At 43.0% G+C, this 129,089-nt stretch overlaps 1 protein-coding gene across 1 annotated transcript; it reads left to right on the top strand.

The window, feature by feature from the left end:
- Positions 1-13,944: 13,944 nt before the first annotated feature.
- On the top strand, positions 13,945-117,382 carry slc6a4a (solute carrier family 6 member 4a). Its single transcript, XM_034168763.1, has 20 exons — positions 13,945-14,082; positions 48,611-49,513; positions 54,171-54,305; positions 62,840-63,062; positions 69,535-69,673; positions 71,391-71,525; positions 71,683-71,786; positions 72,048-72,175; positions 81,360-81,472; positions 82,551-82,682; positions 88,095-88,194; positions 88,610-88,707; positions 88,997-89,164; positions 97,368-97,506; positions 109,167-109,279; positions 110,358-110,489; positions 115,908-116,007; positions 116,423-116,523; positions 116,814-116,981; positions 117,320-117,382. Exons 2-20 carry the CDS (start codon positions 49,060-49,062, stop codon positions 117,380-117,382), a joined length of 2,745 nt encoding a protein of 914 aa, XP_034024654.1. The 5' UTR covers positions 13,945-14,082; positions 48,611-49,059.
- The last annotated feature ends 11,707 nt before the right edge of the window (positions 117,383-129,089 follow it).

Raw genomic sequence — 129,089 nt, 5'->3', positions numbered from 1 at the left:
TTTCTACACACTCGATTCGTTGATTACATTCTCATATGGCCGAGGGTACTTCAGCATTGCATTCTATATTTTTTTTATTTTAAAGCATCACACACTGTCTGAGGGCTCAAACTGATAAACGCTCTCTCGCTCATCTAGACACAGGTTCCTTACCAACATATCAAGTGGTTGATTGTTGCTTAATATTGATGGATCAATTTTTTTTTTTTTAGGCTTAGGTTGAAAATCACATTTTTCACTTGCACCCTCAGTTCTTTTATTAGACTCTAACCCTATGGTCAGATTAGCTTCAAGCAATTGCAAGCGACAGAGACACAGCAATAACCTGCCATTAATTTTAAATCATAGTGGCTGTTTAGCAGCAACAAAAGGAAACAGTTGCTATGCCACCAGCTAAGCGAGGCCAAAATACATGTCTGTTTTATGCAAGTACATGACACAGTGACTGGCAATCCAAGTAAAGGCAGCTTCATGCCAGCTGGTCGCTTGCTCTAACAAAATCATCTAATATGGCGGAATACGCTCATAAACTGCTCTATTTCTCTGTGCATCTGTTTGGTGTTTTTTCCTCATTTTGTAAAAGTTAATGAGAAACACTTCTAAATCTAAAAATGTTTTTGTAACCAGATCATACCTTTGAAGTGATTTACTTGACATCTTACTGAGATGTTGACATGCTAACTGGCAGTACAGGAACTTCACTTTGAAAGGACTGAAACAAATCAAGAGAACTTTGGTTTGATTAAGCGGTCAAGCGTGGAGTAAAAGCTCATAGTGAGTGTGTTGGGTTTTTTGTCCTTTATCATTTACTGTTGAACATTGTGCACCGTAACCACGAGTGGCCACGCCCTGGGAACACCCATCAAGTGACAACCGGCAGCTGTTTATCACCTACATTTGGAGGTAATCTGACCGTAGGGTTAGACACCACAAGCAAAACAGCAGTGTGATGTGATTAACAGCTCTTACACAAACATGTCTCAGAAATTCTGTGACGCGCAGTCTCATCATAATTTCCTCCATGTGCAGACAGTATAAAGCCGGCCAGAAATACACACTGTGTACATGAGTTGCGCAGGTTTCAGTACTATGGCTTAAAAACATGCACAGTTGCAAAACTACACATGCGTGCTTCCTGTACAAACTCTGCAATCATCCTTCAGTGGCATTCTTCCTCTTCCTGCTTTGAAACACTCCAAGCCCGAACTCCCAGCCGTCACGGCATCACTCTGTTATTACCGTTTGCTGTGTGCGGCGACTGTTAAAGCAGTGAAACTGGCAGAAGTTAATGGAAACATCACTCCTTCCCCTCCTGTTTTTCTTTGTAGCAAATATCAATCAATCAATCAATTTTTTTTATATAGCGCCAAATCACAACAAACAGTTGCCCCAAGGCGCTTTATATTGTAAGGCAAGGCCATACAATAATTATGTAAAACCCCAACGGTCAAAACGACCCCCTGTGAGCAAGCACTTGGCTACAGTGGGAAGGAAAAACTCCCTTTTAACAGGAAGAAACCTCCAGCAGAACCAGGCTCAGGGAGGGGCAGTCTTCTGCTGGGACTGGTTGGGGCTGAGGGAGAGAACCAGGAAAAAGACATGCTGTGGAGGGGAGCAGAGATCGATCACTAATGATTAAATGCAGAGTGGTGCATACAGAGCAAAAAGAAAAAGAAACAGTGCATCATGGGAACCCCCCAGCAGTCTACGTCTATAGCAGCATAACTAAGGGATGGTTCAGGGTCACCTGATCCAGCCCTAACTATAAGCTTTAACAAAAAGGAAAGTTTTAAGCCTAATCTTAAAAGTAGAGAGGGTGTCTGTCTCCCTGATCTGAATTGGGAGCTGGTTCCACAGGAGAGGAGCCTGAAAGCTGAAGGCTCTGCCTCCCATTCTACTCTTACAAACCCTAGGAACTACAAGTAAGCCTGCAGTCTGAGAGCGAAGCGCTCTATTGGGGTAATATGGTACTACGAGGTCCCTAAGATAAGATGGGACCTGATTATTCAAAACCTTATAAGTAAGAAGAAGAATTTTAAATTCTATTCTAGAATTAACAGGAAGCCAATGAAGAGAGGCCAATATGGGTGAGATATGCTCTCTCCTTCTAGTCCCCGTCAGTACTCTAGCTGCAGCATTTTGAATTAACTGAAGGCTTTTTAGGGAACTTTTAGGACAACCTGATAATAATGAATTACAATAGTCCAGCCTAGAGGAAATAAATGCATGAATTAGTTTTTCAGCATCACTCTGAGACAAGACCTTTCTGATTTTAGAGATATTGCGTAAATGCAAAAAAGCAGTCCTACATATTTGTTTAATATGCACTTTGAATGACATATCCTGATCAAAAATGACTCCAAGATTTCTCACAGTATTACTAGAGGTCAGGGTAATGCCATCCAGAGTAAGGATCTGGTTAGACACCATGTTTCTAAGATTTGTGGGGCCAAGTACAATAACTTCAGTTTTATCTGAGTTTAAAAGCAGGAAATTAGAGGTCATCCATGTCTTTATGTCTGTAAGACAATCCTGCAGTTTAGCTAATTGGTGTGTGTCCTCTGGCTTCATGGATAGATAAAGCTGGGTATCATCTGCGTAACAATGAAAATTTAAGCAATACCGTCTAATAATACTGCCTAAGGGAAGCATGTATAAAGTGAATAAAATTGGTCCTAGCACAGAACCTTGTGGAACTCCATAATTAACTTTAGTCTGTGAAGAAGATTCCCCATTTACATGAACAAATTGTAATCTATTAGACAAATATGATTCAAACCACCGCAGCGCAGTGCCTTTAATACCTATGGCATGCTCTAATCTCTGTAATAAAATTTTATGGTCAACAGTATCAAAAGCAGCACTGAGATCTAACAGAACAAGCACAGAGATGAGTCCACTGTCCGAGGCCATAAGAAGATCATTTATAACCTTCACTAATGCTGTTTCTGTACTATGATGAATTCTAAAACCTGACTGAAACTCTTCAAATAGACCATTCCTCTGCAGATGATCAGTTAGCTGTTTTACAACTACCCTTTCAAGAATTTTTGAGAGAAAAGGAAGGTTGGAGATTGGCCTATAATTAGCTAAGATAGCTGGGTCAAGTGATGGCTTTTTAAGTAATGGTTTAATTACTGCCACCTTAAAAGCCTGTGGTACATAGCCAACTAACAAAGATAGATTGATCATATTTAAGATCGAAGCATTAAATAATGGTAGGGCTTCCTTGAGCAGCCTGGTAGGAATGGGGTCTAATAAACATGTTGATGGTTTGGATGAAGTAACTAATGAGAATAACTCAGACAGAACAATCGGAGAGAAAGAGTCTAACCAAATACCGGCATCACTGAAAGCAGCCAAAGATAACGATACGTCTTTGGGATGGTTATGAGTAATTTTTTCTCTAATAGTTAAAATTTTGTTAGCAAAGAAAGTCATGAAGTCATTACTAGTTAAAGTTAATGGAATACTCAGCTCAATAGAGCTCTGACTCTTTGTCAGCCTGGCTACAGTGCTGAAAAGAAACCTGGGGTTGTTCTTATTTTCTTCAATTAGTGATGAGTAGAAAGATGTCCTAGCTTTACGAAGGGCTTTTTTATAGAGCAACAGACTCTTTTTCCAGGCTAAGTGAAGATCTTCTAAATTAGTGAGACGCCATTTCCTCTCCAACTTACGGGTTATCTGCTTTAAGCTACGAGTTTGTGAGTTATACCACGGAGTCAGACACTTCTGATTTAAAGCTCTCTTTTTCAGAGGAGCTACAGCATCCAAAGTTGTCTTCAATGAGGATGTAAAACTATTGACGAGATACTCTATCTCCCTTACAGAGTTTAGGTAGCTACTCTGCACTGTGTTGGTATATGGCATTAGAGAACATAAAGAAGGAATCATATCCTTAAACCTAGTTACAGCGCTTTCTGAAAGACTTCTAGTGTAATGAAACTTATTCCCCACTGCTGGGTAGTCCATCAGAGTAAATGTAAATGTTATTAAGAAATGATCAGACAGAAGGGAGTTATCAGGGAATACTGTTAAGTCTTCTATTTCCATACCATAAGTCAGAACAAGATCTAAGATATGATTAAAGTGGTGGGTGGACTCATTTACTTTTTGAGCAAAGCCAATAGAGTCTAATAATAGATTAAATGCAGTGTTGAGGCTGTCATTCTCAGCATCTGTGTGGATGTTAAAATCGCCCACTATAATTATCTTATCTGAGCTAAGCACTAAGTCAGACAAAAGGTCTGAAAATTCACAGAGAAACTCACAGTAACGACCAGGTGGACGATAGATAATAACAAATAAAACTGTTTTTTGGGACTTCCAATTTGGATGGACAAGACTAAGAGACAAGCTTTCAAATGAATTAAAGCTCTGTCTGGGTTTTGGATTAATTAATAAGCTGGAATGGAAATATGTTGCAGGTATGACAGCAAAGAGTATTCTTGAGCTCAACATTTTGCATTTTGATACGTCACATAATTCAGTCAGCCCCACGAGTGGAAAAAATGATGCAATCATCATCCAAAAGAATCATTCAGTGCTTTGTTGGTCATCTTCAGACTTTTCCAAAGACCTGAGTACTTGGAGGCATTGACTTCACTAATGGAAAAACACAATCTTCCTTTAAGCTCTTTCTAACTTTCTTGAGTAGTGGTGGACCAGTCCTGCTTTGCAGGATGGAGTCTTGTCAGGGACAAAGTTTCTAAACTTCTACAACAAATTTTCAGTCAGATTGCGATTTAGATGGTTTTCTGCACATGTTATTGAGTTGATTTGCTTTTCCTGAAGAAAATCTTTAACATTATTTGTTCTGTGGTGTTGATGTTTTATCATCCTGTCACAGAGTTCATCCTCACCATAACTTTTTTTGTTCCTAATGATGGAATGTGAAGCGTGTCCAAAATGTCACTTCACCTGTGCATTGAGTGTTAATGCTGGCATTCATTTGACCTTAGTACATGTAAATCACTGACAGCTGGTTTCTTGCAGTTCTGTTATTTATAAAACGACTCCTACATAAAAACCATTTGTTTTTAATTTGTTGTATGTTTTCTATTTTCAAGGCATATTGCTTTAATCTTTCAATCCTAAAGCTTTGATCTCATCCTTGTTGTGCCCATATGGTTCTTTTATAACTTTCCCATGTTGTTTATACTTTACCCAAACCTTAGACACAACAAATATCTTCCAGACTCTGTGTTGAGTTCATTTATTGGCTGGGGGGAGTGGGGGCAGCAGCTAGTTCAGGTCTGTAAGCAGTGTAGTGCAGACTAATTTAGACTTTTAAAGTTGTGCTAATATTTGTTGTAAAAATACAAAGTACAAGGTAATTCTGCCCCTGATCTGGAAACCCATATGCCATTAATTCAAAGTATCTAATTCCTTTGAGGTATATTTCCTAAAGCCAGAATGCTCAGTTTGTGGAAAAACAGTATAATAAAGGATAAGAATAAAGAATAAGGAAAATGTTGTCATATCTGCAATTTTATTTTGCTACAGAGTAAGAAAGCTGAGAAACTGTTGTCTAAATGTGCTCATGTCAAGCAGCATGCATGCACGGGGGCTTAAATCACTTGTTTGATACAAGTCATTTTAGCTGGACCCATGGATCCTTTGAAGACAAAGTACCAAAGTCCTGTAAATTGGAAATTAGGTTCCTGACATTTGTGACACTGCATTTTTTTTTTTTCTTCATCAGTTGCCTTTATAACCCTCTAGAGGTGCCAGAACCCCAATTTTGGTGCCAATCGTTGCTCAGAATTCACTTCAGTTCTCTTTGCATAGCACCATATCACAACAGACAGCATCATAATGGACTTCATATTTAGAGCGTGGAAGATGTTCATCTTTGTCAAATGAACAGTTAACTTAGTGGAGGGTCAGGTAAGATGTTGAACATTTTGTTAATGGGGTGCACTTCTTTGGCCATGGTCCAACAAGCAGGTGTCTGTTGAGGACCCCAAGTGACTGGAAAAGACCAACGCTACACCCATGTGGCCCCTGGCTGCAGCAGATGATTGTTACTTTCAGGAGGTGGTGATTGACAGGTGGGCTGCCTGGGGAGGTTCCGTGGTGTTGACACGCTGCATCAGAGCAGACTCCTGTACCTGGACTAATATTCTCCCATGTGTGATCACAAAGTGTGTGACGAGGGGACAGACTCTTCAAAAGAAGAGTTTAAAGGTAGCCTCTGTGGTGGGCTCCAGCTCCCCCATGACCCTTAACTGAAACAAGTGGGTTTGGAATATGAATGGAATTTACAGATGTTATTACAGATGTATATTTAAAAAAAAAAAAATCCCTCAAAAATGCCAAAATAAATCCTGCTGTGGTGAGTGTTGAAAAGAAATTCAAATTTGTAAAAAAAAAAAAAAAATGAAGCAGCAGTAAAACACTCCCTAATAGAAGCTCGGGTTGGATAAGAGTTGTATTTGGTGTGAAATGAAAGGTGTGGCTTTTAATATACGATTTACAATGTTCAGGTGGATAGTTGTGTATTGTCAGCCAGAGGTCAACAACCTCCAGACGTGACTGCTGGCCTGAGCTTGTGGTTGAGGTTTCATCAAGCCGAGCAGGTTTCAGCAGCTCCTCTGTGTTTGTAGAGGTCCTATGTTACTATATCTTACCACACAACCTTTCATCTGTATAGATCTTTCAGGGAAGACCATCCTGGTGTCATTCTTGTGACTTTTTGAATGTTAACATTCTTAGTTTTATGCTCCTGTAGACTGCAGCTCCTCTGTCTTTAAGGAGCATGTTGCATTTTTAGATGGTGCACAATTATAGCAAAGGGTCAAATTGATAGAATTTGTGCGCATGCAAGCTAGAAATAAATAATAAAAATTCCAATGGACGTTTGACTCCAACCAGTCATGTCAAATTAGATCCTTGTCCCCCTTCTTGTTTTTAGATATGCCTCCTGGAATCACATAGCTTGAAACATTGACCAATACCTTGGAAATCCTTAGATCATCAACTCTAAATGGTAAATGGGCTGCATTTATATTGTGCTTTTCCTTCTGCATCAGATGCTCAAAGCGCTTTACCATTATGCCTCACATTCACACAGACACACCGATGTCAGGGTGCTACCATGCAAGGCGCTCACTACACAACTCAGGGATTCAAGACCTTGCAATGGGCCCTTAATCATTTTCCGTTCAGACTGGGGTTTGATCTGAGAATCCTCTGGTCTGAACCCACTAGACCATCACCTCCCCACCAGCTCTGAGATTTTGTGGGATTTTATGGCATTTGAAACCTCAATAGGGTGAATATCGAAAGAAAGCTGTCAACTGCTGCGCATTTGGTTTGCTGAATCATCAGTTACAGGACCCAGATACAGTGAGTGACCTTAATTTAATTTGCCCAAAATGGAGACAGGCGATTTTTTTTTTTTTTTTAATTGAGGACAAACTATCAAGCAGGATCCAAAACAGGTCAATATGAACCATCAATCGACAGTCCCATCACATGGCTTTGAATAAATGTCTTGTCTCTAGAGTACCACAAAGACTGTTACTGTGTATTTAATTCCATTAATGTCATATTTTCAACTTCTAGTTACATAGTTTAAAAAAGGAGATGAGCACATTACATGCTGGTTAACTTTGATGAACCAGATCAACAGAAAAAAATAACATTTGAAATAGGGTGCATTTTATTTCTGATTGTGGTCACAAGGGGACTGAATCTCAGAAACCGTGTGGATGTGATATCTAGTAATATTAAGATGAAACTCACTATTAAGACCTCAGACATGTTCAACATTGGGAGCATTTTATTTCTAGGACACTCATTGCTGCTGTTGTTGAACCTAAAAATAAGGTTGACCTGCAGCACAGATACTTATATTTTATTAAATGTTTGTGACATTTGTCAGTCTTCTTCAAACACAAACTTGAGTAAAGTCTCAAGTATCATTGCAAATGTAAAACTCCCCAACACCATTTGAGTTCAACTTTTTTTTTAAATGTACTCATATACTACTTTTGCATACAGTGAGGAAAATAAGTATTTGAACACCCTGCGATTTAGAAATCATGGAGGAGTCTGAAATTTTCATCTTAGGTGTATGTCCACTGTGAGAGACATAATCTTAAAAAAAAAATCCGGAAATCACAATGTATGATTTTTTTTTTTTTTTTTTTATAATTTATTTGTATGTTACTGGTGCAAATAAGTATTTGAACACCTGTGAAAATCAATGTTAATATTTGGTACAGTAGCCTTTGTTTGCAATTACAGAGGTCAAACGTTTCCTGTTTTTCACCAGGTTTGCACACACTGCAGCGGGATTTTGGTCCACTCCTCCATACAGATCTTCTCTAGATCTTTCAGGTTTGGAGTTTCAGCTCCCTCCAAAGATTTTCTATTGAGTTCAGGTCTGGAAACTGGCCAGGCCACTCTAGGACCTTGAAATGCTTCTTACGGAGCCCCTCCTTAGGTGCCCTGGCTGTGTGTTTGGGGTCATTGTCATGCTGGAAGACCCAGCCATGACCCATCTTCAATGCTCTTCATGAGGGATTGAGGTTGTTTGCCAAAATCTCGCAATACATGACCTCATCCATCCTCCATTACGGTGCAGTCGTCCTGTCCCCTTTGCAGAAGAGCACCCCCAGAGTATGATGTTTCCACCCCCATGCTTCACGGTTGGGATGGTTTTCTTGGGGTTGTTCTCATCCTCTAAACATGGTAAGTGGAGTTGATTCCAAAAAGCTCTCTTCTGGTCTCATCTGACCACATGACCTTCTCCCATGCCTCCTCTGGATCATCCAGATGCTCACTGGTGAACTTCAAACGGGCCTGGACATGTGCTGGCTTGAGCAGGGGGACCTTGCTGCCCTGCAGGATTTAAACCATGACAGGCATCATGTGTTACTAATGTAATCTTTGTGACTGTGGTCCCGGCTCTCTTCAAGTCATTTGACCAGGTCCTGTGTAGTTCTGAGCTTTCTCAGAATCATCCTTACCCCACAAAGTGAGATCTTGCATGGAATCCCAGACTGAGGGAGATTGGCAGTTATCTTGTGTTTCTTCCACTTTCTAATAAATAATCATAACAGTTGTTTTCTACCAAGCTGTTTGCCTGTTGTCCTGTAGTCCATCCCAGGCTTGTGCAGGTCTACAGTTTTGTCCCTGGTGTCCTTAGACAGCTCTTTGGTCTTGGCTATGTTGGACAGGTTGGAATGTGATTGATTGAGTGTGTGAACATGTGTCTTTTATACACGTAACAAGTTCAAGCAGGTGCAATTAATACAGGTAAAGAGTGCAGAATAAGAGGGCTTCTTAATGAAAAAATAACAGGTCTGTATGAGCCAGAATTCTTGCTGGTTAGTAGGTGTTCAAATACTTATTTGCAGCAGTAACATACAAATAAATTATTTTAAAAAAAAATCATACAATGTGATTTCCTGATTTTTTTTTTTTTTAGATTATGTCTCTCACAGTGGACATGCACCTGAGATGAAGATTTCAGACCCCTCCATGATTTCTAAGTGGGATAACTTGCAAAACCGCAGGGTGCTCAAATACTTATTTTCCTCACTGTATAATTTGAAGAGGGCACTATGTTTCATAGCATGAATGCAGAACAGAAGAATTGTGAAGGCTTGGACCGGTTTTCCTCATCTTGATCTAGACATCAAAAAGGAGTCTCATGATCATTTCCATTTCCAAATGTCAGCATTTGACAGAAGGAATTAGCCTGCTGTTGAACCACACTCCCTTCCCCCTTTTCCTCTTCCTCCTTTTCATGTTTTTGTGTGTGTTTCTCTGTGTGCATTGTGTTTGAATGTGTGTGTTGCAAGGATTAACCTGATTTGTCTGATGCTGATTGGAATGACGTTAAACACTCGTACAGTCTGGCCTTTGACAAGAATGAGCTTGGCTACAGCAAGAAACCGAACATAATGATTGTATATTAAAGGAGTCACATTATGTATCTCTCCACCAAGCTAATGTAATTCGTGAGGCACACTAAAAACATTAAGATTTGTAGCCAAAAATGCTCAACAGGCATTTCAGTAAAAGTCAAATGACAAACTTTGGTGAAGACAAATAAAATGAAGTAAATGAGGAAGGGCCAAAACCTGCAGTTCCTCAAACAGCCACTTGAGGCTGGCTTCAAAGGAGAGTTGATCCCTATAAAACCCATCATAAAATGTCCAACTGTACAGCAGAAATAAAAATGTTCACAGCCAGGTACAAATGGTAAATGGACTGCAGTTATGTTGCGCTTTTCCATCTGCATCAGAAACTCAATGCACTTTACAATAGTGCCTCACATTCACTCTGATGTCAGGGTGCTGCCATACAAGGCGCTCACTACACACCAGGAGCAACAAGGGGTTTTGATCCAAGGATCCTCTGGTCTCAAGCTCCACACTTAACCACTAGACCATCACCTCCTTGAAAGAGGTTTTGGTCTATATGGCTAGTTTTCCTTTTCATGGCAACTGTGCAGGCTGTGAATTTTTATAATAACCTCAGTTTAAGTAATTTTAAACCATTATGTTTTGCATAATTAGGGGCTTGGCCAGTTATCCCTACCACGTGTAGACATCCAGGCCACCAGGGGGCATATTATTACTATGTTCCTCATTTTGAAGAGATTTACAGTGAGCAGTTTTTGCAGCTGTGCTCTAACTTTTGCACCCAGTCTTAAAAATACATCCAATACATGCAAAGTTATGCATGATGGTCATTAAACATCTGATTGCCATGGCCACATTTGTGTTTCTTGAGTGTTTCATTAGTGCAGCCACAGTCAATAAAACAGTTAGCTTAGGCACTGCTAACAGCCAGCAGTGCTAACTGCTTCATTGTCCCGTGTCCAAAACACAGTGGTCCTGTTGAGATGGCTAACTTGACCTCATTTCCTCTCCAACCCTATGGTCACATTTGCAAAATCTGATAAACTTGCATGGCTTTCTCGTAGACCCATGTAAAAAAAAAAAAAAAAAAAAGTGGATTTCAAGCACTGTAACCAATGGGGTGGGAAATTCAACTGGCTGAAGGAAAAAGGAAAAATTGGATGTTGACAAAGCAATAATCTGTGTCAATTTTTTCTATATGTGGTAGGGAGAATTTGACAAGTGCTGTCCATGTTTCTAGCTGCTATGTAGCATGCCACTAGCGGGTGGCCGCTAGCTCCTTTCTAAGCATTTCATTTCCAGTATCTGAGATAATATGGCTTACGCTATGGTTAATTGTGCTAATGAATCATCTGAGAAGTCGGTGTAAGTCTTTTGGATGAGTGAAATTTTATTATTATTTAATCTGTATGTTAGCACTAACTAGCACATATCAAAAGAGGGTTTCATGTGACGTATGGGTCACGTCATTTTGTGTCCCGTGGCCATTCTGGATTATGACGCGGTGGCCGCTGTGATACGCTACGTGCATTTGGCCGGCGAGGCTGACCTGGTCGGCAGCTTCCTAGTTCACAATATCGCAGTGTGATACTCAACACTAAATTCACTATCTGGTATAAGATACGGATCCACTGATCCAACTGCTACACATTTATCACGTTAAATAGCTTTATCTCAAGCATTTAAAGCATCATAATAACCGGACATTCTCTCCATTTTTCTATCACACGCCAGCCTCCTTGTAATCCAGAATGGAGACGGCACCTGTCCTGTAGCAAATCGGTCACGTGATTGAAAACCCTCTATACCGAGATAGCATTAGCCACACTGATAGTGCCACAGCTATATGCCAGTCATAGTTTTTAATATCTTTACCCAAATCACCCATTATTAGAGCCAGCATCCGGTCCAAGCCCGGCGCCAGAAAAAAAATATTAAGGGGGGGATGAGTTTATCACAGGGTGCGGGGTCGCCCCCCCCCAAAAAAGTGCGCACCAGAGGGGACGTGCCTCTGAGCGTGAGTAATGAATTGGGTGCGCTCCTGTAAAGCTCATGTATTTAGGCTACACCGTTGTAAGAGACTGGCTGAGTAAGAGTAAAGAGTGATTATTTTTTAATTATTTGAATGTATAGACCCTCGGTCAAGTAATCTCCTGCACACCATAAAACCAAACCAACAACTGATCTGAGAAACGACACGAGACAGTAGATTAACCCCACATACAGCCCTCCATCACAAGCGCAAACACAGCGCAATTGGGCATGTGCGCCACTCCATAGAACAGAGCCCAACTATGCATGCAGTCACAAAGTTGTTCTGAAAAACTGGAACGATCTGAATTCGGTTGGATGAATATGGGTGTGTGTGTGTCGAGACAATTCACCTCGTTCACAACGTGACAGAACTTAACGATGCGCTGTTACGCGCAATAGCGCACAACAACACGGGACACTATTCTTGACCGTGCGTAATGGTTCCTGATAATTCTCCAGCAACACGTGCCATTAATCGTAACGTGTGGTAACAGGTTGCAGCAGTTCCTGAGGACACCTGACGCCTCTGCCCCGAATCATCACATTCGTGATCAGCGGCCAAGAATGTGTACTTCGTGGCATTCGTGACTTGTCGTTATGTGTAAACGCAGCATTAACACCCTCCCCAAGTGAGTCGTGCTGCATGATCTGCCTTTTGCTTGGTGGACTTGACGAATCCCAGGAACTCCAGCTCTGACACTGCTTGAATAAATCGAGCATGCTTTAGTTCATCCACCTTGCCATAATCACTGGACTCAGGATCCTTGCCCTCTGCCGCACTGACAAGCGCAACCCTCAACCTATCAAATCGCTTGAACACAGACACACGCCATATCCATTTGTTTTAAAATTAATTACTTTAGTTAATTAATTTGGTTTATTTGTTAAATACGTGATATTATTGAATAACTAATATTTTGCTATATTTTCCAGTATTTCTTTTTCTTTCTTTTTTTTTTTATTTTTGATAACGCTCACATCCGAGGGGGCGGGGTTGATGGCGTGAGGGGGCGTTGCCCCCAAACGCCCCCTCATGGCACCGGGTATGATCCGGTCCACAAAAATATGCACTATTCAAACTCCCAAACCCAGTTAACCTTGCATGTTAGCTTGATAACTTTAAGATAGGTGGAGGTGTTCAGCCTTGATCTTTCCCACACCCCAACCCTGTATGCATTTATGGGTTGGATGGGGCTTCGGCGGAGGCAGGCACTGTAAAGGTGGCGATGGTGAGCGCCAATTTACTTGATCTTCAAACACCGATCAAACAATAAGACAGGAAGCACCAGGACCCTAAAGACTTGAACCTTTGTTGTTCTGCAAAGATACTGGGGTTGTGAAACACCTCTGTCCAGTGATCTCATAATTCCATAAGCTCTTCCAAAGTATGGTTGCCGATTCCAAAGGCCAAGTACCCGGAAACATGAATGTCACTGCTGAGATAAGTGAATGTGTCTACAAGCCAACTCTTTCATCGCATACAGACATTTTTTGGATGACATGCAGTCCATATAAAAATCTAAAATGAAGCTTCCTTGACCAAGATTTTGATAGTTTCTACATGTGTAGCCACAGCATTATGGGTATTGAAAACATAAAAAGTAAACATTCTGTAATATGACCCTTCAATGCAGAGATGACCTGGGCTATTTGTGTCTTCCAAGTCTTACGCTTCCCTCACACACCTTCATGAAGACTAAGTCTGCTGGAGCTGGCATGGAGCCTTTTGGCACCGTCGACTACAGGTGGTTGTAAATGGGTTAGCAAAGGTCACAGGCAGGCTGGGACTCTATGTACATAATCACTCTGCCTCTCATATGACATAATGCACTAGCTGGATTTCACCACGCTGCTTTTCAATATTTCTTGTAACTTATTTTTTAGATGCATTGCTCTCTTCTTCCACTTCGGCCTTCTTATAAATATGCATCAAGGAGTTTTGGATTATGGGCAAGGATCCTTTACACAGACTCAGTGTGTGCATGAGCGGGAGTGTGCATGCTGGAGTGTGTGTGTGTTTGTGTGTTAAACCAGGCACAGCAGAATACGGGCCGCTCTAAGACCAGGCATGTGTGATTTCTGTGATTGGGTTTAGACGTTGACGCCTCAGACATTAGATGACCAGACGCTCATGGACAACGAAATCTGTTCAGCTAAAAATACTAAGGTAAGACCACACTTCCTCTCTTTTTATATTCTCGAATTTTATCAGCAGCACCAGCATCACAGATACACAATTAGTGTTACAGCCCCTCGGCTACATATCCACCACCGTCACTGTGCACGTGTACAAAACACGGACCGCTGATATAAACTTATGGGGCAACTTTTTTCTGTGGGTTAAAGGTAATGTTATTGTAAACTTTGCAAAGAGAATTGTATTTAATAATAATACATCTCTTAACAGACATTCACTGATCTAACATTTAGGGATTTAAAATAATTGTAATCTTGTAATCTTTCAGATTTATGGAGGAAATGAAAAACATTCAGATTTGTGGTTTAAGCCACATTCTTATTGTGCTAAATCTCTCGATCTCATAACAAACAGTTGCGTGTGTCGGCAAATTTGAATTGTGTTTTCATGAAAGCTGCTTCAAAGCAGCTCTCACAGGGTTCGACAGGTCGGCTCCTGCTGCTCACTTTGGCACATCAAACCAAACCCTCTGCTAACAGCGGGTCAGCCCTTAGCTGGGCTTGGACACTCAAATGGGAGTTTATTTGTTTCGGGTAATTTTTTTTTTTTTACATTCTGTGAAACCTGTGAGTTGTACATATGGCAGGTAGATTGCACCTTAATGTTTCTGTGTAGGCTCTCAGTTATCCAGGTGGTTTCCATAGTAGAGAAGCTTGAATCTTCGACTGGATTGGGTTGCTTGACGCAAGGACGTTTCGCTTCAAATCGCAGAAGCTTCCTCAGCTAAAATTCTTGCTGTGGTAGTCTGACTTCTGTCTTGACTCTTGTAGAGAAGAAGATCCATCCAGCCATCCATTTTCTTCCGCTTTATCTGGAGTCGGGTCGCAGGGGCAGCAGCTCAAGCAAAGCCGCCCAGACCTCCCGATCCACACACACCTCCCCCAGCTCCTCCGAGGGAACCCCAAGGCGTTCCCAAGCCAGCCGAGAGATGTAGTCCCTCCAGCGTGTCCTGGGTCTTCCCCGGGGCCTCCTCCCAATGGGACGTGCCCGGAACACCTCTCCAGCGAGGCGTCCAGGGGGCATCCGGAAAAGATGCCCGAGCCACCTCAACTGACTCCTTTCGACATGGAGGAGCAGCGGCTCGACTCCGAGCTCCTCCCGAGTGACCGAGCTCCTCACCCTATCTCTAAGGGAGCGCCCAGCCACCCCGCGGAGGAAACTCATCTCGGCCGCTTGTACCCGCGATCTCGTTCTTTCGATCATGAGCCAAATCTCATGACCATAGGTGAGGATCGGAACGCAGATCAGTAAATCGAGAGCTTTGCCCCCCTACTCAGCTCTCTCTTCACCACGACGGTCCGATACAGCGACCGCATCACTGCAGATGCTGCAACGATCCGTCTATCGATCTCACGCTCCATCCATCCCTCACTCGTGAACAAGACCCTGAGATACTTAAACTCCTCCACTGGGATTTGCGTTTGCGATTTGAAGAGAAACGTCCTCACGTCAAGCAACCCAGTCCAGTCGTAGATTCAAGATTCTCTACTATTGCACCTTAATGTTATTTTATTGGATAAATAATAGAATGGAACAGGAAATGTCTCATAATGGCCAGTGCATTTTACTGCTATTGTTGTTTTTGATCTGCAGCCGAGTCATCTGACTCAGTGCCCTGTACTAACTGATACTGCAGTTGTAATCTCTTGTATGTCTGTGTCCAAAATAAGTCTGAAACAGGTGGGCAGATTTTCTCCAAACTTCATAAGAATATTCTTTAGGTCAGTATCTCCAGCTGACTAACTTTTGGAGCAGATCAATCAAAGTCAAGGTAGTCAAAAATGTAGTTTGAAAGACACATTTACAAGGATATCTCAACAACCAATAAATTGTTAAAACATTTCAAGATAGTTTAACTTGGAAATGAAAGTTCACTTGTTGCCTTGAAAATACAACTTAATTCAACTTGAATATATTTCAACTCAGAATTGAAAGTAGAAATTGTCCTTTTTTGTGTACCACATAGTGTCTATATTTTAGCTGGAATTCTCATATATTTGACCCATCTGCTGTGCGTAACAATACTGAAAGAAGAACCAACTTTAAAAAGCGTTATACTTAAATTAGCAAGTTAGATCAACTCTAACTTACAAACTTAAGTTCAAACAATTTAATTCATTCAGGTTTTAACAATTGTAATGCTTTTTTTAAAGTTGGTTCAGTTATTCTCTTTTTTCAGTGTATTTGATTATCTCTATAATGCAAAGGAAACAGTTTCTTAAGCCACAGAAAATATTGTTTTTCCTCTAGCTGCTCTCCACCCAGTTTTGCTTTTTTTTTCTTTCTTTTAACTGATAGCAAACCCAAGTACAAGTGTCAGCTAGTCAACGTGATGAAGTACTTTACATAAGTCTAACTTTCTAAGACTTATACAATTGAGTTTATAATCCAAAACTTCTCATTGCTCTTTGAGTCAAAAAGAAAAAATAAATGAAGTAAATGGGGCTGTAATATTAAAGAGACTATGTAAACCTCATATCCAACGGTAAGTCATTTGCAATCAAATAGCATGAGTGGCATTACAATATCACAAAGATGTCATGAAATTATGTCATAATTGTCAAAAAACACATTTTCAAGGTTTTGAGGCAGATAGATATGATATGAGGCAGCTGTAAAGCTCAATGTCTTGTGGGAAAAACAAATAAAGAGTACTTCAGATGGATAGAGTTTAATGGGAAGAAAAAAATCAAACAGTGCTCACTCAGCACATGTCGTTTATTTTGGTTTTGACAACATTTGCTTTCCTTTCCAAAACACTTGTGTTTTATGAGTAAAAAAAAAACCTCTGGCAGTTTGTACAAAGTAAAAGCTGGTAGTTCACGTCAAAAGGGATTTCTATCAACGTCAAATATTTTTTCTTTCATTAATACAATAGAAAGCCATTAATGTAACTGTTTTTTTGGGTTTTTTTGAAAGGTGAAATATTTTGGCTTTGAAATAAAATATGCAGTAATGAAAACTGACATACTTACAGTGCATCCAGAAAATATTCACAGCGCTTCACTTTTTCTACATCATATGATATTACAGCTGTATTCCAGAATAGATGGAATTTTTTTTCCCCCTCAAATTCTACTCACAACACGCCATAATGACTGAAAAAAGTCTTAAAATCAAATAAAAAAAACGAATAAATCACATGTGCATAAGTATTCACACCCTTTGCTCAATACTTTGTTGATGCACATTTGGCAGCAGTTACAGCCTCAAGTCTTCTTGAATATGATTCCGATTACTCTGCTGGGATAACATTTGGTCCCAGTCTAAATAGAGTAAATACACTCTATTCTAGAGTGAAATCAGCTCTACCGTCTTGTCATATCAAGTGTTTCTACTCCATAATAAACAAATATGAATGTTTATGAGTTCAGGTGTACGAATATTTCATGAGGTGAAAGCTGGAACATACCATTCAACAAGGCAAAGCCGAGATGATGGTTATGTTCCAGCTTTCACCAAATGCATTATTTCTTTTACATAACGGCTAAAATAGACCCTTGTCATTTGATATTATATTAATTTACAAACAACAGAAAATGGACTTACATTTTGGTGCATCACTGCACTGACTTTGTGTGCTTTAAAAAAAAAAAGACTTTGTGTACTTCCTCACCCAGCAAAAAAATCGTGTCAAAAATTTGTCCAGCTTTGGTGCATCACTGCTGCTCTGACATAACAATCCACCACAAACTTTAAATACAAGTCCAAAAATAATTGTTTTGTGTGTATGTGTGTGTGTGCGAGCACGTGTGCTCACACACACACACTTGTACCCAAGTATAATTGTTTGAACTGATGATCTTGGAATCTGCAGTTGTTTAGAAATGGCACCAAGAGACCTTCCCATCTTCTGTAAAACTACAGTTCTTCAATCTTTACTGAGTTCCTTGAACTTTCCAATTGTTCTGAGTATTGGTCAGTCCAATGAGTGCTGTCAAACACATCCTTCTTATGCTGACAAAGAGAAACTACCAGTTGTAGTCAATCATGACCACAAATGAGGAGCTAAGAGGCCTCTGCCTTGTCACATTAAAAGACACTGTAGAATCTTCAGTGCCACTTACAGTACTTAAAGGTTTAAGTGAATATACGAGGGCTGTCCATAAAGTATAGGTCCTTTTTATTTTTTTCAAAAACTATATGGATTTCATTCATATGTTTTTATGTCAGACATGCTTGAACCCTCGTGCGCATGCGTGAGTTTTTCCACGCCTGTCGGTGACGTCATTCGCCTGTGAGCACTCCTTGTGGGAGGAGTCGTCCAGCCCCTTGTCGGAATTCCTTTGTCTGAGAAGTTGCTGAGAGACTGGCGCTTTGTTTGATCAAAATTTTTCTAAACCTGTGAGACACATCGAAGTGGACACGGTTCGAAAATTAAGCTGGTTTTCGGTGAAAATTTTAACGGGCTGATGAGAGATTTTGAGGTGATACTGTCGCTTTAAGGACTTCCCACGGAGCGAGACGTCGTGCAGCGCTCGCAGGCGCCGTCGTCAGCCTGTTTCAAGCTGAAACCTCCACATTTCAGGCTCTATTGATCCAGGACGTCGTGAGAGAACAGAGAAAGTTTCAGAAGAAGTCGGTTCAGCATTTTATCCTGAATTCCACTGTTAAAGGAGATTTTTTTTAATGAAAGACGTGCGGGCGATTGCAGCGTAGGCTCGCAGCCGCCGCGATGCTCCGCCACAGGAAAAACACCTCCATTGGAAGCCTTAAGGACAGTTGGAACATGTCCGCTGTTAAACATTTCTCATATACTCACTCCACTGAAAGCCATCAAAAGCCGCCTGGATTTTACAAATGGTTATCAACACGGAGGTGTTTTTCCTGTGCCGCCGTACCGTGCCGGCTGCGTCCCGACGCGCGGACCCATCCGCACGTCTTTCATTAAAAAATCTCATTTAACAGTGGAATATCCAGTTAAAATGCTGAAACCGACTTCTTCTGAAACTTCTCTGTTCTCCTCACGACGTCCTGGATCAATAGAGCCTGAAATGTGAAGGTTTTCAGCTTGAAACAGGCTGACGACGGCGCCTGAGAGCGCTGCACGACGTCTCGCTCCGTGGGAAGACCTTAAAGCGACAGTATCACCTCAAATCTCTCATCACCGTTAAAATTTTCACCGAAAACCAGCTTAATTTTTCGAACCATGTCCACTTCGATGTGTCTCACAGGTTTAGAAAAAATTTTGATCAAACAAAGCACCAGTCTCTCAGCAACTTCTCAGACAAAGGGAATTCCGACGAGGGGCTGGACGACTCCTCCCACAAGGAGTGCCTCACAAGCGAATGACGTCACCGACAGGCGTGGAAAAAACTCACGCATGCGCACGAGGGTTCAAGCATGTCTGACGTAAAACCATATGAATGAAATCCATATAGTTTTTGAAAAAAATAAAAAGGACCTATACTTTATGGACAGCCCTCGTATGTATATATATTTGAGCCTGTATGTATAATTTTGGCCCTGTGTGCATGGGAGAAGATCTAAAATAAATTAAAAATTTAGGCACCCAATTCTTGTTTTTAACAGCGATTAATGATATATGCTTGTACAGTCATGCACCCTGGCAAAAGGCAGTTCAAAGACATCAGTAAAAACCCAACATTACCATGACTTTCATGCCCATGATGAGTCTATGTAAATATCCGACCACCACTGTAGCCCTGATCAGCTCCATACATTCTGCTTCAGGTTTTAAGACAGACTACTGAATTATGTAAGTCTTATATGGATGTTGTTTGAATATTTGAAACATGTTGGAAAATGCTCCGTACTGTATGTGTGTCATGTTGTACGCTGATTGTTCCGGATATTATTCTCCGATGTACACTCGAGATTAGCGGAAAAGGCGAGGGATGAAGAAATATCTTACAATAATATTTTAGCCTGTTCTCGTCTTTTCAAAGAACAGATGATATCAATCAAATTTTGGATGTACTGAAAGACTATTTCAGCTGTTGATGAATTTGATAAAAAATAACACTGTAAAGCTCAGATGAAGCAAGAATGGTGTGTGAATCATGATGCAGCTTGATTTATTTGTGTGTGGGGGGGGGGGCACAACTATAAGATCAGGGAAACCTGATTGTAATGTCATTCTTTAAACTGTGCCCTCTTTCTGGCCACATTTAGCTGATCTGCAATCATGCAGAAAAACCAAAAGAGGCACAAGTTGATAGATTTCTCAAGTTTCCCAGGTTCTTGTGCAAAAATAACACAGCAAAGGAAGCAAATGTTATCTGTAGGGCAGGTTATTGTGCATGAGTTGAAAATTTGCCAAATAAATGTTTGCTTAACAGGTTGCTCCTCAGTGTGGGATGTATAAATGACAAAAAGTGTTTTTTTTTTCTGTTCTCCTGGGAGTAGTTTCCTCTTTAAATTAGGTTGCTCCTTGTTCCACTGACTAATTGAGTGATGTGTGGATGTTTTTAAGAGGGCAGAAGCTTTCTGGCAAGCAACAGATTCTGTTAAGCTTTTTTTTTTTTACGCCCGTTCCTGCTCTGTTTAAATTTAAAATAGCTGAGGCTCAAGTTGGCACTAAAAACCCCAGCGCACAGTGACGGGGTACAAGAGAAAGCCTTCTGCGGCTGAGTTGCTTCACATTATTTTGTTACGTGCCAGTGGTCATAAATGTTGATTAATTCAACAAATCTACGCCTGCATAAGAACAAATCGGTTTTCCTCAGACCTTCACATTTGTATAAAAACTATTTGTCCCAGAAGTCTAAGTGGTAATCACCACTCCACAAATTACTCTCTTTACAGTAAAATCCAGATTATTATTATTTTTTATTTATTCTCTTTTTTTAATACCAAGGGTAAATGTGTCCTCTTCTAAAAATGTGGAACTTAAAGACTATCTAAGACCAATGTGAGCCAGACACTGTGACAGATCATCAGATGCCCAGAAAAAAACTCCCAACAGTAGGCCTTTCTGAGAAGACGGTACAAGCAGCCAGGAAGTGAAGGAAAAAAGCAGTGCAGCTGGACTGGCCGTACCCTGCAGAAGCCCCAAGAAATCAGAACAATATTTACCAGCTCTGCTGAGGCTGAAGCAAAGACAGATGGTTTATTCTAGGCTCAGATGAGCCAAAGGAGTCTGTGAGGGGAAATGCAGTTGTGGTCATGTGCTCTAAGAGTAGAGTCACCACAAAATCTTAGTCAGATTTATAATATCAGCAAATTACATTTCATACAAAATTTAAGTACATTAGCAAACATACATTAAAAAAAATCAATGCTTCCATTTGTGGGAACACTTTTAAGGCCACCATTTTGGATTTTCAAAATGGCCACCATGAAATATACATATTGCTCTATCTCAGCTTCAAATCAACATAGGAATCAAAATAAGACCTACAATAGGCACTGAAGCCCATTTGTTGCTGGAGCACATCCCTGGAATTTCTAGTTTGAAGTAGATGTCACTTTGATTGGTCACATGGGTATGTCTGCATGAACTAACCCATGTTTTTAAAAACAAAAGCATCGTGTGTGGATCAATTAATTATGAATTTATTATCATACCCTGTTTGTTGTATTTGTGGAATTATGAATTTGGCTGTAAACCCATAAAGTATTCAGGTTTTTGTTATTTTCTTTTACGAGGTCTGTTAGAAAAGTATCCGTATCAATTATCAAGTATCAATTTTTTCCAGAAACTGTGAGAGACCTCCAGGTGGACACCATTCGGAAAATTCAGATGGCTTTGAGGGACAATTTTATGGGGATTACACAGATTAAGGATGCTCCAGACGGTTTAAAGACCTCCCACAGCTGCTGAGAGCGCGCCGCGCTCTGAGCGCCGATCGACAGGCTGAATCAACCAGATCTTTTCCAACGTGAAGGCTTTGTTGATCCGGGACGGTCGTCTGACTTACACAAAATGGCAGAAGGATGTGGACATCAGTACTTTTTTTTGGCACATTCTACTGTTACAGGAGTTTTTTTTCATGGAAAGAAAAGCGGACGGATGCGCCACCGTGCTGCTCATGGCGCGGCACAAAACCACCTCTGTGTTGGTCTCACAGAGACGGCTTTCAGACGGCTTTCGGTGGTTTTTCAGTCGGGTGACTATCCGAGAAATTGTGGATGAGCTGGACATGCCAGAACATGTCCTGTGAGGCTTCATCACGGCATTGCTTTGCGCCATGCGGCTCCACAGCGACGCGCGGAATTCCTCCGCACGTCTGTCTCACTGTGCCAAAAAAAGTGCTGATGTCCCAGCCTTCCGCAATTCCTGTGCTAGTCAAGGACGTCCCGGATAAAACACAGCGTCCAGTTGGAAATGAACAGCACATTCCACTGTTACAGGAGTTTTTGTCATGGAAAGAGGAGTGGAGGAATTCCGTGCATTGCAGCGGTGCCGCATGGCGCAAAGCAACGCCGTGATGAGCCCCACAGGACATGTTCTGGCAATGTCCAGGCTCATCCACAATTTCTCGGTTAGTCCACACGACTGAAAACCCACCGACAGCCATCTGAAAGCCATTCTCAAAGCTGTCCTGTGAGACCAACACGGAGGTGGTTTTGTGCCGGCGCCATGAGCAGCACGGTGACGCATCCGTCCGCTTTCTTCCATGAAAAAAACTCCTGTAACAGTGGAAATGTGCCGAAAAGTACTGATGTTCCATGTCTTCTGCATTTTTGTGTAAGTCGATGACGTCCCAGATCAACAAAGCCTTCACGCTGGAAATGATCTGGTTGATTCAGCCTGTCGATCGGCGCTCGGAGCGCGGCGTGCTCTAGCAGCTGTGGGTGGTCTTTAAAACCGGCTGAGCTCTCCTTAATCTGTGTAATCCCATAAAATCGTCCCTCAAAGCCATCTGAATTTTCCGAATGGTGTCCATCTGGAGATCTCTCACAGTTTCTGGAAAAAATTGATGCAGCAAAGCTCCAATCATTCAGACATTTATTCACAATAAAATCCGACGAGAGGGGTGGACCACTGCTCACACAAAGCCCTGCTCACAGGCGAATGACGCAACTGACAGGCGTGAAAAAACTCCCGCATGCGCACGAAGGTTCAAGCTTGGGCTGATGCAATCACACGGATTCAAATCCATATGGTTTTGCAAAAAAAATAAGGACTGTTAAAACCTTTTTAAAGACGGCCCACAGCGGCGGAGGGCGCGCGGCGCGCTGAGCGGCCATCGGCAGGCTGGTCGACCAGATCATTCTAAACTGAATGCCGTGTGATCCGGGACATCATGTGACTACCACAGAATGGCAACAGAGCTGGACAGCACTTTTGCGGCACATTCCACTGTTACAGGGATTTTGTAATGAAGACGTGCGGAGGATTTCGTGCGTCGGCACAAAGCAGCTCAGGACGCGCAGCAAAAAACACCTCCGTGTTGGAAGTCTCACAGGACATGTTGTGGCATGTCCAGCTGTTACACAATTTCTCGGATACTCACTCGATGAAAGCCATCGAAAGCCGTCTGAATCTTCTGAATGGTTTCCAACACAGAGGTGTTTTATTTATTTATTTTTGCTGCACGTCCTGAGCTGCTTCGTGCCGACGCGCGAAATCCGCCGCACGTTCATTACAAAATCTCCTGTAACAGTGGAATGTGCCGCATATATTATATGTATATGTATAATATATATTATATTATATATATGTATATATATATATATATATATAAGATATAATGTATATATGTATATATCTAATATATGTATATATGTATATGTGGTGTGCGTGTGTGTGTGTGTGTAGGTATATGTGTATGTCAAGAGGAGAGAGATTTGTTCAATTATTTTTTATTGAACCCCATTCCACAGAGCATCAGAGGGAGTAAAATGGGCATGGCTAAAATGGGAATGATGCTGAAATGGCAGTCCTGGTTGAGTTCATTGTATAGATTAGAAAATCTCAGGTTTCTGGACATATCTGGCTTGGTCTTATGGTGGAACTTCACCATAATGCTCCTATGATGACATCCTGATGCCACTGTTGTACACATGTTTGCCAAATCACAATGGCTCCCAGGCTCCCTAGGAGCTGATGTCTTAGCACAGTATTCAAGGATGTACACAATCTGTTTTTCAAATTTGTTTTACCTTCAGTTCAAGTGAAAGACGTTATAGCTACAATTACCTGCAGGTGGAAATAGAAACCTGCTATTAGGGGTCAGTAAACTGTATATGGGCAGGGTGGTGGCCACGAGGTTACTTCAATTTTATTACAATCCCAAAGGAAATGACTTGCAGCAGGCATCATGATTATGCCAGAAGACATAAAAACAAGCTAAGAATACAGAAATTTCCATACAAAGACAAATATCTACCATGCTGAACCAAAACTAAACAGTAACACTACAATATGTGCTAAATCCCTGTTTCCAGAGCAGAAGGTCCAGTTCAAGGCCACCCCTGCACATTCCATAATGTGGAGTTGCGTCAGAAGGATCCTCGTAAAACATGTCAAATCAAATTTGGCTTCACCTCTGATCTGTTAAAGAAATGAATATTTTTGCAGCGTGTGAGAATGAGTGTCCTGTTGTGTTGCAGTCATGGACCTTATTCGTATCACATTACACCCTTTGGAGAGAGCTTCAGTCTTACGGAACACATCAGTATGGAAACATTCAGGAAAACTTAGTTATGTAACTCATGAAATAACTCAGATATTTATCTGCTGACTTGTCAGTGAAATATATACAAATTTAAGTACATTAGCAAACATACATTAAAAAAAATCAATGCTTCCATTTGTGGGAACACTTTAAGGCCACCATTTTGGATTTTCAAAATGGCCACCATGAAATATACATATTGCTCTATCTCAGCTTCAAATCAACATAGGAATCAAAATAAGACCTACAATAGGCACTGAAGCCCATTGTTGCTGGAGCACATCCCTGGAATTTCTAGTTTGAAGTAGATGTCACTTTGATTGGTCACATGGGTATGTCTGCATGAACTAACCATGTTTTTAAAAACAAAGCATCGTGTGTGGATCAATTAATTATGAATTTATTATCATACCCTGTTGTTGTATTTGTGGAATTATGAATTTGGCTGTAAACCCATAAAGTATTCAGGTTTTTGTTATTTTCTTTTACGAGGTCTGTTAGAAAAGTATCCGTATCAATTATCAAGTATCAATTTTTTCCAGAACTGTGAGAGACCTCCAGGTGGACACCATTCGGAAAATTCAGATGGCTTGAGGGACAATTTTATGGGGATTACACAGATTAAGGAGTGCTCCAGACGGTTTAAAGACCTCCCACAGCTGCTGAGAGCGCGCCGCGCTCTGAGCGCCGATCGACAGGCTGAATCAACCAGATCTTTTCCAACGTGAAGGCTTGTTGATCCGGGACGTCGTCTGACTTACACAAAAATGGCAGAAGATGTGGACATCAGTACTTTTTTGTGGCACATTCTACTGTTACAGGAGTTTTTTTCATGGAAAGAAAAGCGGACGGATGCGCCACCGTGCTGCTCATGGCGCGGCACAAACCACCTCTGTGTTGGTCTCACAAGGACGGCTTTCAGACGGCTTTCGGTGGTTTTTCAGTCGTGTGACTATCCGAGAAATTGTGGATGAGCTGGACATGCCAGAACATGTCCTGTGAGGCTTCATCACGGCATTGCTTTGCGCCATGCGGCTCCACAGCGACGCGCGGAATTCCTCCGCACGTCTGTCTCACTGTGCCAAAAAAGTGCTGATGTCCACGCCTTCCGCAATTCCTGTGCTAGTCAGAGGACGTCCCGGATAAAACACAGCGTCCAGTTTGGAAATGAACAGCACATTCCACTGTTACAGGAGTTTTTGTCATGGAAAGAGGAGTGGAGGAATTCCGTGCATTGCAGCGGTGCCGCATGGCGCAAAGCAACGCCGTGATGAAGCCCCACAGGACATGTTCTGGCATGTCCAGGCTCATCCACAATTTCTCGGTTAGTCACACGACTGAAAACCCACCGACAGCCATCTGAAAGCCATCTCAAAGCTGTCCTGTGAGACCAACACGGAGGTGGTTTTGTGCCGCGCCATGAGCAGCACGGTGACGCATCCGTCCGCTTTTCTTTCCATGAAAAAAACTCCTGTAACAGTGGAATGTGCCGAAAAAGTACTGATGTCCATGTCTTCTGCCATTTTTGTGTAAGTCAGATGACGTCCCAGATCAACAAAGCCTTCACGCTGGAAATGATCTGGTTGATTCAGCCTGTCGATCGGCGCTCGGAGCGCGGCGTGCTCTCAGCAGCTGTGGGTGGTCTTAAAACCGGCTGGAGCTCTCCTTAATCTGTGTAATCCCCATAAATCGTCCCTCAAAGCCATCTGAATTTTCCGAATGGTGTCCATCTGGAGATCTCTCACAGTTTCTGGAAAAAAATTGATGCAGCAAAGCTCCAAATCATTCAGACATTTATTCACAATAAAAATCCGACGAGAGGGGTGGACCACTGCTCACACAAAGCCTGCTCACAGGCGAATGACGCAACTGACAGGCGTGAAAAAACTCCCGCATGCGCACGAAGGTTCAAGCTTGGCTGATGCAATCACACGTGATTCAAATCCATATGGTTTTTGCAAAAAAATAAGGACTGTTAAAACCTTTTTAAAGACGGCCCACAGCGGCGGAGGGCGCGCGGCGCGCCGAGCGGCCATCGGCAGGCTGGATCGACCAGATCATTTCTAACTGAATGCCGTGTTGATCCGGGACATCATGTGACTACACAGAAATGGCAACAGAGCTGGACATAGCACTTTTGCGGCACATTCCACTGTTACAGGAGATTTTGTAATGAAAGACGTGCGGAGGATTTCGTGCGTCGGCACAAAGCAGCTCAGGACGCGCAGCAAAAAAACACCTCCGTGTTGGAAGTCTCACAGGACATGTTGTGGCATGTCCAGCTGTTACACAATTTCTCGGATACTCACTCGACTGAAAGCCATCGAAAGCCGTCTGAATCTTCTGAATGGTTTCCAACACAGAGGTGTTTTTATTTATTATTTTTTTGCTGCACGTCCTGAGCTGCTTCGTGCCGACGCGCGAAATCCGCCGCACGTCTTTCATTACAAAATCTCCTGTAACAGTGGAATGTGCCGCATATATATATATGTATATATGTATATATATATATATATATATATATATATATATGTATATATATATATATATATATATATATATGTATATATATATATATATATATATATGTATATATGTGTGTGTGCGTGTGTGTGTGTGTAGGTATATGTATGTATGTCAAGAGAGAGAGAGATTTGTTCAATTATTTATTTATTGAACCCCATTCCACAGAGCATCAGAGGGAGTAAAATGGGCATGGCTAAAATGGGAATGATGCTGAAATGGCAGTCCTGGTTGACGTTCATTTGTATAGATTAGAAATATCAGGTTTCTGGACATATCTGGCTTGGTCTTATGGTGGAACTTCACCATAATGCTCCTATGATGACATCCTGATGCCACTGTTGTACAATGTTTGCACATCACAATGGCTCCCAGGCTCCCTAGGAGCTGATGTTCTTAGCACACAGTATTCAAGGATGTGTACACAATCCTGTTTTTCAAATTTTGTTTTACCTTCAGTTCAAGTGAAAGACGTTATAGCTACAATACCTGCAGGTGGAAATAGAAACCTGCTATTAGGGGTCAGTAAACTGTATATGGGCAGGGGTGGTGGCCACGAGGTTACTTCAACTTTTATTACAATCCCAAAGGAAATTGACTTGCAGCAGGCATCATGATATCGCACAGAAGACATAAAAACAAGCAATAAAAGAATACAGAAATTTCCATAACACAAAGACAAATATACTCCTACCATGCTGAACCAAAACTAAACATGTAACACTACAATATGTGCTAAATCCCCTTGTTTCCAGAGCAGAAGGTTCCCAGTTCAAGGCCACCCCTGCACATTCTCCATAATGTGGAGTTGCGTCAGGAAGGACATCCTGCGTAAAACATGTCAAATCAACATTTGGCTTCACCTCTGATCTGTTAAAGAAATGAACTTATTTTTTGCAGCGTGCTGAGAAATGAGTGTCCTGTTGTGTTGCAGTCATGGACCTTTATTCGTATCACATTACACCCTTTGGAGATAAGCTTCAGTCTTACGGAACACATCAGTATGGAAAACATTCAGGAAAACATTAGTTATGTAACTCATGAAATTAACTCCAGATATTTATCTGCTGACTTGTCAGTGAAATATATACAAAATTTAAGTACATTAGCAAACATACATTAAAAAAAAAAAAAATCAATGCTTCCATTTGTGGGAACACTTTTAAGGCCACCATTTTGGATTTTCAAAATGGCCACCATGAAATATACATATTGCTCTATCTCAGCTTCAAATCAACATAGGAATCAAAATAAGACCTACAACAGGCACTGAAGCCCATTTGTTGCTGGAGCACATCCCTGGAATTTCTAGTTTGAAGTAGATGTCACTTTGATTGGTCACATGGGTATGTCTGCATGAACTAACCCATGTTTTTAAAAACAAAAGCATCGTGTGTGGATCAATTAATTATGAATTTATTATCATACCCTGTTTGTTGTATTTGTGGAATTATGAATTTGGCTGTAAACCCATAAAGTATTCAGGTTTTTGTTATTTTCTTTTACGAGGTCTGTTAGAAAAGTATCCGTATCAATTATCAAGTATCAATTTTTTCCAGAAACTGTGAGAGACCTCCAGGTGGACACCATTCGGAAAATTCAGATGGCTTTGAGGGACAATTTTATGGGGATTACACAGATTAAGGAGTGCTCCAGACGGTTTAAAGACCTCCCACAGCTGCTGAGAGCGCGCCGCGCTCTGAGCGCCGATCGACAGGCTGAATCAACCAGATCTTTTCCAACGTGAAGGCTTTGTTGATCCGGGACGTCGTCTGACTTACACAAAAATGGCAGAAGATGTGGACATCAGTACTTTTTTGGCACATTCTACTGTTACAGGAGTTTTTTTCATGGAAAGAAAAGCGGACGGATGCGCCACCGTGCTGCTCATGGCGCGGCACAAAACCACCTCTGTGTTGGTCTCACAGGACAGCTTTGAGATGGCTTTCAGACGGCTTTCGGTGGTTTTTCAGTCGTGTGACTATCCGAGAAATTGTGGATGAGCTGGACATGCCAGAACATGTCCTGTGAGGCTTCATCACGGCGTTGCTTTGCGCCATGCGGCTCCACAGCGACGCGCGGAATTCCTCCGCACGTCTGTCTCACTGTGCCAAAAAAAGTGCTGATGTCCACGCCTTCCGCAATTCCTGTGCTAGTCAGAGGACGTCCCGGATAAAACACAGCGTCCAGTTTGGAAATGAACAGCACATTCCACTGTTACAGGAGTTTTTGTCATGGAAAGAGGAGTGGAGGAATTCCGTGCATTGCAGCGGTGCCGCATGGCGCAAAGCAACGCCGTGATGAAGCCCTACAGGACATGTTCTGGCATGTCCAGGCTCATCCACAATTTCTCGGTTAGTCACACGACTGAAAACCCACCGACAGCCATCTGAAAGCCATCTCAAAGCTGTCCTGTGAGACCAACACGGAGGTGGTTTTGTGCCGCGCCATGAGCAGCACGGTGACGCATCCGTCCGCTTTTCTTTCCATGAAAAAAACTCCTGTAACAGTGGAATGTGCCTAAAAAGTACTGATGTCCATGTCTTCTGCCATTTTTGTGTAAGTCAGATGACGTCCCAGATCAACAAAGCCTTCACGCTGGAAATGATCTGGTTGATTCAGCCTGTCGATCGGCGCTCGGAGCGCGGCGTGCTCTCAGCAGCTGTGGGTGGTCTTTAAACCGGCTGGAGCTCTCCTTAATCTGTGTAATCCCCATAAAATCGTCCCTCAAAGCCATCTGAATTTTCCGAATGGTGTCCATCTGGAGATCTCTCACAGTTTCTGGAAAAAAATTGATGCAGCAAAGCTCCAAATCATTCAGACATTTATTCACAATAAAAATCCGACGAGAGGGGTGGACCACTGCTCACACAAAGCCTGCTCACAGGCGAATGACGCAACTGACAGGCGTGAAAAAACTCCCGCATGCGCACGAAGGTTCAAGCTTGGCTGATGCAATCACACGTGATTCAAATCCATATGGTTTTTGCAAAAAAATAAGGACTGTTAAAACCTTTTTAAAGACGGCCTACAGCGGCGGAGGGCGCGCGGCGCGCCGAGCGGCCATCGGCAGGCTGGATCGACCAGATCATTTCTAAACTGAATGCCGTGTTGATCCGGGACATCATGTGACTACCACAGAAATGGCAACAGAGCTGGACATAGCACTTTTGCGGCACATTCCACTGTTACAGGAGATTTTGTAATGAAAGACGTGCGGAGGATTTCGTGCGTCGGCACAAAGCAGCTCAGGACGCGCAGCAAAAAAACACCTCCGTGTTGGAAGTCTCACAGGACATGTTGTGGCATGTCCAGCTGTTACACAATTTCTCGGATACTCACTCGACTGAAAGCCATCGAAAGCCGTCTGAATCTTCTGAATGGTTTCCAACACAGAGGTGTTTTTATTTATTTATTTTTTTGCTGCACGTCCTGAGCTGCTTCGTGCCGACGCGCGAAATCCGCCGCACGTCTTTCATTACAAAATCTCCTGTAACAGTGGAATGTGCCGCAAAAGTGCTATGTCCAGCTCTGTTGCCATTTCTGTGGTAGTCACATGATGTCCCGGCTCAACACAGCGTTCAGTTTAGAAATGATCTGGTCGATCCAGCCCGTCGAATGCCCGCTCGGCGCGCCGCGCGCCCTCCGCCGCTGTGGGCCGTCTTTAAAAAGGTTTTAACACTCCATAATCCCCGTGACACCGACAGAATCTTCACCGATATACAACTGAATCTATTGAATGGTTTCCAACTGCCTGTCTCTAACAGTTTCTGAAAAAAATTTCATGGAGAAAAGCGGCAGTCTCTCAGCAAGTTCTCCGACAAAAGAATTCTGACGGGAGGGGTGGACCAGTGCTCACTCAAAGCCTGCCCACAGGTGAATGACGCAACCGACAGGCGTGGAAAAACTCACGCATGCGCACAAAGGTTCAAGCTTGGCTGATGCAATCACACGTGATTCAAATCCATATAGTTTTTGAAAAAACAAAAAGGTCCGTTACTTTTTGGACAGACCTCGTTTATATATATTTATATATACATACATATATATATATATACGAGGTCTGTCAATAAAGTAACGGTCCTTTTTATTTTTTTCAAAAACTATATAGATTTCATTCATATATTTTTACGTCAGACATGCTTGAACCCTCGTGCGCATGCGTTAGTTTTTCCAGGCCTGTCGGTGACGTCATTCGCCTGTGAGCACGCCTTGGGAAGGAGTGGTCCCGCCCCCTCGTTGGATTTTCATTGTCTGGAAATGGCGGAATGAAAAAGACTTTTTTTGGTGGTTTCCAGGTGCCAGTCTCTAACAGCTTCTGAAAAAATTCTGATGGAAAAAAGTCCTTTTCATTCCGCCATTTCCAGACAATGAAAATCCGACAAGGGGGCGGGACCACTCCTTCCCAAGGCGTGCTCACAGGTGAATGACGTCACCGACAGGTGTGGAAAAAATCACGCATGCGCACGAGGGTTCAAGCATGTCTGACGTAAAAACATATGAATGAAATCCATATAGTTTTTGAAAAAAATAAAAAGGACCGTTACTTTATTGACAGACCTCGTGTATATATATATATATATATATATATACACACATATACAAGGTCTATTAGAAAATATCCGACCTTATTATTTTTTTCAAAAACTATATGGATTTGAATCACGTGCAATTACATCAGACAAGCTTGAACCCTCGTGCGCATGCGTGAGTTTTTTCACGCCTGTTGGTTGCGTCATTCGCCTGTGGGCAGGCTTTGAGTGAGCACTGGTCCACCCCTCCTGTCGGAATTCCTTTGTCTGAGAACTTCCTGAGAGACTGGTACTTTGCTTGATCAAAATTTGTTCAGAAACTGTAAGGCACATCCAAATGGACACCATTCGAGAAATTCAAACGGTTTTCGGTGAAAATTTTAACGGCTGATGAGAGATTAAGGAGTGTTACTATCGCTTTAAGGATAGCCCACAGCACCGGATGGCACGCCGCACCCCGAGCCGCCGTCGTCAGCATGTTTCGAGCTGAAAACTTCCAAATTTAAGCCTCTGTTGACCCAGGATGTCGTGAGAGAGCAGAGAAGTTTCAGAAGAGGTCGGGATCAGCAGTTTATGCGGACATTCCACTGTTAAAGGAGATTTTGTAATGAAAGACGTGCGGACAGATTCGCGCGTCGGCACGCAGCCGCTCATCGCACGGCGCCACAGAAAAACACCTCCGTGTTGATAACCATTCGTAAGATTCAGGTGGTTTTCGATGGCTTTCAGTCGAGTGAATATCCGAGAAATTGTTTAACAGCTGGGCATGTTCAAACTTGTCCTCCAACGGAGGTGTTTTGCTGTGGTGCCGCTCCATGAGCGGCTGGGTGCCGATGCGCGAATCCGTCCGCAGCCTGTCGATCAGCGCTCGGAGCGCGGCGCACTCTCAGCAGCTGTGGGCGGTCTTTAAACCGGCTGGAGCACTCCTTAATCTGTGTAATCCCCATAAAATCGTCCCTGAAAGCCATCTGAATTTTCTGAATGGTGTCCACCTGGAGGTCTCTCACAGTTTCTGGAAAAAATTGATGCAGCAAAGCTCCAAATCGTTCAGACATTTATTCGCAATAAAAATCCAACGAGAGGGGTGGACCACTGCTCACACAAAGCCTGCCCACAGGAGAATGTTGCAACCGACAGGCGTGAAAAAACTCACTGATGCGCACGAAGGTTCAAGCTTGGCTGATACAATCACACGTGATTCAAATCCATATGGTTTTTGCAAAAAATAAAAAGGTCGGATACTTTTCTAACAGACTTATGTATGTGTGTGTGTATATATATATATATATATATATATATGTATATATGTGTGTGTGTGTGTGTGTGTGTGTGTGTGTGTGTGTGTGTGTGTGTGTGTGTGTGTGTATGTATGTCAAGAGAGAGAGAGATTTGTTCAATTATTTATTTATTGAACCCCATTCCACAGAGCATCAGAGGGAGTAAAATGGGCATGGCTAAAATGGGAATGATGCTGAAATGGCAGTCCTGGTTGACGTTCATTTGTATAGATTAGAAATATCAGGTTTCTGGACATATCTGGCTTGGTCTTATGGTGGAACTTCACCATAATGCTCCTATGATGACATCCTGATGCCACTGTTGTACAATGTTTGCACATCACAATGGCTCCCAGGCTCCCTAGGAGCTGATGTTCTTAGCACACAGTATTCAAGGATGTGTACACAATCCTGTTTTTCAAATTTTGTTTTACCTTCAGTTCAAGTGAAAGACGTTATAGCTACAATTACCTGCAGGTGGAAATAGAAACCTGCTATTAGGGGTCAGTAAACTGTATATGGGCAGGGGTGGTGGCCACGAGGTTACTTCAACTTTTATTACAATCCCAAAGGAAATTGACTTGCAGCAGGCATCATGATATCGCACAGAAGACATAAAAACAAGCAATAAAAGAATACAGAAATTTCCATAACACAAAGACAAATATACTCCTACCATGCTGAACCAAAACTAAACATGTAACACTACAATATGTGCTAAATCCCCTTGTTTCCAGAGCAGAAGGTTCCCAGTTCAAGGCCACCCCTGCACATTCTCCATAATGTGGAGTTGCGTCAGGAAGGACATCCTGCGTAAAACATGTCAAATCAACATTTGGCTTCACCTCTGATCTGTTAAAGAAATGAACTTATTTTTTGCAGCATGCTGAGAAATGAGTGTCCTGTTGTGTTGCAGTCATGGACCTTTATTCGTATCACATTACACCCTTTGGAGATAAGCTTCAGTCTTACGGAACACATCAGTATGGAAAACATTCAGGAAAACATTAGTTATGTAACTCATGAAATTAACTCCAGATATTTATCTGCTGACTTGTCAGTGAAATATTGAAGGAAGAAGCAAAAAACTAAGTGGAGCTCACTCATGTCCCTGACCCCACAAAAATAAGCCCTCCGTTCACAAACTGGCGTCGGCAGGATGTGGGTAGTCACAGAACATCCTTAAATGCACCTGTGACTTCGGGACAAAGTAAAAAATGATGGGGAAATATATACAAACATATGTCCTCCGGTCACAAGCGTTTGTGACTGGAGGACTTTTGTGGCTGGAACGATGGTGTGATCGAACCCCGGACTGCTGGAACTAAAGACCAGAACTCTGCCAGGTCGGCCAAAGGGGAATTCCCCACTAGCCAAGCTAACAGGAACATCTTTTCAATCTGGACTTCACCTTGCTACACACATACCAATCTAATGAAATCTGCAATGTGCAATAAAGAAGAATTATCTTGCAAAATCAACACACCTGCCATGATATTCTCTTTGGAGAATGTTCTTGGACAAAGCACACTCAGTAAAGCCTTTAATTTTATTTTATTCATTTTTTTAATGTCCGTATTTGGCATGTGCCGCCATGGAAATTCAGCACATTATATTATGAATATTTGTTTGCAACACAATGACACATTTAGTTGTGAAACTTGCATTGCCCCTCTCCTAGTCACATTGACTATATGGGCCTAACTTGAAAAGAATCACTTGAATAGTTTTTGTAAAATCTAACAGAATAATTTAATAGTTCGAAAATTCCACATTGTGTAAAAGTGTATGTGTGTACATAAATTCACTCTATCTGACGGCATAAATTATATATCCCAAATCTGAATAATTATTGGCAGCGTTGTGGCTTAGTGGTTCCTACTGTTGCCTCAAAGTGAGAGAGTCCCAGTTTTGCTTCCGACCTGGTCCTTTTCTGTGTGGAATTTGCATGTTCTCACTTTCTTTGCAAGGGTTCTTTCCATGTGCTTCACAGCATTAGGTAACTCTAATTGACCCGATGTGTGAATGTGTGTGTATCCTGCCACAGACTAGTGTGTCCAGGGTGTACCCCGCCTCACTGGGCCTCTTGTCCAAAGACACCTGGAACTGGAATAAGCAGGTTCAGAAAATGGATGATAATGAATGCATGAATCAACAATATCACCAGGGCAAAATGTGACAGACAGATGGAATTCCTTGCTATAACCGTATATGTACCCTGACCCCTTTTCTATTGGTGGTATAATAACAGATGTAATACCAGAACAACTGCCAGTTGTCAAATGACATTTTGTCCCTTAGAATTTTGGAATGTATATCCAACACCATTCAAAACCCTCAAAAGTTTCAATCAGCACAAAAAGCTCCGAAACATCTTGTGCTTCCACCTGCAATATCCTAAAATAAAATTTTGTAAAATGCCAATAGATAGATAGCTAGTGAAGGAAAGTTGGCTCAAGCAGAATGTACAAAACTGTCAACAGTCCAGTAATAATTTGAGGAACTTGTAAGAGCTTCCAAATTAGGTTCTTGCAAACTTGTTATTTTTCTCAGTGGATGGCATTTTTCTCAAAGAATATGGTGCATTCATTTTTGTTTGAGTCTATCTCTTAATGGGCTCAGATGAGCCTTAATAAAGCAGGTAGCGTAGTCCCAGTCAACCCACATCTAAATGGCGGGGTAGACCCTGGACAGGCTGCCAGTCTAACACCCGAGGACTTATTTCTTCTAAAGCTGAATGATTTGTTTTACATTGCAATGAATGGATGTCAGATGTTCTTGATCATTTGGCGATTTCAGAAGAAAAACCATATGAAGATTTGTGTTAAATCATGAATTATGATTCTATTTCAACTGAGTGAATGATGTTGTGCATTTGTTCAGCCACACAGATGCAACATGGGCATGCGTGCGCTTGTCTTTTCTGGACGTTTCTTTTGAATGTGCACTTGTATGCATGAACTGAAGATAAAACACAGCACAGACTCTTGAGATGTGCAGTTTCATTGTAGCAGTTTTCTTCTGTGCACGCCATTGCATTGCAGTGCTTCTGGAAAACTCACATTTTTCTGTTATTAAAACACATTTTATAAATTGTAGCAATAACCTGGGGGAGTAGTGACAAGCTGCTAAACATTTCCACAGCTGTGCACAGAGTACAGTGAGAAATGACGATTCAGAGTCTCAAACACTTGACCTTTCAGTAGGAATACCACATTCTTGTCAAGTAAATACAGTTTTTGGTGCACACTACGATTAATTTAACGTTCCAACACATTGTCCAGCAAACGTTGTAAACTGTCAGCATCCACTGGGAACCGATCCAAAGACCAACGTGCCTACTGACAGATCCTTATTTTTTATGTCTGTGGTTCATTTGTTTCCATGCAAATGTGACACACATGAACATTGTAAGTGGCACACAGTAAACTGGAGCTGCAACTAATAATTATTGTCATATTCTAATAATCTGTCCATTATTGTCCCTATTAATCAATTAGTTGTTTGGTACATAAAATGTCAGAAAATGGTTCAAAATGTTTATTTGTGTTTCCCAAAGCTCAAGATGACATTGTCAATTCAATTTATTTCATTTATATAGTGCCAAATCACAGCAAAGTCGCCTCAAGGCACTTCACACAAGTAAGGTCTAACCTTACCAACCCCTAGAGCAAGCACACAGGCCACAGTGGTAAGGAAAATGTCCCTCTGATGATTTGAGGAAGAAACCTCAAGCAGACCAGACTCAAAGGGGTGACCGTCGGCTTGGAGCATGCTACCAACACACTTGATAATACAAATATACAAGAACGTTTGGGAGTCTATGAAAAATACATTTATTTTAGTACTATAGATGACCTCCAGCAATTTTTAAGAAAGCTGCATTATACTGAATCAGTTCATTAGTTCATTGAGCCTACATTTTTTACCCTGCATGCCGGCGAATCGACAAAGCAGGGTATTCTAATCAGTTGTGTGTGTGTGTGTGTGTGTGTGTGTGTGTGTGTGTGTGTGTGTGTGTGTGTGTGTGTGTGTGCGTGTGTGCGCGCACGCACATGCATGCGTGCGTGCAGGATAACTAAAAAATCAAAAAATGGCTGGATGGATTTTTAACAAATGTAGTGGGAACATTACTTGGGCAGATATGTTAAGATGATTAACCTTTGGATTGGTTCGGACAAAGGCCAGTGTCATGGTCAACAAAAATATGGTGCAAAAACATATAAAAACTTTGCAGCGAAGAGGGCTACAGAGAAATATTTATGATTGATTGACCTAAGTGGTGTCTTGATGAATTCATAACAGGAAGTCATGTTTGTTGAGAGTGCGTAGCATTTGCGTCAGCGCTCTGATGTTTTCATATATTTTGAAGTCGGTACTGTGAGAGTCACGTTCTTTGACTTCTCCAGTGTGTTCAACACCATCCGTCCTGACCTTTTCAGTGATAAGCTACTTGACATGAAGATGGAGGCTCCATTGGCTGCCTGTATTACCAACTACAGGTAGCCCATGGTATATGAAGCTTTGGGACGTTACATCTGACACCATCAGGAGCAACACAGGAGCAGCACAGGGGCACCACAGGGAACGGTCCTGTCTCCCTTCCTGTTCACACTCTACACCTGCGGGCATTTTTGGATGACTCTGCCATTGTGGGCTGCATCAGCAGTGACCAGGAGGCTGTGGTGGACAGGAGTGTGGTGGACAGTTTGTGGAGTGGTGTGGACTCAACCACCTGCAGATCAATGTATCTAAGACGAAGGAGCTGATGGTGGACTTCAGAAGACGGAAGACCCATCCGAACCCAGTTACCATCAATGAACAGAGGTGGACACTGGACGACTTGGTGTACCAAGTACCTTGGTGTCCACATAGACAACAAACTGGACTGGACTGTAAACACAGATGCTGGGTATAAGAAAAGTCAGAGCCAACTGTACTTCCTCAGGAGGCTTAGATCTTTCAATGTCTGCAAAAATATGTTGCAGATGTTTTATCACTCAGTGGTCTCCAGCATCATCTTCTACGCTGTAGTGTTCTGGGGCAGCAGGCTGAAGGCATCTGACATGAACAGACTCAACAAGCTCTTCAGGAGATCTGGCTCTGTCCTGGGGGTGGAGCTGGAGTCTGTGGTGGAGGTGTCAGAGAGGAGGATGCTGAAGAAGCTGCTCAGCATCCTGGACAACACCTCCCACCCCCTACATGCCACACTGACGTCCTGCCAGAGCACCTTCAGTCATAGACTGAGACCACCGAGGTGCATCACAGAACGCCACAGGAGGTCTTTCCTACCTGTGGCAGTCAGACTGTACAATTCCTCCCCCTTCTGCAGGATGAATACATAATGAACAGACTTATTCAGTTATTCAGAGTTATGCACAATATTCTCAAACAACTTGTGCAATATATCTTCAAGTCATTTCACATAAATATATTGTACTTGTAAAAAAAATTGATTGATTGATAGATTTCTATTTAATACTAACACTTTCTGTAATTGTGCATTTAATTAATCATTGTGTGTTTTTGAGCTGTTATAATGACCTTGACCTTTGCTTCAACTGTTACTCATCTAGAGACATTCCTATCAAAATGTCAAAAATCTTCTTCCATGTTTCTTAGTTATTTTGTAGACAGACACCACTGATGTGCTGGGTAATAAAATTCATTATATTATATAACAATGTTGGCCTTTTTAAATTAATTTTTATCATAAAAAGCACATCAGTAAATGATCGCCAGTTATATCAACACCCGGGATATCAAGACATTTTATGAAAATCCCTTTTTGCTTCAGTAAAGTGCATCACGGTGCCAGAATGTCAACACTTAAATTAAAAACCGTGCCTCTGAAGTGAAAGCACTTTGTAGTTACACTAAATGCAAATATAGCCAATATAGAAACAGAAGAGGAATCAAAGGTTAATGGCAGGCAGGAAAAGTCAAATCACTTTGTTGCCAGAGACCCCCATTTACCCTGAAACCCCCCCATCCCACAAACTCCAGACTGATCATTCCTGTGCTGTTCATCTGCATGCCTGCACAGCCCCATTCCACTATATCTATTTGACAGTAAATATAGTTTTGCCCATTTGTCTATTTGATTCCTTCACTTCTTACAAAAGTATTTTTCCTTTTCTTTTTATTGTTGTTCATGCACCAATTACTTCTTACAGGAGTATTTTCTTTTACTGCTTTTTATGCATCAATGACACCAGATCAAATTCCTTGTATGTGACAACTTACTTAGCAATAAATTTGATTCTGATTCTGATTGGACAAATGTAAGACATTTCATAAGAGATACATCTTCTGACTGAACGATGGAAGAAATGTGAAGAAGTGAGAAAACTCCAGCAAGGCTTTGTAGTGCAGCAGGTAACAGCATATTGACAGTGGAATCCTTCAAATGATGATGCAGGCACCAACTTCAGCAAAAATACACTTTAGACATTACTCTTTGAAAAAACAGACGAGCCACTTGAATTTTCAATAGGCGGCCAGGGAGGGGTCAGTTGAAGAATTACACAGGGGTCACAATTTTAAAATGCTCCAATTATATTGAAAACTATCCCACATTATTTGTCTGAACATAAAGATTAACTAGTCGTAGATTAACTATCTACGACTAAATGTTATGGAGTTATGGGGTAAAAACAGCAAGAATAGTGACAAAGGTCAGTTTCAGTTTGTACAGGGGCCAAAAGTTAAAGTTGCTCCAGTTTTGGTAAAAAGTGATGCATATTATTGGTTGAGTTAATAGGGTTTCAAAAAGCAATCGGTTGCACCATGTATCATGCTTAGTTATCATGTTATGGGGTGACATATGTCACATGTCATAGAATCCAATAGACGTAGACCTTGTTTGACCTTTACTTTGGAGACCAAACATTCAACACAGTCAAAACTATTCCATTTATTAATCCTATTAGCTCAACCAATAATTTGCACCACTTTTTACCAAAACTGGAGTAACTTTATCTTGTGACTCCTGTACAAACTGAAATTGACCTTCGTCACTATTCTTGCTGTTTTCACCCCATAACTCCATAACATTCAGTCATAGCTAGTCCAAACTACACATTTTTGGAATCTTTATGTTCAAACAAACAATGTGGTGTAGTTTTCAATGTGATTGGAGCATTTTAAATTTCTGACCCCTACCTGGCTGGCTATTGACAATTCAAGTGCCCAGTCAGTTTTTTTTTTTTTTCAAAAGAGTAATGTCTAAGTAGTATATGTGCCAAATTTGGTGCTTGCATCACCATTTGAAAGATTGTTTCGGTTATCTGTTGCACTATTACTTGTGTTTGAGTATGTGAGAATATACAGTGAAGAAAATAAGTATTTGAACACCCTGCGATTTTGCAAGTTCTCCCACTTAGAAATCATGGAGGGGTCTGAAATTTTCATCTTAGGTGCATGTCCACTGTGAGAGACATAATCTAAAAAGAAAAAAAAAAAATCCAGAAATCACAATGTATGATTTTTTAATAATGTGTTTGTATGTTACTGCTGCAAATAAGTATTTGAACACCTGTGAAAATCAATGTTAATATTTGGTACAGTAGCCTTTGTTTGCAGTTACAGAGGTCAAATGTTTCCTGTAGTTTTTCACCAGGTTTGCACACACTGCAGCAGGGATTTTGGTCCACTGATCCATATAGATCTTCTCCAAATCTTTCAGGTTTGGAGTTTCAGCTCCCTCCAAAGATTTTCTATTGAGTTCAGGTCTGGAGATTGGCCAGGCCACTCCAGGACCTTGAAATGCTTCTTACAGAGCCCCTCCTTAGTTGCCCTGGCTGTGTGTTTGGGGTCATTGTCATGCTGGAAGACCCAGCCATGACCCATCTTCAATGCTCTTACTGAGGGAAGGAGGTTGTTTGCCAAAATCTGGCAATACATGACCCCATCCATCCTCCCTTCAATACGGCGCAGTCGTCCTGTCCCCTTCGCAGAAGAGCACCCCAGAGTGTGATGTTTCCACCCCCATGCTTCACGGTTGGGATGGTTTTGTTGGAGTTGTTCTCATCCTCTAAACATGGTAAGTGGAGTTGATTCCAAAAAGCTCTATTCTGGTCTCATCTGACCACATGACCTTCTCCCATGCCTCCTCTGGATCATCTAGATGGTCACTGGTGAACTTCAAACGGGCCTGGACATGTGCTGGCTTGAGCAGGGGGAACCTTGCTGCCCTGCAGGATTTTAAACCATGACATCATCATGTGTTACTAGTGTAATCTTTGTGACTGTGGTCCCAGCTCTCTTCAGGTCATTGACCAGGTCCTCCTGTGTAGTTATGAGCTTTCTCAGAATCACCCTTACCCCACAAAGTGAGATCTTACATGGAATCCCAGACCGAGGGAGATTGACAGTCATCTTGTGTTTCTTCCACTTTCTAATAAATAATCATAACAGTTGTTGTTTTCTACCAAGCTGTTTTCCTGTTGTCCTGTAGTCCATCCCAGCCTTGTGCAGGTCTACAGTTTTGTCCCTGGTGTCCTTAGACAGCTCTTTGGTCTTGCTATGGTGGATAGGTTGGAATGTGATTGATTGGGTGTGTGAACAGGTGTCCTTTATACAGGTAACAAGTTCAAACAGGTGCAATTAATACAGGTAAAGAGTGCAGAATAAGAGGGCTTCTTAAAGAAAAGTTAACAGGTCTGTGTGAGCCAGAATTCTTGCTGGTTGGTCGGTGATCAAATACTTATTTGCAGCAGTAACATACAAATAAATTATAAAAAAAAAAAATCATACATTGTGATTGTTTTTTTAGATTATGTCTCTCACAGTGGACATGCACCTAAGATGAAAATTTCAGACCCCTCCATTATTTCTAAGTGGGAGAACTTGCAAAATCGCGGGGTGTTCAAATACTTATTTTCCTCACTGTAGCTTGCGTGCACGAAACTCCTCAAATGTACAAGTTAATGTGTTTACCTTCATGTAAATTCTTCCACTAAACCTCCTATATGTGAACAAACTGTGTAAATATCTTCTGCACGCATCCATATTTCCACCTCTGCAGATGTACGCACGCCTGCATGTCTTTGAACGCAGCATGTGTATAAGCACACACACGTGTGTGTGTGTGTGTGTGTGTGTGTGTGTGTGTGTGTGTGTGTGTGTGTGTGTGTGTGTGTGTGTGTGTGTGTGTGTGTGTGTGTGTGAATGAATGTGTGTGTGCGTGTACCAGTGAGTGAGAGAGGGACTACATGGGAGGGAGAAATGAGAGCGGTTTGAGAGCTGAATGGGCAAACGGCGAGTCCTGATGTGCTGCCTGCTGTTTCTCTGGCAAGTTTTTGCACTTCCACAGGATTCTCAAAGTTGGGAGCTGAACCCCCTGCTGCTGTTCGTGTGTGTTTAACCGCTGCCACAGGTTACCTTTGTCCTCATTTTTCATCTCAAAAGGTAAAGTATAAGGTGTGTGTGTGTGTGTGTGTGTGTGTGTGTGTGTGTGTGTGTGTGTGTGTGTGTGTGTGTGTGTGTGTGTGTGTGTGTGTGTGTGTGTGTGTGTGTGCGCACATATAGATGAGGTGGTTATGGCTATGAGGATCTTTATGTTGCACATGAAATCTGGCAACTAAAACTTTGTGGAAAGTTTAAGTAGACTAACCAAAGGTGCAACCTACGGGTCGAGTGTGTGTGTACGTTTTGATTTTAGATTTCTATTTTAAGTTTGCTTTTGTAACCTTGATGTTATCATCTTCCTCTTACACTGAAGTGAATGTGTTGTTTAAAGAAGTGTCCTCAGCAATGACTGGAAACCTCGAAGTGTATAATCATTCTGCAGGGCCACATCTGCATTCACACATAAGGAGAAACTAGATTTCAAACTTTACTTGATTGATGTTGCACATTTTTTTGCAGTCTACCCTAATGCATGCGCACATGCATGTGAAATGCGGTATTTCTATAACACAAAAAAAGTAGTTCCCATAGTTTGTCTTCCTTAACCAGCTATTGGGAGGCGAAGTGACATCTGTTAGGGTTTGTTTTCTGAGCTGCGACAAATGGTATTGGAGAACATATGTTTTGATGACATCACTTTGAGTTGAACTTTCTGTAAGTTCAAACTGCCAAAACATCACTGATCGCCTGACGACTGAATGTTTGACGTGAAACAGAAAGTATTGTTGTGTTTTCGGCCTCCTAATTGTTTTTTTGTTTGTTTGTTTTTTGGTAGAAATTAAAAATGCATTTTTGTGGTTAAATCTTATTTGTTCACTTAATTTATTTATTTATTTATTTATTTATTTGGTTTTTTGAGTGATTCTGAGCTCCTTGCAGACAGATGTTGGACACTGGAGCTGTGCAAAACTGCTGGACAGTTCGTCTTAATTAAGATAATGGTGTTCCAAGTAAACTCAGTTTTCCTGGATTCTGGTGTTTATTTGTAATTGAAATAACTTGAGATAATTTGACCCATAACTGCCAAGCATGCTGTGATGATATTTTAGACAATATGCTGACTGTTAGTGTAGCACTTTGAAAGATTCAAAACATATCAACAATGTAATATGTTTTTTATTCACAACTGATGATTTTCTTTACTGAAGAGTTTAAGTTTTGTCTTCTGGAACAGCTGCAGAACAATGTGTACTTTTGAGGGTGAATGAGGTAAAGTTTGAATCACACTTTTTGAACCTCAGCTCACTGACACAATGTACAAGAAGCAGGATGACAGTGTGTTGTTAATGACAGAAACCTGGTCTTATTTGGGAAATTCTTTCAGCTTCTCTTTTTTTTCACTTACATCACCACAGCAAATCTGATATGGATCTGCATGTTGTTTTGGCACAGGTTTTACTCCAGATGTCATTCCTGACACAACATTATACTGAGAAAATGGTCTTGAATCAGAACCTTCTTCTCTGCAAACAAGTGCACAAAACCACACTACGCCAAGAAACATTGTCTTATTTAGTTTGTGAAAAATTACACTTTGAGAAATTTAAATACAACTAAAGCTAATTGTATTTAATTATGCATATATGAAATTGTGTTGTTTAACCGTATTGAAATATTGTCAATCCAGTTTAAGTTGAAATTGTCCAATTTTGAATACAGTCAGATCAGATATGTGATTTAGTTGTTTAAAAAAAATGTACAAATTTTCTCTTTTCAATCCTCATACTTTAAAGGGATTTTGTAAAGAAACAAACTATTCCAAACACAGTGTTGTCCATCCTGTAACAAAATACGTGGTTGGCAAATGGTAATACTGAAATTAATTACTATAAATAATCTAATTGATATAAGTCGTCGTCCCACTGGAGGAGACGTGATTTGGACGTCTTCATCTGGAAATGGAGAATTCTCATCATGGGTTTTGGGATTTGATCATTAGGACATCAGTAGCCATCTCAGTTGGTCCATCTCTGCCTTTCTCAAGATTATTTTTTTAAATAATGTAGTTTTTAGGTTACCAAGCAAAGTGTAAAATAATCTGTTAACTTGATGCAATTTTTTGGTGTACTTTAATATGTGGACATACATTGATTCCTAAACAGTTTGGCAAATGTATATTTGGTTATTGTGAGTATTTTCTGAGTTGTTGGTGGGGCAGAAAGAAAAAAAAAGTTAAATCTGCTGAAACGTCTTAACAGCACATTTTAGGTTCTCCAATCTTATTTTTCTTTCATTCAAAAATTTCTCGTGTGTGTGTGTGTGTGTATATATATATTACTCTAATCTCTCTCAATTACGAGGTCTATTAGAAAAGTATCCGACCTTATTATTTTTTTCAAAAACCATATGGATTTGAATCACTTGTGATTACATCAGACATGCTTGAACCCTCGTGGGCATGCGAGAGTTTTTTCACGCCTGTCGGTTACGTCATTCGCCTGTGGGCAGTCTTTGAGTGAGGAGTCGCCCACCCTCTCGTTGTTTTTTTCATTGTTTAGGAATGGCTCAGAGACTGCTGCTTTGTTTGATCAAAATTTTTTCAAAACTCTAAGGCACAACTGAGTGGACACCATTCGATAAATTCAGCTGGTTTTCGGTAAAAATTTTAACGGCTGATGAGAGATTTTGGTCTGGTAGTGTCGCCGTAAGGACGGCCCACTGTGCCTGACGGCAATCTGCGCTTCGAGGCGGCAGCGTCTCGCCATTTGAAATTGAAAACTTCCACATTTCAGGCTCTGTTGACCCAGGAAGTCGTCAGAGAACTTTCAGAAGAAGTCGGCATGACGAGTTTATTCGGACATTCCATTGTTAATGGACATTTTGTAATGAAAGGACGTGCGGGCAGAGTCGCATGTCGGCCGGACCCGACCGCGGGGGGTCGCGACAGGAAAAACACCTCCGTTGGAAACCTTAACGGGCAAGTTGGAACATGCCCAAGCTGTTAAACAATTTCTCAGTTACTCACTTGGTGAAAGCCATCAAAAGCCGGCTGAATTTTACAAATGGTTTTCAACACGGAGGTGTTTTTCCTGTCGCGGCGCACACAGATTCGCCGAGTCGTCACGGAAACGACTCTGCGAATTTACGCGCACGTCTTTCATTACAAAATGTCCTTAAACAATGGAATGTCCGCATAAAGTCCTCATGCCGGCCTCTTCTGAATCTTCTCTGTTCTCTCACGACGTCCTGGGTGAATTAAGCCTTAAATTAGGATGTTTTCAGGTCGAAACAGGCCGACGACGGCGCCTGGAAGCGCTGCGCGACGTCCCGCTCCGTGGGAAATCCTTACACTGACAGAAACACCCCATAATCTCTCATCAGCCGTTAAACTTTTCACCGAAAACCAGCTTAATTTCTCAAATAGTGTCCACTCGGATAATCCTCACAGGTCCAGAAAAAATGTTGATAAAGCAACGCGCGCCGTCTCGAGCAGCGTGTGAAACAAAGGAATTCAGCCGAGACATCTCACTCAAGGCCTGCCCACAGGGAAATGACGTCACCGACACGCGTGAAAAAACTCATGCATGCGCACGAGGGTTCAAGCATGATTGGTGGAATCGCACGTCATTCAAATCCATATAGTTAAAAACAAAATAAATAAAAGGGTCGGTTTATTGTCTAATAGACCTTGTATGTGATCAGATAAGGAACAAAACAGGTTATGCAACTGGGAGATACCGTGGAATGACAAACAGGAGTGAAGCAGACATGTGTCAGCACATGTTCTGCCAAACGACAACGTTCTATATTTGCACTTTTAATTATATTTCATACCGCTGTAGCTTTTTTTTAAATTAAAATTTCTAAAATGGCACTCAGTGGAACACAGGCCCAAAACACAAGTTATTCTCTTTGAATGTATGACATAATTAAACCCTGTTGGTGTCCAGATTATTGCATAATATTTAATTAATTATATGGTACCTTCCAGTTCAGACAATTTCAAGTTTCATTTCTGTTATAAAATCTTAAAGGTTTCTGTTATTTAAAATATGATTATTATTATTATTATTATTATTATTAATGTATCATATTTTAATAATCCCATATTCAAATGCTTCTTTGTAAAAGAGTCAATCACCAAGATGTGTCATTCCAAACCCCATGTATGCAATAATGAATTTGAATGCCAGACAAATTATTTAATCCATTATTTAATTTGGCTGATGAGGCCATTTGCCGGCGGTTAGTGAGGACCCACTGAGGCACTGAGCTGTGTCACAGTGAGAGTAGCTGCTTGTACACTACCCTCACCGATTACACTGCTCGAAGTAGAGGTCCTCTACAAATCCCCAGCACCTGTCGAAACTCACTAAAACTGTTACGTTGTTGTATTCATGTTTTTTGTTGTTGAAAAGGTGGTTGCTCTGGCGAATTTTTTTCAGACAAAAGTGAGTGTCAGCAAAGAGATATGAACTCATGACTTTTGGGCTGAGAGTGAGACAGACAACCATTGTTGGTGGAAACAAGCACATGTCTGTGAAAATAAGATGAAAACACTCGAGTTTGCTCTCCAAAAAAAGTCCAAAATAGGTTTTGAGGACCACTGCTGCCCATGCTTATCCCCAGGTCCTGTAGTGTGAAGTACATGAGAGTCAACGGCTCCCCCTGGACAGAACACCAATCCGACTGACGCAGGTTACTTCCCAAGGCAAACTCAGTACCCATTTATAGTTGTGTGGACTGAGAAGATACAGATGAAGTGTCTTGTTCTAGGACAGACAGGCAGTGTGGTCAGTAAGTGAACCCAGATCTTATTTTCCCTTTCATATGGCTAGAATACTGACATACTATGTTACTCCGGTTTTTGCCCTTTTGAATTCATTATATTAGTAAAGAGAGCAGGCCGCGGCCTCAACTTTATCTAAAGTCTGGGTCTTGCTAGTGACAGCGATCACCTTAGTATTTCTTCTGTTTTTCTTGTTACTTAATGCTAACAAATTATACTGTACTTGTTCTCTTTCTGATGCCTGATTCTGTTTTTTCTCTCTTTCTCTCTGTTTGAGGTGTGGCTCCATCCAGAGATAGGTGTGGTGTCTGTTTCTGCAACCCTCCTGTCCTGCGCACCGGCAACATTTCCTGTATATTCGTTTTGTAAATTGTCTTGGTAGCATGGCCCAAGCAGAAGGTCACCCCTTTGAGTCTGGTCTGCTTGACATTTCTTCCTCAAATTATCAGAGGGAGTTTTTCCTTACCACTGTCACCTGTGTGCTTGGTCTCGGGGTTGGTAAGGTTAGACCTTACTTGTGTAAAGTGCCTTGAGGCAACTTTGTTGTGATTTGGTGCTATATAAATGAAAATAAATTGAAATTTAAAATATTGGTAGCTCCTTAACCCACTGATCTATCTGCTCTACAAAACAAAAACTAAAAAAACACAACTGTAGTTTCAAAATGTGCCCAAAATATATGACTGCCAATATGAACAAGTGACTTCAGCAAATAAATAAACAAGACCATAGTTGCTAAAAGCAAAAGACAAGGCAACAGAGAGCAAATACACGTGCTGCAGCAATCGAACCACTCACCAAGAACTCCCACTACGAAGTTTGGAAAAATCCACTCCTCCAGGAAATGTGATTTTGTCAGTTTATTAAAATAGGTTGTTTGAAATATTCCTCTCCTATATCAGTGTTTGTGGTATTGCTGGAACGCTCATCATCACCAGTAGCTTTGTTGTTTTCCCATATCAGTCATCGATTGATGTCCACATCTTTTTGAGATTCCCAATATTTTCTTCTGGCTTTTTTTTTTTTTTTTTTTTTTTTTTTTTACATTTCTGGACAGCATTGAAATGTGTGATGAAATATGAGTTGAGCTGTCATTTTTAGGACCTTATATATTTGTGCATAAAGATTAAATGGTCAGAACCCCTTACAAAAAGGTGGCAATGCATACAAACCAAAGATGAGACTGTACCATTTTTATGGTAAGACTTCCTATGTCTTGAACTATCCATGTGCCAAATTTGGTTGTTTGCTGTTGAGTGGTTGTGGAGATACACCGAACTGGTTGTGGGTATGGTGTTGGGGCTCGTTTTAGGGTTTGTGACCAGACCTGGTACCAAATCTCCATGGTCACTGCATGTACAAAAATAATCTCCTTAGGTTCAGTCCAATGTCACTGTGTGCCTGTAAATTAAATACAGATTCTCCCTCTGTGTGTTGCAGTTTATCCCATCAAGTGTCTCAAAGTGCAAGCAGTTTGGGGAGAAGATTCAAGATTCTTCCCATCTTTTTATTGGCCACATCCAGTTCCATAGGACCTTCTCTTCTTGTGTATCTTCCTTTTTCTGTCTCAGAAGATTGTTATTACTCCTTTCTCAAATATTTTCATCACATTTTAGTCCTTCACCACATCTGCAGTTCTTATCTCCACTTCTTTCATCCTCATTCCTTTTTGGGACCTCAGGTCTCCTCCTATTCCCCATTGTCTTCACCTGACACAACGTTCTGTTCTCCAGATAGTCACTGGCATCATTCGCTCACTCTCTTGTTCCCCTAATGGGCACCACATCAGACAGCAGTGCCACATTCCTGTCATCACCGTTAAGAATCTCTCTCCACCCCTAACCACGTTGTAACACCAACATTAGCACAATCCAGTGGAGACAAACAATATGATGATGACGAACATGTTGACAAAAGACAAAGGAGAGATTGAGGGGGCAAGGAACAAAGGGAGAAATGAGGTGGAGGGACAAGAAGAGACCCAGCAAGAAAATGGTCGCCTGATGATGCCTGATGGTCTTGCAGAGAGAGGACCAAAGGACCTGAACTTCAGCTCTAGCCAGCAGGTATCCAATGGCTTCACCACCTCCACACCTCAGAGCCCCAGGGAGGTGCCAGGAGATGGGGCTTGCTCTGGTCTAACGGGCTCTGGGCCTGGGGGTGGCACTGGTTCCTCTGTGCCACTGGGGGGTCTCAGGACTCTGGTGGTCCAACAAACCAGCCTAGAAAGACCAAGAGAGACTTGGAGCAAGAAGATGGACTTCCTGCTGTCTGTGATTGGCTATGCTGTGGATCTGGGAAATGTGTGGCGCTTCCCCTACATCTGCTACCAAAATGGAGGAGGTGAGGAAGGGAAAGGTGTGGGAAGGATGGGGCTGTTAAAATTAATTTCTGATTGATGTTTCCTTTGTTAGGCTCACACACACCCTTCATTAGATAAAATGTCAAAAAGGTTTTTGACTAAACATGTTGTATTGACCTGCAAACTGAAAAAACTGAGGAAGTTTATGATTGTGGTGTTTACTTCAGGATCTCCCACTGCAGATATTTCGGAGATTAATGATTGAAATTCAGTTTCTTAATTTAAACAAGTATTAAAATCACACTGAGATTTAAAATGTCATTTGCTGGCGAGACCTGACAAAGACGGCAGCACCGGAGATACAACAGTAATTACATAAAACCAATGAAGACACAATAAAATGGTAACTCTACCATTACAAGTCCGTTTTACTAAATTGTCATTTCTGTTATCTTACTGGACAGCAATAAGGTCTTGGTTTTGAGTTTGCATCTAAGCTGGGTTCTGTTCTAGATGGATTTTACACCACTGAAATTCATGAATAAGGCAGTTAAATCTTTGTTTTTGTTTTGTTTTTTTTTGGTTTGCCTATTGTGGCAGCATTGCTCATTGTGATTTTGCTGAACATCAAACAAGGATAAAAGAATTGGGGTTAAATGGGGACCTGATTACCCTAAAAAGATCAATAAAATGTACCACAAAACCCCATTCTCACTTTCTCACAGATATACATTGTAGAAGCTCGTGGTTTCAATCCTTGTCCTTACTTTGGAAAAGCTTGGATGGTCCAAGGGGGTGTTTGTGGTGATACTCAGTCATTGTGTCACAGTCTAGTATTTGACCTTGGCTGAATTTTCACTATAATCAAACATTTATTTTATCCTGAACTTTGATATATGTTTCCAATCCCTCACAATCCCTCGTAGCTCGTAACATTGTCATACATGCTGTAACATCAGTGGGATGTTTTCCATAGTTGCCACACTGTTTTGCTACAAACATGCTACTCTTGGTTTTGTACACATCACACGGTAAAAGCCCAGCACATTATGTCATCACAGCATGCACTTGGCTGGCACATTAAGTCATTCAAATCACATGCTAGATCATATTCATGGGCATTCATGATCTTCCCACATTGGTTTGACATGATAACAGACGGCATGTTTCCGGGATGCATAGCTGTGGAAGAGAGAATGGGACATAACACTTACCGTAACATGCCTTACTTTTTTTTAATTATCTTTTCTTGCCTTACACTATCCTTGCTTTATCTTAAGCTACTCAGACATAGAAGGTGTGTGTGTGACATGTTAGTGCCAACCACTGTGTAGTACTCTACTGCTGCGTGCGCGGCATTACCTGGCATTTAACGTAGCGTGTTTTCTGCTGCCTGGTCAATGTTTTAACAACTTTGTCCCTGTTTTCTTCCATTTTTGTCACGGCTCTGGTGCTTTCCAGACTGTCACACAGTTGGTGTGTGAGTGGTTTGATAAGGGGAGACCGCGCAGTGATTGAAGTGGAGTGGCAACTGTTATGAACATGAGGAAAACACTTGGCACACCCTGTCAAGTGGTGTCAACTGTGTGCCATTAGGTGATGTGATTGTGGCCTGTACTGAGCTGTTGGTGGCAGAAAGTGGCGAGTGCTACACGTGCCTCTAAACACCTAAACACCAAACGTACCTCTTCTGTGTGATTTGTCAGCTGTGTGACACAGCTGACAAAGGAAACACTGCTTCCAGAGAGCTGCCTCCACAATGACGGAACCTTTAAAAACCTATTTTGGAGAGACATCAGACTGTCTCGACCCAACTCACTGGAATTTAAAAGCACTTTTTAAAAATGCTTTGCGATATAGTAATAAAATAAAAATTCTGTTACACCTATATATTGATGCATTTTTAATCAGTTTTGATATCCTGAAGGTGATAATCATAATGGATCACAATGTCTTTAAAAGAAAAATTGTGGGACATGAGGTCCAAGCCTGTCAGGCATAACAACAAGAATGTGGTAGATTAGAGGTAATAAAAGAAGTAAAGTGCAGTTTTAGCTTCAGCATCGACTGTCACACATTGCCTCCAGGTACATGGATAAATAGAATGATCTTTGCTTCCTCATCATTTCAGCATCATAAATACCTAAATAACAAGGGTACAGAACTTTGAGGTACACTGCAGGTGACAAATACTGTTTGCCAGGAAAAGTATTTGACTACACTTCTAAACCATATGAAGCTTTGCCTCTTGATGAGGTCTCTGTGGTCCATCTGAGCTCCGTAACCACACAATCTGCACCGAACGGTAAACATGGCCTCTCTTTTTCACTGTTTTATTGAATTTGCAATAATAAAATCTTTGCAATTTCCTGTGTTCTGTGTGCAGCTCACGGAGTGAGGTAGAGATGGCGACTGGGAGACACTTGATAGAGGCAACAGTATTAATTGTGCTTTTTTATGAGAACACCTTAATAACCTGTCTTCCAGGCAGCTGCTCCATCAACCCTTATCTTTGCTTTCATGTCACAAAGAGAGACACAATCGCATGCGGACACACTGTTATGACAGCATAAACACGAACACGCACATGCACGTACAATAAGTTGATAAGCAGATGGGAAAAACGAAAGGCGCAGATAGACATGATCAAAATGGAGTATGTTATGTTGGAGAGATCTACCTGCTGTCCTGCGGCTCAGCTCTTCCTCAGTATTTGTCCTTTAATTTTCCTTTGGTTTATATTTGCATTTCACAAAGTAGAAATAATGAAGATATCTTCTTCCTCATTTGGCAAGAATAAAGGGAGCTTCACCATGGCAAGTTTAAAAACAAATTTCCCTGGACATTAAATGCAAACTCAAAAATTTTTATTGTTTTTTGGAGAATTATTTTTGCTCAGATAATGTACAGTACTTGACAAAAACTTTAGGCAGTCAAGCCCGATGTGATGAAAAGCTGCTAAATATTTAACAAGTAACATTCATCTTAACGGACACAAGGACCATGAGATTAGCAACAAAATGTGACAAGCAACTTGATATGTATTTTATTTTATGGTAAATGTGTGTATGTTAAAAAAATGCCAGCGCAGCCCAAAATATGACATTCACTGGCCGTCATCTATATCTGTCAGAACGGAACATTTCAGAGCAGAATATGCACTGATTCCTTCAATCCTAACTCAACCCTGCTAATCACAGGGATATTCATCAATATCATCAATATGAATATATGTCAATTAAAATCTGTGATGACTTTTCAACTTTAAAAATGCATTCATTTTTAACAGTCTCTTGCAATTAAGCAAAACATTTTGTACATAATCACATTTTTTTTCAGCTATTTAATTCATGAGTAATTAGTTGCTACTTATGTTTGGGGGGGTTGGGTTTTGCAACTTAATTGATTAGTTCTTTAATGAAATTCAGCAAATCTCACATTTAATTTTTACTAAAATAAAAATTGTTAAATAAAAATGTTTAAACATTTTAACTTTTATTTTTTTATCACCTTACCATGAGAGAAAATAAGTCTGATATAGGTTCTGAGGCCCACTGGTGTCTACGACTCCCCCGAGCAAGACACTACTCGGTCACAAGTTATGTTCCCAGTTAAATCCAGTACCCATTTACAGCTGGGTGGACTGAGACAGTTCAGCTGAAGTGTCTTGTCCAAGGACATGGGTGTCATGACCAAGAATCAAACCCAGGTCTATGTATTGGTAGCCCAACTCCTGATTCAATTGAGCTTACTGGTGCAGGAGAAGAAAAAGCAAAACATTTTTATTAAAATTCTAGAGTGCCTGAAATTTTTTTCACAGCAATGTACTTGCATTTCACAGAGTAGAAATAAGAGCTCTGCCTCATTGCTCACTGAGCACTGCAAAGCCAGTATTGCAAAATATTGTCATTTTGGCCAAATTTCTCTCAAGCACAATATATGTTCAACTGGGATTTTTGGAGGTCCTATTTTGGAGCATCCAGACTAATAGGCTAAGGACCAGCTTTTTCCACAGAGCTGTAGACTACATCACCACACCCCATCCCCCTCCCACAAACACAAACATTTAGCAAATGATATCAACATGTGCAAGAAATAATACAGTCTGTTTACATATCTAAATCGTACGTCACTAAGCATTAACCCCCTTAATAATTTATTAAGCACCTTTTTTGGTATTTTAAGAAGGTCTTGCCGTCCTGTGAAGCTGTTCATTGTTTTTTAAAGCTGCTGTTGTGTGGTTTTTTGTGTATAGCTGTTTGGAAAGTGCCGCCAAGTGAATGTTACACTTGCAGCACAGCTGGCAGTACCTTCCTGCCTGTTCCTTTCTGTGTGGAGCTTGCACGTTCTCTCCATGTTTGTGTGGGTTCCCTCCGGGTGTGCTGCTTGCCTCCCACTTCTAAAGACATGCAAGTTAGGTGAATTGGTGACATTAAATTGACCGTAGGTGCGAGTGAGAATGTGAATAATGTTTGTTTGCCTATATGTGTCCCTGCGATCAATTAGCACCCTGTCCACGATGTACCCCGTCTCTCTCCCAGTGACCGCTGGGATAGGCTTCAGCCCACTGTGATCCTTAATTGGAATAAGCAGGTTCATAAAATGAATGAATGAATGCTGCAGACATTACAGATGGCTCCAGTCTCATTCTGTAGTCCCGCGTACTTCTCACTGAATTTCCCTTTGTTCTCCCCACAGGTGCTTTTTTGTTGCCCTACCTATTGATGGCAGTATTCGGAGGTGTGCCTCTGTTCTACATGGAGCTGGCTCTCGGCCAGTTCCACCGGAGCGGCTGCATCTCCATCTGGAAGCACATCTGCCCCATCTTCAAAGGTAGTCGGGGAAATGGATGGAGAGCAGAACACAGGCATAAGTTAGTTAACAGCAACTGCAGGGAAAGAAAAGAGGAACACATGAGAGGCCGCTTCTCGCTAACAAGAAAATTGGCAGTGAGAGAACTGAAAAGAAGAAGAATGGCAGGTTCAGAAAACTCACTTAACCTCCTTGTCCCCATCACGACTATCTCCTTGAAGATCTCTGGCTTCTTGTTCATCAAGTGAGACATATCAACTCTCTGTTATGGAAATAGTCACATTTCTATGTGAAATGCCAGATGCTCAGAAATTTGATAGTATGTAAATTGTTGTTTGGAAAATGTCAACTGCTTAACCAGTGGAGCCTTGAATTACCTTGACAACACTACTGATGCGCCCATCGATGTCTGAAGACAGATTAGCTCCTCTTACAGCCAAACATTTCTACAAAATGCAAGGTTTATGCCCAAGTGTGTGGGTCAAGTTTTTATTTTACACTGTTTTTTTTTTAGTATCAGTGTGTTTTTATGTCCTGTCAGTTTTTGTCAGTGGTGGGCAAAGCTCAGCTAATCACTTAATAGCTAATTTATGAAGCTAATTTAGAAGATTAGCTTTTCAACTAACTTTGAAATCCATTAGCAGACACATTAACGTCCACAAAAATTGAGTTCCCTGTAACTTTAAGTCACCTGACATTGTTTTGAATAAACTTTAACGGACATCTTTGTCAAAATCATAAATTTGTTCTTGTTGGAGTTTGTATATGAAAACATGTAATAAGCAGAACTAAAACATCCCATGAAGGCAACAAGCATCACTTTGAGGACCTGGAGGTCAAGCCAGAGTAAATTTTTTAATTACATTTTGAAAATTATTTTCCATGTGTATTGTTGGGAAAGTGTAGTGACACGGACCCACAACAGGGGGCGTAAATGAACGGACAATGAAAGAGTCGAATATGAACACTTTACTGTTGTGAATGAGCACAACCACAATACAGAGGAATGTGAAATTTTGCAAACAGTCAATCACAAGGGTGACGTGTGGGCAGGCTCGAGGATAGAAGACATCTGTCCTGAGAAGAACCGGAACCACACGATTTCCTCCGCCACCGAACCCGGAGAATACTGGAGCCGCCAAGTCCCGAGTCCCCAGGTGGCCACCGTCTCCGAATGTCGGATCTGGTACTGCTTGCGAGGAGCAGAAACAATAAGATGTGGGTGTGTGCACACCCAGTAACAACAATGGTGGAGATTCCACCTCCACCTCTCATCCACACTCGTGCAACTCCTGTCACACAGCACTTATCTGGTGGGGTGTAAAGCGAAGCTGTCGCCGGTCACGCCAATCTCCAGATAATGCACTCCACAGGAAAAACAGCTGCAAAAATGAGTTTACTAAACACAGTTAGTTATACGGCTGAGATTATTACCTTCACAGGTCGATGATATCTCGGCAATGAGGTGGAGATGACGTCCGGGTTTTATGGAGTGAGATGATGTAGTGTAGATGGGTGACAGCTGTCAAGAGATAATGAGTGACAGCTGTCACCCCCGGCTGTGTCCGTGGCGGCAGCGCCCCCTCGTGCCTGAAGCCCGCACTTCAGGCAGGGCGCCCTCTGGTGGTGGGCCAGCAGTACCTCCTCTTCTGGCGGCCCACACAACAGGACCCCCCCCTCAACGGGTGCCTCCTGGTTTATCGGGGTGTCGGCGGTAGAAATCAGTCAGGAGGGCCGGATCCAGGATGAAGCTCCTCTTCACCCAGGAGCGTTCTTCGGGTCCATACCCCTCCCAGTCCACCAAATATTGGAACCCCCGGCCCATTCGACGGACGTCCAGGAGCCGGCGCACTGTCCAGGCCGGCTCCCCGTCAATGATCCGGGCAGGAGGCGGTGCCGGACCGGGAGCACAGATGGGTGAGGTGTGGTCTGATTCTCGACACATGAAAAACCGGGTGGATCCGCAGTGAAGCTGGGAGTTGGAGCTTCACTGCGGCAAGGCTGAGGATCTTGAGGATCTTGAATGGTCCGATGAACCTGTCCATCAGCTTAGGGGAGTCCACTTGGAGGGGGATGTCCTTCGTCGACAACCACACCTCCTGCCCGGCCTGGTATGCAGGGGCCGGGGACCGCCGGCGGTCTGCATGGGCCTTAGCCCTCGTCCGGGCCTTCAACAAGGCAGAATGGGCAGTGCGCCACACCTGACGGCACCTCCGAAGGTGGGCCCGGATCGAGGGCACACCGACCTCTCCCTCCACCATGGGAAACAATGGGGGCTGGAACCCCAGACACACCTCAAATGGGGAGAGGCCGGTGGCAGAAGACACCTGGCTGTTATGTGCATACTCGATCCAGGCCAGGTGGTTACTCCAGGCCGTTGGGTGCGCGGATGTCACACAGCGGAGGGTCTGTTCCAACTCTTGGTTGGCCCGTTCTGCCTGTCCGTTCGTCTGTGGGTGGTACCCGGACGAGAGGCTCACGGTGGCCCCCAGTTCTCTGCAGAAACTCCTCCAGACCTGAGAGGAAAACTGGGGACCACGATCCGAGACTACGTCAGTTGGTATCCCATGCAGACGGACGACGTGGTGGACTAGGAGGTCTGCTGTCTCCTGGGCCGTAGGGAGCTTCGGGAGGGCCACGAAGTGGGCCGCCTTGGAGAATCGGTCCACTATCGTGAGGATGTTGGTGTTGCCCTGGGACGGTGGGAGGCCTGTGACGAAATCCAGGCTGATGTGGGACCAGGGGCGATGTGGCACAGGAAGCGGTTGGAGCAGTCCTTGGGACCTCCTGTGGTCTGCCTTGCCCCTGGCACAGGTGGTGCAGGCCTGGATGTACTCCCGGACGTTGGCCTCCATAGACGCCCACCAGAAGCGCTGCCGGACAACTGCCACGGTCCTTCGCACCCCTGGATGACAGGAGAGCTTGGAACCATGACAGAAGTCTAGGACCACAGCCCTGGCCTCTGGTGGGACGTACAATCTGTCCTTCGGACCTGTCCCCGGGTCCAGGCTCCGTGTCAGGGCCTCCCGGACGGTCTTCTCCACGTCCCAGGTGAGGGTGGCCACGATAGTGGACTCTGGAATGATGGGCTCCAGTGGATCCAACAGCACAGTTTTGACTTCGTCTTCGTGTACCCGGGACAAGGCATCCGATCTCTGGTTCTTGGTCCCGGGGTGATAGGTGATCCGGAAGTCAAAACGTCCGAAGAACAGTGACCAGCGGGCTTGCCTGGGGTTCAGACGCTTGGTGGTCTGGATGTACTCCAGGTTCCGATGGTCCGTGAAAACCATAAATGGTACGGCGGCTCCCTCCAACAGGTGTCTCCACTCCTCAAGAGCCTCTTTCACCGCTAGGAGTTCCCGATTGCCGACGTCATAGTTCCTTTTTGCCGGGGTCAACCTGCGGGAAAAATAGGCACAAGGGTGGAGGACCTTATCGGACTCCCTGCTCTGGGACAGCACGGCTCCTATCCCTGAGTCAGAGGCATCCACTTCAACGACAAACTGGCAGCTAGGATCGGGCTGCACCAGAACTGGTGCAGTAGAGAACCGTCGTTTCAACTCCCTGAACGCGGCTTCGCACCGATCTGACCAGGTGAAGGGGACTTTTGGAGAGGTCAGGGCTGTCAGGGGGCTAACTACCTGACTGTAGCCCTTAATGAACCTCCTGTAGAAATTTGCAAAGCCGAGGAACTGTTGCAGCTTCCTACGGCTTGTTGGTTGGGGCCAATCTCTCACCGCCGCAACCTTGACCGGATCAGGGGCGACGGAGTTGGAGGAGATGATAAACCCCAGGAAGGACAAAGAAGCGCAGTGGAACTCGCACTTCTCGCTCTTCACAAACAGACGGTTCTCCAACAACTGCTGCAGGACCTGACGTACATGCTGGACATGAGTCTCAGGGTCCGGAGAAAAGATGAGTATATCGTCCAGATATACGAAGACGAATCGGTGCAGGAAGTCCCGCAAGACGTCATTAACCAAAGCTTGGATCGTCGCGGGGGCGTTAGTGAGGCCGAACGGCATGACCAGGTACTCAAAATGACCTAATGGGGTGTTAAATGCCGTCTTCCACTCATCTCCCTTCCGGACCCAAACCAGGTGATGCGCATTCCTAAGATCCAACTTTGTAAAGATTTTGGCTCCATGCAGGGGGGTGAACACGGAATCTAACAACGGCAACGGGTATCGGTTGCGAACCGTAATCTCATTCAGCCCCCTGTAATCAATGCATGGACGGAGTCCGCCATCTTTCTTGCCCACAAAAAAGAAACCTGCACCCATCGGGGAGGTGGAATTCCGGATCAGCCCGGCAGCTAATGAGTCCCGGATGTAGGTCTCCATTGATTCGCGCTCAGGACGTGAGACATTGTACAGCCTGCTGGACGGGAACTCCACGCCCGGAATCAAATCAATGGCACAATCGTATGGACGGTGTGGGGGAAGGGTGAGTGCCAGATCCTTGCTGAAGACGTCAGCAAGATCGTGGTACTCAACCGGCACCGCCATCAGATTGGGAGGAACTTTGACCTCCTCTTTAGCCTGTAAACCGGGAGTAACCGAGGAACCTAAACACATTCGATGGCAGGTTTCGCTCCACTGAACCACCACCCCATACAGCCAATCAATCCGGGGATTGTGTTTCAACATCCACGGGAAACCCAAAATCACGCGGGAGGTAGAAGGAGTCACAAAAAACTCGATCTCCTCCCGATGATTCCCAGACACCACCAGAGTTACAGGTTGTGTCTTGTGCGTGATTAAAGGGAGAAGGGTGCCATCTAGTGCCCGCACCTGCAATGGTGAAGGAAGCGCCACCAGAGGGAGCCCTGCCTCCCTTGCCCATCTGCTGTCCAGCAGATTCCCTTCTGACCCCGTGTACACCAGTGCTGGGGCTTGAAGGGTTAAATCCCCGCTCAGGATTGTAACTGGGAGTCGTGTGGAAATATGTGTGTGTCCCACATGAATGTCTTGGCCCACCCTTAGCCCAGTTTCTAAGGGCAGGCGTTGGTGTTTTAACCGCTTGGGGCAGTCTCTCTGCAGATGCTCACTCGAGCCGCAGACAAAGCACTCCCCGCGGGCCAGCCTCCTCTGTCTGTTAGGTGGTCTAAATGTGGCCCTGCTCGTGTCCATAGCTTCGTCAGCAGGGGGAGCTGTAGCCACACGGAGCATTGAGGCTGTGGAGCGTGGGGAGGGCGGAACCTTTTCGGACCCGGAAGGGAGAGGGACGGCGCGTGCCCAGCCACGTCCTTCGTCTCGCTCCCGACGGCGTTCCTCCAACCGATTGTCTAACCGTATAACGAGATTGACAAGCCCATCTAAATCCCGCGGTTCTTCCTTCGCTACCAGGTGCTCCTTCAGGACCGACGACAGTCCATTTATGAAGGCGGCGCGGAGCGCAACGTTATTCCAGCCGGACCTCGCAGCCGAGATGTGGAAGTCGACTGCATATTCGGCTGCGCTCCGGCGCCCCTGTCTCAGTGACAGCAGCACTGTTGAAGCAGTCTCTTCTCTATTAGGGTGATCAAAAACCATTTTGAACTCCCTCACAAACCCAGTATAAGTGGTAAGGAGCCGTGAATTTTGCTCCCAAAGCGCTGTAGCCCAAGCGTGTGCCTCACCACAAAGCAAGTTAATTACATAAGCCACCTTGCTGGCGTCAGACGCGTACATTATGGGACGTTGTGCAAAGACGAGTGAACACTGCATAAGAAAGTCCGCGCATGTCTCCACACAACCCCCGTACGGCTCTGAGGGACTTATGTATGCTTCAGGGGATGGTGCGGGGGGTTCGTTGAACGACCAGTGGAACGTTTATATCCTGCACCGGGTCGGCAGGAGGAGGAGCCGCAGCAGCGCCCTGAGCGCGCGCTTCCACCTGTGCGGTGAGAGCCTCCATCCTGCGATTAAGGATGACGTTTTGCTCGGTCATCAGATCCAGCCGAGCGGTAAAGGCGGTGAGGATTTGCTGCAACTCACCGATCACGCCTCCTGCAGACGCCCGTGCACCCTGCTCTTCCATTGGCTGTTCAACAGATGGGTGACGCCCCTCGGGATCCATGACATTGGCCGAGATATCCTGTTGGGAAAGTGTAGTGACACGGACCCACAACAGGGGGCGTAAATGAACGGACAATGAAAGAGTCGAATATGAACATTTTACTGTTGTGAATGAGCACAACCACAATACAGAGGGTGACATGTAGGCAGGCTCGAGGATAGAAGACGTCTGTCCTGAGAAGAACCGGAACCACACGATTTCCTCCGCCACTGAACCCGGAGAATACTGGAGCCGCCATGTCCCGAGTCCCCTGGTGGCCACCATCTCAGAATGTCAGATCTGGTACTGCTGGCAAGGAGCAGAAACAATAAGATGTGGGTGTGTGCACACCCAGTAACAACAATGGTGGAGATTCCACCTCCACCTCTCATCCACATTCATGCAGCTCCTGTCACACAGCACTTATCTGGTGGGGTGTAAAGCGAAGCTGTCGCCGGTCACGCCAATCTCCAGATAATGCACTCCGCAGGAAAAACAGCTGCAAAAATGAGTTTACTAAACACAGTTAGTTATAGTTGTCAGAGATGACATCCGGGTTTTATGGAGTGAGATGATGTAGTGTAGATGGGTGACAGCTGTCACTCATTATCTCTTGACAGCTGCGCCCTCTCGTGCCTGAAGCCCGCACTTCAGGCAGGGCGCCCTCTGGTGGTGGGCCAGCAGTACCTCCTCTTCTGGTGGCCCACACAACAGGACCCCCCCCTCAACGGGCGCCTCCCGGCGCCTGACCAGGTTTATCGGGGTGTCGGCGGTAGAAATCGGCCAGGAGGGCCGGATCCAGGATGAAGCTCCTCTTCACCCAGGAGCGTTCTTCGGGTCCATACCCCTCCCAGTCCACTAAATATTGGAACCCCCGGCCCATTCGACAGACGTCCAGGAGCCGGCGCACTGTCCAGGCCGGCTCCCCGTCAATGATCCGGGCAGGAGGCGGCGCCGGACCAGGAGCACAGAAGGGTGAGGTGTGGTGAGGTCTGATTCTTGACACATGAAAAACTGGGTGGATCCGCAGTGAAGCTGGGAGTTGGAGCTTCACTGCGGCAGGGCTGAGGATCTTGAGGATCTTGAATGGTCCGATGAACCTGTCCATCAGCTTAGGGAAGTCCACTTGGAGGGGCATGTCCTTCGTCGACAACCACACCTCCTGCCCGGCCTGGTATGCAGGGGCCGGGGACCGCCGGTGGTCTGCATGGGCCTTAGCCCTCGTCCGGGCCTTCAACAAGGCAGAACGGGCGGTGCGCCACACCCGACGGCACCTCTGAAGGTGGGCCCGGACCGAGGGCACACCGACCTCTCCCTCCACCACGGGAAACAATGGGGGCTGGTACCCCAGACACACCTCAAATGGGGAGAGGCCGGTGGCAGAAGACACCTGGCTGTTATGTGCATACTCGATCCAGGCCAGGTGGTTACTCCAGGCCGTCGGGTGCGCGGATGTCACACAGCGGAGGGTCTGTTACAACTCTTGGTTGGCCCGTTCTGCCTGTCCGTTCGTCTGTGGGTGGTACCCGGACGAGAGGCTCACGGTGGCCCCCAGTTCTCTGCAGAAACTCCTCCAGACCTGAGAGGAAAACTGGGGACCACGATCCGAGACTACATCAGTTGGTATCCCATGCAGACGGACGACGTGGTGGACCAGGAGGTCCGCTGTCTCCTGGGCCGTAGGGAGCTTCGGGAGGGCCACGAAGTGGGCCACCTTGGAGAATCGGTCCACTATCGTGAGGATGGTGGTGTTGCCCTGGGACGGTGGGAGGCCCGTGACGAAATCCAGGCCGATGTGGGACCAGGGGCGATGTGGCACAGGAAGCGGTTGGAGCAGTCCTTGGGACCTCCTGTGGTCTGCCTTGCCCCTGGCACAGGTGGTGCAGGCCTGGATGTACTCCCGGACGTCGGCCTCCATAGACGCCCACCAGAAGCGCTGCCGGACAACTGCCACGGTCCTTCGCACCCCTGGATGACAGGAGAGCTTGGAACCGTGACAGAAATCCAAGACAGCAGCCCTGCCCTCTGGTGGTGGGCCAGCAGTACCTCCTCTTCTGGCGGCCCACGCAACATGTATTTTGATTTCTTAATTTTTTTAAATTCATTTAATAGTTTATGTACTGTGACTACACTGCATGTTGAATTTAAACTACTGTTTAGTTTAATTTGGTCATTTACTTATTTGCCTTTCTCATCATCTGACCTTAGCATGCTAAGCAGTTTTAGAGACATCCATGTTTATGCTTCAACATATTAAAATTTCAGCTCTTTTAGTCTATTTGTCAGGGTTTTAGAACAAAAAAGCTACCTTCATCCACATAATTAAAGGTAGCAGTTAGCAGTAGGTTCAGCTAAACGTTTTAGCGGTTTATCAGATTAGAGTTATCACAGTTAATTTTCACTTAGCAGGTTGGCGGCTGCGGAAACTAATGTTTAGCTTAGGTGTGCCCAAAACTGACTTTTATTTGCTCTCTTTGACCTCTAATGCCTGTTTCTCTTGTCCTTGCTTCCTCTAGGGATAGGCTTTGCTATATGCATCATAGCCCTCTACATAGCCTTCTACTATAACACCATCATGGCCTGGGCCTTGTACTACTTGCTATCATCATTTCGCTCTGTGTTGCCCTGGACCACCTGCTCCAACAGCTGGAATACAATCAACTGTAACCGTTATATGTCCACAGACCACAACGTGTCCTGGTCCAACGATTCCACTTCCCCTGCCGAGGAGTTCTATACGTAAGTGCATGTAAGTTGGATGTAAATCATATGGGTCGAGACAAAGAAGGGAGGAAGAATTCCAGAGAGCAACTACAGGGTCAGTTTTGGTGTTTAGGTCTGACAGAGTTTGTATCGCAAATATAATTCAATTTCAATTCAATTTATTTAATTTATATAGCGCCAAATCACAACAAAGTTGCCTCAAGGCATGTCACACAAGTAAGGTCTAACCTTACCAACCCCCAGAGCAAGCACACAGATGACAGCGGTAAGGACAAACTCCCTCTGATGATACTGAGGAAGAAACCTCAAGTAGGCCAGACTCAAAGGGGCGACCCACTGCTTAAGCCATTCTACCAAAAAGGTTTACAACACAGAACACAACACAACAACAATTGACGTTAATCCATGCAGGCATCCAGTCCACCATCAAGGGGAAGTGAGTGTCCTTCCAAAATCCACAAAATCACAGTACAGTTAATAAAAATAAAATAAAAATTAAATTTAAATGAATCAGTTACACTCAGGCCCAAGCTTTAATTTAAGGGGTTTAACAAAAATATCACAACTCACTCTGGCTTCAGAGATTCCTGTTTTCAACAAAAACCATGCCTGTTTTTTATCGTCTTCTCTGTTTGCTTAACCTGTGACCAAATGTTAACATGTGTTTATTTTACTTCCCTGCTTTTTTGCTGTGTTGCATTTTTACTTTCACTCATTCACACGCTGTTGATGTAAATGTGCTGTAAAAAGTGTTCACGCCCTCTTTCCATTTTTATCTAATCTATCTTTTTGCCTGAGACGTATTTTCAGTACAGCTCTTTTAATGTGTTTGTATAGGCATACGTGTTGAGAATTTATTTCTTTTGGGGGGTTTGTTGTAACCTTTTACCTCCTCTGCGGCTCATTTCTTGGTATTGCTTTCCATTGATTCTGTGATTTAACCTCTCCGACTTCTCAAAATGCCAGCGTCATTTCTGTCCAGCTTATTTTCATTCCATTATTTTTCATTCTACCACTACAGTGGCAAGATAAAAGTATGTGAACCCTATTACACATCTTAATTTTCAAATAATTAAAAAAAAAAAATCAGGCTTCTGGGTACAAAAGAAAATCTAAAATGCTGACCTTTAAACTGACAGCAAAAGCTAATCTCTACAGCATGATGTAAAATAAATAAAACTATAAAAGCCAAAATGATGGGATGCATAAGTCGTGGCAGCATTTAGTGCCACACGAGTAAATCACTTTTGCACCCAGTTTTCTTCAAATAAGTTAGAGGATGGATACATGAACATTTCTAAGTTGCTGATTATGACTTCAACTTAATTTTCCTCAATTATTAAGAGATAAAAATAGAATGTCTTGAGGAGGCAGTTCTCAAAAATTGATGTATGGCTATGTAAGGCTATGTAAGAAGGAGACAAGTGAGGAAAGCCACCAAGCCACCATGAATACATGATAGGCCTTCTGTGGCTGCAACTGGAGAAATTTTGCAAAGTGCAACTTTTGTATTTTGCCTCACCACTCACAGCTGCATAGTGGTGTGGAGCAGGGAAGGATTTTCAACCAACAAAATAGATCAAATCGAGCCTTGCATCTCCCTTCTTTCTTGCAAACTGTAGCTGAACTTTCAAGTCGTCTTAAGAAAATTTGTCTTCTATGCCACTTCATCATGAAGCTGTGTAGGATGCAAAATGCAAAACTTACACTGTGCAAAATGTCTGCAGTCGCAGCCACAAAAGCATGCAACATCTTCAGAGCTGTCCGGTTGTCTTGGTGGCTTTCCTCATTTGTCTCCTTCTTTAGATTATCCATTATAGTATGCACATGCATAGAACACTGAGATTTTATTCTATTCTTTCATTTAAATATTTGTATATGGTACCTTTATACTTTTTACATTCATTTTTGTAACACCAAGGGACACATGAAATTTTGTTGAATCCAGTACACAATGACAATAAAGGCTTAATTGAATTTAATTAAATAGATTTACATCAGATTTACCAGAATTATCAGAAGTTTAAAATATTAAGATGACCTCATAACCAGTATGGAAGATTGCAGAAATTGATAGAATTACTTTTAAAAGTCTCAAATCAGCTGAGCTTAACTTTATTTATATAGCACTTTAAAACTGCATCTGCGACAAAGTGCTGTACATGACACATAAAATACTAAGAAATAAGAAAACTATACAAGACAATAAAAGAAGTTATAAAAACACTACAACAAGAAGAGTAACCAACAAATAAATGCAATTAAGAATAAGAATAGTGTTTTATGCTGGGTTAAAAGCCAGGGAGTAGAAATGGGTTTTAAAATGAGTTTTAAAAGTGGACAGTGAGGGGGGCTTCTCTGATGTGGAGTGGAAGCTCATTCCAAAGAGTAGGGGCAGCATCAGAGAAGGCTCGGTCCCCTCAGAGCTTCCGCTTCAACCTCGGTACCTCCAGGAGCATCTGATCAGCTGACCTGAGGCACCAAGCATGGATGTAAGGGTGGAGTAGCTCAGAGTGGTAGGGCGGGGTTGAGACCATTAAAAGTTTTAAACGCAAATAAAAGAATCTTAAAATTAACTTTAAAGTGCACAGGCAGCCAATGGAGAGAGGCCAGAATGGGAGTGATGTGCAAGAAATGGCTTGATCTTTGCCAACCTCCTAAGATGATAAAATTGGACTTTACAACTCTACTGATCAGCCGATTCGGTTTAAAATCACTGTCCATGTTAAAACCCAAGTTACAAACTGTTGGCTTTGTATAAAAAGCCAAAGGACCCAAGTCAACAGGAGGACAATCCAAAAAACCATGGCAGCCAAAGACTATCACTTCTGTCTTCTTCTCATTAAAATTGAAAATGTTCAAGGCCATCCAGGCTTTAATGTCTTCAAGACACAATATAAGAGGCTTGAGGGAGTAAGCATTCTTCTTCCTAAGAGGCACATAAATCTGACTGTCATCGGCATAAAAGTGGAAGGCGATGCTGTGTTTTCTCATAATAGAGTAAGAGAGTAAGAGTACTTACTCTACTCTCTAGAGTAGAATAAGTAGAGAGAAAACAGAAGGAGCCCCAGAATTGACCGTTGTGGGACCCCATAAGACAGAGGAGCATAGCAAGATTGGAAATCACCTAGTCTCACACAAATATTCCTATCTTAGATAGGACCTAAACCATTCCAGAGCACTACCATGAATGCCAACTAGGTGCCGTAAGTCTCTGAAAGTTGGCATAATTAATGGTTAACTGGGGAACCTTTGACCATATTTAAGCCTTACATGTAGAACCAGTGTTTTCTTGTTGCTAAAAGCAGGAAAAACAATCTATGAAGTCAAGCATTCCAGATTACAATTTTGGATCTGTTGGGAAAGTGTAGTGACATGGACCCACAACAGGGGCGTAAATGAACGGACAATGGAAATGCAAAAGATAACAATTTAATGTTGTGAAATGTGCACAACGGTATACAGATACGACTTTAGATAACAGTCAATTAAACAGTTGGTGACGTGTGGGCAGGCTCGAGGATAGGAGACGCCTGTCCAGAGAAGAGTCGGGCCCCACACGATTTCCACTGCCAGCAGAGACCTGCAATACACTGGAGCCGCCAAGTCCTGAGTCCCCAGGTGGCCACCGCCTCCAGCTGTAGGATGGGGTAGTGCTGGCAGGAAGCACAGACAGATCAAGTGGGTGTGTGCACACCCAGCAAACAGTTCAGCACAAACAGTCACAGTCCCTTCCTGAGGGAATAATCCACCACTCCCAGGAAACAGGAACGCTAAGTACGTGCAGCACCAATAGTATACTTAAGTGATAAGTGAGGAGTAGGAAACGCCGACTCCTTCCAACTTCCACCACCCAGCTCCAAGCTGCGAGTATACAGGGTTAACACTGCCAACTTAGTAACAAGAGAGAGAGTGTGTGTGTGTGTGTGTGTGTGTGTGTGTGTGTGTGTGTGTGTGTGTGTGTGTGTGTGTGTGTGTGTGTGTGCGTGTGTGCGTGCGTGCGTGCGTGCGTGCGTGCGTGCGTGCGTGCGTGCGTGCGTGCGTGCGTGCGTGCGTGCGAATGGCACCCTAACGGCTGAGAAGTTTACCTGTCGGGTAAGAACGATTTCTCGGCAGGGATGTGTGTCACTGCCAGGCTTTTATGGAGAAGGTGATGAATGATTGGTGATGAATGACAGCTGATGAGGTGTGATGAATGACAGCTGTCCGTAGGGGTTCCAGGAAGGCGGCTGCGCCCTCTGGTGCCTGAAGTCCGCTTTCAGGCAGGGCGCCCTCTGGTGTTGGGCCAGTAGTACCTCCACTTCTGACGGCCCACATAACAGGATCACCACTTGTCAGGTTTATGTCAATACAAAATTGGAATAAATAAAAGTCTCAGACTTTGTCCTGGTGATCATCTGGCTATCTTTTTTGTTTTTATTTTTAGATATCAGGTTAATAGCTTTTTCCTTGGTTGATAGTCTTTTAGGTCATGGTGACATTGTCCTCCTCTTAAGGTGAACAATGTCATGTTTCTATCTGATGCCTCAATCTCCATCAGATCCTTTAGCCCCATTTACACACAGACGGTAAGAGCTCCCGGAAGCGTTCCGGAAGAGTTTTTGGCCGTCTTAAGGATCACACACCATTGTTAACGCTGGCACTAGGGGGCGTGGCTTAGTTCCGGCTTTACCGGGAATCGTCGAAAAAATTATTCAACATGTCGAATAATTCCGGGAGCGCTCCCGGAGACCTCCTGTGACAACAGCGACAACGCGAACAACGCGAACAACGGTGTTTGATACTTTTTAATCGCCGTTTCATCCTGCCGCTTCATGTAGTGCTGCAGTTCTCGTCGCGCCGCGATGACCAATCAGGGACTGAATATGTAGTGACGTGGAGATGTCTGGAGTTTGAAGATGTGAACGTCCTGTATCTGGTAGCAGCCTGTGAGCAGGACTTGTCTCTTTTGTCCTTTATTTTACAATCATGACAGAGTTTTTGTAGCGAGCAGCAGCACCACAGCAGCGTGGAGCGGAGTTTCTTTTTATTTTATGTGCGTGTGCGCGCGAATCGTCCTGGAGATTATTTTGCTTATTAGCGGAGTTTCTTTTTTTCTTTCTTTTTTTTTACGTGCGCGCGAGCGAATCGTCTGTAGAGAATATTTTATTAATTAACTACACAGATGTATAATAAAACAAATGGTGACTGGTTTCTAAACACAATTATGACAGTTTTTGGGGGGAAAGAGCGAGGAGCAGCCCCGCAGCAAACACCATGACCTAAAAGACTGTCAACCAAGGAAAAAGCTATTAACCTGATATCTAAAAATAAAAACAAAAAGATATCCAGATGTTTACAGTTGATCACCAGGACAAAGTCTGAGACTTTTATTTATTCCAATTTTGTATTGACATAAACCTGACAAGTGGTGATCCTGTTATGTGGGCCGTCAGAAGTGGAGGTACTGCTGGCCCAACACCAGAGGGCGCCCTGCCTGAAAGCGGGCTTCAGGCACCAGAGGGCGCAGCCGCCTTCCTGGAACCCCTACGGACAGCTGTCATTTTACGTGCGCGCGCTCCGCCCCTTTCCACCGTGAAAACAGCCGGAACTACCGCGAACTTCGGTCTACGTACTACTCGCCGACACAACCATCTATGAGTAACCCGGGCTTTAGTTGCTTTCTTGAGTTTATATATATATATATAGAGAGAGAGAGAGAGAGAGAGAGAGAGAGAGACACCTTTGTATCAAAAGTTTTTTAGTTTGTAGTTGTTAATTCCTGTTGCCAATGATGTGATGTGGATGGTCCCAATCTTATGATATTCTTGTACAGTTGCTATTGTTGCCATGAGTCTTCTGACCAGAAAGCCTTGTTGATATCAAAAATTGTGCTCCGAAAGCCTTGGCTTAATTTTTTTTGGAATGGTTTGCTGCACTTGCATGTAAGAAGGTGTAGACACTTAAAAACAACAAAAGGGACCCCAGTTAACCCTGAATTATGATAATTATTCATTTAATTTCTTGGACCTTACAGAATCTTCCTTGCTGTTTAAAGAGGTGTTTATCTTGGTGTTGACCCACTGAAAATCAACAAGGTGACGAATTACTGAAATAAATATTTTGTTTTTTTTTAAATAACTTCATATAAATATAAAGTAAGCATTAAAACTGACAAACAGAAATGTTTGACTAAATGGAATATGTACGGTCGGTAGGTCGATAGATATGTTGATAGGTTGGCAGGGAGTTATGCCTATGTTGTAATTCTAGGGTGCTTAAAATGTAACCCCTTTCTTTTTCTTTAACTTCCTATTAACTCAAGCTTCTTTGTACTTTTTTCCTTCTTACCCATCTTTTTGGTGTCTCTTTCCCACTTTTCACTCTGAGTTTGTTTTTTCCATCTGTCCTGTGCCTGGTGCTTGTTACTTGTGTTCTCCATATGGCTCCCTTTCAAACTTATCTCTGATCCCCAAACACCCGTCCCCACTCTGTCTTCTCCCTCCAGCCGCCAGGTGTTGCAGGTCCACCTTTCCCCAGGTCTTCACCAGCTGGGTTCTGTCAGCTGGCAGCTGGCCCTCTGCCTGCTCTTCATCTTCACCATCGTCTACTTCAGTATCTGGAAGGGAGTCAAGACGTCTGGAAAGGTAACTAGCAGGGCGCCTGCATGGCTAATGGAGATGTCAGTTAGAGAGTGGATGGATGGATGGAGGCACAGATGGAGAGAAAATGTTTGCTGTTGTCATCTCTTCATCATCATTATCATTTGTCATCGTGAGTAAGCAAGTTGGTTAGAAAGACGGTGTCAAATTTCAAATATTTGTAGTTTAATCTTCATCATCTGTGTGAGTCTTTCCACAGGGCGATGTTCATCTGTTTCTCTGTTAACCTAAATTTAGCACACAAGGTTTGCACTTTGAACCTCTAATAAAAGACTATGGCAATCTTAAACGTAAATCAAACATGGTATGCCTACAAGCAAGTTCACATCATGAGTCCAGCTATGGATAAAAACTTCTTTTCAACTAAAGTAATTCATGCATCCATAATGCATGAAGTAAAGTACTTTATGAAAACAAAAGCCACTGAGATCAAACATGTATTATAGAATGTGGCTGAACAGAAAGAATAATCCATTAGACAGCCATTCAAAGGGCCCTATCTTACACCTGTTGTAAAGCAGTGCACAGCGCTTGTGTTGTTGCTAATGCCCATCGAGGCAGTTGTCATTTTCATGCCCAGCATCCATGTTCTTCTGTGTGCACTCATCTGTGTAGCCACAGGCACGTTGTTCTTAAAATGAGGTTGTGGTCAGGTGCAGTTCCGTCGCAAAGCTATCATGAGGTCGCAGAAACCGACTCAAACACTTTATTTTGCATGTAAACAGCATACACTGTTTACATATTGCAAAAATCAGATATGCTTTGCATAGCCAGACTCATAACACACGTACACTTGTGCTTGTTTGGCACATTAAACTACAACAGTGGGCCTGCATTGGGGCTGGCCATGAGATGGTACAGAGGCAGCAAAGTGTGTGTGTGTTGGGGGCGGGGTGCTCCTCATAAGATACTTTACAGATTGTGCAAATGGACAAAGATGAGAAAGAGGTCTTGTGATGCTTCACCTCAAGAGGTTGTGGTGTATGAGTCTGATGTTCTCCCTCATGTGCATGCAGAAACCTTTCTTTGCCAGAAAACCTCTCTCTTCTGTGTTTGCCATCTCAATAGCAATGCTTCAGTTGTTGGCACACTTGTGTTTTCAAGGCAATGACACGTGACATTCTGATGCTATGCCAATAACACACCCACAGCTAATTGAGTGATGACATGCAACCCCTTTGCATTCAGATTACACATCATTTAAATAGTAAAAATGGAGTTGGATGCACCTGCAATGCATTTGCAGTATGTACGATAGACCATCAAGATCGGGCCTGACAGCACTGTTCTCACTCTCACTGATATGTTTCTCGGGAGGTTACAGTCTACAAGCGTGACAAACCCGTTGTCCACAGATGTGATCTAATGTGGTTTGATGGCATAACATACATTGACATGTGCAAAAACAACCATAGTACACCACAAGATGGCACATCTGTAAAACCTCCTGATGATGTCACAGCAAGGGATCACCAAAGTATGTCAAAGTTTGCAACAGAAAAAAAAAATTTTTTTTGAACATCTTATAATTCGTGCCATGGTTAAGTTCATGGCGCAATGACAGAACATCCTGGTTCATCTCACACACGCTGTCTAAAGTTTTCGGAGGTATGAACAAGGTTTCAAGCCATGATCTTCCAGTATACATGCAGCATCTGTAAAAAGAACCGTGCTTGACTGTTGTTCCCTTCTTCTTTATCAGGTCGTGTGGGTGACAGCCACTTTTCCTTATCTGGTTCTTCTGGTCTTGCTCATCCGTGGAGCAACTCTCCCTGGAGCGTGGAGGGGCGTGGTCTTCTATCTCAAACCGGACTGGCAGAAACTGCTCAGCACTACAGTATGAAGATTTCTCCCATTTGTTACCAAAAGATCTGCACATGAACCATTCACTGTTTGAATAAACACAGGCTCTCGTTGTTTTGTATTGCCACTTCTCCTTCATCCACATTTATTTTTGTCTTCCCATGGCTTTCCTTCATCCTTCACTCCCCCAGGTGTGGGTTGATGCAGCAGCACAGATCTTTTTCTCTCTGGGTCCGGGGTTTGGTGTGCTCCTTGCCTTTGCCAGCTACAACCCGTTTCACAACAACTGCTACAAGTGCGTTTTTTTCTTGAAGAAATTTTACATTTTGTTAAACGATGCAATCATTATCACAATGAGCTTTGCTACCTTCACATGAGTGAATTTTTACAATTTGTTTTACTTAGGATTATTTACACTTTGCATCCAGAAATATTAGATTTATTTAGGTGCATTTCAGAATTGCTGTTACTGATGAGAAGCTTTTCCAAATGTTTAGAATAGTTTTCACAGTGTCTCCCTAACTTTGTTTTCCTTTTGCTGCCACCCAAACGTCAGAGATGCACTAGTGACAAGCTCGGTGAACTGTCTCACTAGTTTTCTGTCCGGCTTTGTCATCTTTACTGTGCTCGGATACATGGCTGAAATGAGGAACCAGGATGTGGATACTGTCGCCAAGGATGCAGGTAGGACACCACACCAACACCATCCTCAACTAAAGCAGCACTCACTTCAACACCGAGCTCCCCCGATGGCCAAGAATATGACAGATCTGGATTTGTAGTTGGATTCTGGAGTGAGATAAAGGGCTCAAATGTCCACTCAGTACAACAGAGCACACAGTGCAAAGCAGACATAATTTCCCATGACTGTGTTTCTTTACTATTGAGGTGTGGTCTAGCACTTTGATGGTACATTGATGTTGTCTATCAGCAGCAGCGGTGATCACAGTTCCGCTAATCCGCTAACCTCTAATTAGCGAAACTAACATTCTTGTTAGCAGATTAGAATTCAGCTAAACTTCAAAAACCATCAGCAGACCAATTAACTTCCGATAAATTTAGTTCTGAAAACTTTTAAACCGCTAACATTTTTTTACATAGTTAGTAACGGTGAAAAACATTTATAAACCCTGTTGGCTTCTTTCTGCTATGTATTTTGCAACAGCAAGGCACCTGAGAGGAGCTGAGCTCAACTCTACCCCAGCAGAAGGAGCCTAGCTGCCAAGCTGTCCCCCCAAAAAACAAAAGATATTTTCCTTGACAACATACAGTAGTCTAGCCACGAGGCAGATGTCTTGAAAAAGAAAGTAGGTTTGACTTATGGGTTTGATTTAAAAATCAAATTAATCTGCATAGAATAACTGCATTAATATCAACTCTGTCATTTGTACAAAGTGAAAATATAACACATATCTTTTAATTTTAAAATAATGCACTAATTCTGAAGTTTTGAACATTTAGCACGCACAGATGCCCAAAGGGATTATGGATAAACTGAGCTGTTTCCCACTGCCATCCAGTAGATGGGTCAAAATGCATAGAACACTGACATCTACTGGTGCCCGGTTATATCACACGATTGTCGAATCACAACTTAACAAACAGACTTTGTTTTTGCAAATGCCTTTTTTAAACAAATGGAAAAAAATACATATTTTCCAAAAGCACATTTATTTGTAAACACCAACATGCGTTACATTAACTTGTGTTGGTTTTTAAATAAAATGAATGAGTCAACCAATCAGTGTGAGCGGAGGCTCACTTTACCCATAATCCCTTTGGGCATCTGTGTGTTAATGTTAAAAACTTCAGAATTAGTGCATTAATTTAAAATTAACAGATATGTGTTATATTTTTACTTTGTACAAATGACAGAGTTGACATTAATGTAGTTAGCCTATCTGGATTAATTTGATTTATAAATCAAAACCATAAGTCAAACCCGCTTTCCTTTTCAAGATGTCTGCCTTGTGGCTGGAGCAATAATGACTCTTCCCTACAGCAGTGGGCAGGGCGCACAAAGACAGACGTGTCGACTCATTGGCTATGTTTGAGTTTGTGATCACCTTTGATTCTATCAGAAGCGTTGGTGGTGTTTAAACTCAAAATCGGCATGTTAGTAGCTGAGAGTGTACCGGACACAATACTGAAGGTTAGCGGTTAGCTGTAGCTTCCGATAAATTTTTTGGTGGTTTATCGGTTGAGCATTAGAAAAGATAACTTTTCAGTTAGCTGATTAGCAGTTATCAAAGCTAACTTTTTGGTTAGCTGTGCCCACCACTGATCAGTCGAAAGCCATTGCGCCTTAGAACACCAAAAACCATTTTGCACATTGAAAACATTTTCAACACTCAGACACGTTACATAAACAGGTTCACAGGTACACTCTGCATGCCTACACATCTCTCTCTCTCTCTCTCTCACCCTGGTGCACATGCAAAACACATATTGTTCAGGTAACACGTGATAATTAACAGAGTAATACTGACAGTTGTGGTCAGGTCATATTTATGGACGTAAATATCATGGTAATTTGGGGTTTTTAGTGATGTACTTGAACTGTTCTTTTGCCAGGGTGGAATGACTGTACAGCATACATTATCAATAATTTTAAAAACGCAAGAATTGGTGCACGAGTTTGAAATTATTTTGGATCTTCTCTAATCCTCCCACCTATGGTCTTTCTGTGTGGAGTTTGTGAAGTTTCAGTGCGAAGGTCCCACTGAGCACAGTGGTCTCCATCATCTGTAAATGGAAGAAGTTCAGATTCACCAGGACTCTTCCTAGAGCTGGCCGCCCTTCTAAACTGACCAATCCCGATGACCAGATGGTCCCGATGGTCACTCTGTCAGAGCTCCAGCATTCCTCTGTCAAGAGAGGAGAACCTTCCAGAAGGACAACCATCTCTGCAGCAATCCACCAATCAGGCCTGTACGGTAGAGTGGCCAGACAGAAGCCACTCCTTACTGAAAGGCACATGGACGCCAGCTTGGAGTTTGCTATAACACACCTGAAGGACTCTCAGACCATGAGAAACAAAATTCACTGGTCTGATGAGACAAAGATTGTACTCTTCGGCATGAATGCAAGGCATCATGTTTGGAGGAAACCAGGCACCATCCCTACAGTGAAGCATGGTGGTGGCAGCATCATGCTGTGGGGATGTTTTTTCAATGGGAGGAAGTGGGATACTAGTCAGGATTGAGGAAAAGATTAACACAGCAATGTACAGAGACATCCTGGATGAAAACCTGCTGCAGAGTGCTCTTGACCTCAGACTGGGGGATGGTTCATCTTTCAGCAGCACAATGACCCTAAGCACACAGCCAAGATATCAAAGGATCATCTTCAGGACAATTCCGTGAATGTCCTTGAGTGGCCCAGCCAGCGCCCAGACCTGAATCCAATTGAACATCTCTGGAGGGATCTAAAAATGGCTGTGCACTGATGCTCCCCATCCAACCTGATGGAACTTAAGAGGTGCTGCAAAGAGGACTGGGACAAATTGCCCAAACATAGGTGCACCAAGCTTGTGGCATCATATTCAAGAATACTTGAAGCTGTAATTGCTGCCAGAGGTGCATAAACAAAGTATTGAGCAAAGGGTGTGAATACTTATGTATGACCCCAATTCCAATGAAGTTGGGACGTTGTATGAAATGTAAATAAAAATAGAATACAGTGATTTGAAAATCCTCTTCAACCTGTATTCAGTTGAATACACCACAAAGACAAGATATTTAATGCTCAAACTGATAGACTTTTTTGTTTTTGTGCAAATATTTGCTCATTTTGAAATGGATGCCTGCAACACATCACAAAAAAGCTGGGACAAAAGACTGGGAAAGTTGATGATTGCTCAAAGAACACCTGTTTGGAACGTTCCACAGGTGAACAGGTTAATTGTAAACAGGTGAGTGTCATAACTGGGTATAAAAGGAGCATCCCCAAAAGGCTCAGCCACTCAAAAGCAAAGATAGGGCGAGGATCAACACTTTGTGAACATGTGCATGAAAAAAATAGTCCATCAGTTTAAGAACAGTGTTTCTCAATGTTCAATTGCAAGGAATTTAGGGATTCCATCATCTACAGTCCATAATATAACCAGAAGATTCAGAGAATCTGGAGAACTTTCTACACGTAAGCGGCAAGGCCGAAAACCAACTTTGAATGCCTGTGAACTTTGATCCCTCAGGCGGCACTGCATTAAAAACCGACATCATTGTGTAAAGGATCTTACCCCGTGCGCTCAGGAACACTTCAGAAAACCACTGTCAGTTAACACAGTTCGTTACTACATCTACAAGTGCAAGTTAAAACTCCATGCCATGGAAAGTGAAAGCCATACATCAACATCCAGAAACACCACTGCCTTCTCTGGGCCCAAGCTCATTTGAAATGGACAGACGGTGGAAAAGTGTGTTGTGGTCTGATGAGTCCACATTTGAAATTATTTTTGGAACTCATGGACATCGTGTCCTCTGGACAAAAGAGAAAAAAGACCATCCAGAATGTTACCAGCACAAAGTTCAAAAGCCAGCAGTGTGTCAAGCCCCGTTTACACATAGACGGTAAGAGTTCCCGGAAGCGTCCTGGAAGAGTTTTTGGCCGTCTTAAGGATCAAACGCCATTGTTAACGCCGGCACTAGGGGGCGTGGCTTAGTTCTGGCTTTACCGGGAATCGGCGAAAAAATTATTCAACATGTCGAATAATTCCGGGAGCGCTCCCGGAGAATTTGCGTGATGACGGAGACAACGCGAACAACGGCGTTTGATACTTTTTAATCGCCGTTTCATCCTGCCCCTTCCTGTAGTGCCGCAGTTTACACCACTGTAATTGGCGACCGGCGTTGTATCCCTAATCAACGGCGTGTAAAACGGCGATAGAGCCCACATCGGCATCCTCAAGGGCATTTTAACCAGCGACAGAGGCAGACAAAACGGCGGCGCTAGCAGACAGTACGCCGTTCTAAACGCCACCTCCTGGTTAAAATGCCGTTCCAAACAGCCGATAGGAGGCGGTCAGTATAAAAACGCTAGCGCGCTGCATGCAGGCCTCTCACTCGCGGCCAGCTCCAGATATTTTTGCAGAGAAGCTCCAGTATGCCTCCTAAAAGAAAATTGGCAGCGGCAAGGACTTACCAAGAGGTCTGGTTCAGAAGCAGAGGGGAGGCCTGTGGTGGAGGGGGAAAGGGAAGGAGAAGAAAAGGCTGATCTCCCTCCCCCTGCAGTGACAGAGGCATGTATTCCTGCTGCTTCACTCTGGGGGCGGTACCTATATGCAAAAGTTCCTGGAGTAACGCAGGACTTTTATCAGGTTGTCATTATGGGCTCTTGTGAGTAGAATTTTGAGGGAACTCAATTTTGCAATAAAGCTGTAACAACAAAATGTGGAAAAAGTGAAACGCTCTGAATATCTTCCAGATACACTGTAGCTTGAAGGTGTCGATTTTGGAGCAGGGACTTTTTTCTTGATTGGCACCCTCTCAGTCCATGGCGATTTAAAGCCCACTTCACTGTGGACAGTGACACTGGTGTTGCAGCAGTTTCCAGCTCATGGCAGGCCTGAGCCTCGGTGGTTTCTGGGTTGTTCCAGAACATCCTAGCCAATTTCCTTTCATCTGAGGTGAGAGTTTAGTTCTTCTTCCACACCTTGACAAAGTGGTGACACATCAATCTAACTTATACAGTAGTGTTCAGAATAATAGTAGTGCTATGTGACTAAAAAGATTAATCCAGGTTTTGAGTATATTTCTTATTGTTACATGGGAAACAAGGTACCAGTAGGTTCAGTAGATTCTCACAAATCCATCAAGACCAAGCATTCATGATATGCACACTCTTAAGGCTATGAAATTGGGCTATTAGTTAAAAAAAAGTAGAAATGGGTGTTCACAATAATAGTAGCATCTGCTGTTGATGCTACAAACTCAAAACTATTATGTTCAAACTGCTGTTTTAGCAATCCTGTGAATCACTAAAATAGTATTTAGTTGTATAACCACAGTTTTTCATGATTTCTTCACATCTGCGAGGCATTAATTTTGTTGGTTTAGAACCAAGATTTTGCTCGTTTACTAGTGTGCTTGGGGTCATTGTCTCGTTGAAACACCCATTTCAAGGGCATGTCCTCTTCAGCATAAGGCAACATGACCTCTTCATGTATTTTGACATATCCAAACTGATCCATGATACCTGGTATGCGTTATACTCGTATAGGCCCAACACCATAATAGGAGAAACATGCCCATATCATGATGCTTGCACCATCATGCTTCACTGTTTTCACTGTGAACTGTGGCTTGAATTTAGAGTTTGGGGGTCGTCTCACAAACTGTCTGCGGCCCTTGGACCCAAAAAGAACAATTTTACTCTCATCAGTCCACAAAATATTCCTCCATTTCTCTTTAGGTCAGTTGATGTGTTCTTGGGCAAATTGTAACCTCTTCTGCACGTCTTTAATTTAACAGAGGGACTTTGCGGGGGACTCTTGCAAATAAATTAGCTTCACACAGGCATCTTCTAACTGTCACAGCACTTACAGGTAACTCCAGACTGTCTTTGATCATCCTGGAGCTGATCAGTGGGTGAGCCTTTGCCATTCCGGTTATTCTTCTATCCATTTTGATGGTTGTTTTCCATTTGCTTCCACGCGTCTCTGGTTTTTTGTCCATTTTAAAGCATTGGAGATCATTGTAGATGAACAGCCTATAATTTTTTGCACCTGCGTATAAGTTTTCCCCTCTCCAATCAACTTTTTAATCAAACTACGCTGTTCTTCTGAACAATGTCTTGAACATCCCATTTTCCTCAGGCTTTCAAAGAGAAAAGCATGTTCAGCAGGTGCTGGCTTCATCCTTAAATAGGGGACACCTGATTCACACCTGTTTGTTCCACAAAATTGACGAACTCACTGACTGAATGCCACACTACTATTATTGTGAACACCCCATTTTCGACTTTTTTTACTAATAGCCCAATTTCATAGCCTTAAGAGTGTGCATATCATGAATGCTTGGTCTTGTTGGATTTGTGAGAATCTACTGAATCTACTGGTACCTTTTTTCCCATGTAACAATAAGAAATATACTCAAAACCTGGATTAATCTTTTTAGTCACATAGCACTTGTTGTGAAAGTGTAGTGACACGGACCCACAACAGGGGGCGTAAATGAACGGACAATGGATAAGCCAAAAGTACAATTTAATGTTGTGAATTGCACAACGACGTACAGACAATAACAATATGGTGGACTGTCAATTATACACCAGGTGACGTGTGGGCAGGCTCGACGATAGAAGACGCCTGGCGAGAGAAGAGCCGGATCCCACACAGCTTCCACTGTCAACGGAGCTGAAGAACACCGGAGCCGCCAAGCCCTGCGCCCCAGGTGGCCGCTGTCTTCAGCAGTCAGACCCGGTACTGCTGGCAGAGAACAGAGACAGTCCTGATGAGTGTGAGGTCGCACACTCAGTAATCCCACAGTCTGTATTCAGTAAGGAGGGAGAACCTCCACCTCCAATCACACACTCGTGCAGCTCCTGAGATAACCACTTATCTGGGTGGGGTGTGAGGCGAAGCCGTCGCAGTCCACACCAAACGCCAACTCCGCAGACAGGGTATCCATCCCAGGAAAACGGCTGCAAAAAGAGATCAGACTAATACTCGAAGTTAAGGTTTAGCAGAGAATTACCTGATTGGTAGTTGATTTCTCGGCGGGGAGGTGGAGTTGCAGTCCGGCCTTTAAGGTGGTGGTGATGATGTGGATGAGTGACAGCTGATGCTGATGACGAGTAACAGCTGTCACTCCCGGTTGCTATGATGCCCTCTCATGCTTGAAGCCCGCACTTCAAGCAGGGCGCCATCTGGTGGTGGTGGGCCAGCAGTACCTCCTCTTCAGCGGCCCACACAACAGCACTACTATTATTCTGAACACTACTGTATATTATAACTTATTATAACTTATATAACCTATAATTTTTTGACCTGATGATCTTGGAATCTGCAGTTGATTAGAAATGGTTCCTTCTTAACAACCTTCCAAACTTGTTTAATCTACAGTTCTCCTTCTTAGACCTCCCTGAGTTATTTTGACTTTCCCGTTGTTCTGAGCATTGGTCAGTCCCGTGATTGTTGTCAAACATGTCCTTTTCATGCTGACAAAGAGAAACTGCCACTTCGTCAATCATGATGAAGAAGAAGAAGAAGAAGGGCCTTTATTGTCATTGTACATACATACATACATACAACATTTGTCCTCTGCATTTAAACCATCCTAATTACAGTTAGACACAATCAAGCCACGAGAAGCAGTGGGCAGCCACAGCCCGGCACCCACACAACTCCACACAAAAAGGAGCAGATGAGAAATGATCCCACAACCTTCTTACTGTGAGGCATCAGTACTAACCACTAATCCACTTGGCTGCCCTGACGAGGACTTAATAGACCTTCACTTTGTCACATGAAGAAAACATTGTAGAAACACTTATTAAAAGACTTAAGTGAATGTATGTATATTTTTGAGCCTGTACGTATATACCTTGTGTGTGGATGAGAAAGGATCCAAATAAATTCAAAGTTGTGCACCCAGTTCTTGTTTTTGAAGTCATTAATGATGTGTGCTGTACAATCATTTCACCCTGGGAAACGTTCAAAGACATCATTAACAGACTGAAGTTACCATGACATTCAAACCCATGATGCATGTACATAAACTTCTGACTGCAATTGAATATGCAACCGTGTTCAAAACTGTTCTACTCTTCCACATTTGGCACGATTGTCTGTGCTGTGAGATTGCAGAGTGAAGCAATGTTGTGTCTGACAGAAAAATACCCCTCAGCCACAGGTTGCAGTTACCGTACATACACAGTGAAAGTGAACTGAAGGCCGGTGACGTTGACCTTCTTTTCAAGGTCACACCAATGGTGACACCTGCCAAATCCTTTGCCGCAATGTTGCTCAGCACCTATTGCTCACAGAAACTTCATATTTGATGGGTACATGCTTTGGAGGAGTACTTCGCATGGGTTCGAAGGCCGGTGACCTTGACCTACTTCTAAAAAATTACCAATAGTTGTATTTGTTCGAAGTCTAACAATTTTTTATGGTCACTGTTGGCCAGATCCTCTAAATAAATATAATGACAATCTCCAATGTTTCCACTGTGTATCCCAGTTTACATCAAACACATGAGGGTTCAACCAAATACCTACCCCACACGTACATATTACTGCACTTTACATGGAAAATAGTCCTGTGCGCGGGGCATTTCGTGACGAATGTCTCTACTTCTGACTTCAGTGTGATTTGATTTTGAAGTCATTTATACCAATCAATCACAAATATTTCGCTGATCAGTATATACTTTAAATCATCCATCTCAGCTTCTTAGTTGTTCAGATATACAAAAAAGGGTGTTTTGGGACCATGTTGTCCTTTACCTTGGCTTTTGAGCAAACTACTCCAAAATCTAATCGCATCTGTCCAAGTAATATTCCAACCAAGTTTGAAGGAAATCTGTCCAGTCCTTTTTTTTAGTTATCTTGTCCACACACACACACACACTGCTAAAAACAGTAACCTGCTTTCACTGCTTAGCTGATGCAGTGGGTAATGAAATAAATATCAGGGCGCTTTGGTGGCCGTGGTCCACTGGTCCACTATGACAGGTTGGTGCCAGTCCTTTCACTTAATACTACAGCACTGTGCACCTCCTGCACTCCTGCTTAAAGGTGACGACAGAGGAGTCATGTGATTCTGCTTAGTTGATATTATGATAATAACAGATCTATGAATAATGAAGTCAGTAGACCCCAACATTTCTTTCCCTCTCTCTCTCTCTCTCTCTCTCTCTCTCTCTAGGTCCCAGCCTGCTGTTCATCATTTATGCAGAAGCCATAGCAAACATGCCAGCTGCCACATTCTTCGCCATCATCTTCTTCCTCATGATCATCATGTTGGGTCTGGACAGTACGGTTAGTTATTTCACTTTGCTGTCACTTTGGCTGCTCTTTCGCTGGCGGATTCATTATCCTGCTTAAAGTCGGCCATCCCAGTCAGCCTTCTGTCTGCTAAATGTTCTGTGCACCTTGTCATAACTTCTCCTCTTTTTCTAATCGAATCTGGATGTTGCTCCATGCTGATCTGTAGCTATAAATGGCACAAAGGCTTAGTGGTTAACACTCATGCCTTACAGCAAGAAAGTCCTGGGTTCGCTTCCCGCCCTCTCTGTGTGGAGTTTGCATGTTCGGCATGGTTTTCCTCCTGCAGTGAAAAATGCTTATTTAGGGTCTGCTGCTTTCCCTGCCTCTGACCAAGGTAGCGTCTCCACATCTAGAGTTGGTCCCCGGGCGCTGGACTGTGGCTGCCCACTGCTCCTAGTGGTTGGATTGTGTCTAACTGTAATGAGGATGGTTAAATGCAGAGAACAAATTTTGTTGTATGTATGTATTATATTTTCTATGCACTCTATATATATGTCTTTATTCATTTGCCTCATTTTCGCTGTGGTTCCAGTGGCTCTGTCAAGGTTCAGGGTATTATTGTCCACACTGTTCCTTTCTGGATAACAGGCGATGACAGCACTGTGATATCACTCTCATATCACTGCTCTGTGGTGATCTTGTCTCCTCGAGCCTGTGTTTATGTGCTTTGAAGCTGCCACCTGGCGCGACCATGAGCCTCTTATCATGTCGAGATAATCAGTGTAGAATCAGCGGCGGTGTTGCCATGCTTCTCGTTTTATGACTGAGGATATTGCTGCAGGCCGAGCGCACATGCTTTTATGTTGCATAGCCTAAATATTTGTTTTCTTACTTACAATCTCAGTGAATTTTAGACTTTAAATATCGCTGTTTGGATGAAGCACAAGTCTTACTGTTGATGCGATCTCACAACTCACACATGACATCATACCAGTCTTTGTCTTTATTTTGAAGGAAAAAAAGGGCTGTTGCGGTGTTTTTTTATTTTTCTTTGCAGCACATAACTTGACAAGTCCTCATCCTTTTCTTCTTTTTCCCCCCACTTCTCTTGGTGTCCTCTGACCTCCAGTTTGCAGGTTTGGAAGGGGTGATCACAGCAATGCTGGATGAATTCCCTCATATCCTGGCTAAAAGACGAGAGTGGTTCGTTCTGGGCCTGGTGTGCGTTTGTTACCTCGGGGCTCTTTCCACACTTACATATGTAAGTTGCATGCAGAGGTTCAATAAATAAAATTTTTGACGTAATCCTTCAAAGCCAATATAAAGTGAAACTTGATCTAGAATCCAGATCTGGATCTGAATCACTTCCAAAATTTAATGGAGTCTTCCTTGGGCTAATATCTGTCAACATCCCTGCAGTAGTTTTGACATAATCTTGCTAACATACAGACAGACAGACAAATAACTAAATAAATGCACATGATTTTATTATGGCCTTGGCAGATGCAAGAAAAGATTTTGAATGTTCACATCTTAGTAAGTTGATGACTTACAAGATGTTAGTACAAAACTGTTCACAGTTTGATAAACAGTTGGACATAGGTTGACCGTGTTTTTTAAATAATCAGTTTGATCACAAACCTGGAGAGGCAGCATATAATTGATCCTGTCTTAAATAATAATTAAAAAAAAAACTTAAAAACACAATTGTTTTGCATAAACCAAAATGTTTATACAAAACTATTTTGCATAAACATTTATGAGTAGAATGGAGGTAAAATGAAGATGTTAGAATAACTTGAAAAAATGAAATTATATGGCTACGTATTAACCCTGAAACCTTTGAATTAAGTTGGCTCCACTTAACCTTGTGGAGGACAAAGCAAATCAGGTATACAAAGTCAGTTACCAGAATGCTTTGCAAAACCTGAGTTAGTCTGTCATCTTGGAAGTCTCCATATATTATAATAAGGACAAACTGTTTGCATTTTGTTTAACTTTGGTAGACCAGATCAGCACAAAAAGCAAGTTTGTTTTACTGATGTAACACACTATAATATCCGTCTGCCAGCTTCTGGAGATGTCTGGTTTGTTACAGGAAATAATCACATGCGTAACTAAAGCATTGTGCTCGTTGAGTGCAAACCTCCACTAACACTAGTTTCTAATTCCACAAATTTTTACCTTGGAAGAACTTGTCAAGGTGCTTTTCATAAGCTAAAATATAATACAAATTCTAATCCAATTACATTTTTTCCGCAAATCTGATTGGTTAATCGTGTGAGATTTCAGGCCATATAATATTGGGGTAACAGTGGCAAAATATTCGACCATTTCACATTTGGATGTATTACTCCATGCCCTGACTGGTGTTCTGACGAGATGTCATTCCTGTCCTCCGCACAACTGCGCATGCACAATATTGTTGGGACACAGAACTGTTGATTTATGCGACTAGACACACAATTCAACAGAACACCAGCTGCGCACTGCTAGCTGTTAGTGCTGTTAGCTGAGAGCGAGAGAAACCCGCGTACCGCCGCTGCCACTGAAATGGGTGAATTTAAGTTACCACATGAAAGTATTGATATGGATTCTGATACAGAATTACCGTTTCACATTTGATGGATTGGATGGATTAACCCTAACCCTGACCACTGTTGGAGTGACGCTGCCTCGGCTCGATGGTAAGCCTCGCCAACCGAATTACCTACAGAAAAATAAACCGTGCAAACAATGGAATTGAATTAGAATGGAAATAAGCCCCTTGTGTCTGAAGATTTGCAGATGTTCATGCTGGTTATACGGTCGCAAATAGCTGTTTTACGTGACGCCGGTAAAGCTCAGTTTGCAATCGTATAACCAGCATGGACGTCCACAAATCATCAGACACAACAGGGTTATTCCCTAAATATAGATCAAAAGGGCTTTGAATGTCAAAATCAAATATCTGCTCAATCTGCAATATACACTCAACAAAAATATAAACGCAACACTTTTGGTTTTGCTCCCATTTTGTATGAGATGAACTCAAAGATCTAAAACTTTTTCCACATACACAATATCACCATTTCCCTCAAATATTGTTCACAAACCAGTCTAAATCTGTGATAGTGAGCACCTTTCCTTTGCTGAGATAATCCATCCCACCTCACAGGTGTGCCTTAGACTGTCCACAATAAAAGGCCACTCTGAAAGGTGCAGTTTTGTTTTATTGGGGGGGGGATACCAGTCAGTATCTGGTGTGACCACCATTTCCTCAAGCAGTGCAACACATGTCCTTCGCATAGAGTTGATCAGGTTGTCAATTGTGGCCTGTGGAATGTTGGTCCACTCCTCTTCAATGGCTGTGCGAAGTTGCTGGATATTGGCAGGAACTGGTAAACACTTTTGTATACGCCGGTCCAGAGCATCCCAAACATGCTCAATGGGTGACATGTCCGGTGAGTATGCCGGCCATGCAAGAACTGGGACATTTTCAACTTCCAAGAATTGTGTACAGATCCTTGCAACATGGGGCCGTGCATTATCCTGCTGCAATATGAAGTGATGTATGACACAACAATGGGCCTCAGGATCTCGTCACGGTATCTCTGTGCATTCAAAATGCCATCAATAAAATGCACCTGTGTTCTTCGTCCATAACAGACGCCTGCCCATACCATAACCCCACCGCCCACCATGGGCCACTCTATCCACAACATTGACATCAGAAAACCGCTCACCCACATGACGCCACACACGCTGTCTGCCATCTGCCCTGAACAGTGTGAACCGGGATTCATCCGTGAAGAGAACACCTCTCCACGTGCCAAACGCCAGCGAATGTGAGCATTTGCCCACTCAAGTCGGTTACAACGACGAACTGGAGTCAGGTCGAGACCCCGATGAGGATGACGAGCATGCAGATGAGCTTCCCTGAGACGGTTTCTGACAGTTTGTGCAGAAATTCTTTGGTTATGCAAAACCGATTGTTTCAGCAGCTGTCCGAGTGGCCTGGTCTCAGACGATCTTGGAGGTGAACATGCTGGATGTGGAGGTCCTGGGCTGGTGTGGTTACACGTGGTCTGCGGTTGTGAGGCTGGTTGGATGTACTGCCAAATTCTCTGAAACCGCCTTTGGAGACGGCTTATGGTAGAGAAATGAACATTCAATACACGAGCAACAGCTCTGGTTGACATTCCTGCTGTCAGCATGCCAATTGCACGCTCCCTCAAATCTTGCGACATCTGGGGCATTGTGCTGTGTGATAAACTGCACCTTTCAGAGTGGCCTTTTATTGTAGGCAGTCTAAGGCACACCTGTGCACTAATCATGGTGTCTAATCAGCAATCTTGGATATGGCACACCTGTGAGGTGGATGGATTATCTCAGCAAAGGAGAAGTGCTCACTATCACAGATTTAGACTGGTTTGTGACCAATATTTGAGGGAAATGGTGATACTGTGTATGTGGAAAAAGTTTTAGATCTTTGAGTTCATCTCATACAAAAATGGGAGCAAAACCAAAAGTGTTGCATTTATATTTTGTTGAGTGTAGATCAGATGTGGATCAAAGTCATTCTCATTGTCACAAATGAGAGCGACTGAACCACTTTTGATTGAGATATAAAGCAAAATGTACACCAAATGGACTTTTCAATATTAAATTCAAATGTCCACAAAATCCACAATCTGGATCAGATCCCAGAGGTGTCAAATCCAGCTTCAGAATGTAAAAAGTCCAGCTACATATTTGTTCCATCTTCCCAATAACCTGCTGATTGTAAATTAGTTCAGCTCTTCAGACAGGTGGATGAGCTAATTGTTGAGATCACCTGTTTTAGGTGCACAGGTAGAAGCAAGACATGGGAGGGTTTTTACTTTCTGAAGCCAGATTTGACAGCTCTGTCAGATCCAGATCAACTTCAAAGTTTCACTAACAAGCAACCCACTGGGTGGGTATGGTGGCCACCAAGGCACTGCTTCCAATGAATATTTTGGTTATTATCCGAATCAGGAATGAATTTATTGCCAAGTAAGTTCTCACATACAAGGAATCTGATCTGGTGTCATTGATGCCTAACAATAATAAAAGAAATACTTCTGTAAGAACTAATAGGCGCAATAAACAACAGTAAAAAGAAAAGGAATGAAAAATACTTCTGTAAAAAGTAAAGGAGTCAAATAGACAAATGAGCAAAACTAAGTTTTAGATAAATATGGTGGAACGGAGCTGTGCAGACATGCAGATGAACAGTATAGGAGTGGGGAGGCAGGGTAAATGGGGGTCTCTGGCATTATTTATAAGTCTAGCTGCGGACAGAAAGAAACTGTTTTTGTGTCTTGAGGTGCAAGCAATAATCCATTTAATCAATCCTAGCAATTTCTCAAATCTTCGGTTTCCCTTCACATACCTACAAAAAGCTCATACCAATAAATGGCTCATATTCTATCTTTACTTTTGCTGCTTTGTCTTAGTTTTTATTATGAACCGTAGTGAAAAAATTATTTTAAGTAAGATTGCAGCAGTCCCAGTTATGCATTTATCTCAATTCATTTAAATTTATTTATATAGTGCCAAATCACAACAATGCTTCACATGTGTAATGTTATGTGGGCCGCTGAAGAGGAGGTACTGCTGGCCGACCACCACCAGAGGGCGCCCTGCTTGGAGTGCGGGCTCCAAGCACGAGAGGGCGCCAGACCCAGAAGAAGTGACAGCTGTCACTCATCGCACCAGCTGTCTATCATCATCACCATAAAGGTCGGACTGCAACTCCACCTCCTCGCCGAGAAATCGACTACCATTGCAAAGGTCATTTCTCTGCTGACTGACACTTTGTGTGTATAACCTGAACTTCTGTTGCAGCCGTTTTCCTGGAGTGTTGCCTTATCTGGAGGATTGGCGTTTGGTGTGACAGCGACGGCTTCGCCTCACACCCCAACCCAGATAAGTGGTTGACCAGGAGCTGCACGAGTGTGTGTGATTGGAGGTGGAGGTGCTCCCTCCTAACTGTGTTTGGACTGTGGATTACTGAGTGTGCGGACTCACACTCATACATCTTATCTCTGCTTTCTGCCAGCAGTACCAGGGTCGACAGCCGAAGACAGAGGCCACCTGGGGACTCGGGACTTGGCGGCTCCGGTGTTCTTCAGACCGTTGGTGGTGGAAGCCGTGTGGGACGCGGCTCTCTCGTCGGGGGTCTTCTATCTTCGAGCCTGCCCACACGTCACCTGGTGTTAATTGACTGTGCAAATTCTGTGAATTTAGTTGTGTATTATCACAACATTAAATTGTTACTTTTTGGCTTACTCATTGTCCGTTCATTTGCGCCCCCTGTTGTGGGTCCGTGCTACGACACCTTCACAACATGTAAGGTCTAACCTTACCAACCCCCCTGAGCAAGTACACAGGCGACAGCAGTACGGAAAACTCCTTCTAGTGTTTTTGAGGAAGAAGCCTCAAGCAGACCAGACTCAGAGGAATGACCCACAGTTGCAAACGTTTTACAAAAAAATGGAAAATATTATTGAAGTCAATGACAGATCATTTATGACCGTATTTCAAACATTTCTTCTCAATTAATTAGACAAATCATAGTTTCAAATACTGTAGAAAAAAGAGACCTAGGTGCATCTTGGAGCAATTTTGAGATTTCAAGCATCCTTCATCTCCTTGTTTCCTTCGCTAGGGAGGAGCTTTTGTAGTGAAGTTGTTTGAGGAGTACGCCACAGGCCCTGCCGTCATCACTGTGGTCCTGCTGGAAGTCATCGCTGTGTCCTGGTTCTACGGTCAGTAGCAGCTATGACATTAGTTATCATTACGAAGGTCATGACCTTGTTGTTAATGGCAGCTGAGGACTGAAATGTGCAACTAAGTATTCAGGGAATCACAGTGAAGAAAAGCAGCAGGACAGTTGTATTTTCCAGTTTGGAAGTTTCTTTCAACGCTTCCAATATTTGACAAATGCTACAGTCACACTAAGGACTAACTATACAAAATGTATTTGCTGGTTTTGTTAAATTTTGGAGAACTGGAAGTTTGGTGATACAGGTAATGTGTTGTCAGTGTGCCCTGGACAGACATACAGGCTATTACAATATAGTAGCTTCACCTCCCCTCAGGAAATAAAGGTATTTGAACACAGCAAGTACTGATTTTTCTGTCACCACAGTTGTGATCATCTGCTGATTGTGAATGTTCCAGGTACCAACCGTTTCTGTAACGACATCCAGGTCATGCTTGGCTTCTACCCTGGTTCCTTTTGGAGAGTCTGGGTGGCCATCTGTCCCTGTTTTCTGCTGGTGAGGCTCACTCACACATGCACATAGGCACTCGCACACTCACACGCATTTGTACACGTTTAGGTCGTACCAAAAGATGTACACAGAGCACAGATAAAGGAGTGTACCTGACTTTTTCCTTTTGTCTGGAGCAGGCGCACATTCAGAAGCAGGCATAGAGACAAATACTCAACAACCATGTATCTGAAGAAGCTGGGGGTTGACCAACATGGTTGAGGGTCTGTAATAACGCTGGTTGCACCTGTTATAAGTGAACTCTGTTTATTGTGTTTTTTTTTCCTGTGTCCAGTTCATCATTATCAGTTTCCTGGCCTTTCCACCAGAGGTCAGGTTGTTTGACTACCAGTACCCACCATGGACCACCATCCTAGGCTACTGCATAGGTGTGTCTTCATTCATCTGTGTGCCTTCTTACATGGTCTACCACTTACTCCATGCAAAAGGCACATTCAAACAGGTACTGCATTTCTTGTTTCTTTATTTTATTTATTACCTTTTTGAGCACTGTGGTAATCACAAAAATGGCAACTCATGTCCCACAGAAAGCAAAACTGCATTTTTTTTTTTTCAAAGCGTTGACTTTAGCAGGTGATTTTACTGAAGAGGTCTACTGAATGACTGCTAATTACTGAAATCACCTGTTGAGGTGAGTGCTTGGAGTGAAAACAGGCAGGATGTTGAGCCTTCATGTCACATTATTGACCCTGTCCTTTTGTTTGTCCAAAACTGTTCCTTTAGAGTTCATGTGTTCCTTTAGTGTTCAGTTTTGTGATCTTCAGTTTTGTGTCCACAGGGCCTCCTCTGTGGACACAAAACTGAAGATCAGAGGAGCAAGGAACAGATCTGGGAGATCTGACTTACCAGTATTTATTCAAGCATATACTGTACATGTTCAAAAGCGGTAATGATCATTTTATGGTACACACACACCACCAGCACTTTGTAAATAGCCTTATTTAGACATACTCACCTCTCATAGACACATCCATATTCTCTGAGGAATCTGTAGATTGAAAGATAAAGCTTGTTTAATGGTTTCCATTGTACTTGTAGCAAGGTTGCTGAGCAGTGTGCCACATGTGACAAAAATGCAGTAATTGGGCCATGGGGCAGGTGTCAAAAGTGAAGGGAGGCAATGAAGATGTGCATTTTGTGGTTTTTATATTTGTGAGAGAAAACATCTCAAGTCACCCTGTTGATGGTTTTATTATTATTATATTATTATTATTATTATTATCATATGGCAGAGCGGTGGCTTAGTGGTCCTGGGACACTGCCTGGTTCTTTCTGTGTGTAGTTTGTATGTTCCCCGTGTTCGTGTGGGTTCCTTCCAGGTGCTCAGGCTTCCTCCCACTTCCAAATACATGCAGGTTAGGTGAATTGGAAACTTTAAATTGACTCTAGGTGGGAGCACAGATGTGTTTGTTTGTCTGTATGTGGCCCTGTGATAGACTGATGTCCTCTCCAGCGTATACTCCAGTTCTGGTCTCCTCTTTCACTGGCTTCTTGCTCACGCATTGTCTGACTTTAAAGATATAGTGCCACTGTGTTTTTTTAAGGTTTAAGTCATTAAAAAAGAGTTTTCTTTGGCACCAGTATAATTTTATTCCTTAGTATTTAGATAAGGGATTCATAATATGACACTGCCAATGTGATCAAAATTCATGCTGTCTGGAAACAATTTAGAATTTCAATCCCTGAGGGGAGGAAATTCAAAGGGTCAGATACTATGACCAACATTTGGTAGATTTGGAAGTGATTTAGAAAAAAGGTTATGGATGTGAACGTAAGATGGGTCACAGGTAATCTCACTTCCGTCTGTAGTTAGTCTGCATGACAGCAATGAAGAAAAAGACAATATTCACTATGGAATTTCCCACCCAAATAAATATGTCTTCTTCATTAAAATGAGCTTTAATTTTGCAACATGTTGCAAAAATAATCCTAGATTATAATGCTTGGATTTTGTTAGAAAATACATTTTCTAAGTTTTGTGAAATTTGAATGGCCCTATAGCTTTAAGGTTTTGTTATTAACATATAAAATTCTTCATGGACTAATGCCCTCATATTTGGTTGATTTTATTTATACCATGTGAACCTGGTTGTGCTGTCTGTTCTTGGGATCTAGGTTTGTTGTGTGTTCCAAAGGTGAAGAATTACGCTGGTTAAAGGGTCTTGTCTTATCAGACACCTTTTCTATGGAACAGTTTTGTTGTGAAAGTGTAGTGACACGGACCCACAACAGGGGGCGCAAATGAACGGCCAATAGATGAGCCAAAAAGTAACAATTTAATGTTGTGAAACGTGCACAACGAATATACAGACAACCTCAGAATATAATTACAGTCAAATCACAAAGGTGACGTGTGGGCAGGCTCGAGGATAGAAGACGTCTGTCCTGAGATGAACCGGAACCACACGATTTCCTCCACCACCGAACCCAGAGAATACTGGAGCCGCCAAGTCCCGAATTCCCAGGTGATCACCGTCCCCGACTGTCGGATCTGGTACTGCTGGCGAGAACAAAGATAGTCAAGTGTGGGTGTGTGTACACCCAGTAACAATAACGGTGGGAATGCCACCTCCACCTCTCACTCAATATGCTGATGTGTTTGCAGTGATCCCTCAGAGAAAAAGAGTGCCGTCCTGCACTCACTCAGCTTCCACAAAACAAGGAACCGGTACGCCTGCAAACACTCACAATGTACAGATTACAGATAAACACAAAAAGGCTGAGGATATTACCTACAATGAAGTACGATATCTCGGCAACGAGGTGGAGATGACGTCTGGTCTTTATGGAGTGTGATGATGAAGAATGTGTGACAGCTGTCAGGAATTAATGAGTGACAGCTGTCACTCCCGGCTGTGTCTGTGGCGGCAGCGCCCTCTCGTGCCTGAAGCCCGCACTTCAGGCAGGGCGCCCTTTGGTGGTGGGCCAGCAGTACCTCTTCTGGCGGCCCACACAAGTTTGCCAAATGTGATAAGACAATCTGATTCTCTGGATGCATTTATATCTAAATTGAAGACGTATCTTTTTTTCTGTTTCTTATAATTGACACTGATTTAGTGGTTTTGATTTGCACCTTTACCCCTTGTTTTAATTGTTTGAATTGTAATTTCTTGAACTTTATTGTTGTTTTATCAAATTTTTACTTCTTTGCTGTAAGTTGTAATCAAATGTCTTGTATTTCCTATGTTTTCTGTTGATGTTTTATATTGTTGCGGTTGCCAGAATGGATGATCACTCATCTGAGTTGGGTCCACTCTTTCGGACCCTGCTCTTGTGACGTGCATTGAGACAACCTGTGTTGTGATTTTGTGCTATACAAATAAATCAAATTGATTGTATTGAATTACCCACCTCTCAATGACTGCTGGGATCGGTTCCAGGTCCCCTGTGACCGTTAATTGGAAGAAGCAGGGATAGAAAATTAATGAATGTGACAGCGGTGTCATATGAATATTATCAGTTATCAAGTTGTTCACCAATGAATATGACTTTATACACCCTTCAGAAAACCATATGGTTTTCTGAAGGTATGTGATTTTATCATAGGTAATTTTTATCATAGGTATATGATTTTTTCATATACCTATAAATGATAGATGTTGTATGGTTTTCTGAAGGGTGTAAAAAGTCATATTCATTGGTGAACAACTTGATAACGATTTTATCATACGAGGTCTGTTACAAACGTATCCAACCTTTTTATTTTTTTCAAAACCATATGGATTTGAATCACGTGTGATTGCATCAGACAAGCTTGAACCCTCTTGCGCATGCGTGAGTTTTTCCACGCCTGTCGGTTGCGTCATTCGCCTGTGAGCAGGCTTTAAGTGAGGAGTGGTCCACCCCCTCAGCAGATTTTCATTGTCAGGAAATGGCGGAATGATTTAGGCTTTTTTTCCATCAGAATTTTTTCAGAAACTGTGAGAGACCTCCAGGTGGACACCGTTCGGAAAATTAATATGGCTTTCAGGGACGATTTTATGGGGATTACACAGATTAAGGAGTGATCCAGACGGTTTAAAGACCGCCCACAACTGCTGAGAGCGCGGCACGCTCCCAGCCCCCATCGACAGGCTGACACCCCGCTGGAACAACCAGATCATTTCCAACGTGAAGGCTTTGTTGATCCGGGACCTCATCTGACTTTCACATAAAGGCTGAAGATGTGGACATCAGCACTTTTTCGGTACATTCCACCGTTACAGGAGTTTTTTTCATGGAAAGAAAAGCGGAGGGACGCGCCACGGAGCTGTTCATTACGCGGGACAAAACCACCTCGGTGTTGGTCTCACAGGATGGCTTAAAGGTGGATTTCAGATGGATTCCGGTTGCTTTTCAGTCGTGTGATTATCTGATTGTGATTGTGCATGAGCTGGACATGCCCCAACATGTCCTGGAAGGCTTCATCACGGCGACGCGCGGAATTCCTCTGCAGTCTGTCTCAATGTGCCGAAAAAATGCTGATGTCCACTCTTTTCACAATTCCTGTGCTAGTCAGACGACATATCGGATCAAGACAGCGTCCAGTTTAGAAATGAATGGCACATTCCACTGTTACCGGAGTTTTTGTCATGGAAAGAGGACACTCCACCGACCTGAAGAGGACAAAGCACCTTTTTCCGGTCGAGAACCATGGCCTTGGATTTGGAGGTGCTGATTTTCATCCCGGATGCTTCACACTCGGCTGCAAACCGCCCCAGTGCACGCTGAAGGTCCTGATTTGACGAAGTCAACAGAACCACATCATCCGCAAACAGCAGAGACGAGATTCTGTGGTTCCCAAACCAGACCCCCTCTACACCCTGGCTGCACATACAAATTCTGTCCATAAAAATAATGAACAGAACCGGTGACAAAGGGCAGCCCTGGCAGAGGCCAACGTGCACTCGAAACAGGTTTGACTTACTACCGGCAATGCGAACCAAGCTCCTGCTGCGGTCGTACAGCGACCGGATAGCCCTTAGCAAAGGACCCCAGACACCGTACCCCCGGAGCACCCCCCACAGGGTGCCCTGAGGGACACGGTCGAACGCCTTCTCCAGATCCACAAAATACATGTGGACTGGTTGGGCGAACTCCCATGAACCCTCGAGCACCCGATGGAGGGTGTAGAGCTGGTCCAGTGTGCCGCAACCAGGACGAAACCACACTGCCTCCTGAATCCGAGGTTCGACCATCGGTCGAATTCTCCTTTCCAGTAAACAGTGCTGGTGGAGAGCTGCTTCCGCCTCCTGAGGCGTCGGACAGTTTGCCAGAATCTCCGAGGCTGACCGATAGTCCTCCTCCATGGCCTCCCCGAACTCCTCCCAGACCTGAGTTTTTGCCTCTGCGACCGCACGGGCTGCGGCACGCTTGGCCTGCCGGTACCTGTCAGCTGCCTCTGGGGTCCCACCTACTAACAAAGATAAGTAGGACTTCTTCTTCAGCTTGACGGCATCCCTTACTTCCGGCATCCACCACCGGGTTCAGGGATTGCCGCTGCGACAGGCACCAGAGACCTTGTGACCACAGCTACAAGCGGCCGCATCAACAATGGAGGTGGAGAACATGGTCCACTCGGAGTCCATGTCTCCAACCTCCCCGGGATCTGGGAGAAGCTCTCCGGAGGGGGAGTTGAAGACCTTGCTGACAGAGGGTTCCACCAGTCGTTCCCAGCAGACCCTCATGATACGTTTGGGCCTGTCAGGTCTGACCGGTTCTCCCCTCCCAGCGGATCCAACTCACCACCAGGTGATGGTCGACAGCTCTGCCCCTCTCTTCACTCGAGTGTCCGAGACACATGGCCGAGGGTCAGATGATACGACGACAAAGTTGATCATCGACCTCCGGCTCAGGGTGTCCTGGTGCCACGTGCACTTATGGACACTTGTGCTCGAACCTGGTGTTCGTGATGGACAAACTGTGACTAGCACAGAAGTCCAACAACTGAACACCACTCGGGTTCAGATCGGGGAGGCCATGCTTCCCGATCACCCCCCTCCAGGTCTCACTGTCGCCGCCCACGTGGGTGTTGAAATCCCCAGGAGAACAATGGCGTCCCCAGTCGGAGTGCTATCTAGTACCCCTCCCAGGGACTCCAGGAAGGTCGGGTACTCTGCACTGCTGCTGCCCGTAGACCGAGACAACGGTGAGAGACCTGTTCCTGACCCGAAGGCGTAGGGACGCGACCCTCTCGTTCACTGGAGTGAACTCCAACACTTAAACTAATAACCACTGATAGGAATAAAAATGTTAAAATAAATTTATTAACAGTTATTTTTTTCAGTAACAGGTAATCTGACTAATTTCCAGCGAGTTTCCATATTTACAATAGCATTATCATTATTGACGTTAAAATGCGGTGCGTTGTATATTTAAAGCCGTTTCCATCCATAGACTCTCAGCAGAGCTGCAGTTTTTTTATTTTCTTTTTTTGAGGAGAGGGAGGGCTGAGGCAATCGCATAACAGCCAGACAACTGGCCTGAATTTGGGCAGATACTGGCCGCCATTTAAAGTAGGAGTTCCCACTAGTGACCTTACACCTGCTTGACCTGGTGCTGGTTACATGACACGCGATAATGAATATGGCGCGATAGTTGAGGCTGACGGACTGTTTGCCGTGTATTACTTCAGAAGATCATGCAGTTTTGTTGTAAAACTAAGTATGCAGTTGTGTTTGTTTCTGTTGAGGAAAATTTGAAAAATGAGGTCAGGGAATTCCTTTTGCAAACTACCAACAGGAGAGTAGCGCCGGCCACACCCCAAACTGACCAAAGTGAGGTAGCCCAACAACCGGCCTGAATTAGTGAGGAAATGGAAGACCGCAGGCAGCGTACTAGTTAAGGCCCGAAGTGGCAGGCCAAGAAAAATCTCAGATAAGCTGAAGCAAAGGATGGTGAGAACAGTCATAGTCAACCCACAGACCTGCCCCAAAGACCTACAACATGATTTTGCTGCAGATAGTGTCTCTGTGCATCATTCAACTATACAGCGCACTTTGCACAAAGAGATGCTGTATGATGCTACAATGTAGAGGAAGCCTTTTCTGCATACATGCCACAAACAGTCGCTTGAGATGTACTAAAGCACATTTGGACAAGCCAGTTTCATTTGGAATATGGTGCTGTGGACTAATGAAACTAAAATTGAGTTATTTGGCCATAACAAGGGGCGGTATGCATGGCTGAAAAAGAACACAGCATTCTGAGTAAAACACTTTCTACCTACAGTAAATTTTGGAGGTGGTTCCCTCATGCTGTGTGGCTATGTGGCCAGTGCAGGTACTGGGAATCTTGTTAAAGTTGAGGGTCACTGGATTCCAGTCAATATCAGCAGGTTCTTGAGAACAATGGTGATGAATCAGTGACAAAGTTGAAGTTGCGCCGGGGCTGATATGCTACAAGACAACGACCCTAAACACTGCTGAAAATCTACTAAGGCATTCATGCAGAGGAACAAGTACAATGTTCTGGAACTGGCCATCTCAGTCCCCAGACCTGACTATTATTGAAAATCTGTGGTGTGAGTTTAAGCGGGCTGTCCATGCTCGGAAACCAACAAACCTGAGATGTTTTGCAAGAAGAATGGTCCAAAATACCTTCAACCAGAATCCAGACTCTCACTGAAAGCTATAGGAAGCGTTTAGAGGCTGTTATTTCTGCAAGAGGGAGGATTATTATATTGATGTGTTTTTTTTCTGTTGGGGTGCCCAAATTATGCACCTACCTAATTTTGTTTACAGAGATTATTGCACACTTTCTGTAAATCCTATAAACTTCATTTCACTTCTCAAATTTCGCTGTGTTGTCTGCTATATGAATTTAACTGAAATTGCTGATCCAGACAACCAATGATTTATAAAGGAAAATCATGGAAATCATCAGCGGTGCCCAAACTTTACATACAACTGTATAACGCCTGAATAGAGACTTGTCATTTGATTGGTGGGTGATGTCATGTAATATGGATTATTCATACCATTTGCCATTGTATTCCATTTATCGTGCAACTTTGATTCATTTAGTGTGCAAGTGGTCTCTGCATTTTGTGCTATTGCATGCCACCATGTGCTCACTAAGGGTGCTGATGGTTTGCTGCACTTGCATGTAAGAAGGTGTAGACACTTAAAAACAACAAAGGGACCCCAGTTAACCCTGAATTATGATAATTATTCATTTAATTTCTTGGACCTTACAGAATCTTCCTTGCTGTTTAAAGAGGTGTTTATCTTGGTGTTGACCCACTGAAAATCAACAAGGTGACGAATTACTGAAAAATATTTTGTTTTTTTTTAAATAACTTCATATAAATATAAAGTAAGCATTAAAACTGACAAACAGAAATGTTTGACTAAATGGAATATGTACGGTCGGTAGGTCGATAGATATGTTGATAGGTTGGCAGGGAGTTATGCCTATGTTGTAATTCTAGGGTGCTTAAAATGTAACCCCTTTCTTTTTCTTTAACTTCCTATTAACTCAAGCTTCTTTGTACTTTTTTCCTTCTTACCCATCTTTTTGGTGTCTCTTTCCCACTTTTCACTCTGAGTTTGTTTTTTCCATCTGTCCTGTGCCTGGTGCTTGTTACTTGTGTTCTCCATATGGCTCCCTTTCAAACTTATCTCTGATCCCCAAACACCCGTCCCCACTCTGTCTTCTCCCTCCAGCCGCCAGGTGTTGCAGGTCCACCTTTCCCCAGGTCTTCACCAGCTGGGTTCTGTCAGCTGGCAGCTGGCCCTCTGCCTGCTCTTCATCTTCACCATCGTCTACTTCAGTATCTGGAAGGGAGTCAAGACGTCTGGAAAGGTAACTAGCAGGGCGCCTGCATGGCTAATGGAGATGTCAGTTAGAGAGTGGATGGATGGATGGAGGCACAGATGGAGAGAAAATGTTTGCTGTTGTCATCTCTTCATCATCATTATCATTTGTCATCGTGAGTAAGCAAGTTGGTTAGAAAGACGGTGTCAAATTTCAAATATTTGTAGTTTAATCTTCATCATCTGTGTGAGTCTTTCCACAGGGCGATGTTCATCTGTTTCTCTGTTAACCTAAATTTAGCACACAAGGTTTGCACTTTGAACCTCTAATAAAAGACTATGGCAATCTTAAACGTAAATCAAACATGGTATGCCTACAAGCAAGTTCACATCATGAGTCCAGCTATGGATAAAAACTTCTTTTCAACTAAAGTAATTCATGCATCCATAATGCATGAAGTAAAGTACTTTATGAAAACAAAAGCCACTGAGATCAAACATGTATTATAGAATGTGGCTGAACAGAAAGAATAATCCATTAGACAGCCATTCAAAGGGCCCTATCTTACACCTGTTGTAAAGCAGTGCACAGCGCTTGTGTTGTTGCTAATGCCCATCGAGGCAGTTGTCATTTCATCATGCCCATCCCATGTTCTTCTGTGTGCACTCATCTGTGTAGCCACAGGCACGTTGTTCTTAAAATGAGGTTGTGGTCAGGTGCAGTTCCGTCGCAAAGCTATCATGAGGTCGCAGAAACCGACTCAAACACTTTATTTTGCATGTAAACAGCATACACTGTTTACATATTGCAAAAATCAGATATGCTTTGCATAGCCAGACTCATAACACACGTACACTTGTGCTTGTTTGGCACATTAAACTACAACAGTGGGCCTGCATTGGGGCTGGCCATGAGATGGTACAGAGGCAGCAAAGTGTGTGTGTTGGGGGCGGGGTGCTCCTCATAAGATACTTTACAGATTGTGCAAATGGACAAAGATGAGAAAGAGGTCTTGTGATGCTTCACCTCAAGAGGTTGTGGTGTATGAGTCTGATGTTCTCCCTCATGTGCATGCAGAAACCTTTCTTTGCCAGAAAACCTCTCTCTTCTGTGTTTGCCATCTCAATAGCAATGCTTCAGTTGTTGGCACACTTGTGTTTTCAAGCAATGAACACGTGACATTCTGAGGCTATGCCAATAACACACCCACAGCTAATTGAGTGATGACATGCAACCCCTTGCATTCAGATACACATCATTTAAATAGTAAAATGGAGTTGGATGCACCTGCAATGCATTTGCAGTATGTACGATAGACCATCAAGATCGGGCCTGACAGCACTGTTCTCACTCTCACTGATATGTTTCTCGTGAGGTTACAGTCTACAAGCGTGACAAACCCGTTGTCCCAGATGTGATCTAATGTGGTTTGATGGCATAACATACATTGACATGTGCAAAAACAACCATAGTACACCACAAGATGGCACATCTGTAAAACCTCCTGATGATGTCACAGCAAGGGATCACCAAAGTATGTCAAAGTTTGCAACAGAAAAAAAAAATTTTTTTTGGAACATCTTATAATTCGTGCCATGGTTAAGTTCATGGCGCAATGACAGAACATCCTGGTTCATCTCACACACGCTGTCTAAAGTTTTCGGAGGTATGAACAAGGTTTCAAGCCATGTCTTCCAGTATACATGCAGCATCTGTAAAAAGAACCGTGCTTGACTGTTGTTCCCTTCTTCTTTATCAGGTCGTGTGGGTGACAGCCACTTTTCCTTATCTGGTTCTTCTGGTCTTGCTCATCCGTGGAGCAACTCTCCCTGGAGCGTGGAGGGGGGCGTGGTCTTTCTATCTCAAACCGGACTGGCAGAAACTGCTCAGCACTACAGTATGAAGATTTCTCCCATTTGTTACCAAAAGATCTGCACATGAACCATTCACTGTTTGAATAAACACAGGCTCTCGTTGTTTTGTATTGCCACTTCTCTTCATCCACATTTATTTTTGTCTTCCCATGGCTTTCCTTCATCCTTCACTCCCCCAGTGTGGTTGATGCAGCAGCACAGATCTTTTTTCCTCGGTCTGGGTCGGGGTTTGGTGTGTCCTTGCCTTTGCCAGCTACAACCCGTTTCACAACAACTGCTACAAGTGCGTTTTTTTCTTGAAGAAATTTTACATTTTGTAAACGATGCAATCATTATCACAATGAGCTTTGCTACCTTCACATGAGTGAATTTTTACAATTTGTTTTACTTAGGATTATTTACACTTTGCATCCAGAAATATTAGATTTATTTAGGTGCATTTCAGAATTGCTGTTACTGATGAGAAGCTTTTCCAAATGTTTAGAATAGTTTTCACAGTGTCTCCCTAACTTTGTTTTCCTTTTGCTGCCACCCAAACGTCAGAGATGCACTAGTGACAAGCTCGGTGAACTGTCTCACTAGTTTTCTGTCCGGCTTTGTCATCTTACTGTGCTCGGATACATGGCTGAAATGAGGAACCAGGATGTGGATACTGTCGCCAGGATGCAGGTAGGACACCACACCAACACCATCCTCAACTAAAGCAGCACTCACTTCAACACCGAGCTCCCCCGATGGCCAAGAATATGACAGATCTGGATTTGTAGTTGGATTCTGGAGTGAGATAAAGGGCTCAAATGTCCACTCAGTACAACAGAGCACACAGTGCAAAGCAGACATAATTTCCCATGACTGTGTTTCTTTACTATTGAGGTGTGGTCTAGCACTTTGATGTACATTGATGTTGTCTATCAGCAGCAGCGGTGATCACAGTTCCGCTAATCCGCTAACCTCTAATTAGCGAAACTAACATTCTTGTTAGCAGATTAGAATTCAGCTAAACTTCAAAAACCATCAGCAGACCAATTAACTTCCGATAAATTTAGTTCTGAAAACTTTTAAACCGCTAACATTTTTTTACATAGTTAGTAACGGTGAAAAACATTTATAAACCCTGTTGGCTTCTTTCTGCTATGTATTTTGCAACAGCAAGGCACCTGAGAGGAGCTGAGCTCAACTCTACCCCAGCAGAAGGAGCCTAGCTGCCAAGCTGTCCCCCCCAAAAAACAAAAGATATTTCCTTGACAACATACAGTAGTCTAGCCACGAGGCAGATGTCTTGAAAAAGAAAGTAGGTTTGACTTATGGGTTGATTTAAAAATCAAATTAATCTGCATAGAATAACTGCATTAATATCAACTCTGTCATTTGTACAAAGTGAAAATATAACACATATCTTTAATTTAAAATAATGCACTAATTCTGAAGTTTTGAACATTTAGCACGCACAGATGCCCAAAGGGATTATGGATAAACTGAGCTGTTTCCCACTGCCATCCAGTAGATGGGTCAAAATGCATAGAACACTGACATCTACTGGTGCCCGGTTATATCACACGATTGTCGAATCACAACTTAACAAACAGACTTTGTTTTTGCAAATGCCTTTTTTAAACAAATGGAAAAAAATACATATTTTCCAAAAGCACATTTATTTGTAAACACCAACATGCGTTACATTAACTTGTGTTGGTTTTTAAATAAAATGAATGAGTCAACCAATCAGTGTGAGCGGAGGCTCACTTTACCCATAATCCCTTGGGCCTCTGTGTGTTAATGTTTAAAACTTCAGAATTAGTGCATTAATTTAAAATTAACAGATATGTGTTATATTTTTACTTTGTACAAATGACAGAGTTGACATTAATGTAGTTAGCCTATCTGGATTAATTTGATTTATAAATCAAAACCATAAGTCAAACCCGCTTTCCTTTCAAGATGTCTGCCTTGTGGCTGGAGCAATAATGACTCTTCCCTACAGCAGTGGGCAGGGCGCACAAAGACAGACGTGTCGACTCATTGCTATGTTTGAGTTTGTGATCACCTTTGATTCTATCAGAAGCGTTGGTGGTGTTTAAACTCAAAATCGGCATGTTAGTAGCTGAGAGTGTACCGGACACAATACTGAAGGTTAGCGGTTAGCTGTAGCTTCCGATAAATTTTTTGGTGGTTTATCGGTTGAGCATTAGAAAAGATAACTTTCAGTTAGCTGATTAGCAGTTATCAAAGCTAACTTTTTGGTTAGCTGTGCCCACCACTGATCAGTCGAAAGCCATTGCGCCTTAGAACACCAAAAACCATTTTGCACATTGAAAACATTTTCAACACTCAGACACGTTACATAAACAGGTTCACAGGTACACTCTGCATGCCTACACATCTCTCTCTCTCTCTCTCTCACCCTGGTGCACATGCAAAACACATATTGTTCAGGTAACACGTAGAATTAACAGAGTAATACTGACAGTTGTGGTCAGGTCCATATTTATGGACGTAAATATCATGGTAATTGGGGTTTTTAGTGATGTACCTTGACTGTTCTTTTGCCAGGGTGGAATGACTGTACAGCATACATTATCAATAATTTTAAAAACCGCAAGAATTGGTGCTACGAGTTTGAAATTATTTTGGATCTTCTCTAATCCTCCACCTTGGTCTTTCTGTTGTGGCGTTTGTGAACGTTCAGTGCGAAGGTCCCACTGAGCACAGTGGTCTCCATCATCTGTAAATGGAAGAAGTTCAGATTACACCAGGACTCTTCCTAGAGCTGGCCGCCCTTCTAAACTGAACCAATCCCGATGACCAGATGGTCCGATGGTCACTCTGTCAGAGCTCCAGCATTCCTCTGTCAAGAGAGGAGAAACCTTCCAGAAGGACAACCATCTCTGCAGCAATCCACCAATCAGGCCTGTACGGTAGAGTGGCCAGACAGAAGCCACTCCTTACTGAAAGGCACATGGACGCCAGCTTGGAGTTTGCTATAACACCCTGAAGGACTCTCAGACCATGAGAAACAAAATTCACTGGTCTGATGAGACAAAGATTGTACTCTTCGGCATGAATGCAAGGCATCATGTTTGGAGGAAACCAGGCACCATCCCTACAGTGAAGCATGGTGGTGGCAGCATCATGCTGTGGGGGATGTTTTTTCAATGGGAGGAGTGGGATACTAGTCAGGATTGAGGAAAAGATTAACACAGCAATGTACAGAGACATCCTGGATGAAACCTGCTGCAGAGTGCTCTTGACCTCAGACTGGGGGATGGTTCATCTTTCAGCAGCACAATGACCCTAAGCACACAGCCAAGATATCAAAGGATCATCTTCAGGACAATTCCGTGAATGTCCTTGAGTGGCCCAGCCAGCGCCCAGACCTGATCCAATGAACATCTCTGGAGGGATCTAAAAATGGCTGTGCACTGATGCTCCCCATCCAACATGATGGAACTTAAGAGGTGCTGCAAAGAGGACTGGGACAAATTGCCCAAACATAGGTGCACCAAGCTTGTGGCATCATATTCAAGAATACTTGAAGCTGTAATTGCTGCCAGAGGTGCCATAAACAAAGTATTGAGCAAAGGGTGTGAATACTTATGTATGACCCCAATTCCAATGAAGTTGGGACGTTGTATGAAATGTAAATAAAAATAGAATACAGTGATTTGAAAATCCTCTTCAACCTGTATTCAGTGAATACACCACAAAGACAAGATATTTAATGCTCAAACTGATAGGACTTTTTTGTTTTTGTGCAAATATTTGCTCATTTTGAAATGGACTGCCTGCAACACATCACAAAAGCTGGGACAAAGACTGGGAAAGTTGATGATTGCTCAAAGAACACCTGTTTGGAACGTTTCCACAGGTGAACAGGTTAATTGTAAACAGGTGAGTGTCATAACTGGTATAAAAGGAGCATCCCCAAAGGCTCAGCCACTCAAAAGCAAAGATAGGGCGAGGATCAACACTTTGTGAACATGTGCATGAAAAAAATAGTCCATCAGTTTAAGAACAGTGTTTCTCAATGTTCAATTGCAAGGAATTTAGGGATTCCATCATCTACAGTCCATAATATAACCAGAAGATTAGAGAATCTGGAGAACTTTCTACACGTAAGCGGCAAGGCCGAAAACCAACTTGAATGCCTGTGAACTTTGATCCCTCAGGCGGCACTGCATTAAAAACCGACATCATGTGTAAAGGATCTTACCCCGTGCGCCTCAGGAACACTTCAGAAAACCACTGTCAGTTAACACAGTTCGTTACTAATCTACAAGTGCAAGTTAAAACTCCATGCCATGGAAAGTGAAAGCCATACATCAACATCCAGAAACACCCACTGCCTTCTCTGGGCCCAAGCTCATTTGAAATGGACAGACGGTGGAAAAGTGTGTTGTGGTCTGATGAGTCCACATTTGAAATTATTTTTGGAACTCATGGACATCGTGTCCTCTGGACAAAGAGGAAAAAGACCATCCAGAATGTTACCAGCACAAAGTTCAAAAGCCAGCAGTGTGTCAAGCCCCGTTTACACATAGACGGTAAGAGTTCCGGAAGCGTCCTGGAAGAGTTTTTGGCCGTCTTAAGGATCAAAACGCCATTGTTAACGCCGGCACTAGGGGGCGTGGCTTAGTTCTGGCTTTACCGGGAATCGGCGAAAAAATTATTCAACATGTCGAATAATTCCGGGAGCGCTCCCGGAGAATTTGCGTGATGACGGAGACAACGCGAACAACGGCGGTTTGATACTTTTAATCGCCGTTTCATCCTGCCCCTCCTGTAGTGCCGCAGTTTACACCCACTGTAATTGGCGACCGGCGTTGTATCCCTAATCAACGGCGTGTAAAACGGCGATAGAGCCCACATCGGCATCCTCAAGGGCATTTTAACCAGCGACAGAGGCAGACAAAACGGCGGCGCTAGCAGACAGTACGCCGTTCTAAACGCCACCTCCTGGTTAAAATGCCGTTCCAAACAGCCGATAGGAGGCGGTCAGTATAAAAACGCTAGCGCGCTGCATGCAGGCCTCTCACTCGCGGCCAGCTCCAGATATTTTTGCAGAGAAGCTCCAGTATGCCTCCTAAAAGAAAATTGGCAGCGGCAAGGACTTACCAAGAGGTCTGGTTCAGAAGCAGAGGGGAGGCCTGTGGTGGAGGGGGAAAAGGAAGGAGAAGAAAAGGCTGATCTCCCTCCCCCTGCAGTGACAGAGGCATGTATTCCTGCTGCTTCACTCTGGGGGCTGGTACCTATATGCAAAAGTTCCTGGAGTAACGCAGGACTTTTATCAGGTTGTCATTATGGGCTCTTGTGAGTAGAATTTTGAGGGAACTCAATTTTGCAATAAAGCTGTAACAACAAAATGTGGAAAAAGTGAAACGCTCTGAATATCTTCCAGATACACTGTAGCTTGAAGGTGTCGATTTTGGAGCAGGGACTTTTTTCTTGATTGGCACCCTCTCAGTCCATGGCGATTTAAAGCCCACTTCACTGTGGACAGTGACACTGGTGTTGCAGCAGTTTCCAGCTCATGGCAGGCCTGAGCCTCGGTGGTTTCTGGGTTGTTCCAGAACATCCTAGCCAATTTCCTTTCATCTGAGGTGAGAGTTTAGTTCTTCTTCCACACCTTGACAAAGTGGTGACACATCAATCTAACTTATACAGTAGTGTTCAGAATAATAGTAGTGCTATGTGACTAAAAAGATTAATCCAGGTTTTGAGTATATTTCTTATTGTTACATGGGAAACAAGGTACCAGTAGGTTCAGTAGATTCTCACAAATCCATCAAGACCAAGCATTCATGATATGCACACTCTTAAGGCTATGAAATTGGGCTATTAGTTAAAAAAAAGTAGAAATGGGTGTTCACAATAATAGTAGCATCTGCTGTTGATGCTACAAACTCAAAACTATTATGTTCAAACTGCTGTTTTAGCAATCCTGTGAATCACTAAAATAGTATTTAGTTGTATAACCACAGTTTTTCATGATTTCTTCACATCTGCGAGGCATTAATTTTGTTGGTTTAGAACCAAGATTTTGCTCGTTTACTAGTGTGCTTGGGGTCATTGTCTCGTTGAAACACCCATTTCAAGGGCATGTCCTCTTCAGCATAAGGCAACATGACCTCTTCATGTATTTTGACATATCCAAACTGATCCATGATACCTGGTATGCGTTATACTCGTATAGGCCCAACACCATAATAGGAGAAACATGCCCATATCATGATGCTTGCACCATCATGCTTCACTGTTTTCACTGTGAACTGTGGCTTGAATTTAGAGTTTGGGGGTCGTCTCACAAACTGTCTGCGGCCCTTGGACCCAAAAAGAACAATTTTACTCTCATCAGTCCACAAAATATTCCTCCATTTCTCTTTAGGTCAGTTGATGTGTTCTTGGGCAAATTGTAACCTCTTCTGCACGTCTTTAATTTAACAGAGGGACTTTGCGGGGGACTCTTGCAAATAAATTAGCTTCACACAGGCATCTTCTAACTGTCACAGCACTTACAGGTAACTCCAGACTGTCTTTGATCATCCTGGAGCTGATCAGTGGGTGAGCCTTTGCCATTCCGGTTATTCTTCTATCCATTTTGATGGTTGTTTTCCATTTGCTTCCACGCGTCTCTGGTTTTTTGTCCATTTTAAAGCATTGGAGATCATTGTAGATGAACAGCCTATAATTTTTTGCACCTGCGTATAAGTTTTCCCCTCTCCAATCAACTTTTTAATCAAACTACGCTGTTCTTCTGAACAATGTCTTGAACATCCCATTTTCCTCAGGCTTTCAAAGAGAAAAGCATGTTCAGCAGGTGCTGGCTTCATCCTTAAATAGGGGACACCTGATTCACACCTGTTTGTTCCACAAAATTGACGAACTCACTGACTGAATGCCACACTACTATTATTGTGAACACCCCATTTTCGACTTTTTTTACTAATAGCCCAATTTCATAGCCTTAAGAGTGTGCATATCATGAATGCTTGGTCTTGTTGGATTTGTGAGAATCTACTGAATCTACTGGTACCTTTTTTCCCATGTAACAATAAGAAATATACTCAAAACCTGGATTAATCTTTTTAGTCACATAGCACTTGTTGTGAAAGTGTAGTGACACGGACCCACAACAGGGGCGTAAATGAACGGACAATGGATAAGCCAAAAGTACAATTTAATGTTGTGAATTGCACAACGACGTACAGACAATAACAATATGGTGGACTGTCAATTATACACCAGGTGACGTGTGGGCAGGCTCGACGATAGAAGACGCCTGGCGAGAGAAGAGCCGGATCCCACACAGCTTCCACTGTCAACGGAGCTGAAGAACACCGGAGCCGCCAAGCCCTGCGCCCCAGGTGGCCGCTGTCTTCAGCAGTCAGACCCGGTACTGCTGGCAGAGAACAGAGACAGTCCTGATGAGTGTGAGGTCGCACACTCAGTAATCCCACAGTCTGTATTCAGTAAGGAGGGAGAACCTCCACCTCCAATCACACACTCGTGCAGCTCCTGAGATAACCACTTATCTGGGTGGGGTGTGAGGCGAAGCCGTCGCAGTCCACACCAAACGCCAACTCCGCAGACAGGGTATCCATCCCAGGAAAACGGCTGCAAAAAGAGATCAGACTAATACTCGAAGTTAAGGTTTAGCAGAGAATTACCTGATTGGTAGTTGATTTCTCGGCGGGGAGGTGGAGTTGCAGTCCGGCCTTTAAGGTGGTGGTGATGATGTGGATGAGTGACAGCTGATGCTGATGACGAGTAACAGCTGTCACTCCCGGTTGCTATGATGCCCTCTCATGCTTGAAGCCCGCACTTCAAGCAGGGCGCCATCTGGTGGTGGTGGGCCAGCAGTACCTCCTCTTCAGCGGCCCACACAACAGCACTACTATTATTCTGAACACTACTGTATATTATAACTTATTATAACTTATATAACCTATAATTTTTTGACCTGATGATCTTGGAATCTGCAGTTGATTAGAAATGGTTCCTTCTTAACAACCTTCCAAACTTGTTTAATCTACAGTTCTCCTTCTTAGACCTCCCTGAGTTATTTTGACTTTCCCGTTGTTCTGAGCATTGGTCAGTCCCGTGATTGTTGTCAAACATGTCCTTTTCATGCTGACAAAGAGAAACTGCCACTTCGTCAATCATGATGAAGAAGAAGAAGAAGAAGGGCCTTTATTGTCATTGTACATACATACATACATACAACATTTGTCCTCTGCATTTAAACCATCCTAATTACAGTTAGACACAATCAAGCCACGAGAAGCAGTGGGCAGCCACAGCCCGGCACCCACACAACTCCACACAAAAAGGAGCAGATGAGAAATGATCCCACAACCTTCTTACTGTGAGGCATCAGTACTAACCACTAATCCACTTGGCTGCCCTGACGAGGACTTAATAGACCTTCACTTTGTCACATGAAGAAAACATTGTAGAAACACTTATTAAAAGACTTAAGTGAATGTATGTATATTTTTGAGCCTGTACGTATATACCTTGTGTGTGGATGAGAAAGGATCCAAATAAATTCAAAGTTGTGCACCCAGTTCTTGTTTTTGAAGTCATTAATGATGTGTGCTGTACAATCATTTCACCCTGGGAAACGTTCAAAGACATCATTAACAGACTGAAGTTACCATGACATTCAAACCCATGATGCATGTACATAAACTTCTGACTGCAATTGAATATGCAACCGTGTTCAAAACTGTTCTACTCTTCCACATTTGGCACGATTGTCTGTGCTGTGAGATTGCAGAGTGAAGCAATGTTGTGTCTGACAGAAAAATACCCCTCAGCCACAGGTTGCAGTTACCGTACATACACAGTGAAAGTGAACTGAAGGCCGGTGACGTTGACCTTCTTTTCAAGGTCACACCAATGGTGACACCTGCCAAATCCTTTGCCGCAATGTTGCTCAGCACCTATTGCTCACAGAAACTTCATATTTGATGGGTACATGCTTTGGAGGAGTACTTCGCATGGGTTCGAAGGCCGGTGACCTTGACCTACTTCTAAAAAATTACCAATAGTTGTATTTGTTCGAAGTCTAACAATTTTTTATGGTCACTGTTGGCCAGATCCTCTAAATAAATATAATGACAATCTCCAATGTTTCCACTGTGTATCCCAGTTTACATCAAACACATGAGGGTTCAACCAAATACCTACCCCACACGTACATATTACTGCACTTTACATGGAAAATAGTCCTGTGCGCGGGGCATTTCGTGACGAATGTCTCTACTTCTGACTTCAGTGTGATTTGATTTTGAAGTCATTTATACCAATCAATCACAAATATTTCGCTGATCAGTATATACTTTAAATCATCCATCTCAGCTTCTTAGTTGTTCAGATATACAAAAAAGGGTGTTTTGGGACCATGTTGTCCTTTACCTTGGCTTTTGAGCAAACTACTCCAAAATCTAATCGCATCTGTCCAAGTAATATTCCAACCAAGTTTGAAGGAAATCTGTCCAGTCCTTTTTTTTAGTTATCTTGTCCACACACACACACACTGCTAAAAACAGTAACCTGCTTTCACTGCTTAGCTGATGCAGTGGGTAATGAAATAAATATCAGGGCGCTTTGGTGGCCGTGGTCCACTGGTCCACTATGACAGGTTGGTGCCAGTCCTTTCACTTAATACTACAGCACTGTGCACCTCCTGCACTCCTGCTTAAAGGTGACGACAGAGGAGTCATGTGATTCTGCTTAGTTGATATTATGATAATAACAGATCTATGAATAATGAAGTCAGTAGACCCCAACATTTCTTTCCCTCTCTCTCTCTCTCTCTCTCTCTCTCTCTAGGTCCCAGCCTGCTGTTCATCATTTATGCAGAAGCCATAGCAAACATGCCAGCTGCCACATTCTTCGCCATCATCTTCTTCCTCATGATCATCATGTTGGGTCTGGACAGTACGGTTAGTTATTTCACTTTGCTGTCACTTTGGCTGCTCTTTCGCTGGCGGATTCATTATCCTGCTTAAAGTCGGCCATCCCAGTCAGCCTTCTGTCTGCTAAATGTTCTGTGCACCTTGTCATAACTTCTCCTCTTTTTCTAATCGAATCTGGATGTTGCTCCATGCTGATCTGTAGCTATAAATGGCACAAAGGCTTAGTGGTTAACACTCATGCCTTACAGCAAGAAAGTCCTGGGTTCGCTTCCCGCCCTCTCTGTGTGGAGTTTGCATGTTCGGCATGGGTTTTCTCCTGCAGTGAAAAATGCTTATTTAGGGTCTGCTGCTTTCCCTGCCTCTGACCAAGGTAGCGTCTCCACATCTAGAGTTGGTCCCCGGGCGCTGGACTGTGGCTGCCCACTGCTCCTAGTGGTTGGATTGTGTCTAACTGTAATGAGGATGGTTAAATGCAGAGAACAAATTTTGTTGTATGTATGTATTATATTTTCTATGCACTCTATATATATGTCTTTATTCATTTGCCTCATTTTCGCTGTGGTTCCAGTGGCTCTGTCAAGGTTCAGGGTATTATTGTCCACACTGTTCCTTTCTGGATAACAGGCGATGACAGCACTGTGATATCACTCTCATATCACTGCTCTGTGGTGATCTTGTCTCCTCGAGCCTGTGTTTATGTGCTTTGAAGCTGCCACCTGGCGCGACCATGAGCCTCTTATCATGTCGAGATAATCAGTGTAGAATCAGCGGCGGTGTTGCCATGCTTCTCGTTTTATGACTGAGGATATTGCTGCAGGCCGAGCGCACATGCTTTTATGTTGCATAGCCTAAATATTTGTTTTCTTACTTACAATCTCAGTGAATTTTAGACTTTAAATATCGCTGTTTGGATGAAGCACAAGTCTTACTGTTGATGCGATCTCACAACTCACACATGACATCATACCAGTCTTTGTCTTTATTTTGAAGGAAAAAAAGGGCTGTTGCGGTGTTTTTTTATTTTTCTTTGCAGCACATAACTTGACAAGTCCTCATCCTTTTCTTCTTTTTCCCCCCACTTCTCTTGGTGTCCTCTGACCTCCAGTTTGCAGGTTTGGAAGGGGTGATCACAGCAATGCTGGATGAATTCCCTCATATCCTGGCTAAAAGACGAGAGTGGTTCGTTCTGGGCCTGGTGTGCGTTTGTTACCTCGGGGCTCTTTCCACACTTACATATGTAAGTTGCATGCAGAGGTTCAATAAATAAAATTTTTGACGTAATCCTTCAAAGCCAATATAAAGTGAAACTTGATCTAGAATCCAGATCTGGATCTGAATCACTTCCAAATTTAATGGAGTCTTCCTTGGGCTAATATCTGTCAACATCCCTGCAGTAGTTTTGACATAATCTTGCTAACATACAGACAGACAGACAAATAACTAAATAAATGCACATGATTTTATTATGGCCTTGGCAGATGCAAGAAAAGATTTTGAATGTTCACATCTTAGTAAGTTGATGACTTACAAGATGTTAGTACAAAACTGTTCACAGTTTGATAAACAGTTGGACATAGGTTGACCGTGTTTTTTAAATAATCAGTTTGATCACAAACCTGGAGAGGCAGCATATAATTGATCCTGTCTTAAATAATAATTAAAAAAAAAACTTAAAAACACAATTGTTTTGCATAAACCAAAATGTTTATACAAAACTATTTTGCATAAACATTTATGAGTAGAATGGAGGTAAAATGAAGATGTTAGAATAACTTGAAAAAATGAAATTATATGGCTACGTATTAACCCTGAAACCTTTGAATTAAGTTGGCTCCACTTAACCTTGTGGAGGACAAAGCAAATCAGGTATACAAAGTCAGTTACCAGAATGCTTTGCAAAACCTGAGTTAGTCTGTCATCTTGGAAGTCTCCATATATTATAATAAGGACAAACTGTTTGCATTTTGTTTAACTTTGGTAGACCAGATCAGCACAAAAAGCAAGTTTGTTTTACTGATGTAACACACTATAATATCCGTCTGCCAGCTTCTGGAGATGTCTGGTTTGTTACAGGAAATAATCACATGCGTAACTAAAGCATTGTGCTCGTTGAGTGCAAACCTCCACTAACACTAGTTTCTAATTCCACAAATTTTTACCTTGGAAGAACTTGTCAAGGTGCTTTTCATAAGCTAAAATATAATACAAATTCTAATCCAATTACATTTTTTCCGCAAATCTGATTGGTTAATCGTGTGAGATTTCAGGCCATATAATATTGGGGTAACAGTGGCAAAATATTCGACCATTTCACATTTGGATGTATTACTCCATGCCCTGACTGGTGTTCTGACGAGATGTCATTCCTGTCCTCCGCACAACTGCGCATGCACAATATTGTTGGGACACAGAACTGTTGATTTATGCGACTAGACACACAATTCAACAGAACACCAGCTGCGCACTGCTAGCTGTTAGTGCTGTTAGCTGAGAGCGAGAGAAACCCGCGTACCGCCGCTGCCACTGAAATGGGTGAATTTAAGTTACCACATGAAAGTATTGATATGGATTCTGATACAGAATTACCGTTTCACATTTGATGGATTGGATGGATTAACCCTAACCCTGACCACTGTTGGAGTGACGCTGCCTCGGCTCGATGGTAAGCCTCGCCAACCGAATTACCTACAGAAAAATAAACCGTGCAAACAATGGAATTGAATTAGAATGGAAATAAGCCCCTTGTGTCTGAAGATTTGCAGATGTTCATGCTGGTTATACGGTCGCAAATAGCTGTTTTACGTGACGCCGGTAAAGCTCAGTTTGCAATCGTATAACCAGCATGGACGTCCACAAATCATCAGACACAACAGGGTTATTCCCTAAATATAGATCAAAAGGGCTTTTGAATGTCAAAATCAAATATCTGCTCAATCTGCAATATACACTCAACAAAAATATAAACGCAACACTTTTGGTTTTGCTCCCATTTTGTATGAGATGAACTCAAAGATCTAAAACTTTTTCCACATACACAATATCACCATTTCCCTCAAATATTGTTCACAAACCAGTCTAAATCTGTGATAGTGAGCACCTTTCCTTTGCTGAGATAATCCATCCCACCTCACAGGTGTGCCTTAGACTGTCCACAATAAAAGGCCACTCTGAAAGGTGCAGTTTTGTTTTATTGGGGGGGGGATACCAGTCAGTATCTGGTGTGACCACCATTTCCTCAAGCAGTGCAACACATGTCCTTCGCATAGAGTTGATCAGGTTGTCAATTGTGGCCTGTGGAATGTTGGTCCACTCCTCTTCAATGGCTGTGCGAAGTTGCTGGATATTGGCAGGAACTGGTAAACACTTTTGTATACGCCGGTCCAGAGCATCCCAAACATGCTCAATGGGTGACATGTCCGGTGAGTATGCCGGCCATGCAAGAACTGGGACATTTTCAACTTCCAAGAATTGTGTACAGATCCTTGCAACATGGGGCCGTGCATTATCCTGCTGCAATATGAAGTGATGTATGACACAACAATGGGCCTCAGGATCTCGTCACGGTATCTCTGTGCATTCAAAATGCCATCAATAAAATGCACCTGTGTTCTTCGTCCATAACAGACGCCTGCCCATACCATAACCCCACCGCCACCATGGGCCACTCTATCCACAACATTGACATCAGAAAACCGCTCACCCACATGACGCCACACACGCTGTCTGCCATCTGCCCTGAACAGTGTGAACCGGGATTCATCCGTGAAGAGAACACCTCTCCAACGTGCCAAACGCCAGCGAATGTGAGCATTTGCCCACTCAAGTCGGTTACAACGACGAACTGGAGTCAGGTCGAGACCCCGATGAGGATGACGAGCATGCAGATGAGCTTCCCTGAGACGGTTTCTGACAGTTTGTGCAGAAATTCTTTGGTTATGCAAACCGATTGTTTCAGCAGCTGTCCGAGTGGCTGGTCTCAGACGATCTTGGAGGTGAACATGCTGGATGTGGAGGTCCTGGGCTGGTGTGGTTACACGTGGTCTGCGGTTGTGAGGCTGGTTGGATGTACTGCCAAATTCTCTGAAACGCCTTTGGAGACGGCTTATGGTAGAGAAATGAACATTCAATACACGAGCAACAGCTCTGGTTGACATTCCTGCTGTCAGCATGCCAATTGCACGCTCCCTCAAATCTTGCGACATCTGTGGCATTGTGCTGTGTGATAAAACTGCACCTTTCAGAGTGGCCTTTTATTGTAGGCAGTCTAAGGCACACCTGTGCACTAATCATGGTGTCTAATCAGCATCTTGATATGGCACACCTGTGAGGTGGGATGGATTATCTCAGCAAAGGAGAAGTGCTCACTATCACAGATTTAGACTGGTTTGTGACCAATATTTGAGGGAAATGGTGATACTGTGTATGTGGAAAAAGTTTTAGATCTTTGAGTTCATCTCATACAAAATGGGAGCAAAACCAAAAGTGTTGCATTTATATTTTTGTTGAGTGTAGATCAGATGTGGATCAAAGTCATTCTCATTGTCACAAATGAGAGCGACTGAACCACTTTTGATTGAGATATAAAGCAAAATGTACACCAAATGGACTTTTCAATATTAAATTCAAATGTCCACAAAATCCACAATCTGGATCAGATCCCAGAGGTGTCAAATCCAGCTTCAGAATGTAAAAGTCCAGCTACATATTTGTTCCATCTTCCCAATAAACCTGCTGATTGTAATTAGTTCAGCTCTTCAGACAGGTGGATGAGCTAATTGTTGAGATCACCTGTTTTAGGTGCACAGGTAGAAGCAAGACATGGGAGGGTTTTTACTTTCTGAAGCCAGATTTGACAGCTCTGTCAGATCCAGATCAAACTTTCAAAGTTTCACTAACAAGCAACCCACTGGGTGGGTATGGTGGCCACCAAGGCACTGCCTTCAAATGAATATTTTGTTATTATCAGAATCAGGAATGAATTTATTGCCAAGTAAGTTCTCACATACAAGGAATCTGATCTGGTGTCATTGATGCACTAACAATAATAAAAGAAAATACTTCTGTAAGAACTAATAGGCGCATAAACAACAGTAAAAAGAAAAGGAATGAAAAATACTTCTGTAAAAAGTAAAGGAGTCAAATAGACAAATGAGCAAAACTAAGTTTTAGATAAATATGGTGGAACGGAGCTGTGCAGACATGCAGATGAACAGTATAGGAGTGGGGAGGCAGGGTAAATGGGGGTCTCTGGCATTATTTATAAGTCTAGCTGCGGACAGAAAGAAACTGTTTTTGTGTCTTGAGGTGCAAGCAATAATCCATTTAATCAATCCTAGCAATTTCTCAAATCTTCGGTTTCCCTTCACATACCTACAAAAAGCTCATACCAATAAATGGCTCATATTCTATCTTTACTTTTGCTGCTTTGTCTTAGTTTTTATTATGAACCGTAGTGAAAAAATTATTTTAAGTAAGATTGCAGCAGTCCCAGTTATGCATTTATCTCAATTCATTTAAATTTATTTATATAGTGCCAAATCACAACAATGCTTCACATGTGTAATGTTATGTGGGCCGCTGAAGAGGAGGTACTGCTGGCCGACCACCACCAGAGGGCGCCCTGCTTGGAGTGCGGGCTCCAAGCACGAGAGGGCGCCAGACCCAGAAGAAGTGACAGCTGTCACTCATCGCACCAGCTGTCACTCATCATCATCACCATAAAGGTCGGACTGCAACTCCACCTCCTCGCCGAGAAATCGACTACCATTGCAAAGGTCATTTCTCTGCTGACTGACACTTTGTGTGTATAACCTGAACTTCTGTTGCAGCCGTTTTCCTGGAGTGTTGCCTTATCTGGAGGATTGGCGTTTGGTGTGACAGCGACGGCTTCGCCTCACACCCCAACCCAGATAAGTGGTTGACCAGGAGCTGCACGAGTGTGTGTGATTGGAGGTGGAGGTGCTCCCTCCTAACTGTGTTTGGACTGTGGATTACTGAGTGTGCGGACTCACACTCATACATCTTATCTCTGCTTTCTGCCAGCAGTACCAGGGTCGACAGCCGAAGACAGAGGCCACCTGGGGACTCGGGACTTGGCGGCTCCGGTGTTCTTCAGACCGTTGGTGGTGGAAGCCGTGTGGGACGCGGCTTCTCTCTCGTCGGGGGTCTTCTATCTTCGAGCCTGCCCACACGTCACCTGGTGTTAATTGACTGTGCAAATTCTGTGAATTTAGTTGTGTATTATCACAACATTAAATTGTTACTTTTTGGCTTACTCATTGTCCGTTCATTTGCGCCCCCTGTTGTGGGTCCGTGCTACGACACCTTCACAACATGTAAGGTCTAACCTTACCAACCCCCCTGAGCAAGTACACAGGCGACAGCAGTACGGAAAACTCCTTCTAGTGTTTTTGAGGAAGAAGCCTCAAGCAGACCAGACTCAGAGGAATGACCCACAGTTGCAAACGTTTTACAAAAAAATGGAAAAATATTATTGAAGTCAATGACAGATCATTTATGACCGTATTTCAAACATTTCTTCTCAATTAATTAGACAAATCATAGTTTCAAATACTGTAGAAAAAAGAGACCTAGGTGCATCTTGGAGCAATTTTGAGATTTCAAGCATCCTTCATCTCCTTGTTTCCTTCGCTAGGGAGGAGCTTTTGTAGTGAAGTTGTTTGAGGAGTACGCCACAGGCCCTGCCGTCATCACTGTGGTCCTGCTGGAAGTCATCGCTGTGTCCTGGTTCTACGGTCAGTAGCAGCTATGACATTAGTTATCATTACGAAGGTCATGACCTTGTTGTTAATGGCAGCTGAGGACTGAAATGTGCAACTAAGTATTCAGGGAATCACAGTGAAGAAAAGCAGCAGGACAGTTGTATTTTCCAGTTTGGAAGTTTCTTTCAACGCTTCCAATATTTGACAAATGCTACAGTCACACTAAGGACTAACTATACAAAATGTATTTGCTGGTTTTGTTAAATTTTGGAGAACTGGAAGTTTGGTGATACAGGTAATGTGTTGTCAGTGTGCCCTGGACAGACATACAGGCTATTACAATATAGTAGCTTCACCTCCCCTCAGGAAATAAAGGTATTTGAACACAGCAAGTACTGATTTTTCTGTCACCACAGTTGTGATCATCTGCTGATTGTGAATGTTCCAGGTACCAACCGTTTCTGTAACGACATCCAGGTCATGCTTGGCTTCTACCCTGGTTCCTTTTGGAGAGTCTGCTGGGTGGCCATCTGTCCCTGTTTTCTGCTGGTGAGGCTCACTCACACATGCACATAGGCACTCGCACACTCACACGCATTTGTACACGTTTAGGTCGTACCAAAAGATGTACACAGAGCACAGATAAAGGAGTGTACCTGACTTTTTCCTTTTGTCTGGAGCAGGCGCACATTCAGAAGCAGGCATAGAGACAAATACTCAACAACCATGTATCTGAAGAAGCTGGGGGTTGACCAACATGGTTGAGGGTCTGTAATAACGCTGGTTGCACCTGTTATAAGTGAACTCTGTTTATTGTGTTTTTTTTTTCCTGTGTCCAGTTCATCATTATCAGTTTCCTGGCCTTTCCACCAGAGGTCAGGTTGTTTGACTACCAGTACCCACCATGGACCACCATCCTAGGCTACTGCATAGGTGTGTCTTCATTCATCTGTGTGCCTTCTTACATGGTCTACCACTTACTCCATGCAAAAGGCACATTCAAACAGGTACTGCATTTCTTGTTTCTTTATTTTATTTTATTACCTTTTTGAGCACTGTGGTAATCACAAAAATGGCAACTCATGTCCCACAGAAAGCAAAACTGCATTTTTTTTTTTTTCAAAGCGTTGACTTTAGCAGGTGATTTTACTGAAGAGGTCTACTGAATGACTGCTAATTACTGAAATCACCTGTTGAGGTGAGTGCTTGGAGTGAAAACAGGCAGGATGTTGAGCCTTCATGTCACATTATTGACCCTGTCCTTTTGTTTGTCCAAAACTGTTCCTTTAGAGTTCATGTGTTCCTTTAGTGTTCAGTTTTGTGATCTTCAGTTTTGTGTCCACAGGGCCTCCTCTGTGGACACAAAACTGAAGATCAGAGGAGCAAGGAACAGATCTGGGAGATCTGACTTACCAGTATTTATTCAAGCATATACTGTACATGTTCAAAAGCGGTAATGATCATTTTATGGTAACACACACCACCAGCACTTTGTAAATAGCCTTATTTAGACATACTCACCTCTCATAGACACATCCATATTCTCTGAGGAATCTGTAGATTGAAAGATAAAGCTTGTTTAATGGTTTCCATTGTACTTGTAGCAAGGTTGCTGAGCAGTGTGCCACATGTGACAAAAATGCAGTAATTGGGCCATGGGGCAGGTGTCAAAAGTGAAGGGAGGCAATGAAGATGTGCATTTTGTGGTTGTTATATATTTTGTGAGAGACAAAACATCTCAAGTCACCCTGTTGATGGTTTTATTATTATTATTATCATTATTATTATTATTATTATCATATGGCAGAGCGGTGGCTTAGTGGTCCTGGGACACTTCCTGCCTGGTTCTTTCTGTGTGTAGTTTGTATGTTCTCCCCGTGTTCGTGTGGGTTCCTTCCAGGTGCTCAGGCTTCCTCCCACTTCCAAATACATGCAGGTTAGGTGAATTGGAAACTTTAAATTGACTCTAGGTGGGAGCACAGATGTGTTTGTTTGTCTGTATGTGGCCCTGTGATAGACTGATGTCCTCTCCAGCGTATACTCCAGTTCTGGTCTCCTCTTTCACTGGCTTCTTGCTCACGCATTGTCTGACTTTAAAGATATAGTGCCACTGTGTTTTTTTAAGGTTTAAGTCATTAAAAAAGAGTTTTCTTTGGCACCAGTATAATTTTATTCCTTAGTATTTAGATAAGGGATTCATAATATGACACTGCCAATGTGATCAAAATTCATGCTGTCTGGAAACAATTTAGAATTTCAATCCCTGAGGGGAGGAAATTCAAAGGGTCAGATACTATGACCAACATTTGGTAGATTTGGAAGTGATTTAGAAAAAAGGTTATGGATGTGAACGTAAGATGGGTCACAGGTAATCTCACTTCCGTCTGTAGTTAGTCTGCATGACAGCAATGAAGAAAAAGACAATATTCACTATGGAATTTCCCACCCAAATAAATATGTCTTCTTCATTAAAATGAGCTTTAATTTTGCAACATGTTGCAAAAATAATCCTAGATTATAATGCTTGGATTTTGTTAGAAAATACATTTTCTAAGTTTTGTGAAATTTGAATGGCCCTATAGCTTTAAGGTTTTGTTATTAACATATAAAATTCTTCATGGACTAATGCCCTCATATTTGGTTGATTTTATTTATACCATGTGAACCTGGTTGTGCTGTCTGTTCTTGGGATCTAGGTTTGTTGTGTGTTCCAAAGGTGAAGAATTACGCTGGTTAAAGGGTCTTGTCTTATCAGACACCTTTTCTATGGAACAGTTTTGTTGTGAAAGTGTAGTGACACGGACCCACAACAGGGGGCGCAAATGAACGGCCAATAGATGAGCCAAAAAGTAACAATTTAATGTTGTGAAACGTGCACAACGAATATACAGACAACCTCAGAATATAATTACAGTCAAATCACAAAGGTGACGTGTGGGCAGGCTCGAGGATAGAAGACGTCTGTCCTGAGATGAACCGGAACCACACGATTTCCTCCACCACCGAACCCAGAGAATACTGGAGCCGCCAAGTCCCGAATTCCCAGGTGATCACCGTCCCCGACTGTCGGATCTGGTACTGCTGGCGAGAACAAAGATAGTCAAGTGTGGGTGTGTGTACACCCAGTAACAATAACGGTGGGAATGCCACCTCCACCTCTCACTCAATATGCTGATGTGTTTGCAGTGATCCCTCAGAGAAAAAGAGTGCCGTCCTGCACTCACTCAGCTTCCACAAAACAAGGAACCGGTACGCCTGCAAACACTCACAATGTACAGATTACAGATAAACACAAAAAGGCTGAGGATATTACCTACAATGAAGTACGATATCTCGGCAACGAGGTGGAGATGACGTCTGGTCTTTATGGAGTGTGATGATGAAGAATGTGTGACAGCTGTCAGGAATTAATGAGTGACAGCTGTCACTCCCGGCTGTGTCTGTGGCGGCAGCGCCCTCTCGTGCCTGAAGCCCGCACTTCAGGCAGGGCGCCCTTTGGTGGTGGGCCAGCAGTACCTCTTCTGGCGGCCCACACAAGTTTGCCAAATGTGATAAGACAATCTGATTCTCTGGATGCATTTATATCTAAATTGAAGACGTATCTTTTTTTCTGTTTCTTATAATTGACACTGATTTAGTGGTTTTGATTTGCACCTTTACCCCTTGTTTTAATTGTTTGAATTGTAATTTCTTGAACTTTATTGTTGTTTTATCAAATTTTTACTTCTTTGCTGTAAGTTGTAATCAAATGTCTTGTATTTCCTATGTATTTCTGTTGATGTTTTATATTGTTGCGGTTGCCAGAATGGATGATCACTCATCTGAGTTGGGTCCACTCTTTCGGACCCTGCTCTTGTGACGTGCATTGAGACAACCTGTGTTGTGATTTTGTGCTATACAAATAAATCAAATTGATTGTATTGAATTACCCACCTCTCAATGACTGCTGGGATCGGTTCCAGGTCCCCTGTGACCGTTAATTGGAAGAAGCAGGGATAGAAAATTAATGAATGTGACAGCGGTGTCATATGAATATTATCAGTTATCAAGTTGTTCACCAATGAATATGACTTTATACACCCTTCAGAAAACCATATGGTTTTCTGAAGGTATGTGATTTTATCATAGGTATATTTTATCATAGGTATATGATTTTTTCATATACCTATAAATGATAGATGTTGTATGGTTTTCTGAAGGGTGTAAAAAGTCATATTCATTGGTGAACAACTTGATAACGATTTTATCATACGAGGTCTGTTACAAACGTATCCAACCTTTTTATTTTTTTCAAAAACCATATGGATTTGAATCACGTGTGATTGCATCAGACAAGCTTGAACCCTCTTGCGCATGCGTGAGTTTTTCCACGCCTGTCGGTTGCGTCATTCGCCTGTGAGCAGGCTTTAAGTGAGGAGTGGTCCACCCCCTCAGCAGATTTTCATTGTCAGGAAATGGCGGAATGATTTAGGCTTTTTTTCCATCAGAATTTTTTCAGAAACTGTGAGAGACCTCCAGGTGGACACCGTTCGGAAAATTAATATGGCTTTCAGGGACGATTTTATGGGGATTACACAGATTAAGGAGTGATCCAGACGGTTTAAAGACCGCCCACAACTGCTGAGAGCGCGGCACGCTCCCAGCCCCCATCGACAGGCTGACACCCCGCTGGAACAACCAGATCATTTCCAACGTGAAGGCTTTGTTGATCCGGGACCTCATCTGACTTTCACATAAAGGCTGAAGATGTGGACATCAGCACTTTTTCGGTACATTCCACCGTTACAGGAGTTTTTTTCATGGAAAGAAAAGCGGAGGGACGCGCCACGGAGCTGTTCATTACGCGGGACAAAACCACCTCGGTGTTGGTCTCACAGGATGGCTTAAAGGTGGATTTCAGATGGATTCCGGTTGCTTTTCAGTCGTGTGATTATCTGATTGTGATTGTGCATGAGCTGGACATGCCCCAACATGTCCTGGAAGGCTTCATCACGGCGACGCGCGGAATTCCTCTGCACGTCTGTCTCAATGTGCCGAAAAAATGCTGATGTCCACTCTTTTCACAATTCCTGTGCTAGTCAGACGACATATCGGATCAAGACAGCGTCCAGTTTAGAAATGAATGGCACATTCCACTGTTACCGGAGTTTTTGTCATGGAAAGAGGACACTCCACCGACCTGAAGAGGACAAAGCACCTTTTTCCGGTCGAGAACCATGGCCTTGGATTTGGAGGTGCTGATTTTCATCCCGGATGCTTCACACTCGGCTGCAAACCGCCCCAGTGCACGCTGAAGGTCCTGATTTGACGAAGTCAACAGAACCACATCATCCGCAAACAGCAGAGACGAGATTCTGTGGTTCCCAAACCAGACCCCCTCTACACCCTGGCTGCACATACAAATTCTGTCCATAAAAATAATGAACAGAACCGGTGACAAAGGGCAGCCCTGGCAGAGGCCAACGTGCACTCGAAACAGGTTTGACTTACTACCGGCAATGCGAACCAAGCTCCTGCTGCGGTCGTACAGCGACCGGATAGCCCTTAGCAAAGGACCCCAGACACCGTACCCCCGGAGCACCCCCCACAGGGTGCCCTGAGGGACACGGTCGAACGCCTTCTCCAGATCCACAAAATACATGTGGACTGGTTGGGCGAACTCCCATGAACCCTCGAGCACCCGATGGAGGGTGTAGAGCTGGTCCAGTGTGCCGCAACCAGGACGAAACCACACTGCTCCTCCTGAATCCGAGGTTCGACCATCGGTCGAATTCTCCTTTCCAGTAAACAGTGCTGGTGGAGAGCTGCTTCCGCCTCCTGAGGCGTCGGACAGTTTGCCAGAATCTCCGAGGCTGACCGATAGTCCTCCTCCATGGCCTCCCCGAACTCCTCCCAGACCTGAGTTTTTGCCTCTGCGACCGCACGGGCTGCGGCACGCTTGGCCTGCCGGTACCTGTCAGCTGCCTCTGGGGTCCCACCTACTAACAAAGATAAGTAGGACTTCTTCTTCAGCTTGACGGCATCCCTTACTTCCGGCATCCACCACCGGGTTCAGGGATTGCCGCTGCGACAGGCACCAGAGACCTTGTGACCACAGCTACAAGCGGCCGCATCAACAATGGAGGTGGAGAACATGGTCCACTCGGAGTCCATGTCTCCAACCTCCCCCGGGATCTGGGAGAAGCTCTCCCGGAGGTGGGAGTTGAAGACCTTGCTGACAGAGGGTTCCACCAGTCGTTCCCAGCAGACCCTCATGATACGTTTGGGCCTGTCAGGTCTGACCGGCTTCCTCCCCTCCCAGCGGATCCAACTCACCACCAGGTAGTGATCGGTCGACAGCTCTGCCCCTCTCTTCACTCGAGTGTCCGAGACACATGGCCGAGGGTCAGATGATACGACGACAAAGTTGATCATCGACCTCCGGCTCAGGGTGTCCTGGTGCCACGTGCACTTATGGACACCCTTGTGCTCGAACCTGGTGTTCGTGATGGACAAACTGTGACTAGCACAGAAGTCCAACAACTGAACACCACTCGGGTTCAGATCGGGGAGGCCATGCTTCCCGATCACCCCCCTCCAGGTCTCACTGTCGCCGCCCACGTGGGTGTTGAAATCCCCCAGGAGAACAATGGCGTCCCCAGTCGGAGTGCTATCTAGTACCCCTCCCAGGGACTCCAGGAAGGTCGGGTACTCTGCACTGCTGCTCGGCCCGTAGACCGAGACAACGGTGAGAGACCTGTTCCTGACCCGAAGGCGTAGGGACGCGACCCTCTCGTTCACTGGAGTGAACTCCAACACTTAAACTAATAACCACTGATAGGAATAAAAATGTTAAAATAAATTTATTAACAGTTATTTTTTTCAGTAACAGGTAATCTGACTAATTTCCAGCGAGTTTCCATATTTACAATAGCATTATCATTATTGACGTTAAAATGCGGTGCGTTGTATATTTAAAGCCGTTTCCATCCATAGACTCTCAGCAGAGCTGCAGTTTTTTTATTTTCTTTTCTTTGAGGAGAGGGAGGGCTGAGGCAATCGCATAACAGCCAGACAACTGGCCTGAATTTGGGCAGATACTGGCCGCCATTTAAAGTAGGAGTTCCCACTCCTAGTGACCTTACACCTGCTTGACCTGGTGCTGGTTACATGACACGCGATAATGAATATGGCGCGATAGTTGAGGCTGACGGACTGTTTGCCGTGTATTACTTCAGAAGATCATGCAGTTTTGTTGTAAAACTAAGTATGCAGTTGTGTTTGTTTCTGTTGAGGAAAATTTGAAAAATGAGGTCAGGGAATTCCTTTTGCAAACTACCAACAGGAGAGTAGCGCCCGCGCCACACCCCCAAACTTGACCAAAGTGAGGTAGCCCAACAACCGGCCTGAATTAGTGAGGAAATGGAAGACCGCAGGCAGAGTACTAGTTAAGGCCCGAAGTGGCAGGCCAAGAAAAATCTCAGATAAGCTGAAGCAAAGGATGGTGAGAACAGTCATAGTCAACCCACAGACCTGCCCCAAAGACCTACAACATGATTTTGCTGCAGATAGTGTCTCTGTGCATCATTCAACTATACAGCGCACTTTGCACAAAGAGATGCTGTATGATGCTACAATGTAGAGGAAGCCTTTTCTGCATACATGCCACAAACAGTCGCTTGAGATGTACTAAAGCACATTTGGACAAGCCAGTTTCATTTTGGAATATGGTGCTGTGGACTAATGAAACTAAAATTGAGTTATTTGGCCATAACAAGGGGCGGTATGCATGGCTGAAAAAGAACACAGCATTCTGAGTAAAACACTTTCTACCTACAGTAAATTTTGGAGGTGGTTCCCTCATGCTGTGTGGCTATGTGGCCAGTGCAGGTACTGGGAATCTTGTTAAAGTTGAGGGTCACATGGATTCCAGTCAATATCAGCAGGTTCTTGAGAACAATGGTGATGAATCAGTGACAAAGTTGAAGTTGCGCCGGGGCTGGATAATGCTACAAGACAACGACCCTAAACACTGCTGAAAATCTACTAAGGCATTCATGCAGAGGAACAAGTACAATGTTCTGGAATGGCCATCTCAGTCCCCAGACCTGAATATTATTGAAAATCTGTGGTGTGAGTTTAAGCGGGCTGTCCATGCTCGGAAACCAACAAACCTGAGATGTTTTGCAAAGAAGAATGGTCCAAAATACCTTCAACCAGAATCCAGACTCTCACTGAAAGCTATAGGAAGCGTTTAGAGGCTGTTATTTCTGCAAGAGGAGGATCTATTAAATATTGATGTGTTTTTTTTCTGTTGGGGTGCCCAAATTTATGCACCTACCTAATTTTGTTTACAGAATTATTGCACACTTTCTGTAAATCCTATAAACTTCATTTCACTTCTCAAATTTCGCTGTGTTTGTCTGCTATATGATATATTTAACTGAAATTGCTGATCCAGACAACCAATGATTTATAAAGGAAAATCATGGAAATCATCAGCGGTGCCCAAACTTTTACATACAACTGTATAACGCCTGAATAGAGACTTGTCATTTGATTGGTGGGTGATGTCATGTAATATGGATTATTCATACCATTTGCCATTGTATTCCATTTATCGTGCAACTTTGATTCTATTTAGTGTGCAATTGTGGTTCTATGCATTTTGTGCTATTGCATGCCACCATGTGCTCACACTAAGGGTGATGGTGCTTAGCTTTAAAGCAAACAGCGGCCCGAGAATGCCTAGACTCGCTGACTAATGGACACGAAGACTGGATGCACCAAGGGGGCTTGAAAGTGAGTCGAGTGGAGGGGGTGGGGTCTGAGAAAGAAGTGTTAGCTGGAGGTAGAGCCGCGCAGGCCAGGTTGGCCCCATCACAGGCCGGGTTGGACCCGCTGCAGCTCGGGGCTTGTGGAGGGACAGCGTCATTTCTGAGCGTCACCTGCGATTCACTGATTATCACCTCGTTTCTGCTTCAAACTGCACTCCAGTCATCTATCTCAGCGACAGATATCTGAAGCTTTTGTACATCAATCATTTCCACATAAATTCAGCATTATTTCATCATAAAAAATGGCAAACTGAATCAGAGCGCCTCCGTCATTTCAGAGCGTCAATAACGACTCGCCATTTATCTCCTTGTTTCTGCTTAAAACTGACTTTAGAATGATTTAAGAGGTTTTAGCTTGTTATCTGATGGTTAATAATTCCATTAATCCATTTGATCGCTTTGAGTGTAAAAAGGCAGTCTCAGACGTGCTGCTGTGTTTCGAAATGATGCATGCACAATGAAGGCAGGGCGGACCAATTTTTAGGGGAGAACGTTCAGTCTGCAACACTGGGAAGGGCGTAAGTTCCTTTTCTCTTGTTTATAAATTAATAAAATATCAAATGACAAGAATCTATTTTAGGCATTATATAAAACACATAAAGAATGTATTTTCATTCATTCAATGGTGAGAATATTTCATGTGGTGAAAGATGGAAGATTCCATCTTTTACCTCAGGAAATATTCTTACCATTGCACTCATAAACATTATTTATATATTATTATAAATAATTAAACATACAGTTGAATTTAAAGTTCCATTAAAAATGGGAGGGGGAATCCAAATGTTTGAACATTAAAAAAACACCGTAGTTACTTTCCCTAGTAACTAATTACTTTGATAATGCTGTAACTCAGTTACTAAGTCGAGTTTTGGGAGAAGTAATGAGTAACTATAACTAATTACTTTTTTAGGTAACACTCCCAACACTGCTAATAACTAAGCTCATATGTTGCTGACTATCAGAAATACAGTTGTCTTCAAAAGTTTACATACCTTGGCAGAATTTTTTTAAATTAATTTATTTATTTCTTTTGGTCATTTTTCAGAGAATATGAATAATAACACAAAAAAATCACCCGTGGTTAGTGGTTGTGTGAAACCATTTATTTACAAATGTGTGTGTAAATGTGTGTTTACTCTTTTTAAATAATAATGACAACAAACTAAACAAATGACCCTGATCAAAAGATACCATATCATGGTGATTTTGGCCTGATAACATGCACACAAGTTGACACAAATGGGTTTGAAGGGCTATGAAAGGTAACCATCCTCACCTGTTATCTATTTGCTTGTAATCAGTGTGTGTGTATAAAAGGTCAGTGAGTTTCTGGGCTCCTGACAGACCCTTGCATCTTTCATCCAGTGCTGCACTGACGTTTCTGGTTTCTGAGTCACAGGGAAAGCAAAAGAATTCTCAAAGAAGCTGTAGGAAAAGGTAAATGGACTGTATAAAACAGGAAAGGGATATAAAAGGATATCCAAGGGACTGAGAATGCCATTCAGCAGTGTTCAAACTAAAATAAAGAAGTGGTAAATGAGGGATTCTATTGGATCCAAACCACGTTCAGGTCGGCCAACAAAAATTTCAGCAACAACTGCCAGGAAAAATTGTGTGGGATGCAAAGAAAAACCCACAAATAACTTCAGCTGAATTACAGGACTCTCTGAAACAAGATGCACAATACGGAGGCACTTGAAGAAAAATGAGCTGCATGGACGAGTCACCAAAAGAAAGTCATTACTATGCAAATGCCACAAAGTATCCTGCTTACAATACGCCAAACAGTACAGAGCAAAGTAATTTGGAGACCAAAATTTAACATTTTGGCCACAACCATAAACATTACATTTGGAGAGGAGTCAACAAGGCCTATGATTAAAGGTACACCATTCCTACTGTGAAACACAGGGGTGGATCACTGATGTTTTGGGGATGTGTGAGCTACAAAGGCACAGGAAATGTGGAAAATTGATGGCAGGATGAATGCAGCATGTTATCAGAAAATACTGCAGGAAACTCATCAGCCCGGAAGCTGCGCATGGGACATATTTGGACATTCCAACATGACAACAATCCAAATCACATGGGTAAGTTGACTTGTCATTGGCTACAGCAGAATAAAGTGAAGGTTCTGGAGTGAGCATCTCAGTCTCCTGACCTCAGTATCTTTGAGCCACTCTGGGGAGATCTCAAACTTGCAGTTCATGCAAGACAGCCCAGGAATTTACAGGAACTGGAGGCTTTTTTGCCAAGAAGAATGGGCAGATTTACCATCAGAGAAAATAAACAGCCTCGTCCACAACTACCACAAAAGACTCCAAGTTGTCATTCATGTTAAAGGGGGCTATACACAATATTAACAATTGGGGTATATGTAAACTTTTGATCAGGGTCATTTGGGTAGTTTCTGTTGTCATTATGATTTAAAAAGAGTAAACACAGTTGTTTGACAATAAATGGAGTCACACAACCACTAGCCATGAGTGAAAAAAAGTTTTTGTGTTACCAATCATATTGTCTGAAACATGCCAAAAAAAAAAAAAAAAATCTAAACTTCAGCCAGGGTATGTAAACCTTTGAGCACAACTATACCCCTTTTGTAACATTTTGCTTCTGATATGATGTGTCAGAGGGTGAAATGAGGAGAGAGGGAATTTTTTGCTCACTACTATGAAACTCAGAGCAGATTGCTCAATGGGATTCAAGTTGGCATACCAATATGCAGACCTGGAATTGATTCTGCGTCAGGATACCTGTCCTTGGACAAGACTTTTCATCTGCAGTGTCCCAGTCCACCCAGCTGTAAATCAGTACTCGCCTTGGCTGTGGGTGCAATCTGCGATGAACTGGCATCCTATCCAAGGGGAGTTGTAGACAATCATTTGCTTCATTATACAGTATCTGGGGATAAGCATCAATGGGCCTCAGTTCCTGAATTTATCCAGCTCATTTTACAGAGATTGTTCTGTAAAATGAGATGAATAAATTAGTCTTGATCTGATGGTCAGAAATAACCATTTCCAGTTGAGCTCTTGTGATGTTTAAAGAAAGAGAACCTCAGCAAGATTCATGGTCACCCAACTTGATTGACCTGCTCTTTTCTCATCATTTTTACCCCTCTTCTTCTCTCTTTTGTTCACAGCGTCTTTTAAAAAGTATCACCCCAGAGCCCAACAGTGAAGAACACAGAGATTATATTATCACCAATGCAGTGTGACCAGTTCCTAAGCATATGAAGGTGCCATGCTGTCTACGCAGAGCACCCTCATCTGGACATATTGCAAAACTACCGGTCCAGGGGATTACCTTCACAGTCTTTGGTTGTTTCCACATGTGCTGTCTTTATTCTTTCAAAATCTTGTAATAGAAGCCAAGTATGGTTGAGCCAATTATTCAGTTTAACGGTTTATTTTGTTGCCCAGGGTCAGGATGCAGTATTTTTCATCCATTAAATAAAACTATTGTATTTCATTCACAAGGGTCACCATATTTGGTCTCATGTAGAGATCACACTTTTATTATGCAGTTATAGCAATTGTTATTGCATTTTATACAATGACATGAGGTATGGTATCATTTGTGGCCATGTAGACCACCGTGTAGACCTGGAACAGTTTCAGAATTTGAAACTGAATTTGCAGGTTAAATTCTTCATTTAATTTGGAATAAGGCATAGAATTCCATCCAAATGTATGTTCATATTATACTGTTAAGTTATGCATTCCTATATGTAGCAGAATTCAGGTATTTTTTTACATCTGTTACTAAAGCCAAATATATGATGTCTGTTCTGTTCATATATTGTCGTTACATTGAGTTGACTGTCAACCTGAGTTGCTTTAGTTGATGCGTTTGCAATGGGTTTTCTACACTGTGAAGCACTGTCTGCCACTTACATAAATGTATGTGTGTGAAAGAGATTGTTGCACTCTCCACTGGAAGACAGCCAACCATGTGCATTCATATTACTGCATAAGATGTGTATTTATTTTATTACATGGTATTTTTCTTTGTGTGACACACCACAGCGTGGCACTTCTTAATAAATCACAATGACATTCTGCACACCAAGATCAAAATGCATAACATCAGTAATAAAAACCAAATATGGATCAGAGCTAATAACATTACCAATGTCGGTCTGAAAATCAACTTTTAATGCTCTTTGCTTTCTACCAAAAATGTGTGTGTGCGTGCATGCGTGCATGCCTGCGTAGAAGCTGGAGTTTAAAATATGACGAGTACTGTACGTCTCCATGTGTATTAATCAGTCTGGTATTCTTGTAATCGATC

The sequence above is a fragment of the Thalassophryne amazonica genome, chromosome 4, assembly GCF_902500255.1.
Source record: "Thalassophryne amazonica chromosome 4, fThaAma1.1, whole genome shotgun sequence".
NCBI classification, from domain to species: Eukaryota; Metazoa; Chordata; class Actinopteri; order Batrachoidiformes; family Batrachoididae; genus Thalassophryne; species Thalassophryne amazonica.
Note: the sequence above shows the minus strand (reverse complement) of the source record. Positions and strands in the feature narration are given on the sequence as shown.

What these genes read in the sequence shown, in the direction of transcription:
- slc6a4a (XM_034168763.1), top strand. Translation starts at nt 49,060, where the DNA reads ATGATGATGACGAACATGTTGACAAAAGACAAAGGAGAGATTGAGGGG. An exon ending in TCTGTCCCTGTTTTCTGCTG is followed by an intron (nt 88,708 to 88,996) that starts GTGAGGCTCACT and finishes TCCTGTGTCCAG; the next exon opens with TTCATCATTATCAGTTTCCT. An exon ending in TCTGTCCCTGTTTTCTGCTG is followed by an intron (nt 116,524 to 116,813) that starts GTGAGGCTCACT and finishes TCCTGTGTCCAG; the next exon opens with TTCATCATTATCAGTTTCCT.